Raw genomic sequence first — 106,829 nt, 5'->3', positions numbered from 1 at the left:
CCCATGGGGGTAGTCAGGACAAGGGGAACCCTCAGCTGCAGGGGGCCACAGGGGGTAGGCAGGGGGAGGGGGCCATGGATGGCCCACCACACCCTTACAAGCGTGCATGTCCCCCTCCTCTCCGTGTAGGTCATCCGAGCCATCAACGTGATGCTGCTGCACAGGGTTATCTGCCTAGGAGATCTGGACGATGCCATAATGGGCTTCGCTGACCTGGGCTTCCCAAACTCCTTTGGCACTCTGGATGGCATGCATATCCCCATATGCACCCTGGCATACAGCACTGGCCAGTATGTCAACAGAAAGGGCTACCATTCAGTGATCCTCCAGGCCCTGGTGGACTCTGGAGGCCAGTTCACTGACATATACGTGGGCTGGGCTGGCCGCTCCCACAATGCCCATGTCTTCCTGAACTGGGCTCTGCCAGCGCCTGGGGGCCATCACCTTCATCCTACAGTGGGAGATCCCAGTAGTGGGGAGGGATGTCACCATTCCACTCTGCATGATGGTAGATGCGGCCTACTTCTTACAGCCACGGCTCATGCAGCCGTACCCAAGCCACATCAACCCCACCTCGCAGGCATTCAATGTCGTGGAGTGGACCTTCGGGCACCTTAAGGGGTGGTAAATGTGCCTCCTCATGAGGTTGGAGGTTAGGGTCCTTAAGGTGCCCCAGGTGGTGGGTGCTTCCCGTGCCCTCCACAACATTGTGGAGGCAAGGGGGACACATGTCTGGGGCTGGACAGCAGGGCCACCGCCCCCATCTGCCAGGCCCACAAGCACGACCTGTGAATCAGGAAGGCCCTCAGGCAGGGCTTTGCAGCTGGCATCCTGTGACCCACATCCACACCGATCCCCCCATGCACATCTGCCCCCATCATCCCTGCCACCACCACCATCACCATCCCCATCCCTCCCCGAAGAGCACGGCACACTGGAGTGTAAGCCAATTAAACCATACATCAACTCTACTGAAATGCTCAGTGTTAAAATATGTATGGGGGAGGAAATAATGGCATACTGGTTGAGGGGTGGGAGGGCTCGTAACCTGGAAGGGGGCAGGAGGGCTCAATCAATGGCTAGGGTGGTAGGCTGCAAGCCCATCTGCTGTGGGATCTCCTGCGCGCCCCCCCCCCCCACAGGGCGTGTGGTCCTTGGTGGAGCAGGGAGTGGGTGGGGAGCACTGGCAGGTAAGGCCATGGGCGGGGCTTGGTGGGGGGGACGGCAGCATCTCAGCAGGGGGTTGAGGAGACAGGCCACATTGGCCACATGCTCCCACAGGATGCTGCCGATGCCCTCCAGGGTAGTGAGCAACCTGTCCCAGGCTGCCCTCTGCCACTTCAGCTCAACCTTGGGGAGCTGAAGGTGCCACTCAGCAACCTCAGTCTGCTGGCAGCTGGCCAGGTCCTCCTCTGCCCCTTGAGGAGTCCTCCAGCCACAGCCCCAACAGCATGCCGCATGGGCTGGGGCCTGAGCACCCTCTGTGTCCACGGGAGGTTGCTCTCCAGGACTATGGATAATGCGGTGCTCTCTGGCCCTCAGATGGTGTAGCTGTATGGAGAGGAGGACAGCATGTCGGTATCATATTATGGCCCAGGGGAGCATGATTGTGGGGCAGCATCTCCCCCTTGGGGCACCTGACTCCCCTTCTGGGGCTGGCATCCCTTCCAACAGTGCAGCAGCCCGAAGCCATCATGGATAGTTGGGGATTCCCAGCCCATGCAGAGTGGTCCCTGGGTGCTGCCCAGACCCAAGTACTCACCACCTCGCGTGCAGCTCAGGACAGTGTTTACCAGGGCGGGTGCTGGTCATCGCTGATGGGCCAGCACAGGGTGCTATGTATCATGCTAGGCTGGGAAGTGTGCGTCCCAGGATCACTGGTCCTGTGCGCAGATGGCTGGCTGGTGTGTCAACCCTACCCCATGCACTGGGTACATGCCCCACGATGTAAGTACTTGAGGGTCCCTCAACAACATTCAGGGATGCCCAGGTCCTGGTTGCCTGGCTGGACGACCAGGAGGGAATGTAGATTGTCAGGTCCCTGTCCTTGCTCAACCACTCGGTGGTCATGTTGGCCTCCTGGGTCCCTAGTCCAGGCTGCTCCTCTGCTTCTGACTGCAGCTTGTCTGCTGGGATTTTGAGGACCTCCAGGGGGTGGGGAGCTATCCCGAGGACCCATAGTGCCCCGGAGCTCCAGGAAATAGGGGCAGGTAGCCAGTGCTGCCCCGGAGCAGCCAGCCTGGTCCTGGGCCCAGGCATAGCCCTGCCACAGTTCTTTAACTTTTGACTGTACTTGCTCAGCAGTATGCTCTGGCTGGCCCCTCATGTGGAGGCACGGGGCCAGGTGGGCGAATGTGGTGGCATTTTGCCACTTCATGGAGGACCTCCTCTTTCCGTAAGCCAATGAGGTCCCTCAGCTCCCACTTGGTCCTTTTCTTCTTGCTCCCAGGACCTGGAAGCCTGCGGCTCCTGTGGGGGCTGGCTGCTGGCCAGGGCTCACCTCTTGTGCTCTGGGAGTGTTCTGAGGGCGTGCTGTGGAAGCGTGTCCTGCAGCTGCTCCTAGTGCAGTCTCAGCTTCTTGCCACGGGGTTGCTGCACCTGTGCTGCTTTAAGGGTGGCCAGATGCAGGGACCATAAACCCCGCTGCTGCAGGCTGGAGTGGCTCCACCCTCCAGTTGACTGGTGCTATGACAGACTCTTCTTTCGAAAGTGTGTGCTGTGCAGCATCTACGTGTACCCTTTTGAAAAACTATTTTGAAAGGAGACGCTCTTCCCGGTCCAGGATCAGGGTTCAGATTTCAACTTCTGTGCAGCATTCCTTTGATTTTCTTTTGAAAGAACATGTTACATGTGTAGATGCTCCTCCCATTCTTTCAACAGAGGGCTGGATATTTTGACGTTTTTTGTGCACAGCTTCTTTGCTTTAGGATGCAGATTTTCAGGTCTTTAATGCTCTCACGTACTCCACTGAAATGTTCACCGACAGGTTTACGTGCATTCAAATTTCTGATGTCTGATTTGTGTCCATTCATTCTTTGGTGAAGTGATTGTCCATTCTGTCCAATATACATAGCAGGGGGCATTGTTGCCACATGATGGCATATATTACATTAGTGGAGGAATAGGATTATGAGCCCCGATCATGTAACTGACATCATTAGGTCCAGTGATGGTGTCTCCAGTGTAAATATGTGGACAAAGTTGGCAACAGGGTTTGTTGCAGGGTAACGTTTCAGGATTAATATTTCTGTGGTATGGTGTGAGCTTGCTAATGAGAATTTCCTGAGGTTAGATGGTTGTCTGTAGGAAAGCACAGGCCTCCTATCCAGGGCTGCTGGGACTGTAGCATTACATTCCAGTATAGGTTGTAGATTGTCGATAATGTACCCACTCCTTCTGTCCTAAGAAGCTGATTTGTCAGTTTTCATTTAATTTTTTTTCTATCTGTTAAATTCTCATCATGCCAGTTTACTTTGACCAGAATTTCCAGATCTGAAGAAGTGGGTCTGTCCCACAAAAGCTTATCACCTAATAAATTATTTTGTTAATCTCTGAAGTGCTACATGACTACTTTTTGCTGGGCTTTTTTCTTGGACAGATGGTAAGTTAAAGAAGCCCTTACAAGGAGATCAAAGCCTCCTTAGCACAGATCCCAGGATCCGATCAGTTCCCTGCTACAAACCCAGGCAGGAGAGCCCCACCTCAGTATACACTAGACCCCACCCAAGCCTCCTAGGGGGAAGTGGCTGACACGGAAGACCGAGACCAAGGACAGGGCGGTAATAGTTTGTTAGTTTGTTATTCTTAATAGTGTATTTTCAATAAACTAGTTACTTTGTTTTTATCTAACTATATTAAACTATAACGTTTACAAACTTACTATAAGCATTGTTGCAGTCGTTCCTGGATGAAGATATAATTTTTATTTTCCCGGAAGGTAAAAATTATTAGTTATTAGAAAGGGTACGGTAGAAAAGGGCAAGCGTTTTTTAAATCCGTCGACTTTATAGGTGGAGTGGGGGTGCTACTCCCTGCTTCCAACCGGGGGCAGGGTGCTGGCCTGCCCCGAAGGATTGGACCCGGAGCTGGTTGAGGTAACTCCTCTTAACTTGTGGGAGGCCTCCCGTGACTCCTTTCGGGGTCCAATAATAATGTGTTCCCGAGAGGCCTAAGCTCTACACAGGACACAAAAGGTCAACGGAATATGGGAGGCGGGGAAGCTGCGCCTTCACCCGCAACTATGCTTGATAAAATATAGGTATGTGAGGAAAGGGCAAGGGGATAAACCTTCCCTACAGAATAATAAACTTGTCTTTTGATATACTAAATAACCTTAATACCAATAACAATAATAATAACAACTTATAACAATGACTGTCAATCAAATGTGCTGTGTTTGAATATATATTGCCTGGGCTTGTAGGCCCGGCCCTGAGGGTCAGACCCTCGGGTCCTGTACCGACCCCGTCGGGCTGGCACACCGTAGGGGCGTGACCCCTATTCCCCTGCTGGGGGCCCTGATGTCCCAGGTAAGTATGTGTATTTGAAGTGTCAGTTCAGGTAAGCAAGTTACTTGTCTAGTAGATAGAAGTCCAGTCTGGTAGAATAGGTCATATCCAGGTAGAATGAAAAGCCAGTAGTCAAGATGGTGGCGCCGGTGGGGTGGGTGCGGAGGTGTTAAAGATGGCGGCCTCTGGGTTTGGCAGCCAGGAACGCAGTACCCACCTGACGGTGGGCCAGTTCAACACCTAGCTGCCGCCCCGCAGAGACCGCTTGCCGCTTTCCGCCGCTTGGGAGAGGAGCTGCTGCTTGAGGGCGCAGGCGCTGCTCAAGTCCAGTCAGCGCCACAGGTGTAGTGGCGGTGCTGAAGTGATTTAGCTCAAAGATGATGATTTCAGCTGATCTTCGCTGCTCTGGGCTGGCCTAAGGGCTCGGCGGACGCCGCAAATGCAGCCATGCCTCCCTATATGGAGTAGCAGGGTCTAGCCTGTGTCCTCCAGGGCCACAGAATGGCCTGAGGCACCTGCTTATATGCAGGGAGTTCATGCATGATTCATGATTCTAAATGAATATTCATGATTGTACCTGCAGTTCTCAATTAGGTCCTCTAGGGCTTGGAAGGTGCTAGAAATTCTCACTTCCGCTCAATCAGAGGCCTAGAATTCAAACACCTAATCATGAATAATTCATGAGTTCAGGTTACCCGGGCAGCTGACAAAAAGTGAGAGTTGTTAATGCTGCTAAACGGCAGCCTGTGACAATTTAGACTTTTCATGTGCCTGCACTGATTTTTCACAGCCAAAGGCATGTATTCCCTGGCCCATGGGGACAATAATGTCCTTAGATGTTATAAAATCATGACACTTTTTTGTTTTGTGAAGATACAGACTAACACGGCTATCTCTCTATGTAAGTTTCAATGCAGAGCACTTTCACAGTAGCCTAACATGCAACAGAATGCACCTAGTATCCTTAGGCAGCTGAGGAACCCAAACAGTCTAGTTTATCTGACAAAAAACCTCCTTAGAAAAAAGTTTCAAATCTTACAAGTATGCAATATCACTAGAACCTTTGGATGTCTATGCAATTTTCTCTCTCAGTTCCTGATGCAAAACATGTACAGCTGTGGAACTATTGACAGATTTTTGATCGTTAAGAAACAGAATTAAAGTTTACTGTTAGAAAACTACTGAAGGAAATGTAAGGCTTGAAGTCTGTGGTTTCATGCATCACTTTTGTTTTCAACCAAAATAATTCACCGTATAAAGCTATAAACCCATTAAAAAGTATGATTTCTTAAGTTTTAAATTAATTTTGTTCCACATTTGCTGCAGCTTCTGCCACACACTGCTAGGCCTTTTTGGGTTTTAGCTCATGTATCTTTCTCTGTCAATAACAGAATTCCTTCTGTAAGACTAATAGCCCTCTTGGATAAATGTTCTTTTTATAATATTAAAATTAGCTTTCTCACATTGTTTCATTTTATTTTTCACATCCTTGCTGCTGACAAGACTATGAAACAGCATAAAATAAGGGAATGTGTGCCTGAGCTTTAAAGGACAAATTCTCTCTCATCCTCCAACGATGCAGCAAGATCCATAAGCAGCAGAACCCAGGCATTTCTGTTGTGGGGTCAGAATTTAGGCAGGCTGCACAGCAGGTGCAAACTAAGTGGAGAGGGGCAGAGGCCCACTCTGTAAACACTCCATGGCCTCATACGAAGTGATTCTTGGAGCCAACTGGGACCAAGAAAATCTTTGCTATTGAGCCTTCGGTGTTACATCACACAAAATAAGCGAAAAATCTGGCAAGTTAACAGAAATTTATGTTTGTATGTGAATTCAGTATTTCTAAACCCCGTGTTCTGCGGAGCTGTCACAGTGGTGAAACTTCTTTGTAAGCAGTCAAGTGATATTTCTGGTTTGTTCAGAGTCCCAAGAATGTTATTAGTTTCAGTCAACAATGTAGAAGCAGATGAGATTTTTAAAAAAAAAAAAAAAAAAAAAAAAAGAGACAAGACCACCTCACTGCACCCTGTGTAGCTCTATCTAGATTAGGAAAAGAGGTCAAGGTTACCTAAAGTGTTAGTTAACTACAACTGTCCCAGGACCTTTTCCCTAATGAGGACTCAGGTCAAGATTTTTTTATTTTATATAATTTGTAGCTAAACTTTGGTAAGAGGCATTAATTTGAATTTACTCTTGGGAAAATGTCTCTTAGCTCACATGTATTAGCTAACCTTGCTGTAACCTCAACTTCTAAACAAAGCCTGTAGACCAACTAGTCACTAGGTCTTCTGTATCTGCTATACAGCTCCTGGCTCTAATACACTTCAGCCTGCTTATTTCCTGCTTTCCCAGGAGTTTTGCCAGGTGGTTCTACATTGTATACTATGCTGCCAGGGAACACTGTGCTGCAGCATGTGGGATAGAGAGTCCTCCCTTTGCAGCCTCCATTCATTACTTCTCGTCAAACTAAGCAGAGCTGTTCCTCTGATCCGACCACGCTCATCACTTAATGGCGTAATGTGTGTTCACTATCAGTGTCGGTGATGGTCCCTGATCCTTTATGTAATCGCATGAGCACAGAAACCATTTAAATTGAACAAATATTTTCATTTTAAATCATGTGCAGTCACTGCCCTATTAGTCTCAATGGACAGCCACTATCAAGGGCTGTAACTGCCACCTGGAATTCAAATTTTAAAGTGCTCTAAAGTTCTCAATCAGGTCCAGCCTGTGCAGCACCGGACTGTATCATTTATAAGGACACTTACTTTAAAAAATGGACTAACCCAATAACCATATATGGACAATCTTCTGGACTTTTCTGTATACTAATGAGATGTGGCTATAAAAGGCCCTTTGGTCAGGAGATGGGCTTGGCTTGTCCCTTCTTTTCTTGCCTTGCTGAAGACAATTGAGCACTTAAGCAGAAAATCACTGAAGCTGAAAATCACTAGGAAGAGCCTTAACTGCTGCTGCTTCACCATTCTACTGCAAGCATCACAGCAGCTGAGGAGAATCGAGGAGACCAGCGCCCACAGTTCCAGCGCCGCCACATGGCGCTGCCTCTTCCAGATGCTGACTCCTGCCACCAGCCGGCGTCGACCAACATCTCTGACCAACGCCCGAGACTTCACTCTTTTTAACCTAGCAGCCTTGCCTGACGCGGCGTGACTTTGCACCTGTGTGGCCGGCCATGACGACAACTTTCCAGAATAATAAAGGCCATTGGCCCTGTTCCTGGGCTAATTAGCTGAAGATGCTAATATCCTTTTAAATGTAATGTGTTGTATTCAGTGAAAATGTTAATGTAGTTATCGTTAATTAGTTAATGTTATGCTAGCTAGCTATATTTGTCTAAACTTAAAAGGTGCTTAAAGTATAATTGCCTGGCGATAGGGAACACCCTCATCAAATCCTCCAGCTGCGGAAGTAGCACACCGTCAACTGGCGCAAGGGCTCTGGCCTGGCAAGCCGGAATCCCACCAGGACTAAGCATTACAGCTGCGGCCTCTTGTGGTCCTATTTATTAAGGGCAATCCAGCCCGACAACTCTAAGGGCAATTAAGCCTGCCAAATTAAGGCAATCAAGCCTGTCATTCATTAATTAAAAATTATACTTAAGCCAGATATCTTGCCGTCTGACAACGCCGTGATCAAAATGTACCAGTTAATCGTAAGTTAATTAGTAACTATACAATGAGTTTTATTTCCGTTCTATGTTATTGCTGCTGTTGTATTTTTGTATGCTGTTGTTGTATTTAAAAGAGACCCTACATAAACAAACAGTCATAGTTTATTTCTGTTAAAACCTTTAAGTTGGTATTTCTCCATGACCACCTCAACTACCTTGGGTAGGGACTGAGCGGATACTCTGCCTGCACTTCCCCACAGGTTATATACTGAGGTCTTCCAAGGCAAGCCACTTGGGTTGTTTTGTAGAATTCCTCTTCCGGTGTTTTTTTTTAAAACTGGTTAGGCCACCGCCTTCAATTACCCCATAGCCTTGACACTTCTGAGCTATGTAACTATGGTTTCTCCTGCTGCTTTACAGGCCTTGAATCCTTCTGGTAAGAGGTGGGATATGGCTCCCACCAGCAGCAGGCTGCTTTAACTGCAGTGCCGGAAGCTGAAATTACCAAAGTAAGGAATGCTATGGGGTGAGGAGAACTGACAGTTCATTTTCACCATGAAATTAAACATTCCCATTGTTGAAACAATAAACTGAAACAAACACAGACTTTTATTTACCAAATATATTGGCCGTTCTGACAAATGAGTTGTCAGATACTCATAACTAGTTTCTGTTTTCACTACTTTACTAAATTATTTGATTACCTCAAAATCAAAATAACCAGTTCAATTATAAGGCCAAGGACTGAAATAAATTGTCTATTATGGGAAGGAAATAATGGGGCTGCCAAGAAATATGTGTTGACATTTTAGGAAATATAATACCCAGTAGTAAAGTCAGTGTATTTGGGACAAACTCTGCCAACGGACCTCCTCAACCACTCCACTGACTTCAAAAGGAGTTGTTTATACCTGTTTGAGAGCAGAATTTATCATCTACTGTGCAACTCTCACACACTGCAAAAATAATGTCATTTATTACTTCTGTGAGAAAAATAATCCGTAGACAAATGTTTTTAGAACCAATAATTAATAACAGAGTAACATAGTTGTTTGAATAACTCTGTACATACACACCTCACCACAGATTGCATATATGTAATCACAACCAAAATAGAGCAGTTTTTACTAAAATAAAAGAACTATTTGTAATTTTTTTCTTATTTCTGAATAAATATGATGGCTATATATTAAATCAGTAGACTTACAAACAACAGATTTACAGCATAGTTATTCCAAAGGTAGTAAGAGGGCAAGAGACTCCAATAATAAAGCCAATCAGAGATGGCTCAGACCAAAGTGTATCTAACCTAAACTGGGTTTTAGGGAGAATCCAACCCCTACACGTTCAATTTACCACCAGGAAGCATGAACTGGTAGATGCTATGTTTTTAAGTTTTCCTAGTAGTACATCAGAAAATTACACTGAAGTATTAGCCAGTCAATGTTGTTCAATGTCATCATTCCATTCTAGAAGCACTGCTTTCCAGTTAATTCTGGAAATATACCATGATACAAATTTGTCTGGAGAAATCTTCAGACAAAATATCAAATTTAGCCATTCATATAATCTGGACTACATTTCAATGAACGTGAATAATTTTCCATTACAATAGTCCATCAAGGAATCCAGCCACTTAACATTACAAATATAATATTGATTCTTAACTAGCTTAACATCTCGTGTGAGATCCTGGCTCCACTGAATTCAGTACTAAAACTCATATGAACGTCAACATGAGCAGGATTTCATCCTGTGTCTCATTTACTCTTTCCCTCTCATTGATACAGGGTATTCAAGGATTTTAATGTTTGGCAAAGTGCACATTGCAGGGCTAGTGTTGGGGTATTGATAATCAGTCTGAGTGAAATTCAAGGGCAAAGTATGGTATGTTTTTTTGCTAAAGGACAGATGAAGGCATGATATTTACGTATACTGCAATCACTGCAGTATTAAAGTAAGATTGACTAAATAACCACTACCATTTTTTCAAATTGAACTGGTAAACCTTATTACAACATTCTTTCATAAAACAGCAGATAGGCTTGTGAATTTAGTACTCTTGATTCTGGAACCATCTGTACATGGACATCACTAACATACACCCACTGTCCTGCTGATGCTCCTACAGCTTCCTTTAATCCTGAAATGCAAATGCAAAGAGTTACTATTTACCAGTTTATACCTTTACTGCCCAATGAAGAAACTGGTGGGAAAATACTTTTATATGTATCAGTTATTTAGGATTCAGAAACATCTGTGTAAATCTTAATTGCACACTGAATAAGATGAAGTTTTGTTTTGCTTTTTTAAAATTTATAACCAAATAAATGTGTATTGGAAAAACAGGCCACAATGGGAGGAGCAGCTGAAAAATAATATTTATGTAGAATATAACACCACATTGTACCATTTACAAAATCATATTTACACTGGACAACTGTAATATAACTTTTTTGCCATGTCTTTTCTCAAAAAAGCAGCTTGCCATCCTGTTGAGATTTATGTAAATTATACTGACAGTGTTCTGACACAGAAAAGGACTATTTCAGCAGCTATTTAATAGTAATTTAATAACATGCTATGGATCCATTGGACTCCCATGAATTTTTGAAGAGAACCTAGTGACTGGCAGAGACTTAAGTTTTCTTTTAAAAAGTCACTACAACTCTAATTCTTTTCCTTGTGGAGAGAGGGCTTTTACTATAAAATGATTGCTAGGAAGGCCTGGAAGAGTATTCTTTTTATTACAAAAAATTACAGACTGACTCCACCCACATCAAACCAATTCTCCTCCCCAACAATCACCCAACTCATTACAGTAGACCCCGTCCCCCGTCCCCGAGTTACACAAGGGTTGTATTCATGGGCAACCTCACGTAACTCAAATTTCGTGCAAGTCAGAATAGCCAGGAACCAGGCGTCAGCCTGGCTCCTGGCTCCCCTGGACTTGCGGGAGCCAGGAAACTGACCAGCACTAGTGTGCTGGTCAGTTTCCTGGCTCTCAGAGTGAGGGGGAGATAGGAACCAGGCCGCTGGCAGGAGTTAGGAGCTAGGCTGCCATCTGGTTCCAGCTCCCTGCCACTCCTTGGTACCGGGAAACCACACCTGTCGGGGCGGCAGCCTACCTCTCGGCTGCCACCCCTGACAAGAGAAGGGAAACAGCTCCTGTTGGGGCAGCAAGAGTCAGTCTGCCTCACCTGACAGGAGCAATGTTCCTGACAGGAGCAGCAGAAGTGGCAGCTGCTCCTGTCATCAGCAGCAGCCAAGAGTCAGGCTCTCAGCTGTCATCTGTCACAAGAGCTGGGCAACTGACCTGAGCAGCCGTTTCCCTGCTCCTCTGAGTGGCAGGGAGCTGGTGCCAGGCAGCCCGGAGCCAACTGCCAGCTCCCAGCCACTCAAAGATGTGTTAACCGGAGTTATGCACAAGTCGAATGTGCATATCTCGGGGTTCTATTATAGTTTGCAGCGCTCATGGCCTCTTCTCTTTCCCTCCTTTCCAGGTTTTACCTCTCAAATCTGCTACTCTCATCCATCAGGACCATGGGTATTCTAGGACAAGAGAGTACTGGACTGGGAAGAATGCAAGACCCCAACCAGCCCTGTGGCATCAGGGCTGGGAGGGGAGTCCCTCCACCCCACTGCATGGCAGCACAGGGGCTGGAGCCACAGCCTCTGGCTGCCCTGCAGCAGCATGAGATCCAGGAGCTGGACCAACGGCAGCACATACCCAGGAGCTAGAGCCTCCCTGCCCTGCAGCAGCACGGGAGTGGGAGCCAGAGCCCCCTGCTAGCTCTGAGGCAGGCAGAGCAAAGCAGGAGCTTTCATGCCTGCCTTGCAGGGGCAGAGTCGGAGTCCCCTGGCCAGGGAGGTGCAACCTGTATTTCACAGGACAGGCATCAGTGAAATATATATTCATGGAGCACCTTCTTCAAATTTCTGTGTCAGCGGAGTCACTGGGAGAAATTTTCAATCATCCATGGAATGGGCATTTCTTATTTCTCAAACTGAACCAGAGTATTGGGTATTTCTACATACTGATAATGTGCCTAGCATAGTATGAGACTCAAAATGAAACAGCATCTGTTTCTAATAATTTCCAATCTAAAAGACAAAGAAGAGACAAAAATTCCCAGAGAAGGAAATATCTATTGCACGGAACAGGAAAAAAGTGAGTCTTCAGTGAAGATGACAACTTTGTACTGGTGATCTAAAGGGATTGCACGGGTAGGGAGAGGGTAACAGAGAACTAAGTGTTTATATATTGCATTTAATAAAACAAAAATTATTAACTTATGTAGCAAATTATGAGACAATTCTAGGCCAAAGTGTTTATTCATTACAAATACGGTAACTTGAGTTGCAGCAATGATCAATGCTGTTCTCTTAAAGAGGGAGGAGGATTTGTCAGACATACCTTGAACATTTTTACTGCTAGTAATATGCTCCAGTAATTTCTTGGAAGGTGTTCTCACTTTGACATATGCTGCATAGTGACCCCCTCGCATTGAGCCACTATGCTCCACTATTCCATAAAGAGTGTACAGAACTCTTGCTCCATCTGCAACATTCTTATTCAAAAGAATCACAGAAAATAAGGATAAACTGCATCATTTCATAGCAGATTTTATGCGCATTAATACATTTCAAATATAACAGTGAAGGGAGCAAACAGTTGTAAGTACTATAGTTAAATATGTTTTGTAATGCTGAATTAACTTGAGAAACAAGTGAAGATTATGATATTCAGTGTTCAAGAACTAAACCTAGTTTTACTGGAAGAACTGATAACCAGCTCTAATGCTAGCATGCTCATTTTAAAACATTACGGCTATGGTTACACTACAGCACTCTGTCGACAGAAGTCACCATTGGAAGAGATTTCATGACAAAACTTCTGTCGACAGAGTGCGGCCACACACAAAAGCCTGTTGGAAGAGTGACTGGACTGCTCAGCTGCTGTCTCAACAAACAGGCACGCAGAGGCACAGCAGACTGGGCTGCCGGTTGTTCTGCATGCCATTTGTCTGTCAAGAGAACGCTCCCCCCAGCAGAGCATCTATGCAGCCTTTTTGTTGACAGAATCTGTTGGCAGCAGTGTAATGCCTCATGGCTGAGAGGCAGAATGCCCACAATGGAAGTGCTGTGTGCTGTCCATAAACTGTTGATAAAACACATTTTGTGTGTGGATGTTCCACCAGTTTTCTTGACAAAACTGGGGTTTTGCCAGCAAAACTTGCTAGTGTAACCATGGCCTAAGGGGGACAGCTCCTTCTCACCTGATTTCCATGGAACTATGCCAATTTGTACCAGTTGAAAATCTGATCCTAGGTTATTGCTGGAATGCATTCAATTTGTAATTTCTTTGGGGTGAAAATCAGAGTTTAATTTGTATCCATAAATACAAGAATTTCACTACAATAAATGAATGCTTTAAAATAAAGAGTCTAAAATGTATTCTTAACATACCGTACCTTGCAGGAAGCCGAACAAAATGGTGCTAAGTCTAAAATGAGTGGGAAATCCACATGCCTATTTACTTTCCGTAGACTCAAACCAGCCTTCAAGAGAAAGTGTATGATACAAACATAGTTATACAGCTACCTTTGACATATATTAGAATAACTTAATAAGATAAAACAAAATTCAAAATCTGAAATGATTGTGGATAAAAAAAAAAAACACACTACATAAATTTGTTTTTCATCTTTTCAACATTACATACTAAAAACCCCTGTGTTACAGAAACATTATCTTGGTTTCCTGTGTTTGCCATTTTGTTTGCCCATTCTGTGCAACAGAGAAGACATGGTGTCATGGAAAAAACAATGTGAATAAATAGTATGTATGTTTACCCACTATCATACTGCATATACAGAAGGGGACAGAATTAAGACACACGGAAGGGGAAGAATTGCACAGGAAAACAAATCTGGCACTTCCTAACTTCTGACTTTTAATTTGGTTGCTACCAGCTCTCCCAGAAGCTCAGGTAAGATTGGTGGAAAAAAATGTAGTGGAGGAATAAACTCCAAAATAAAATGCGTGATGCAAAGGACTAAAGCTAAGTTTACATAACACAGATCTGTTGGCAGAAGTCACTGTCGGAAGAGATTTCTTAATAAAACTTCTGTCAGACTGCGGCCACACACAAAAGCCAATCAGAACAGCCCAGTAGTGGAGGGCAGCTGTGAGCCAGGCACAGCAGCGCTGGTCACTTTCCTGGCTCACACAAGCGGACAGGAGCCTGGATCCAGGCTGCCACCTGGTTCCCACCTCCCCATCAGTCACTGGAGCCAGGAAACTGACCAGTGAAGCAGTTCTGGTCACTTTCCAGGTTCCTGCAAGTGGAAGGGAGGTGGGAGCCAGGATGTCACCTGGTTCCCAACTCTCCACCACTCATGATTTCAACTTGCATTATAGCAAGGAATGTGTAAGTCAAAATTGTGTAAGTCGGGAGTCTACAGAAGATATGAAAAAGTAAGTTTATCAGAATATATTTTGCGTTTAACCCCTACCTCTTTACTAAACATGGGAATTATGGTCAATTTATGGGCTGAACTGACTTGTTTTGGTCACCACAGCCTTCAAGACTTTGGAACTAGTAGATCTCATCCTCTCCTGTCGTGTTTTTATTCAGATAGGAAAAGTAAATCACCCAACCACTTGTCTGTCAAGAGAAGGCTTTTTTCCAACACCCTTTTTCTCAGCTTTGTATTAACTATCCTTGAACTAAACTAGCTGAATAAACTGAAATGAAAATAAAACAAAAAAGCAGTCACATAGCACTTTAAAGACTAAAATAATATTTTGTTACTCTTAAAAATGCTACTAACTGCTTTTTTCTTTTGTGAAGATAAGACTAACAAGGCTACCTCTCTGTGAAATGAAAATATTTATTCTGCATCCACAAATAAGGCTACCGTTTCCAAATGCTGTGAACAAACTTGGTGCCTAGACAGTGATTTCCATCAATTTAGTGGATGATTTTTTTTAAAACACCATCTTCAGACATTTGAAGTTGAGCGTATTTTTACTTAATTTATATTCCTTTAAGAGATTATAGTAAAATAAGAACGTGGAAAAGAACTAATTAGAAAAGCACTAGTATTTCTATTTCTTGTACTGGGAACAAAATTACAGAAAACTCTTTCATATCTGGCAGTCCTGGGACCGGGAGGTAGCTTGATATTCAAATATTCTGGATAATATAGAGGTACACCTAGCAATGCATAACACGAGAGAAAAACCAAGATCAGATATTAAGAAACAAACAAAAGTGTATGCAGAGTACTTTATTTACAAACAGTAGTATTGTACATGGTAAACTTATACTGTATTTGCTGTATTTATTTGTATTTACTCTCACTATACTGTACTTACGGAAAACAACTACAATTACTTATGGTTAAAATACCAGTTATTTGAGAGTTCCAGATGATAGAATGCTGGATAGGAAAGAGTTTACTGTATTCTGATCTAAGAGAGCCATAACAATATGCAAATATTTGGCAGCCTCAGGAGTGTTCAAGGTCTGAATAGGAATGGAGTTTACATAAATCTCATATGCCCTTGAACAGAATCCTCCACATCAAGGCTGAATCACAGTTGCAGGACACTAGTACAACTTGTGCTTTATCTTCTCTGTGGATAAAAAGTCACTTTCAAGCATCTGTGTCTAACTGACAAAACAACACATTTACATTAGAAGTTTTCTTAAAGGGAATTTTAGAATTTTAGTACTAAAAAGCTTTCTGGTTGTGAAATTGTTTTCAAGATCTTAGGGTTTATAAAAAGACACAAAGATGCAGCTGAATCCGTTAAAGGCTGTGTATTATCATAAGACAGACCTACCATACTACTCACTGCTTCCTCCACTCCGAGGTGGCCCACACATTAACACGGGTCCTGTTCCAATACTACCCTGAATTTTGGCTTTTGCACATTGTAAAATCAGGACCAGCCCCACTCTGGGTCTTTGACCTCTCAGCTCCTGGCTGTAAGTTTTCCAGTGAAACTTTGTTTAATCAGGAAATACCAACTTGATTAAATTAAATATTTTGGCTTATCTATTACATATTCAAACGAACATTTATTGAAACGCACAGATGTTTATTGTTGGAAATCTGCTAGGAAGCTTAGGGACCCTCCTGTGTCCACAGCTCCATCACTGGGAGCCTGCCAGTCCCTGTAGCCCTAGTGTGAGGCTAGGCTCTTGCGCCTAGCAGGCTCTCCACTCCAGCACACACCGTCTATAATTCTGAGAGCTCACACAGCAGCTACTAACTCCGGAGCAGCCTTGCTATGTCAGAGCTTTTAGCTAAAAGCCTGCAAGCTCTTGTTATCCCAGCACTAGCTGCATCTTAACACCTGGATTTGCAGTAGGGAATCTAGAAGCTCTGAGAATCTGACTCAAGGCTGGTTCTCTCAGGGCTTGCATGCCACCTGTCAGAGAGCAGAGAACCTGACAGTCCTAGGACTGGATTTCATGGCCTGTGGTTCTAGACTATCCCCTCCAAGGAAACTACCTTGGGCTGAGTGCTCCAGGACTTCCAGAACCCCAGACTAGCACACAGCCTGCTGCAGTCCACATGGCAAGGCTACTACAGACCTTGAAAGCCCAGGTAGCTACTCAATGAAACTCAGCAGCAGCGAAAACTGACAAGAATGTCAACTTTATACACTTCCTTCCAGGAGCGCTACGTGCAACTGTGTTTCCAAAACAACACTGGGGGCGGGGGTTCCCAATCCGCACGAGTTAGTGATAAAATTGTTTTATTCCAATGTGTGAGGAAATCAAATTCCAACATGCCAATACTTCCTGTGAAACGGAAATCCTGAGTTTTGGCCGGATCTGGCTTCCCTTACCTCAGTTTACATCTTTCACACATGGGACCCACCCTCCCCAACATCTCCAGCCTGGCTCTTCCTGCATTCTGCAGAGGTGAGGCATCTCCCAGCTTGACGAATGAACCAAAAAGGTACCCTGGTGGGGGTGGGGTGAGGGGTGATTGGAATTAATAGCTGCGGAATTAACAGCTAGTGCTCACACTGTGATGTGCGACACAGACTGCTGTGTGTCTTCACTTCTACTTTCATTACGCATGGCCAGAATAACATGGCACCGGCCAGAAGCTGTTGCCAAAGTACTCTCTTAAATAGGAGAAATAAAGAGCAGCCCTGCAAAATATCCTTAACGTACCCCTCAGTGAAAGCCACTTCTGCATGTCTCTACTAGGTTGAGATAATTTGTTCGGACAAGTTCTTGCAATAAGTGAATTTTTAAAGAACTTTTTTTTTAAACTTTTACCTGGTGGAATCTTTTCAGATGGAGAACAAGAATGGCAGGAACTGCAGAAATCAGCAGTTGTTTCCGGGCACTGGTGTAAACACCTTCAGTATTCTTTTCTGTAAAGCACATAGCGTAAAAATTATCAAACAGTTCAATAATTTACCAAGATCAAAGTGATCACACAGAATAGTTAAAATAACTGAAATGCATGGACATAGAGAGAAATCTCATAAATTTTGGTAAATGTAGGAATGTAACACCAAGAAACAGCATAAGAAAGGCCATACTGGGTCAAACTAATGGTCCATCTAGCCCAGCATTCTGGCTTCTGACATTGGCCCTGGAGGAAATTAACAGAACAGGTAATCATCAAGTGATCCATGCCCTGTCACCCATTCCCAGCTTCTGGCAAATAGAGGCTAGTGAAATAACATTTTGTGTTATTTTAACACGTGAGTTAACCCCAATCTTACAATCCCTTGTCACATTGGTTAGCACAGGAAATAGTATTCACCTCTGTTCTATACATTGGGAATCAATGGACCATACACATGTTCAGAATAGACACCAGCACTTAAGTGGTAAAATACAAAAGCCACTTAAAATACTGTGAGCACTTAATACTGCTCTTGAATTTGGTTCCTGCATTCAACAAACCCTGGTATTGACAAGACTAAGGCTTGGTCTACACCAGACCTTACAGTCGACTGAAGATATGCAATTCTAGCTCCAGCAGTTGCGTAGCAAGAATCTATGTATCTTCTGTTGACTGTAAGGGAGGGTCGATGGGAGAAACACTCTTTGTAATACATGGCTGGTTTTCTGCCTCCCACTCCCTGCTCTGCCTCTCATTTTTGGTGCTTACGCTCTCTCCTGCATTGTTTGGCTTCCCATTTTTAGTGTTTCTATGCTGCTTCCTTGGCCTTCTGCTGTAGTCCTTATTGCTCCTTTTCCAATTTAGCCAGCTCTAACTCTGAGGTTGCTTTTTTGCTGCTCATTTTAAACCTACTTTGTTCTATTTCTTGACCTGATTTAAACAGAAAATAAACCGTAGCTTTCCATTCCCTGACTGAGCCCAATCTTCTCACTTGGGAATCACTTAAAGCTATTTTACCAACAGTTAAATGTATAAACATCAGTTAAAACTGCAGGTTGTGTGAACAGCCTCTTAGATTACCCCAATGTAACATTCTGAGCTGTAAGCCAGACCAGTGAGAGGTTGTGTCACCACCTGCCCCGTAATCTAGAGTGCCTTAAATGCCCTTCTGCTGTGGTTCACTGCCTAAAAGAGGGGCTGGAAGGATATATATGGAAGCCTGCTGAGAGCCATGGAACAAACTGTAAACCCTGTACACAACTTCAAGACAGGGGGTGCTGTAGCACCCCAAAGTCTAGCACTTTTCTGTCCAGACACCAAAAGCCAGCCCTGCACGCCTGCACTGAGGGTCTGTACCACTCTGGTTCAGTGCTCTGACACCAGGCAGGCTGCCTACACCACAAGTTTCACCCTGAGCTCCAACACAATCTGTACATGGTAACCATGGCTGGTGGAAAGCATGGAGAAACTCCTGTATTGTAGGCAAGCTGCTGGGATCAGAGCACTGAACCAGAGGACCACAGTGCATAGACTCTTACTGGAGGCTTGTACTCTGGCCGTTGATGTCTGGGCTATGAATCACAGCAGCAGGCGATACCATGCACTCAGGGTTACTGGGCAAGCAGTGACAACTTCTCACTGGTCTGATTTGCACACCCAAAAATCTCAGTCTTACTAATGACAGATCTGTTAACATACCCATAAATATATCAGCCTTTTCCTATAAACCCCAGATTCTTTTCTGCAGCACCACTGCCTAGCCAGTTATTCCCCATTTGGTACTTGTGCCTTTTTTCCTCCCCTTTCCTAAGTGAACAATTTTGCACTTTTTATTGAACATTATCTTTATTAACTTCAGATCAATTCTAAAATTTTCAGGGTCATTTTAAATTCTAATCCTGGCCAAAGCGCTAGCAGCCCTTCCTCCTAGGTGTCAGCCACAATTTTGCAGGGACACTTTCCCTTCCATTAGCCAAGTCATTAATGAAAACACTGAATAGTACCAGATCAGGGCAGACTCCAAATGTGTTAAAAGGGAGATGTTTAAATGAACTAACACATGTATACAACATTAGCACATTACCTGTGGTGTGAGTTTTCTTTTGATACTTCTGTTTCTTTTCTGTACAATTCTCACACAAAAGCTTGTTGTTTCCCATCAACAGCTCCACCGATGTAAACTGGTAGAGGCAGGACTGAACAGAACATTCTTTAGAGCTAGTTATATAACTCTGAGAAAGGGTCTGAAAAGCATTCTGAGGGCTTTGCGACAAAGGGGACTTTCCCACTGAAAACACTGTGTTGTTTGACAGACTTAACGATGGATCCCCGCTGATGGGCTTTTCGCTTTCATTGGCAACACTGCTGAAGCTGAGTTTGGATATGGCACTGGTGATCATCTCATTATTCCTGTCACTTGGTGTGTTGTGGGGCAGTCTAACGTTTACTGGTAAGTGGTTACGATCATCAACATGCAAACCAGACGTGTTACTGCAGCTACCGGGAACTGCCTGCTTAGCAGCACTTTCACCTTCTGAGGCTTCGCTGTCTGCATCGACGCTACTTTCAGAATGGCTGACTTCTTTTTCACTGCCTTCAGTCTGACTTCCATTTGCTGCGGATTCAGTAGCTGTGCTTATAGCTTCTGAACATGCAACTCCAGAACCACCACCTTCAAGCTTTCTTTTTTCATGCATGATAACCGGACTTCTCTCCTCCTCACCAGAGGAAGTTTTCCTGGCAAGACTTCTTTCATGATTTAACTGATTCTGGAAATTGCCATATTATTTCAAAAAGGACATGAAGAGAAACAAAACAAATATACCAGTGAATCTAAAGAAAGTCGGATATCATCAAGTAACAGTAAGTATAATTTAGGATACCTTCAAAACAAAATAAAACTCAGGATTTTGATTTATCATCTAGCTATACTGTTATTTGCACTTGAACCTCCATAAACTCTTGGTGTCCCTAGTCTGAGCATACCCATGGTTCAGACCCTGGCAAAGGGAGGAAGCAGCTCTGTGCAGTGCTGCTCCCCTCCCAACAGCTGAGGGAAGAGCAGTGCAGTGATGTGCTTCTCCAAAGGCTTTCTCCCACCACTTCCCTAGCGGGCAGAGGCAGTACCTGGGAGTGGCGAGGGTTACAGGCACGCGTGCCCTTGGGAATGGAGCACCAGGTAAGTGCCCCAGTCCCATCATTCCCAGACCCCACATCCCCAACCCCCTCACACACCCTCTCTCCAAGACCTCACCCCACCACTCTCAGCATGCCCCTGAAACCTCCCTCCCTCCCAGACCACTGCTGCGTATGTTACGTGTAAAATAAAAATTCAGTACTCAGCAAAATGTTTTCATTTTCATCTTCTAAACAAAAGCGTACCTGAACGCCCAGCGTCTGGAAAAAAAACATAACCCATCACAGCCCATTTCTCAGGGTTGCCAGATTAAAGAGGTTCAAGTGTATTTATTTGTATTGCACTAGTACTTAAGAGTGCCATTCATATGTCAGGATCCCACTATGCTAAGCGCTGTTCTAACAGCTGTCCCCTGCCTTGAAGAGCTTACAATATTTCATAGACTCGGTCTCTGAAATTCTTTAGATACTCTAGGGCTTAAATGTAGACCCCTACATTGGGCAGCAAGAGATGTTACATAATTAGGGAGATCAACGCTTCCTGAGATCAATCATATCAAATGTGTGAAATTATAACTTCAACTGTGAATGGTAAAGATTCTATATTGTACTATGGAGTGGATTGATCCTATGGCGGATTGATCCACTGGGGGTTGATTTAGCAGATCTACTGAAGACCCACTAAAATCGACTGCCAATCACTCTCCTGAACAAGCACAGTGTAGACCCTGTGGTAAGCAGCACCATGCTATGTCTATTCGAGTCACTACAAATGTAACTCATATTGCATAGCTTCGATTGGACAGGTGCACACTATGGAGACAAATCAATTTTCATGGCATCTAGGCTGTCCTGTTTATTCAAAATTCTGATATAAGATTTAAAAATATACTGAATTTTACCAATCTACCAAAAAGTCGTTTCAATAACTTTTTTATTATTTCAAAATTAGTAAAAACATTCACAAGCTTTCTCCAGCCAGCACCACTGTGTGCACCTTCTTGTGATTACCCTTCTCTCACAATCTACACAGCTGCAAAGGAATGCAGGGCAGTGGTCATGGGAAGAAACCATGGCTGATTTTGGCTGACATGGGTTCCAGTGTGGGTGTTGCGTGGACAGGGCCTGGGAACTGCTGGAAGCTGGCTGAATAGTGCTTTCTAGGTAGCAGCAATGGAGACAACTACAGGGATAAGTGCTGGGGATGGGAGTTCAAGAGGTGGCATTTTGGTTTTTCCATTCCCATACGCACCAGGCTAAGTATGTTTTAAGTACCCAGTATCATCCATCAGATTTACCTTAACTGCACAGACCACTTTTCGACTGCAACACCATGAATAAGAGTAAAGGATGGCCTATGTTTCCTTATATATTTTATATTAGCTCTCTTTTATGTTGACCTTGTACGTGTAGTCATCAGTAATAGGATTATTTCACATTTAAAAGAGGAAACCTTGCCATCCCAGAAAAATATCATAGATAAAGATAGGTGAGTTTTGATTAGATTTTTTTTTTTAAGAAATGTCTTTTTACACCCAACTTTTTTCGCTGCTGTCTACACCCTTACAGCTATGTTTCAATGAAAATCTTCTGGTTAATCTATTTTTACCTTTATACTTATTTCCTTTCCTTAATACATTAAGGGTGTGCCCATAGCTCAGCTAAGTCAATGGAAATTTTTTCATTAACTTCAATGTGTTATGGATCAGATCCTTATTTACCCATTACTACCAATGTTTGTGCTTTCTTTTTGCTTTATTTCTACAATACCACTCTTCTCATTAGTTGTGCCTAATTTGTCTTTTTGGTCCTTTCTCCACTGAAATTCTTTTAATTCTAAATGTTAATTTTCTGTGTTTAGGCCCCCATTTACCAAAACACTTAAATACATACTAAATGTTCCAATACAGGAAAACTTTCCTGCTCAGAAAGGAAAGTCCCCTGAAGTCAATGAAACATAAACATCTTCTTGAATATTTTACTTCACTGGGGTGGAAGTTTGTTTTCATGATTCAGGCCCTCAAACTGGAAAGCTGTGATGCAATTTAGTAAAGAACAAACAAAAAAAATATAGAGACAAAACTACTACTGACTACCCAGCATGCTATTTTTTGCTAGTGAGAAAAATGTCTGGCTCATGTGAGGCTTAATTTCTGCAAGCTGTTAAAAGGAACTAATTCATTACTGTTACTAATTCCTAAAAGAAATCGGGATCCTATGCAAACAGAATTATTCAGTCCTTAATATTATGAAATCTACTTTGTTGAATAAAAGCACTAGGACCTGGCAACCAGTGCTTGGATGCCTTCCTGCTGTAAGTGGAGTTTTTCCAATTGCCTTTGGAGCTCCAGATACAGGCTTCTGAAATCCTGCACTAGAGACACAGAATGCAGACAGACTAGGAATTGGCAATTGCCTGTTTCAGATATACAGATTCAGTGCAGAAAAAGGCTATTTAGCATCTCTTAATCAAGGTATTCAGAAAGACAAAAAATAACAACAAACAATGATGTATGAGCCAAAAGAAAATATAAACATAAGGATTTCTGAATCATAGAATCACACAAATTAGAGAGGGAATACATTTATTAGTTCATACGGTGCCTCTGCCAGGAAAACAGTTATTTCCTACAGTCTATGAGAGGTTTTTATCTAACCTACACTTGGAATACAGATTTTAAATTAATCTTGCATTTCAAAATGTTAAAAGTTAGATTTAAAGTTTTATTCATAATTCACTGACTGAAAACACCTATGGAGTTTTATGCTTCTGTCTATACTATTTGTAATTTGATATAGATTCCACAATTGTTTAAGCATTGTCAGCTTTGGCATTCTGGCATCTGCTAGTCATAATATGCTGGATCCTACATAAAATGAGGAAGTTTACAAGAAGGATATTCCAAATGGAGAACATTAATACTAATCCACAGACTTTGTTACATTATTAGCAATAATGCCTGTACGTAACATGGATTAGATTTCCTTTCTTCTGCAAATCTTTGAAAGTTTTAGAAGCAACTGCTTTTTTATAAAGTACTATAATGCAGCACATAGGAGATTAGAAACAGCTTCAATGCTGATGATTTCTTTTTTTATTAGTTTGGCATGTCTGCCTGCACAATATTGTACCACCATCAGGAAGAACCATGTTAAGGAGCTGAACTGTAATTCTCAGACCCTTAGGCTACTGGAAGCTGCGTGCATCATGGAAGCTGTGTTCTCAGTCTCCAGGCAGACTGTGCTGGCTGGACTATTCTTGTTGCACACTCTGCCAACTGATCCACCAAATGGCACTAATGCTGCCTTGCCTGCTCTTTTTGCCAGAACTACTGTGCCTGTGATTTCAACCAGAAGCAAACTTGGAGGGCAGCAAGAGGGGGCAGGCCAAAATCATAAAACCAAACCAAACCATAAGGTACCTTGATTAAAAATTATTCTAGAGAAAAGATTTCCCTATTACAAACAAAGCAAAATTTTCAAACCACACGACATCCCAATCACTGTTTTTCCCCCACACACTTACAATAGCATTCCACATATTTTTATAAATCTGTAATTTAGTTATTTAAAATATTAGCTCTAAGAACTCCCACAACTATGAATGTAGAAATAATATGCAGTGGATCAACTGGAATTTTTAAGCCTCCTATTCAAAGTAGAGCGTAAAGTACACTGGAATTCTACTTCATTACCTGAAACATTTTAACAGGACTTGACTATAAAGTGGGACAGCAATGCCATTACAGTCCTACCTTGTCTTTTGTTAAAGAGCACCTCTTGGTGATTTTTGGTTGTTGATTATTTGGCACAGTAATAGAAGAGCAGTTGAACTGACCAAGATCTGCCTCTTGTATATTTTTACATTTACTTGTCCTTCCTAAAGGCACAGGTTTGGAGACCTGAGAAATAAAATATTGTGATACAGGAAAAAATATATACATAAACTTATATTTGCCTTATATTTTCCTTGTACTCATAGAAGAGCTATATTAATACAAGTTTCTTAGTTGTTTGCAGTGTTGTAATCATGCTGGCCCCCTGACAAGAAAGCTCTGTTTATTAGTTGAAATTTTTTAGAAGTACTAGTCTAAATAAAGCCACATTAGTTGGCTAATTGGCCTTTAACTTGTGATAGGTAACTGTTTTTGAAGACCTTGCATACACTTATCTTTACTATCAATCTATTTTAGCTACACCAAACAGCAGTTGTTTAAAAAAAAAACAAACAAACACCTGCCTGTCGTCTTCCTCCCAGAGAGAACTCCCTTGGAAGACCACTGCCTCTACTGATGCAGAAGGGTGAAATGCATACCAACAGGGATCAAATAAACAACACTAACAAATAATTGTGTTCCAGGCTCAACCATCAGTTCCCTTTTTAGGTATGTTTATTAAATGCTCTCCCTAGCCTACAACTGAATCTACAATATAGGAATGAAGGAGGACACTTTAAAAAAAATCTAAGACTTTCTTCCAATTAGTGAAGCAAGCCTATACAATGCTGTGCTACTTACTGCATTCAAAATAATTATCTAAAATAACCTGGAACAATGAAGCAATTTTTACATTACCTCATCACTTCAGTAGCCATCAATGAGAGTTGCAGGTAAATGTCAGCATTTAAAAATACTAGTCATTTCTTTATAAAGCAATAGAGCGGGGGTCTGACTTTATAGAAGTTCTGAAGTATTTCAAAATTTGTTTACCTTTAGTCCAATTTAACTATAATCTGTTTGAACACGTGGGTGTATGTGAACAAAATTTTATAAAACTCTAATGTACATGACTATATATCTATATCTATATCTATATCTATAATCTATATATATAAATGGTTCCACGTTCAGGCTAAGTTAATAGTGATATAGAGACTCTGTATACACACATCTATATCAATATCTGTATCTATTACAGAATTGTATATCTCACATTTTCTCTCTCTCGGGTTATAATTCAAACAACGTGTAGTTATATACATTTCTATACACACATTTTTATACAGGTGAAACATACTCCAGCAGAAGCTGTGATTATTTATTAAATATTTGACTTGTTTCTTACCCTCTCCTCTATTATAGGAAGTGAAAGATCAATGAAAGGTTCCTTTACCGTAGATATCTTGGAGGAAGAAAAAATTAAATACAAAGAACTGTATTAGAGATCTAGCATGAAGTCTCCATGTTATGGTTATAGTAGAAAAAAACTATATAAAAGCTAATTGTCAGGTGTAAGATCTTCAGAATGAAGAACTTTTTACAATCATTGTACTAAATACGTAAAGGTAAAAATGATTGGGTCAGTAAATGTTGGAGAATGCTATGTCAGATTTCAATGTATAAAAACGCTGGACAAGATCATATCTCTGTGAATCTATACACAGAAAATAACTTCCTTCTCCACTAAAAGAGTGCCATCAGAATGCCCCTACTGGGTCAGCCCAGTGGTCCATCCAATCCAAGATACTATCTTCTGACAGTGGCTGGTGCCAGATGCTCTAGAGAGAATTAATAGCACAGTGCTATCAGGGCTGATAATAGATCTTGCCAAGCTCGGGGGAGAGTGGCCTCTGACACCCCCCACCCCCAAAAGGGCAGGGCCTCAGGCAGAAGGAATGAGGCTGGGAGCTAGCCTCCCCCACCCAGCCCTTCAGAGCTGTCATGGCTGCAGACAGCACACCACTCAGGCGCTCCAGCAGCTCTGGCCATTGCTGCTGCCAACATAGCAGTGGCAGTGGCCAGGAGCCCTCCGAAGGGAAACTTGGGAGTATTTTGACCCTATGCAGAAATGTTTGAGCTTTTACACTATTCATGAATGGAATTGTTGGTGATAAATGACAGTTCTATCAAGTGAAAATGAAAAGATTGTGCCCCAGATGGGTTAAATAGTGAAACTGTTCATTAGCTAAAGCTAAAAACCTATTATATTAATTTCTTGTGTCATGCAGCTATGCTTAAAGTGTTGCCGATAGTTCAATTAAAGCAAATGTATGGAAAAAGTTGAGATTGTTTTATTCCAAAATTAGGTTTTGCTTCTTGTAAATGATGATAAAAATGTATGCTAGAATTGGAACTACTCTTTACCTACCTGTGCTGAGTAGCTATGTCGGTCTGAGGATATTAGAGAGACAAAGTACTTGAGTTAATATTTTTTATTGGACCCACTCCTGCTGGTAAGATAGAGAAACTTTCCAGCTACACAAGAGCTCTTCTTGTCTCCCTCTCTCCAACAGAAGGTGATCCAGTAAAAGATATTGCCTCACCCACGTTTACATACACAGTCATTTTCTCTTCGTGCCCTCTTCCATGCTGTCCTTATGTATGAAATATCCTGTCCAGACCTGTTTACTACACCCCTTTCTCTCCACATTCAAATTCCTTTTATAATTTTTAGCCACCTAACAGAAATTAGGGAAGGTAAAGCAGACAAAAAAATTCCAAGATGTCTATTACAACTTACGGACTAACTATGTTCTCTCTACCTGTTTAAACGTGAGTGTTTGTTTACATGTTCCTTTTCAGGGGTAGAGAGAATTTCAGGAAGACTCCTTGCAGACAGGGATTTTGCAAGAACCAGTGATAAACCCCTTCCCCTCCCCCAAAAAACAAAAACAAACAAAAAACACCGTACCAACGTTGATAAAAGGAACTGAGCTGGAACTCTGTTTTATGGCCAGCAAAGTCCTGATTCTTGTGCAGATGAAGCAACAGTAAAGTGGCACATAAAACTTTTAACCTTACTAAGTTGTATACAGATGAAAATCTTCATTTACACTATATTAACAGTATATTAACAACGTATTCTGCATGTTACACAAAGGAAAGATTACCAGGCACTGCAACTCTTTGACTAATTATGTGGACTGAAAGGGTTTAATATACGTATATAATGTGAAATATATATTGTAAACCAACTATAAATGCAACATTCAATAATTAATGAAAATGTATCAAAATATACTTTTTATCCTTTTGACACTAAAAATTAATGATCATGGAAATTACTTGTTTTTGATAAAATGTTGATCAATACTAAGCTACAAAAATTATGTTACTTTATAAAAATAATGTTATCTACTATATTTCAAGCATTTAAATTAACATCAATTCCATAATCTGATTAAATATATTTTCCCAGTCCCATTACTCAAATCAGCATTTCCCAAATTATGGTCCATGTCCCAAAGGGCTAGCAATGGGAGGAAGAAAAATGGACACATTGAGATGGCAGGGGTTAACAAAAAGAGTTGTGGGGGCAGGGAAAGAGGACTGGTTCCTTCCTGAAGAGGGACACAGCTTTAAAAATTTGGGAAAAGCTATATTAAATATATGATCACTGTAGAATTTGGAACCTCCAGCTCAAGATTAGCTAGACACAAACAAATAAAAATAAACCTTATCTAAGTCATAACTCCTTTGTGTGAGCGGACAGAACACTATTTTAAGGACAAAGTAAATCCTTTTAAATAAACAGACTTTAATAAAATATTTTTACAAATAAACAGTACAAAAAACTGACAATACAATTCTATTCCACATTGAGCTGAATTCCAAAATACCTACATTTTCACATTCCTCACACATGACAGTGCTAGTCAATTCACCAACAAAGATTCTATCTATGAAGTTCATCTTCACACCCTCTCTTCCATATGCTGAAAAAACATTACCTTTTTAATGTGAAAAAAATAGATCCAATACCAGAGTACAAGTACAATGTAATTCTTTCTATTTTTTATTTTGAATGCACACATTACAATTTAGGAATATGTTCAAAATATTTCCTAGCATTAATTCAATAAAATATTTCATTTACTGTTAGTATTTGTCAATGCTTAATAGTACAGAAATCATGTTCTCCCTCCCCGTCCTCCTTCGGTAACAGAATATGCTGCATCTCTTAAAAACAGCCTTTTCAGAAAGGTTTTTTTTTTATTTTAATATACAATGCCAGTCATTCGTCCTACTGATATAATATTTTATTACAGTGTAGCAGGCATTTAGGCAGCAGACCGGTTGGCTGATTTTCTAAATGACAAACAGCTTTTAAAACTGTTCAGCTCAAAAAATCGTTTAACATATTTGCAATACATTATGAAGCTCAATTTACTACAGATTTGGCAAGGGTTATGATAACATTTCAGAACAATTAAATGACATTGGAATATTAATGAAGCCAATTGCTAGCTGTATGCAGAAAGTTAAAGTATTATGTAAATAAAAGGCTCCAGATTAGAAAAATACTGCCCTGATTCAAATAATTTATCTTCTTTTTGTGTTACTGTTTTTAAAACACTTACGATGTCACCACACTAGTGACAATTTAATCAACAAGAAATTTAAAGTAGTCTTATTATGAGTGATACAAAAATTGTGGCCACACTGAAAGATCTGAAGATGCAGCAGAATACTTATGTAAAAGTAAAACTAAGTTTTACATGTCTATACGGCAGTGACTAACAAACAGAAGTCTTTATTCTAGATACTGGAAAAACGTTAATATAGAACACTTCAATACTTTACACATGCACTAGATGGCACCAAAATAACATGTAATGAAAGCCTCAAACCCACCTACTGTACTTCATGGAAATCAGTTTTGAAAATTATATTTAAAACTTGCACATTCACTTTTTTTAAATAGATATTCACTTGCTAAAAAGAACTTAAAACAAATTGCTAGTCATAAAATGACAATACTGTATTAAAGAATAAACATACCTTTAACTTTTCTTTTTGTTTCTTCATCTGCAGTTTTAGTTGTTGGATTGTTGAATGCTTTTAAGATACCAGTTTGTATACGCTATTAAAATAAATATATATAGATAATAAGTGTTTTAGTGGGTGATATGCACTCCAACAGTGTCTGACCATTAGAAACAACAAAAAAATTGGCTCTTTCTAGACAATTATATAAGCAAACCAAGCATTTTTACTCACAAAAGGAGCCAATTTTAGTTGGTAGGGAACTTATCAAGCAATCGTGGATTATGAAGTGAACATAAAGGGATACAGGAGAAACTGCCTTGTAGTACAGTGACTGGCTAATATATTAAGTGCATAAATTAGCTAAATATCTTTTTATAAACATGTTTGAGGTACTCTGTTTAGCATTTCATTTGGGTTTACATTTGATTTGCTAACCAATACATCCTTCTGAAAACAATTATGACAACCATTCTAGTCACACACTTGTGTACAGAAAATGCCCATTAATCCACAGAAGGATAATATGAATATACTGAGCAGAACACAGAACACTTAAAATATTTTTGGAGGGTGCTAAATGTATCTAAATAGCATCCAAAAGAATATTACTACCTATACCTGCTATAACTTCAACAAAAAATGGCAGGTTTTGCCCACTTCTCAGCAAAATTTAGCTACAGTTACAGTAGTAAGGTCTCACATTACTAAGTCTTCAATATCTCAACAGAATTTAAAACTAACCATTTCCTAGTAGGCTGCTGATTAGCATAAATAATCAAATTAATCAAAATTGTCAAATAAATGACCAGAGCACATGCTTGGATGCATTATCCGCATATCCCTATTTTTATTTTCCTCCCTTTTTAAAAGTAAGTATTCGCAGCCCTCAGTGATGTGTAATGGGCCTCCCACTTATTGGTGAAAAGTAGCAAAGTTCTAATGTATTAATATATTTGTTAAACAGCACATGAAAGTCAATGTAACATTTTAGAAATGAGCTGTGACCCACAAAAGTTTTTTTTTAAATGTAGGCCATAGTAGATCAACTGACAAATAATCACTGCTTTCACAACATAATCCTAAAGTATAAATATATATTAAAATGAGAGTTAGTTTTAAGTTGACATGTTCCACTCAACCCATATGTATAGGAAAGCACTATAATGAAGGCTACCTTTTGCAGTTCAATTTCCAGCTCATCTAGCTACCTACCAGCTAGTCATACTTCTACCTTATGAGTATGTTACCAAGCTTGTGAATAAAGTCCAGACACCGCAAGCCCCGCTTTGTTCATCTTAAAGCCAACAATATACTAAAAGGACTAATCAATACGCAATTCACCAAGTTGAATACCATAAATGGGTTTAGGGCCATAAGCAACCCCTTTTATTGGGATTAGTGCGTTGAACCATTTATTTAGGTCAAAGAAAGACATAGTCTTTGAATGGTCAGGGTGCTACTAACAATGGCAGCAGACATTAATCAATTAGCAGCAGGGTTCAGCTACTTCAAACCCTGGTGTGAAACAATCTCCAGCACACATCGCTGGAAATAGCAGTGTACAATTTGGACTGTGGCATTGACAGAATTACTTTAAAGGTTCACTTTTATAGATGAATATATTTTCAGAAGGATGCTGCAAAAATATAAACAGGATTCCAAATAATGCACTATTGTTTCAGAAAGTCCAGGAACTGTAGACAAAATCTCAGGGGACTGTAGAAGAACTATTTTATCGGATATAAAAACCAGCAATTAAAAGCAGAGTGAAAAGTAAATTTATAGAGCACTACTAAAGCATTCTCAGAAAGCACGTTTTCATCTATTTCACTACAGCATATATATTTTAAAGAACTAAATAGCCTTGATTGAAGAAATTACTCAGGATCGGTAGAGAAGTGTCAATTAGACTGCTCAACTGAACAGAAGGTTTATCACCTGTACACTGAAGTGGCTAGCTGCTATTTTATCAGGGCTGTTATCAAAACTTTACTCTCAAAAGCAAACATTTAAAAGCAGGATGAAAGAGGAAGGTTAGTGGCCATAATCATTTCTAAAGGATTCTGGTGGCAGACATACTGCTGTAGGCTTTCTTTAATCAAAAAACACATGGTAGTGACACTCTATAACAATAGCACGATTAACAGCTGTGGAGTTCCCATGACAGACAATGCTGCTACTGCTTGTATCTGACTGGCACAACTGTCATTGCTCACAAGACTGAATAGATCCACAGATCTAACATTCTCAGTTTGTCATACCATTTATAGACCCGGAAAAGAAAGGAGAGAAAAAAGCTTTTACTAGTAATGTCCCTTATTGCACAGCCTGGGGCGATAAAGTAATGCATCATTATGGCAAAATGGGTTTAATTGCAGTAAAAGGTGGGACCAAACTTCACTTACCCAATGACAGGGATGGCAGAAATACTGTATACCCTAATTTATAAAGAAAACATCCCTCAGCATGTTCTACTGTGGTGATAACCCCAGCTATCCTTACTCTCTAAAGGAAACTATTAATAGGACAAATAAAAAAAAAAACATGCGAAGACCTCACAATGCTGCCATGTTCACTGATGGCACTGGAGTTTCTGCTGTCATTTTCGTTAATCTGTTCATCATGGGAGGAGGGCAAAAGTCAGAATATTAGGCCTGGTCTGCACGAGAAGATAAGGTTGAATTCAGTTTCCTTTGCAGTCTTGATGAGGCACAGATTGGAGCATGCTTTCAAGCTTGTGATTCCAAAAGCAATTTCTGTAGCTGTGAACACTGCAAGTGGGGAGTGGTGGTGATGGAAGTGAGGGAAGGAAGAGTGAAGGGGGCATAGGGGCTTTTGGGGCTGTGACACTGGTGGTCAGTGCAAGCTTCCCCTCCCGACTTTGCTGGCACAATGAGCCTTTCCCTTCCCACCATGGCCCAAGGAAAGGAAGGGATGGGGGGCAGGCATGGCAGTGAGCTTGTACACCTCTTGCGGTCATCGTGTGCTTCTCATCACTGAAACATGTGAAAAAGGGGTGTGAAAACACTTTTTGATGTTACTTTCCAAGGGGCGGGGGAGGAGAAAAGTGCACTTTGGGGGCTGATGACACACAACCCAAAACCACATGCAGCACTTTTTTTGTCCCATCAGACATTGGGAGCTTGACCACAATGCAAAGGGACAGCAGGAACTGCGGGGTATGTACCCACACTGCACTGGCAACAAAGTTGAAGATGCCCAACCTAACGGGGTTGCACTCCATTGCCTTTGTGTGCCAGTGTAGACGTGAACCCTTGACTGTACAAAATCGGGTATTACAAAATCAACGTCAACAAATTGGACCTAATATCTTAGCATAGACATATCTTAAGTTTAAATAAGCATTCCCTTGCTTTCAGAATTAAACCTACATTCTCATAGATAATAGAGTAAATATTGTTTCAATCACTCTACCCCATTAAGGTCAATAGGAACAGAACAGTAATCACATGACAACAATATTCTGAAACTTTCCCCCACTCCTTAAAGTAAAAGGAACAAAACAGCAGTTCTTATAGTTTTGCTCAGTGTGCCATTTTATGACATTACAATGTCAAAGTGAAGGTTATCTCGACACTCGACTGAGAAGGTCAACTGCAGATATGCAATTTTAGTTATGTTAACTGCATAGCTGAAACCAACCTATCTGTGCTTGGCTTACTTGGCTGTCCATAAGAAGCAAGGTCAACAGCAGTTTCTCCAGTTGACCTCCCTGACTTCTTGGAATAATGTAGACCTGCCCTAAGAAAAGCTTCTCCATAGTGCACTAATTTTATGATGCAGCCTATTGTTTACATGGACTAATTTTCCAGCTTTACAACAAAGATCTCGCTGAGATTAAACCAAATTTCAGTTGCATATTAGCAATGTACTTCCACAATTCACACTAACCAATTTTGAAGCTGATTGACAGCATTCAGTTGCCTCATAGTCTTGTATATTATAAGCTACTAGCAGATTTACTTGGTGTTGTTCGGGTCCTTATCTCAATAAAGGTGAGAGGGAGTGAAGGGGATACATATAGATATTAAAATAAAAGATGTACATGCATTCTTTAAAATGATAGTATTTTTCAAAAACAGTGTTATTTTTATAAAGTTAATTTTTATTTCAGATTTCTTAAAAGCGATTGTTAAAATTGATCCATTTAATTATTTTTAATAAATCTTTTAAAAGGAAATTCCATCAAGTGAATTTTTTTCTTCATCCGTATAAACTCATATAATCTGCTAGGTTTTAACAGAAAAGGACTGTAGTCTATTTCGTTTCCAAAACCATATTCCGGTTTTCAAACCGTAAAGCATTGACGTAACCAGTGCTTTTCTTTGTTTAAAAAAGAGGAGCTGGTACTCAACCACTGCCCAGCCCCTCTCCCATCCCATGGCTGGGACTGCTGAGGTGCACAGCACCAAAAATGGCAGCACTGGATGTAACAACGTAAACACAGAACACTACTCTGTATTTCTCCATTTTACCTCTTTTCTATAAGGTTTACAGAGAAGTTCATCCTATTTTCTCACTCCTCTTGGTTCAGTTGCTTTCAACATTTGCTCAGTTATGTCAATTTTGAGGACTATACTTAATCTAATTCCAGGCACATCCCATTTTTCTGTCACAACCAAACCCTTAAACAGTTTTAAATTATAATAATAGGAAGCTATGTGTCAAATTTTGTGGCCCTCTCTCTCACCATTTAGGAGGAGTGCTTGATTGAATACACAAATTCTCTAAAATATATCGTGAATAATAGTATTGTTTATAGAATTTACTCAATCAATGAAAATATGGACTGATGACCAGACGTGCCATTTATCAGAAAAATGGTTCCCAGGTCCCCTCCACTGGCTGTAACCAGGAAACTGACCAAGACTGCTGCCCTGGTCAGTTTCCTGGCTCTGCAAGGGAAAAAGGGGAGCCAGGAGCCAGGCTGCTGCCTGGTTCCCAGCTCTCAGCCCCTTGCAGGACCTGGGAAACTGACCACCCATGTGCTGGTCAGTTTCCTGGGACCCCCCCCCCCCCGCCCCAAGCACGGAGGAGCTGGGAACCAGGCAGCAGTCTGCCTCCTGGCTACTCTGCAGGGGAGGGAACTGGGAAACTGACCAGCCATGAGCTGGTCCATTTCCCAGGTCCCACAAGCAGCGAGGAGCTGGGAACCAGGCTGCCGTTTGTTTCCTGTCTCCCCACTGCTTGTGGGACCCAGGAAACTGACCAGCACATGGTTGGTCAGTTTTCCAGGTCCCACAACTGGCTGGGAGACGTGAACCAGACTGGCCCCTGGTTCCTGGATCCCCACCACTCTGGGAGACAGAAAACTGACCAGCCCGGTCAGTTTCCTGGTTCCTGCAAGCCTAAGGGAGCTGGGAACGCGGTTCCAGTCTCCTCCCCAAACTCACGTGAAATTTGAGTTACGCAGGGCACTGCAGAAACACAACCCCCGTGTAACTTGAGGATTTACTGTACTGAACAATCATGGCTATTGTCAAGTGCCTCCTTAGGGTAAAAGGCTAGTTGCTATTAATTACAATAACCGGAAAAGAAACCTTTTCCCCAGAGTCAGAAAGAGGCAAAAAAGTGATGAACCTGGGATGTCAAACAAATGAGTCAAAATAGCAACTCTGGTAACAGGGAAGTAAGTGGCAAAAATGAAAAAAAAGTAAGTATCAAATGCATATATATTTCTTTTTAATGCAAAAAGCTCTCTCTTCATACCACATTTACTACTGCATCTAGACTTGTTAAGTGATGGAGAGAACAATTTTATTTGTATAACGAGCAATTTTTCTTCACTTAGCACATGGCTAAAAGACATTAATCATTTGGATAACATTTCTGCTCTATTTTTTTTTCAGTCAAACTGATTTCAGTGAAGTTTTATAACAAACTAATTCCTCCCTAGATGTGGGGGAGATATATCAAGTTTTATCCAGAAGCTAAATGGGTAATGTATAGGACTTTTATCCTCCCACTTCAAAGCGTATTGGTCAGCTACAGGTGAATCAGTCTTCTGAAACGGTACTACTGTCACTGTAAAATTATGACAGCCACCATTTATAATACTCTCTTCAACAATCAACTGAAAACTACGTCCAAATAAAGATTTAAAATACCAACATGAAAATGTAATGATCAAGTTGCTTTTTTGAAAATTAGTTGAATCAAGCTTTAGTAGTAATTTCATTAAGCATAATCTAAGTATGAAGTATTTGGAAAAAGTGACAGCTGATATACAGGTGAGCTGAGCCACTTCACTGCAAATATACCAAGATTTTACCTTTGTTTCTTCTATTCTCATTGCATCCAACAAATAATGGAGAAGCTCTTGACTGTCCTGTTGTTGGAACCCTTTAAATCGAGGGGCCCTGCAGAAGAAGTAGGAAAGAAATTCAAAATGTCTCCAATGGCTTCCATTTATGATGTCTGAGGGAAGCTTTTTCAAAACACTGTATTCCCCTCCCCTACTGTGTCCCTACTTTACCCTTCCAAAAAACAAAAAACAAACAAACAAAAAAAAAACAAAATATGAGGCTGATGCATAGAATACAAGATGCAGCATTAGAATACGTACAACATTTGGTGAAGAAAAATCCTGACCCTTAGACCAAATGGTAACATAGTCTGGGTCAGAAATTACACAAGAACAGCTACTTAAGAAGTAAAACACTGAGTGTTCCTCCTCTTCATTCATACTTTAATAATCCACCTATGACAGCTTCATGCCTACTGCTCAACCAACCTTTCCATTTATAATTTATTGAATTAAACTTACTGTGCATTTTTATATCTTAACATGTTCAGATTTCTTTTAAGATTAACCTTAACTCTGAATTACCTGGGTTGGTAAATGCTTGCTTTTGGTATAATTATAGTACCCCCGTAATCATTAACTTATTACTGATATGTACTACCTATCTTAAATTTGAGTTTTCATTTGCAAATTCAAAAACGCCTACAATTTCATATATGAACACTAAAAAGAAGAACAAAGAGAATGATACCATGTGATATTTGTAATGATTGTAGAGAAATGTTGATATGTATCTTCAATCTTAAATCATTTTAACTTTTCAGGCCAGTTTTATCAGTCTTTTCTGATAGTTTTATGACACACTGGAAGAGTACAAAGCAGACAGAACATATTGGCCAGTTAAAACTGGAATTACAGCTGCTTTGCATCACCAGAGCAGCACTGAGTATTATTGTATTTTTCCTGTTCTAACCTCCATATTCCCTTGTACATGTAGGTCTCGGTTTCCCCATTTCTCCCATCTTCTGTCCTCTGCATTTTGTTATGCACCCACAGTTTCCCTTGCCTACATTTCTCCATTTTCCTACACCACTGTGTCCAGTAGATCTAATGTAAAGAAAAGAATGTGGGGTTTTTAAAATAAATTTAGAGTTAGTGGCAGGTATGTTTGTTTGCTGGTTTTGTGGTGATTTTTCATAACTCAAGGTTTTTCCTTCTGCACAGGCTGAAGACCAAAACCCTGAAGAACTCACCAGGAATTGCCATTTGAAACTGCCACTATGGGAATGAAGCCAAAATGCCCTCAGAGAAAATAATAGCCCCCTATGCTGTCAGAAAACACAGAGAAACACAGTGGGGAGCAGGGAAATGGAAGCTGTGGCCATTTAAACTGAAGAAAGTTTGTGGCCTCAGTCCCAATGAAAACAATGAGAGACGGTAGCAATTTTGAGAAAGATCATTTTTCAAGGAATTTGGTACAGAACATTTTTCTTCAGCCTCTAATGAAGAAGAAAATGCCTATAATGACAAACAATAGCAAAGACAAAATTTTACTATTGAGAAAGCTCCAATTAACATCTAGTCTTATTTACAACTATTTTTAAGTAGATTATATCACTTACCATCTTACTATCAGGGGTATGGAGTATGCATCCCATGGATAGCCAAAAATGATTAAGAAAGGAAACCAACTCAAACCATGCAAATGAATTCCCCAAGTGAACAAAGTAACTATCACATGGCCTGTCACATCTAATACCATCTTCTGCAATTAATACCAGTCAGGACAACTCAGAATTTCTGGAACATATGCACTTGACAAACACATACGCCAGCACACTATTAGAGGGAAAATTAGGAAATATGAATTTCAAATGCACCAATAAATCTATAGAAAGACAGGTTACTCACCGTAGTAACGGTGGTTCTTCGAGATGTGTCCCCGTGGGTGCTCCACAATAGGTGTCGAGCTTGCCCGGCGCCGCAGATCGGATCTTCCAAGCAGTTTCTGCCGGACCGCGCATGCGCCGGCGCGCGCCGCTCCCTTGCGCGCTCCTGGCCATGTGCGCGATCCGGTCCCCGCCAGTTCCTCGACTAACCGCCTCGGATGCCCCTGCAAAACACTAACAGAGATCGGAAGCGGGGAGGATGGGCGGGTAGTGGAGCACCCACGGGGACACATCTCGAAGAACCACCGTTACTACGGTGAGTAACCTCTCTTTCTTCTTCGAGTGTCCCCGTGGGTGCTCCACAATAGGTGACTACCCAGCAGTAACCCAAGATAGGAGGTGGGCAATCGGATTATGTGCAGCTTGTCCCCGAGAGGACCGCTGTAGAGAGACGGGTATCCTCTTGGAATACCCTGTGAAGGGCGTAATGTTTGGCGAAGGTGTCGTAGGATGACCAGGTCGCCGCTCTGCAAATGTCTTTTAACGCAACGCCCTTGAAAAAGGCTGTTGATGCCGCCACCGCCCTAGTGGAATGAGCCCTGGGCATGGCCAGTAAAGGAGTCTTTTTGAGTTCATAGCACATTTTTATGCAGGATACAATGTGCTTTGAGATTCTCTGCGAGGAGAGACCTTCTCCTTTTGATTTGGGAGCGAGGGAGACTAGGAGTCTATCCATTTTCCGGAAGGACTTGGTCCTGTCTACGTAGAAGGCTAGCGCCCTCCTCACGTCCAGGAGGTGTAGGCGCGCCTCTTCGTTGGAGTTATGAGGCTTTGGATAAAACGAGGGTAAAACAATAGGTTCATTAATATGAAACTCAGAAGAAACTTTAGGAACAAAGGCTGGATGCAGCCGTATGGTTACCGCCTCCTTGGAAAAAACAGTGCAGGGTGGCGTTGCCATGACTGCCGCAAGCTCGCTTACCCTACGAGCTGACGTAATTGCAAGAAGAAAGGTCGTCTTTATTGTAAGGAGGCGGAGGGGGACCGTGGCCAAGGGCTCGAACGGTGGTCCCATTAGCGCGGTAAGCACCAGGTCCAAGTTCCACGAAGGTGGAATCGGTTTCCGAGGGGGGAATAAGTTTACCAACCCTTTGAGGAACCTGGTAACCATAGGATGGGCGAACACTGTGTGCCCTTCCTCCTCGTGTCTGAACGCCGAGATGGCGGCAAGGTGGACCTTCAACGAGGATAGTGAGACTCCTCCTCTCTTGAGGTCCAGTAAATACTCTAGCAGTGTAGGTATAGGCACCGAAAGGGGGGCCAGCTGTTTGGTAGAACACCAAGCCGTGAAGCGAGTCCATTTCTGCTTGTAGGTCTTCCTGGTGGAAGTCCTCCTGCTACTTTCTAGGACTTGCCGCACTTCCTCTGTGCATGTGCTCTCTAGGGAGCTGAGCCATGGATTAACCACGCTTGCAGTCGCAGGCTTTGGGGGTGCGGGTGCACTATGGACCCCTGGGCTTGCGTGAGCAGATCCGGCGCCACCGGAAGAGGCATCGGTGGACGGTCCGACACGCGCAGGAGTAGGGGGAACCATTGTTGTCGATCCCACGTTGGGACTATCAGGATCATCCGGGCCCCTTCCCTCCTGGCTTTCTGCAAGACTTTGTGGATCAGCACTGTGGGAGGAAAAGCATAAAGCAGGGGGCCCCTCCACGGGATCGCGAACGCATCCCCCAGGGACCCCCATCCCAGTCCTGCCCTGGAGCAGAATCGTGGGCACTTCTTGTTGTGCTGAGTGGCAAACAGGTCTATCTGGGGAAAACCCCATGCGTGGAAAATCGGCCGTAGCAGATCGGGACGGATCTGCCACTCGTGTGTGAGTGCAAAATGCCTGCTCAGCTGGTCTGCCTTCACATTGTGCGCACCTGGCAAGTATGAGGCTTTCAAGATTATGTTGTTGGCGATGCACCAGTTCCATAAGCGGACTGCTTCCGCGCATAAGGCACGGGATCGAGCTCCTCCTTGCCTGTTTATATAAAACATGGTGGAGGTATTGTCTGTACTGATCCCGACGACTTTGCCTTGTATATGGTCTCGAAAGTGTCTGCAGGCGTTGAACACTGCTCTGAGCTCCAGTATATTTATGTGTAGTGACTGTTCCGTGGATGACCACAGTCCTTGAGTCACCTCTTCACCCATGTGCGCTCCCCACCCTATGAGGGAGGCATCTGTAGTGAGAAAAAACGATATTTGTGGCTGGTGGAAGGGTACCCCTGTTAGCAAGTTCCTGGGGTTTACCCACCATTGGAGGGATTTGCGCACCTCCGGTGTGGGCGACACCACCCTGTGAACGGTGTGTACTGCCGGTTTGTATACGCTCGCCAGCCAGTGCTGCATGCTGCGCATGTGCAACCTGGCGTTCTGTACTACAAACGTCGCCGCTGACATGTGGCCCAGCAGCTGTAAGCACGTCAAGACCGGCACCGTAGGGCTGAAGGTCATGACCTGCACGAGGGAGCCGATGGCCCGAAAGCGAGCCTCTGGTAGATATACTCTCGCTGTAACAGAGTTTATGCGAGCCCCTATGAACTCTATGTCCTGTGTGGGGTCTATTTTTGATTTTGCCAGATTGATAACCAGGCTGAGTGAAGAGAACGTGTTTGCTGTGACGCGTATCATGCGTAGTACCTCCCCCTTCGAGGCCCCTTTGAGCAGGCAGTCGTCCAGATACGGGAATATAAATACCCCCTGTCTGTGCAGGTAGGCTGACACCACTGCCAAGGTCTTGGTGAAGACTCTGGGGGCCGAGGAGAGGCCAAACGGTAGGACCTTGTATTGGAATTGTTCGTTGCCTACCATGAACCGGAGGAATCGCCGGTGAGCCGGATGGATAGTTATGTGGAAGTACGCGTCTTGTAAATCGAGGGCTGCGAACCAGTCTCCATCGTCCAGTGCTGTAAGGATGGAGGCGATTGTGATCATCCAAAAGCGTTGCTTGCGCAGGTACCGGTTGAGGCTGCGAAGATCTAAGATGGGCCTCCAGCCTCCTGTCTTTTTCTCCGTGAGGAAGTACCTCGAGTAGAACCCTTTTCCTTGCAGTTGCTCCGGCACTCTTTCCACCGCCCCTATGAGCATGAGATGGTCTACCTCCTGCTTGAGCCTCGCTACTTGGGAGGCCTCCTGGAGGTGGGGCTTGGGTGGAGGTTGTGACGGTGGGAGTGACTGGAAGGGGATGGCGTACCCCGTGGCTATGATCTCCAGCACCCATTTGTCTGTGGTGATCCTTTGCCACTGGTCGTAGAATGGTCGGAGGCGATGGTGGAATAGCCGCTTCGGATGACCTTGTGCGATGGTAGTGATGGCGCAGCCCTGGATCTGTGTGTCAAACTTGTGGCCTTTGGCCCTGCCCCGAGGACGCACGGCTCTGTTGTGAACGTCGCCTGGGAGTTCTGTACTGCTGGTGCTGTTGCTGTCGCCCTTGCTCGTAACCCCTGTGGTACTGGGGACGCTGTTGCTGGTACTGGTACCATCTTTGTTGAGGGTAGTACTTTTTCTTTCTGTATGGAGGGGTGTAAATCCCCAGGGTCCTGAGTGTGGCTCTTGAATCTTTACTGGAATGAAGGACCGAGTCAGTTGATTCAGCAAACAGCTTCTGCGAGTCGAAGGGAAGGTCAACTATCTTCGCCTGCAGATCCCTCGGTATACCCGAAGTCTGGAGCCAGGACTCCCTTCGCATCACCACTGCCGTAGCTGTGGAACGTGCTGCTGTGTCCGCAACGTCCAGGGCGATCTGAACTCCTGTCCTCGAGGCCGCGTAGCCTTCTTGCACGATGGCCTTGAGCACCGGCTTTTTGTCCTCTGGAAGCGAGTCCATGAGGGAGGTTAACCTAGAATAGTTGTCGAAATTATGGTTCGCTAAGTACGCTGCGTAATTTGCCATTCGCAACATTAGAGTGGAGGAGGAGTAGACCTTTCTGCCGAACAGCTCTAGCTTCTTGGCATCTTTGTCTGTTCCCCCTGTCCTGAATTGAGATGTCTTTGATCTTTGTTGCGACGACTCCACCACCAAGGAATTTGGCTGTGGGTGGCTGAACAGGAACTCCATGCCCTTCGCCGGCACGAAGTATTTCTTATCCGCTCTCTTTTGGACAGGCGGAATAGTCGCAGGGGTCTGCCATATCATAGTGGCGGACTCCAAGATTGCTTCATCAAGCGGTATTGCTACTTTGGAGGAGGCCGGAGGTCTCAGATTTTTGAGGAGCTTATGGTGTTTCTCTTGCACCTCTGCTGTCTGGATGCCTTGCGTGAAGGCCACCCTCTTAAAAAGCTCTTGAAACTGTTTGAGATCGTCCGGGGGATGGACGTCCCCCGGGGCCGTAGCCTCGTCCGGGGAGGAGAGCGAGGAACCGCTGGGGTACGTCTCTCTGGACCCTTCCGGTTCCTGTTGGTGATGGTACACCCTCTCACTAGAGGTTTGCGAGGGAAAATCTCGGGGTTCCATAACCAGTCCCCCCTGAGATGCTCGAGTCTCTGTCCCCGGTTGCAATTGCCCTCGGGGATACGCAATCGTCTGTGGGGATCTTTCCCTAGTAGATTGCCGATGGTGTCTATGCCCCGCGTGATAGGGGCGACCATGGCAGTATAGGCACTGTTCTTGGGAAGGTGACCTAGACCACTCCCTTGGTGCATACCCTCTGCGTCTGGGGGAGCGAGATCGTCAAGAGATCTGGGACGCTGGAGAGAGCGATTTTGAATAGTATTCCAGCGGTTCAAACCCCAGGAATGGTGAAGGTGGTCCCAGCCAGGGTGAGGCTGGTTGCAAAAATGGAGACGGGGGCTCCGGGTAGGCTAGGGGGACCCCTGCCTTCTAGTTGGAGTCTGCAACATAAGCGGAGGGCTGTGAGAAAGCAACTCCACAGCCCTGTCTGGAGAGGGGCTGCGATGCCTCGTCTTGTGTGCAGCCTTCCCCTTCCCTGGAGGAGGTAACTCCGCCCCTTGACGTGTAGGGGATCTCTGCCCCGTCCGCGCCGTGCTCGGCACGCTCGAGGGCGGTGCCGCACGTGCGGTGTCCTCCGGTGCCTGCAGGCTGCGTGCCTGCGCGCTCTGCACCGCCAGTTCCCCGGGGGTCAGTGCCGCTGCTTGTGGTGCCGCCGGTACCGGCGCTTGCTTAGCCACCGCCCTGCCTGCGGTGCGGGGCGGCTGCTTGATTATTGGAGGCTGAGCCGCTGCCACGTGGCTCTCCGTGCCGCCGCCGATCAGCTGTTGCTGCGGCTGGGGGCTGCTCGCTCCTCCTGTCCCGCTCGCTGTTGCTGCCGGCAGGGATCGGGCTGGGGAGGCTTTCCTCCGTTTTTGCGCTGATGGGGTGAGGGAGGCAGCTTTCCTTTTATGGGCCCCGGAGGGTCCCTCCTGCTGCGGCCGCTCTGGCACGTCTTGCTGGAGGGCCTTGTCGAAGAGCAGCATTTTAAGCCGTATCTCCCTGTCCCTCCTTGCTCTGGCTGTTAGTTTTGCACAGAAGGAGCATTTCTGTGCAAGATGGGACTCCCCAAGGCACCTTATGCATAGACTGTGCCCATCAGACGCTGGCATTGCCTCTCGGCAGGACTCACATTTCTTAAATCCTGAAGAGGACATTGTTGGTGAGTCTTTCAGTTGTTAAACGGGTACTTAGCACCTTCTCTGTGCTGTTTTCCCCTTCTGATAGCCTGCCGCAGCAGGAGGGCTGATGGCCCTATGCTCCTGGCCTCCGGCGCTTGTTACTGGGACTGGACTGAAAGCTGTCTGGCTTGCTGTTTGTTTGTTTTTTTTTTTGAAAAATAACAACCAGCTAACTTGCAGTAGCCTAAGAACTTGAAAACTTTAAAGAAAAACAGTTAAAGCCCATTGAATACGCTAACTTGGCCTTAGCCTAGTCGGATTCCGTCTGCAGCCAACGGCGGTTAAGAGGAACTGGCGGGGACCGGATCGCGCACATGGCCAGGAGCGCGCAAGGGAGCGGCGCGCGCCGGCACATGCGCGGTCCGGCAGAAACTGCTTGGAAGATCCGATCTGCGGTGCCGGGCAAGCCCGACACCTATTGTGGAGCACCCACGGGGACACTCGAAGAAGAACTGAATGCTATTTAGAGAGCACTGAATCTACAATGAAATTCTTTGAAAGCAAAAGGAAAGAGACATCATCTAACTGTGTGCTGAATATCTTCAAGCACATGGGTGATAAAATTGGAAATTACTGAAATAAATGGGGGGATTGTTAAACAGCCAAAATTCACTCCTCTTGATACCATAAGGATCCCAACACTAAACAGACAAAGTTAATTTTTTATGCAGCCATGTTACTAGATACAAGAATAGGTTAGGGGAATAACAATGTGGAACATATACACAAGTTCACCCACACAGACATTCTGTAATCTTCATTTGTAACAACAAACAGAAAAATATGCCAAAATAATACAGTATGTTTTAGATGTGCAGTATCAGATGCTTGCTTACAGTTCCTAGTAGATGCTAATCTCCCTACTAGTATCACACTACAATACCTCCTACATTAAACAATGATCTGCTACCACAGATTTCAAAAGCACCACAAAAACTGCAATCTATTCCAACAAAATTTCTGGTCCCCAAGAATTGGAAATCTGTCAAACTAGGAATGCACATGCTTTAGGAAACACACATCTGGTGTTGCCTTTGCCCTTCCACAGTGTATCGTCCTTTGAGCTGTCCTCTTTGATGGTGTCTGGCATCAGCAGCAAAAGAAATGAGCCAGCTTGGGAGTCAGGACAAGGACACAGAAGGAATCCTGGCAGTTGCTGATTTTACAGTTATTATCCAAGACAAATGAAAAAAAAGCAACAGAAAATGTCACAAACGATTTTTTTTAAAGTCAAAAGCAGCACTGTCCATCCCACAAACCCAAATAGAGCAAAATTTTTTCAGGCTAGGCCAACAGTTTCTACAAATGACATGTTTGTAAGCTACAGAGGTTCCTATTTATTTATAAAACAAAAACTGTATCTTGAGATAGACAGTTACGTAAATCAAGGCTCCCATCACAACCATGTGAGTCCCCTTTTCACTAACAGTCTAATGTAACGCATAATCCATACCTTAACACAAAGCTAAGTAAACCTCTCTATGAATGTTTCAGTAAATCCTTTGGTGCCAGGATTACAGAATCCTTGTTACACAGCTTGTCCAAGTACTGCAAAGATTTATATTTTATTGTCTCTAAAGTTCTCGAAATCTAAATAAGACTATGTTCTGCTATTCATTCTTAAATTAATTCTACTCTATATTAAAGATGCCTACAGGTAGATACTGTCATCTCTGCCACAATATCATATATCCTGTTTTCCAGAAATAATGCTGATCTGAATTTCAATTAAAATCCTGGGCCACTGCACCAAACCTGAGATTTAAACGGAAGTTTCCTTTTAAATGTCACCATACAGCAGGTATAACTCCTAGTGCACATGAACTTTGGGCCAGCACATGCATAGTTAGCCAGGTGTACTCTTCCACAACGTAGTAGGAGGCACAACTGGTTGAGCAGAACTCAAGTAAGAATTTCATCAAATTAGCAGACTAGCTGGAGAAAAAAAAACTATTTATTCCACTGCTCAGTTTTCTATGTAAAATGAAATCAGCACAAGAGTAAGTTTTCATTTTCAGGCTCAGGTTGCACATGCTGGTTAGTCAGATCATTTACTTTTAAATGCATGTCATCACCCTGTCCAGCACAAAGTAATTTCACTTGTCCAGACAAGGTCTTGCACTTAAGACAATAAGATTTTTCCTAGCCTTGTAACAGAACTAGTCAGCTTTGCTTGGGAAATATCATAACAGCATCCTGTGAAAGGAACACTGAAGCAATGTGAAACATGGACAAGCTGACACTATAACAAAGAAACAAAAATCAAAAAAAACCCAAGCATCAATCATTATACAAATGTAGTTTATGTGCAGATCAAACATTCATATTTGCATATGTAGTACTTATCATTTGCACTCTGTGCCTGTTTGTCATTCACTATAGAGGTCTATGTTTAACAAAGGACAAGAGAAGTGATATCTATTAAATGATTTGTCACTCTGAAATTTATTTAAGTATCAAGCTGTGATATCAACTCACTTTTGGAAAAACAAGTTAGCCAGAGCACGGCTGGGTTTTGCCACACAGATGTGATTTTCAGTATTGTTGCACACAACTCCATGTTGTTTTGAAACACTCAAAATCTGTCAATATATTCAGCAGATATCTTCCCATATCTGTGCACACTAGTCCCTCACAGGGGAGAGAATTAGGGAGAGGAGAGAAACAGCTGAAGATATTTTCCCACAGTCAAAATTTCAATGGCAACACTATAACTTGTTTTTATACAGGATAAGAACAATTCACAAAAACCAGAGACTGATTAGTAATGCAATTCAAGGATAATTGGATACATCTTTCATTATCATTAATGGATGTGTAGTATATGTTAATTAATGGGAAATAATACTATCAAAAGTAAGTCAGTAAAAAATTCCAAGGAGAACAGTTTTATTTTGTGTTCTACACAGAAAACGTACAATCAACTAGATACTGATAGTTCCTATTCAGCAGCAATCATTAAGACACCTTTTGTTTTAGAGTTTTATTGCCATGGGGGAGACAACTATCAGGGCTAAATGGAGTTGTTTTTAAATGTGCTTTGCTTTAGCCTTTACTGCATTTTTAAGATCTTCACTTTAACTAAAATGGTTAACTGAAAGAAGTAACAATTACATGCTATATTATGGAAAGAAATGAGGATTGGAACGTATCATTTTAAAAATGAAGTGGAAGGAAAATATTTTTAAAAAGGTGGTAAGCAAGGCTTGGTTGGTTCACTTTGACTAACAAGTGATGTCATTGTTAACACACTGATTAATATATGAACAATTGGGCACCCATGCCTGTAACATGCTGCATAATGCCATAGTTGATTTACAGTTAATTCTGGAAAAATGCTTAGGATTAGTAGCTCTGCTGTTTCTGTTGGCAGAATGTGGGGCACGGGCAGAAGAATATAAAAAGGTGAAACACAATAACACAGGATATATACTGTACAAAAAAACTACTATCTTTAATCAAAATTTGGGAGTAAAAGAATCAGTCCACACTGATTCATGGAAATCTGACAACTAAAAGATGTGTTCTTGTCTCCTTGAAAATATGCTTCAAGCAAGATCCTTGGCAAAAGTGGAGGACTCTAAGATGGTTGGTTGAGTTGACCGCTCACAGATGTGCCGACATATGGAAGCCAGTGCCAATGCGCTACAACCTGTTGTACAGTGTCAGCAGTATAATGACAGAACAGGTTGAACTCCTGCTAATGGTCATAAGAAGTGAAGGACAACTGTGACAGCTGTGTACTTATTATTTGAGCTGATCATTCCATTGCTGATCTTGAACTGAGCATTTATCTCTTGCACATCTCAGGAACATGTTCCTAAGAATTATCTACCAGTTGGAATGTGACTATTTTAAAAATAAAAATCATGCAGTACTAGTTAAAAGTCTGTACCGCAACTATAAAGTCAGTTATTTTAAAGTTTAATATTCTTTGTAGGAATTTGGTATTAAGACTTCCTGTATTAGAATCAGAATTAAGCAACACTTAAAAAAAAACAACTACTGTAATAAAGTCATCCAGTCATGCTATACAGAGGCAATAAATTATCCTGGTTTGTTTAAAAGCCACAAGAAAACCTTCTATGCTGTGATTTCTTCGTGAATAATAGGAAACAATGATGAAACATTTAAAGATCCTCTCCTCCCATGGAAATGTGTCTGCCTCTAAATATATTTATATATATTTTTCCTGGATCCTTTCTATTTGTGCTGTATATTTTTTTTGTATGCACTGGTGTTGCAGCCCCTGTCAGTGCCAAGATATTAGTGAGGCTAGGTTGGTGAGGTAATATCTTACATAGTCCCAACCTCCGCTGGTGTGACAAGCTTTCAAGCTTACACAGAATTCTTCAGGTCTGGGAAATGTACTCAGAGCATCACAGTTAAACACAAACTGGAACAGATTAAATTAATAACTTTGCTTGACACTAAATTCATAAATCGAACAGACCCACTGGATTTACAGTTTATTACAAAAAAAAAAAAATCAATAACCCACAGCAAACCTCACCCAGGTGTCTTTTCCACCCCCACCCCTTAATTCCTTTTCCCTGTAGGACTGGAGAGGTGTTCAGAGGACATTTCACCTTGAATGGTTCAGTGAAATAGGCATTAACTGCTTATGCTAAATAACCTGCTCCACCTTGTATTTAGCTGTAACAGTCTGAATATGTTACAGTTAATTTAGAACCCAGGAACCCATATGAATACTGCAGATTATTCCTGGCATCATGCAAGCCCTTGTACTTTGTGAGCAATTAATTCCATCCATGTTTGTGCTGACACTTCACCTATCTTTGTTCATTTCCCTGAAGCCCCTCACAATGTTCTTAAATTAGACTAAATAACAGTGGTACGCTACTTGTTCTGGAAGAGATCAAAGGGGCTCCACAACACCAAAATATTTGGTTTCACGTCATCAATATGGGAGAAAGAGGTCAGGATGGTATGCCTCCTATTCTCCACCACAGAGCTACAGAGAAATATGCAAGTCACAGAGACTGTCATGAAAATCCTCTAGAAACTCCCAGGTTAGTCAGGAAAGAGGCAGCCCCTACAGCAGGGGTGGGCAATAAATATTGATGGGGGAGGGGCACTAAAAAGTTCTGGTGAGTGGTAAAGGGCTGCACTTTTCTGAGGAGGGCATGCAGAGTATGGGGTGGAAGCTGGGTGCAAAAGAGAGCTCCAAGTAGGGGTCTGGGGTGCAGGATGGAATGTAGGGTCTGAGAGGGAGTGAAGGAAGGGTTGTGACCTGGGGCAGGGGGATGGGTGCAGGAGAGGATTCTGGTTCTGGGGGAGAGAGAGGTGCAGGCATGGGTGCAGAGTCTGTGACGGAGTTGGGGTGTGGTGCCAGAAGTGAGCTCTGGCAGCAGCTCCTGGCCATCAGCACTCTCACACAGGCTTCCTTGCCAGCCAGCAACCCACACTCTGGCAACGGGAGCTGAGAGATTTTGCGGGGGATGGGATAGCACCCAAAGCTTGCCCCCTGCTGCAGCCATGGGCTAGATGGAAAAGCTTGGACCCTATCTTGCCCACCCCTGTGCCACAGTCTGATGCTGGGGGAGGGGTTTTGCTTGTTTTATTGAAGTAAGGTGTGCAGTGAAACCTAGGAACTTTTTCCATTAAAAAAAAAAATGGAAAATCCTCAATCCTTCTTCTATAACAAAGTGCCAAACTGACTAAGAAAAATGGTTTCCGTTTCTTTCATTCCAAGAAGTACCTGCAGCATTCCCTCACTTTTCCATACACATCATTTCTCTCAGCAGCCATGATAATGGTGGAAAGTTCCAAGCCTTCTGTACGGTTTGTCTCAAAAAAGCTCAGTTCACGTAAGTGCCTGCAACCAGAAATTATCACATCCCCAGGGAATCCCTCCCTATGAATCCCTACACTGGGGAAGGAAGGAAGGAAGGAAGAAGGGAGAAATCTTCACCAGAAGTACCTTGTTCCATGTCATTCTGGAGACCAGCAATGAAATATTGTTTAGAAACATTCATGCAGCAAAACAATTAGTTATATGTTACAGAAAGTACAGAATAGTTTTTCCTGATACTTGAAAATACCCATTGATGTTAATCACTAAAGTACTCTCATGTTAACCAAGTGCACAAATCTAAAGAAAGTAACTGAAGTTTCTTCCACTGAAAATTGTTCAGCCATACGAAATACAAGAAATATTTTGGTTCTCTTAATATATAAATGTTTTGTCAGTCACTAAGTCTCTAGATAAGTCAAAAGTCTGCAGCACTAATATTCAGAATCGTGGAAAACAAACAGAAGAGCCCTGTAGCTATGCACACAATCTGTCCTAGCAAAACGTCTGACAGCTGCAACACTAACAAAATTAACAGTGGATGAATTAGTACCAGACGCTAAACAGTTGCTATGGAAAGAAACCTCCATTCCTCTCTGCCCCCTCCCTTCTGCTACCGATCGACCCACCACCACCACCATTCCCCCCAAATTAACACTACTGCTTTATATTGTTTTATTATAAATGACCACAAATTACCTCTTTATATACTGAACTAGATAAAAGATTTACCTGGAGATGAGCAGAGAGCTGAGATTGTTGAGGGTGGGGCTTAGGGCAGGGTGCAGGAGTCAGAACAGGGGTTGGGATAGGTGTGGGGTGCTCCCCGCGCCTGGCCAGGATGGTGAGGCATGCGCTGTTCAGTCACTAGTCACTGCTACTGTTAGGGGGCCACACTGACTGGCTGGTGGCTGCTCCCCGGGGCTGGCACACTTGCCTCCCCCCACCCCCACCCACCCACACGCCTGTGGTCATTCTGGAACATAATTGTCCCTTCTATCAGAGCTCTCTCCTTTCCATTTGATGAGAAACAATCAGAATCCAGGCATATCTACTGTTCTCACACAACCAAACCCTTACCTTGCTTTAAGCTAAGAGAGGGACCTGCATACCAAATATAGTGGTCCTGGCTTTTACTGTTCAGGATGAGCTGCCAAACAAATACACTTACAGATAGACAGACACACAAACTCTCTAAAATATATACAGGTTGAAACTGTCCTCTGCCACTCTCTCATCTGGCAACATCCATGGTCCAGCAGGGCCATGGATGTTGCTGGACAAGAGAGTGCCTGGACCAGAGAGCCCTACCTGCCCAGAGCTGGTCTGGCTGGAGGGATGGAGTGGAGCTCTGCTGGGGTAGGGAGCACCAGCAGGAGCCCAGCCAGGGTCAGGCAGCCCCACCAGCAACTGCGAGTCTTCCCAAGAGCGGCACCCCCCACAGGTAACCTGGGAACAGGGAGCAGGCAGTGGTCTGGTGGCATGGCCCTCTCAGGAAAGACCTGCCCCCCAACCCAGCAAATTCCCTCTTTTAGGGCCAGTCAGGTCCTGCGGGTGCTTGACCAGAGAGGTACAACATGTAGGAGATAAAAACATAAAAGGGTGAAGGTGCTCAATGGCATAGCTAGACCTTTACGACAGAGCTCACTGTTTTTAAAGAGTCATTCCTTTCACTCCTGACTTCCTGGATGAAATTTAATTTTATTTTTTAAGAGTCAGAACTTCTTGTCGTGGACTGATAAATGGTACCAGTTCTTTATTTCGGCTCTCTATGTGTCCCATTTCCATCCTCATCTGTTCATTCCTGACTCTTCTCTCCCTCAACTCTTCCCTTATTCTTCTTTCCCCCTTAGCCTCTTGAATCCTCTTTCACTAAGCACATCTAGCCATAAATGGAAACGAGAATTCAGAAGTGTTATTTTCTAACAGCTACGGTACCTATTGCTGCATTTGAGTATTTAAAGTGGCACCTGACATCTAAGCAAGGATTTGGGTGCCTCAGACCCTATATGAACGTGAAGAATTAAAGCTGAGCATTCCATTTGAAAACTGAGCCTCTAGCACCAAACTCTAAATGGGCTGCTAGAATCAGATGTTTAATTATAGCTATGCCTCTCATATCTTACACCAGTAGTGTTGCTAGTTCTCCCAGAGAGGAGTATATCAAATACTTACATTAATATCAATTTAATTCCTATCTATATTTAACATTTGACCTATATCAACACCAGAGAAGACTATTTATTTTTGAGGAACCAGCCTTACATCACACATGAAAATAATTTTATTAGAGAACAGCATATTTTCTAGTCAAAAAGTAGAAGTCTTGTAGTAGTCCTACCACATAGGAAAATTTATCATGAGTTAGAGAGGGCATTAGTATTTCACCTCCTTACACTCACAAATTTGCCATTTTACTACATGTTCACAGATTCCAAGGCTAGAGGAATCTGATGTGAACTATTCATCACAGACCAAAATAAACCCTAGAGCACATAACTTAGGAAAATATCTTGTCTTGTTTTAAAGTTACCAGTGATAAAGAAGTCACTACAGTTGTTGGTAAATTGTATCAGTGGTTTGCAAGTGACCATTATGCAAAGCATATTTACATTCTGGAGGATTATGACAAAACACATGGCTCACCCACAGACCTCTACCTTCACAATCATCGTGCAATCCACAGACAACTAGTCAAGTTAAAACTGAGTTAAGGCAATCACTGAAGGCATAGTATACTTCCCGCGGTGAAGAAAGATCCATTACTAGGTCAACAAATGAGACACTGAGCTATGGTGAAGGGTAGGGGAAAACACATTTTAAAATCTTTAAAATCTTTGCTGAAGCACTCCAAATCCTTCAATTTCTATAGATTCACTTATGTAAGAATTAAGGGTGAATCTATACTTACCAGCCGATTGACAGTTGCACGGTCGATCTTCCAGAGTTTGCGTTTGCGACGTGTTAAGACGCAGAAAAACGAACCTCTCTGGGCTCAGCTGTCGACCTGGTACTATTGCGTGGAGAAAAGGATGTCGGCGTGAGCCTGCAAAGCTCTTATCAACACAGGGTAAAAAGTAGATTTTGATACATCGATTCTAGCTATGCTACTAGTGTAGCTAGAATTGCGTATTGGAAATCAACTTTTTACCCTAGTGTAGATAGAGACTAAGAGATAATCTCATCCCACATAACTACTAAGCTAACTCCCAGGGCTGATAATTCTTCTCTCAAGCCTGGTATATAAAAAGGTATCAAAGTTGATCCCAGATATGCAATTCCAGACACGCCTTTTGCATAGCCAGCATCAACATATCAGGATCCACTTTCTTCCCTCGTGTAGATCAGGGCTCTTCAGGCTTGCGCTGATGTCCCTTACTCATCATGACAGCGTGGAATACCAGGGTTGACAGCCAAGCCTAGTGACATCAGTTTTGCTCTGTCCTCACATATGCAGCAAAAATTGATCTCCAGAAGATCAATCGTGGTACACCGACCCACCCCCCAGCCCCAAGTACAGACATACCCTCACTTTCCTAGATGACAGTGCACCAGGGTCACCACACCATGAACCCAGGGTATTGTTTCAATGTAGCATTTCTTCTTCAGTGTCCCTCCTGGCCCTCATGAGAAGTTATTTGGGCTTATACCTTCAAGAAACCATTCACAATTCAGCTACAATTCAACAAATGTTCTTTTCTCAGGTTAAAGATGAACAGATCTATTTTTCTTTCTAATTTTCAGTTACTGAGGGAAGCAATTCAATATAAAGAAAACCTCTGAACTCAATTTTGCAACTGATGCATAATAGAAGAGCGTATGTTAGGTTGCATGTTTTCAGTAACAATTAGTGGATGATTCTATTCAAACCTGCTGAAGAATGTTTGATTGCATACATTTCTTATAAATGAGATAAAATTATGTAAAAGCAAAAAACTTCATTTTTGTTAATGCATTTTGTTATGTTTTTTTCAGACAGCATTGGCTATAAATTTAGGACACATTCACAGTATAGTTAATTTCAGTTACAGCTTTTTCCTGTTATTTTTTAGTACCCTGACAATATAATACTAGCTTCCGAGTTCTGTTATCATGCTTCCAATAAAGTAAAGACCTTAACTACTTCTTCCTCTCAGTTTTGTGGTGGTGGAGAGGTTAAGTTCAAATAACTACCATTTCTATACAGTCTCTCTCTTGCCAAGGACATCCAACTGAAACAAGTATTAACTTGATAGTCTTCATATTTCAAAATTTAAAAAACTAAGGCATTCTCCTTTTTGAGAAATCAAGCTTGAAGCAAAGGCATCATTTGGGGGGGTGCAAGGAGGGCAGTGCCCCCCCAAACCCTGCTACTGCAGAAGATTAGCTCCTGCCTCCTCTCTACCAAAGGCTACATCTACACTACGAGATAAATTCGAATTTAAGACCGTTAACTCAATATTGCCACGACTGTCTTCACTGAAATACCATTCGCTCGATTCAGTGAGCACTAATCTCAAGATTACAAAGTGGCAGTTACTGGTATAGCGTCAAACTCAAATTCAGAAGTTCGATTAAAGGCTAGTGTGGAAATGCTATGTCTTAAAATTAAATTTATTGGCCTCCAAAGGTGTCCCCTATGTAATCCACATTGCCCTTCAGTGCTCTGCTCTGGTTGCTGCTCTTCGGTGCACAGGAATTAGGTAACAGGAAGACCATGAATTTCACACATGGACCAGGAAGCCTATGGCTGTGGGGTCATTTTTGTATGAAAGCCTGAGCAATGTCTTTCTTTTGTGCTATTAGCACTGTGAGTGCACCTACCCGTTACATCTACAAGACCTTTACCAAGCTTTCCTCAAACTACAATACCCACCTAAGGAAGTGAGAAAACAGACTGACAGAGCCAAACAGGTATCCAGAAGCCACCTGCTACAAGAGAGGCCTCGCAAGGAAAACAAGAGAACACCACTGGCCATCAAGTACAGCCCCCACCTAAGGCCTCTCCAACGCATCATCAGTGATCTGCAACTCGTCTTGGACAACGATCCTTCACTCTCACAGACCTTGGGAGGCAGACCTGTCCTCACCTACCCACAATCTGCCAGCCTTAAACAAATTCTCACCAACAACTATAGAGCACAACACAGTAACTCTGAACCTAGAACCAATCCCTGCAACAAACCTTGCTGCCAACTTTGTTCACATATCTACACCAGTGATATCATCGCAGGACTTAACATCAACCATACCATCAGGGGCTCCTTTACCAGCACATCTACAAATATAATATATGCCATCATGTGCCAGCAATGCCCCGCTGCAATTTACATTGGCCAAACTGGACAGTCTCTACGGAAAAGAATAAATGGACATAAATCAGACACCAGGAGCGGTAATGTACAGAAGCCTGTGGGGGAACACTTCAGTCTCCCTGGACACTCAGTAACAGATTTAAAAGCAGCAGTCCTGAAACAAAGAAATTTCAAAAATCAAATGGAAAGAGAAATCTCTGAGCTGCAATTTATTTGCAAATTTGACTCCATCAATCAAGGATTAAACAGAGACTGGGAGTTGATGGCCCCTTACAAAAGCAGCTTCTCTGCCTTGGGTGTTAACACCTCCACATAAGACTCTGATACTGGGCCACATTCCCCTGTCTGATCTGACCTGTTTTTTCTTCTTTTGATACATACTACTGATAATGGGCCATTTCTACCTTGACTGAATAGACCGTGCCAGCTCTGGCCCTCCCTTTTACTGGGACCCCATTCTTTAAATATTTCTCTGAAACCCTACCCCCATTCATGCATCTGATGAAGCGGGTCTTTGCCCATGAAAGCTTATGCTCCAAAATATCTCTTAGTCTGTAAGGTGCCACCGGACTTCTTGTTGTACCCATTACAAATAGCCCCAGCACGGAGTTCATGGTTCTGTCTCTACACTTGGTATTTTTTTCCTGCGCTGCCTGGCACCAGCCACTGTCCCGCCGCATTATGTGGCAGCCAGGCTGTTGTGGGGGTTGTCTTTGCATAAGAGGGCAAGAAACTTCTTCTCAGTGGTTTAGATTTGTGCGTGAAAGAGCAAATCACTTATACAACCAAGATTCTTCCTGGAAAAAGGGATGTTTGTTTAATACGGCAGGGGAATAAGGGAAATGAAATGTAGGAAGATGTCAGAGACCGAAAGCCACTTGTGGGTCATTTTTTTCCATGCTGCACCAGTGAAAATACCCAGAAGGCTGTGGGGCTCACAGAACTGTGGGTTAGGTTCCCACAATACACTGCTCCAACAGTCAATATTTGGTGACGTGTGTGGTAGCGTTAAGTTGAACTTGTGGGGAGCCTGTAGGAAGATGAAGATGCTCAAAATCAAATTTATAAAACACAGTTAAAAATTGATTTTAATAAAGTCAAATTTATCTCGTAGGGTAGACACAGCCTAAGTGTCTGAGGAATGCTGGACACTTTATTTTTGCATCTCTGGCTCTACTATTTTTCTGAGCCCCCATCCTTGCCCCCTGCTTGCCCCCAGCCACACTGATTAAAAAGCTAGTTCACTCTTCTCTCTTCTCCCTCTCAACCCTTGCTGACTATTCTTTGCTCTCTCACCTAGGAACACTTCCCTGTAAGAGCAGCAGAGCTACAGTATGACCGCCTGCTGGGACCTTTCCATGATGGCAAGAAAAAAAAAAAAACTGTAAAGGCCTAAACAATGTTTAAATTACAGTAACACTTTCCTATTTTTTCCAATTCTCCAATTCTCGGGGGGAATGACAGTATCCCAGGATGGGGCATCTCTTCTCCCATTTAGTTCCACTTTGCACTTGTCTGAGACTCTTTCCTTAACAGTCTGGGCCATACCTAGTAATCTTATCCAGTTCATTGTAATGCACAACTGTTGATTCCTCACCAGGACTTATTCCCAGAACACCTTTGCTCCTGGATAATGTGTAGAAAAAATAAATCCTTGCACTAAGCAGCCAGACATTTTATAGCTATCTGTCTTCTGTAGATCCTTCTCTTCCAACTGGTAAGGAATGGTAGCTCCTGTTTACTTTTTAATATTTCTGAGGGTAGCAGAGGCTCTCAAACATTGAATACCTTCAGTGAATATCACGGAGGTGATGTTCGTACTCTCACATCCTTACAGAAACACTTGGATTGGAACCTCCTTCCAATCCTTTGAATTTATTCATAACCAGGGGTGAAAGTAACAAATTTCTCACAAGTAGTGTACTTTTACAACCCATCCCCCTTCCTTGTTGGGGTGGCGCTGTGACAAAACAGTGCCTGTAAGAAATTTAAGTGTTGGGTGCAGTGCAGGGGTTCAGGTCAGAGGGAAGAGGTATAGGGCGGAGAGGCAAGGGTTCAGAAGACAATGGATTGGGATGTGGGGCACTGTTCCCTCTAAGATTTTTCATCCCTGAGTGGAGCGAGTTTTGTCTTGTGCACCAATACTGAGGTCATACGTGCTTGTTCAGATGTGTGCAACTATGGTACCACATCCATCAGTTACTAACGGAGGCATTTTTAAAGCAGGTACCATGTGCACAGACCTCCCCAGAGGAAAGTGGGGAGTCCAGCCACATACAGCTGCGCGCACGCACACACACACACGCTCTGAGGGAAATGGGGAACTGAGCCACATACATCACATACCTAAAGGGAAGCAGGGAGCCCAGCCACACATGACAGCGGGGAGTCAAGAGGGGAAATTGTTCCAGTTCCACTACCTCTCTTTAAAATATACTGTAAAATATATAAAAGAATTAAAGAAAGAGTTAGACAATAATCTTTAATAAATGAACAATAGTTGGGTTAGTAGTGAGACTGAAGGACAATTGGGGTACTCCTGTAGCCCGCTAGAAGTTCTGTCCCAAGACAGAGTGAAGTGGAGGAGACTTGTAGATGACCTATGCTCCACACAGGGTACAATGGTTAAGTAGTAGTAGGGTTACTAAAAGAATGCATTGTTCAGACACACACTGCACCTCCTGGTGGTCAACCTCAGTTTTAAATGGCTCTCTAAAATGTAAGAGCTCAAAAAGGGAACTGAGTGGATGCTTAACACAAGCTTCAACAAGGATGATAATTTACTGTACTAAACAATTTCTTTTTTGATCAGTCTTAAATGGAAATGCTACAACCTTGTTCACCAGAATCTCATTTGTTTTTCAAACAAAGGTAAGCATTATCTTCAAGCTCTTATTCTGTGCAGAATACTTTTGTTCTTGAGGAGAAACTACAGAATTACAGTAAATAAATTAAAATATACATTTATGTGAAACAAGTGAAGTTGACTTTTTTTAGTTGCAGAATTTATTCCAGTTTATCCAGAATTTAACCTGTGGACCAAACAATAGCAATGCAACATATTTGTGGATACAAGGCTCCCTTGTTCCAAATCCCTTTTGCAGGGCTTCTAAGTAGCTGGGTGCCTATTTGGCGGCTTACTGAGAACGTGCAGCAAAAAGGAATTCTCACAAGGCCATCACAATTATATTACCCTACTCTACTTTCTTTACACAGGTATTTCTAAAGTAGCAAACTGACTTTCTTATTGCAGTGCAATAGTAAGAAGTAGGTTTAAAATGCCAGGGTAGAACTCTGTGTTTATAATTCCAGATAGAACTGATATTTTATGGAAATATTTAAATAAATTAACGATATTTTTTCATAGATTCCAGACTTGGAAACTCAGCTGAGTTTGCTGAATGTCAGCCTGTTTTCATTTTGATTTGTGCATCACCATCAGTAACAAAGGATTCTGCAAGCCAAATGCTGTCCTCTGTTATACCTGTGCAGCCATCTGTTGATTTCAGTGGGGCTGCCCAAGTGTAACTGAACATATAATTTCCTGCTAATAGGGACTTGGCTGGCAGTTCTAGTATTGACGCATGAGCCAGAAAAGACCCAGAGTCTGTTTCAGAGCACATTTGTTCTACAGGGCAATGTGTGTGTGCACATGAGTTAAAAAGTAGCAATAAGAGTAAAATTTTACTAAGTAAGCAGCTGTCATTGTGAGTAACAAAAAGGAGATCAGGTATCAAAATGCTAATGAGAGTCGCATTTTTTCCATTGTCACTGTAAAGTGCAGGACTGATCTAAAATTCAGCACTGCCAGTTTTTAAAAATGTTAGCACTAATGGATGTGTTGCACTACTGGAAGCCTTGAATTTATCCACCTAACCAGTGTGCAAATACACCAGTTGTCATTTAAAAATGTTTCCATGTTGTCTGAGGTTTATAAGGGGTCATTTCTGCTGAGGCAGGGCCCACAGTATGAAGCTTGCTTCCTCCAAAATGCTTGTTTCATCCCTCAGCACTTTACTGCATGCTATTGTTTTTCCTCTCACCCCTCAAATACATACAGAACAACAGTGGTTGGTGCCATATTTAGTAACTTTCCTTCCAATCCCTTTCCTTAAGAAAAAAAAAATCTCAGCTGTTTCCAGACATTTCTATTAAGAGTTTTGTATTCCTGTATTATATTGCATTTTATTTTCATAAAGTACAAAAGTATCCCATGTGTTTTTTAGAGCTTAAAGAGGGCAATAATTTGTGACGGGGACCCATCAAAATTCAGTAAAACCACAAGGGCTAGACTTTTCTGTTACACTAATGGAGGGAAAGTAGGGTCTGGAGTGGAAGTTGGGTACAGAAAGGAACTCTGGGTAGAGGACTGGGATTGCAAGAGGGTGTGTGGGGGTCTGGGAGTTTGAATGAAGGATGGTTATGACCTGAGGCAGGGGACTGGGGTGCAGGAGGGGGCACAGAGTCTGGAAGGTGGTTTAGGTGCAGGAGAGGATTCAGACCTAGGAGAGAGGTATAGGAGGGGGTGCAGAGTCTGGGAGGGAGCTGCGACCAGGTGCAGAAGATGCAAAAGGTTTGGGCTGTGACCGTTGGCAAAGAGGTGGAGTGCAAGAAGGAATGGGGTGCCAGACGCAGGTTTTGACTGTGGGTGCTTACTGTAAGTGGCTCCCAGCCAGTAACCGAGTGACACCCTCAGGCAGGTTCCCTGACTGCCATGCCCCCTACAAAACTGCTCAAAGCAGCTGGCTGCTGGGGCTAACATATGCATCTCTGTGTGGGATGTATGTGTGCATCTCCACACGCTGCATATGCCTGCAAGCATGGCCCAGACAGCTCCAATTAGCCAGTTTCCAGCCAACAGGAGCTGTAAGAATGGTGCGAGAGGTGGTAGCAGCACTCTCTCCAAGAGCTGTGCCACCAGAAACACACAAACTGGTCCTAGAAGCCAGCTGCTTTGAGCCTCCTGGGTGGGTGGCTGGGTGCGTGTGGGCACATCAGGCAGGGAGCCTGCCCAAAGGTCCCACTGGGCCACAGGGCACTGGCAGCCCAGTGTATCATAGCAAGCTGGACCTGAATGTTTGGCAGCCCAGAGTTTCCTAGTGGACCAGATCAGAACGTCTGGTGAGCCAGCTCTGGCCTGCAAGTCTTATTTTGCCTGCCTCTGTGGTAGACAAGATTTTTTTTTAAACTAAAATCCAGTAAAATGTGTTTCTGACCATTTCATCTACAGTTGAAACCAAAATGAAAATCAAGTTCCACAAAAAGTACACCAGGCATAACCCAACTTTAGAATGCAAATTTTGAGAGCGGAATAGTGCAGGGCGGGGGTGGGGCGAGGGTGTCACAGAAAAATAATACAGGGCTGCTTACTGGAATTGGCTAATCCTATTTCAGTTGAAAAGCTACCTGTGACTCTACAGGATTCTATAAGTTAAGAGCAAAACAAGCCAATTGCCATGGTCATCCATATGTCAGTACCCCAAAGTTTTTTGTTTTGTTTTAAGCTCATAATTTTTTCAAATCATGTACTGGTTTCTGATCAAAATAAAAACTTTCATATAGTGGAGGATTTCAGAGTTCTTTTTAGTGTACTGTGCATGCAAGAACAGTAGAGGGCTCATTACAGCTCTGTAACTACACTAACACTGTGGCAACACAAAAGCATTGAGTGGTGTACAATAATTTCATAACCAATAAAATTGCCAAACTTCATATTTTCTAAAATGTGACTTGCAACTGTATTGCACTACACTGCTATATTATTACCTACAGATTCGTTTACTTACCATGCAGTCCTTTAAATATTTAATGATTTCTAAATATTTGTTATAGCACTGCTTCAGGTGTACTAAAAATATGTGTCTGTGCCAAAATTAAACACACCTATAAAGCAAGACCATAAACATTTTCCACCCTAAGAAACATTCATTTCTTTAGGGCTTGTAAATTCTTTCCAATCTGGAGCCATATGCCATCTCAATAGTGCTTCAAGTTCTCGCTTGGTAGGTCCTTTCAGTTTTGGTTCAAAGCCAAGGCAAAATATCACAGCACAGAATTCATTTTTAAAAGCTTAACATTTTAAAAAGAAGACATACATTTGACACAGGTTAGCCATTACCCATTAATTTTATTCTTAATATATAGCTTTCCCAGTAGCCTGAAAATTCACTCTCTTTACACTGACGTTTTCCTTAGCTTCTACCCACCACCTATTCTTTAAAAAGCTCATAGCAATCAACTGGAGTTCAAGCCAATATTGAATGTATAATTTGGGTAAATGCCAACTAAAGGAGATATACAAGTTATGCACAAAATTTTTTAAGTGTTTTAACATCAAGGAGGGAAAATAATGGTTTAGAATCGTCAAAAGAGGTTTAATTAAGAATGAATGAGATTAAATTAAACACTGAAAAATTGTGCTGAATATTAGAAAGTATGAAATATATTAGCGATTATAAGGAGCAGGGCTTTTTTCATGCCAGTACTTGCTGCTACTGAGTATGGCCACTTTGGCAGCTGCAGCATTGGCTGGGGGCAAGGGTGGGGCAGGCAGCCAGCTAAGCACCAAATCCCTTTTTTTTTTTTAGGGGCTGAAAAAGCACTGGTAAAGGGTAAAGTCACACAGTGAGATGCAATTCTTACTGGCTTTAATATGAGTGACTCTATCATGTGTCTCCCAAGTAGCAGCAGCGTCACCTGAGTTGTTATAAACTGGAGTGCAGAATATACTACAGTACTGAAAGCAAGCATAGCCTGAAATAACGACCACCATAAAATTATGGGATTACATTTTAGTCTGGCCCACATTAATCAATACATTAACATTTTTAAATACCGAAGATTGTATGGTCTGTAATTTTCTATGAAAAATAAAAAAGAATTGGCTGCACTTACTTTTGGCACAGCTGGCTGAATAGAATTTTGGGAGAAAGAGGGCCTTTGCCACCTTCTCTCATACTGTGAAGGAACAAGAACATGGCTGAAGTCAATGGTCCAGGGCTTGAGAGATTCACTACCAAAGGATCCTTTGAAATAAAGTTGAATTAAGTATAAATATGGATGCCATCTGCTGATGGAACAACTGATGAACAATACTTTTTATAATAAAAATATTTACATTAAATATCAAGGTAACAAATAGTAATACTTAAAATTTTTAACTCAGCAGCTTGTAATTTATACCTTAAATTCAGAAGCTTACTCTATCCTGAATGAATCTTAGTCAAAGAAAAATCCATTATGTTTTTATTTCTTAAAACACAATTGCTTTAGAATCATGCAACGCTTCATACTTACATATAAATTGTTGATTAGCACGAATTTGGGGGTAGGGGAAGTGTCTCAATAACTGAAGACTGAAGTGAAATTTAATATCACTCATTGGAAAATATAGTAATTCACTTATGGAATAGTTGTCAGGTAACACCACTCATTAAATGTTCAGAAGGTCTAGATCTGTACCATTTTAAATTTCTCCCTTTTTTATGTCAATTGCATTTACAGGTTGGGTTTATGATGTTGGAATAATGCTGCCAGGTATGTTAGAATCTCATGTGTTGTCAACACAGCATCTGTGGACACTTCTTCTTTTCATCTAAAACTAATTTTCCATATTCAAAGTGTGAGTTAAAAAACGACATCAGGCTGAAGTTAGAGGAAGTGCACAATATACTTCAGCTTTTATTTCTCTTCCCTGAGTTGTGAACATTCTTGCAATGTAGTACTTTGGCAGACATCAGAGTTTGTAATTTTGTATTTTCTTCTAATCTCCTATCTCTTATTTGTAAAGTAATAATTAATTAAGAGGAGATGGAAGTAATCTTAAAATTATCATACCACCAACCAACCACACGACTGTAATATATATGGATCAATTATTTGGTAGCAGTACAATTAACCATATCTTTCCTATAAAATTAACAATGAATTCCTTTATATTAGTCTTCTGGTACATCATACCAGGGCCCTCTCCATTTTTGCAGAAACCAGTTGCCAATCAATCAATCACAGAAGTTTTCTTCTAGCCTTTATCCCATCTATACTGAGCCAGCTCTTTGACTCCTCCTTCTCCACTCTAGCCCATCTTGAAAAAATTCCTCAGAAACTCCACACCTAATGAAATAATTTTGTATGACCCATCCATCTAGTTGGTGTCTTCCAATCCTTCTCTGATCTTACATTTTGAAGTTTAATACCTGGTTTCCTATGCATTCTTCCAGTCTTCTTTTCACATACTGAAATAATCTAGGGCCAGACTCCTTCTGCTTTCCTACAATAGGTATTACTTTTACACTTCCCCCTAATCTGCTTGTTCAAAACTTACTATATAAATCCATGGCACACCCACACCTAGCGCATAGTTCTAATTGCCCTATCTCAAAAAAGATATACTAGAACTGAGTAAGATGGAGAAATGAGCAACAAAAATGCTTAAAGATATGGAACAGCTTCCATACTATGACAGATTAAGAAGACTGGGACTTTTTAGTTTGGAAAAGAGACCTCTAAGGTAAAGAGGTCTATAAAAGTCATGAATGGTGTGGAGAAAGCAGACAAAGGTTGTTTACTCCTTCATGCAACACAAGAATAAAAATCTCAACCCAATCAAATTCATGGACAGGTTTGAAAAAAAAAAGGAGTACTTCTTCACACAATGTACTGTCAACAGCCTTAGCATGTTGTGAAGGCCAAAACTAGAACTGAGTTCAAAGAGAAGTAGATAAGTTCATGGAGGGTAGGTCCATCAATGGATATTAGCCAACACTGTCAGAAATGCAACCCTACCCTCCAGGTGTTCCTAGTCTCCCACTGACAGAAGCTGTGATGGGATGGATCAGGTTAATAAATTGCCTTTCTGTTGGTTCCCTCTGAAGCACCTGGCACTGGCCACTTTCAGAAGACAGGATGCTGGGCTACACGGAACATTGGTCTGACTCAGTATGGCCATTCTTATGTTGTTGTGTTCATCATTATCTTACATAGGTGCACCTAAGTCCTTAAATTCTGCACCTTTGATAGTGCCTGGCCTTCAAACTTACCAACTTGTTATCTTTTTGCAAGGTGTCATAGAATCTATAGACCATATACTTTTATTTTGTTCCTGCTGATCTTCATTCCCTTTTTTGCAGTATTAACCTCTCTCCCTCTCTGAATCTTTTTCCTCTCACCCATGCACACTGTATTATCTGCAAAAATCATGCATTAGATACCACTCCTTGAATGCTTTCTATAATGCACTGAGCACCAATTTGAGCAAAGGGCTTAGTGATTCTGACTTACTAGAAACTATTTAGTTTCTCTCCTTACCCTATCTATGGACAAAGCAATACCACACATATCCTGGATGAGTCTGATATAATCTTTGAATGTCTTTTTCATTCTCAATACTACCTGATAAGTCCTCTCAGAATCTGATCATAAATCTTCTCAAAATTGGTGAATATCACGTGCAAGGTTTTCCTTCTATTATTTTCCACAAGCAAGCAATACAACTGCCTCAATGTCAAGCATGTATGATAAAAGATCTACTGCTTGTATCAACTTCTTCAGAATATTAAATTCAAGTTAAAGTTTACATCACTCTTTTGCATTCTTATAACTGTTTACTCTTATTTGAAGACTACAAGCATCTCCACCATCGGTGTCAATTCTGTGGGTGCTCTGGGGCTGGAGCTTCCACAGAGGAAAAACTAGTGGGTGCTCAGCACTCACCAGCAGCCAAGCTCCTCTCCCTCCCTCCCACCCAGCTCCCCTCCTCCCGCAACTCCTGCCGGTCAGAGATCCCCACCAATCAACTCCTCCCTCTCTTCCCAACACCTCCTAATACTGCAAGTCAGCTGTTCCTGTTCTTCAGTGTGTAGAGGCACTGGACGGAGGAGCAGTAGGAACAAGACAGAAAATAGGTGGCAGGGTGGGGATAAAGCCGGGGGACGGGGGGGAGAGGCAGAGCAGAACCTGGGGTTAAGTAGGGGCTGAGCATACTCAAAGAAAATTTGGTGCCAGTGTCTGCGATCTGCCCCTTAACTTAGTGGGTAAGAGAGACACCTAGACTCCTGTTCAGCCTGTTTCAAAACCATGCTAGCCAGCGTTCTTTTCCCTTACCACTTGGAGTTCACAGATGTTAATGCTCAGAGAGACCACTACAATCTGCAATATACAGACTGCAACTTCTCAGTGAACTACTACGAGAATGTTTCTCTAAAAGATAAGCCCTATGATGCATAAATGCAAACGGTATTCTTATTTTTATCAACAACAACAACCACCACCACCACCACCACCAACAGGAGTTTGGAAAATGCAAGTAGAACATTATCGCCTTCTATATATTATTATTATCTATACATTATTAGTGCTCAAAGGCACCAGGTGTTGCATACGCAGATAAGAAAAGTCTCTTGCTCCATAGAGCTGACAATCTTCAGAGTCTAAGCTTTAATTAAAAATAAGTTACATTTCTAACTCTTATGGTTGCATAAGCATCACACGAAGCATGAACAGAGTTTAAACCACCACAATGCTGTCTCCCTAACCCTGCAGCGTGAGCTCTTGGTGCTCAGAGCTATCCTGTTCAGAATCCTGTTAGTGGCAGTGAAACTGACAAGAATCCCAATAATGCCACACTATGTTCAAAAAAGTTATGAGGAGCAACAGAGGCAAGCAATGAAGCTATTCATTGGGTAGGAGTGTTTCAAAGCAGAGCAGTCATGTGTATGGTAGAACAGAGTCCCAACACCACAACCCCCTCCATCAGCCAGGAGGTTACAGGGAATATGATGTTTCCGCTCAAACAGTGCTGCTGACTGGAGAGAAAAGGGGGGGCAAATTTATTAGATACCCCATAACCAGAGCCTATAGAAGATGGGAGACCCTAAAAAAGATCCAGTAATAGTGGCCAAATAAACACTTAAGCAGTTTGAGGATAAAGGGTTTGATTTCTAGATTGGGGACTGCTCCGAGTACTTGGGCCCCTCATATTGGTTTAGTCCTCTGGTTATTCTGTAAAATTTCACAACTTTTACACAAAGGTCTGGGGGTGGATGAGAATGAAATCTTTTACACTTTTAATGAAACACAAAAACACCGTTTCTTTCATTGTGCATGTTAAAAAACAGCATTAATGGGAAGTGAAAAAAATTACTACAGCATGCACTTTTCTTTCACTCCTACTTCAGGTTATACACTATTTGGGTTCATTCACGTACCTCTTGTAGTTCAGCAGAATGTGAGATGGTGATCATACTTCCTCTTTCAAGGTTGATTTTACATTAATTCTACAAAATATATGATGTCGTATGTATTGTAGATTAACCGAGAACTAAGAGACAAAAGAAACTGTAGGCCAAGGGTGTGACCATCATTAACTACCATTAGCCAGCCTTTTCTTTTAAACATTATCTTGGTCTGTGTTTCTGCCATTGCACATTTCACACAAGCTGGACCTCTTACTGTACACCTACCAATTGTGAATCTTCAGCTTGATTGATTTTTAGCTTTATTCCCTTTTCCTTCATCTCATACATTAGTTCATTCAACATGTGAGTCTGTGCCAGATTCTTAAAGAGACAAAAAAAAAGTTTAGACACACTGGTCTCTTAACTAGACCATAACTCCTTCACTCAAACTGTTCACATGTACAAAAGTATATTTAATGGAAAGACTTCAAAGAATATTGACTCAGACCCCAGGAAAAAAGTATCCCCGACAGGAAATAGCTCTCACAGTTATAAAAAGGTGTAGTTGTTGTTAAAGTTCCAATAAAAGAAACAGAAGTAGTTGGAACTGCAACTACTGAAACACTGCCTCTTAGGCTATTTTGCTTATTATTTTCATTGTAGAACAAATTTTTAAATTTTGAGTTTTCCTAAGGCTCGCTCCACACTTAAAATTTAGGTCAGGATAGGTGCATTGGTCAGCAAAGCGGAAAATCTGTACCACTGACCAACACAGATATGCAAATCTAACTTCCTGTGTAGACACAGTTATGCTGATGTAAGAATGTTTCTGTTGATGTAGTTACAGTCATTCAGAGGCAATGTTTCTAAACCCAAGGGAAACCCTCCCATAGACACAACCCATGTCTACAACAGGCAATTATGCCAGCACAGCTGTAGCGACACAGCTATGCCAGTCTAGTCTCTGTATTGTCAATACATCTTAAGTCACAGGGCCCTCTAAAGCATAAGAGCTTTTAGGAGACATACAGCATGAGTGAATACCCAAATACCCCACCTAAGTAGGGTTTATACTACACAACTTTTGTACTGGTAACTATTTCCATTAGAGGTGTTCTGTTTTTTGTTTTCTTGGGTTTATATTCTTTTTTCTTTTACCTGTGAAGACAATGCCAAGGTGCTCGATATCCTAAGTCATCTATAAAACACCCTTTCCCCCACCCCACCCATAAGTAGGACAAGTTCATGACTACTTAATACGGAATTGCAAAGATCACACATTGAATTGCAACAGTATACACCTACAACTGCCACACAAACCTGAAGTGTAATATCTGACATTTCCTTCTGTCTCATTCATTTACAGAGCACTGCTTATACTGTTAATGAAAAAGATTTTTAGGGGGAAGGGTAGGCAAGGAAAGAGGAAGAAAAGGTTGGGGAAAAGCTACTAAAACAAAATGTCAAAAAGGAGTGATTAAAGTTATATCATAGAAAAATGCTTTATTAAATTTACATTTGTAACGCTTAAATTAAATATTTCTAAAAATGCTATCAACAAGGAAATCTGATGTTATTTTTGCATCTTACCTGCATTACAGCATTAAAAAAACATGTATTTCCTAAATTATTTATTCCCTTAACTGGAATTGGTGCACCATTTGCAGAACTTTTTCCTTTCAATATCTCACTTCCTTCACTATTTTCTTCATGAAGTTGTATAATTTTTGATGATGAACCTATAATTAAAACTGCAGATTAATATTAACAGTGACCAAAAGACAAGATTCAGATATTTAGCATCAAATACTGATTCTCTTCCCCTAAAAGTGATACCAATTTGCTTATTTGAACAGCTAGATTTAAAGTTGTTAGAGAAAAAACAAGTAAAGGTTGCAAACAAGCTAGCTTTTATGTAAAATCTAGTTTCAGTACCCAGTATGAAGTTAAGTGTGTTTAATTTGAAATATTTTATTCAATTGCTGAGGTGTCTACTTACCAAAAACAGTAGCTTAACACCATATAGATCATGACCTCTTTAAAGCAGGATATGTCTTTTTTCAATAAGAATGCACCACGCTTACCAAAATGAGGCCCTACACTCAAACGGAAAGTACAGGCCCTAATCAAGGAAACATTTACACACCTGGTCCACGTAAAGTCCACATGGCCCACATAAAATTTAACTGACGTAAATGCTTGACCAAAGCTAGCATAGACTTTTAAGTGTTTGCAAAAATAAGATTTTACTTTTACCCTATTTCCCCCACTCTTTGCACTGATTTACTTATTTATTGCAATGCATAACATATACAACCTTTGCTACTGAAAGTACTTTGGACTTCCTTTGAAATAACAATACAACAAAATAAGCAGTAAATCCCTAACTCTACCATCAAAACAACCCAGGGAGTGAAACTTTTCCCACCAAACTTCTACCCACCATATAAAAAAAGAACAACCCCCCCCCGCCCCGCATCACCAAACACGCTTCACCCTCTGCTACCATCCACTCACAAAGATGGGCCTGGCACCATGTCCATGTAGATACTAAGACCTGTAAAGAGTTAAGATGTATGTGCATTATACACATACTAGAAAGACAGGGTGACCATATCTCCCGGTCCCAAATATGGGACCGGGAGATATGTGGGGGAGGAGTGGCTCCACCAAGCCCCGGGGAGCCAGGAAGGAGGCGGCAGCTGCTGGCGCTTCCCTGAAGCATGGGGAAGCAGCAGCAGCGCCTAGCGCCCCCCAGGAGTCCTGCAGAAGTGCACCTGCCCCCCACCCCAAGCCTCGTGGAAGCTGCAGCCGCTGGTGCTCCATGAGCCCCAGGAAGGTAGCAGCAGCCGCTGCCCCAGGGAACTGGGAGCCCTGGGGAGGCTGCAGTTGCCGGTGCCCACCCCCCCAGCCCCAGGGAAGCCGCAGCTGAAAACCGCTGGAGAACTCTGGCCAGAAGCTGCACAGCTGCTGGCAGAAAAGGTCAGCGTGGGGATGGACCAAATAAGAGACAACTGGTCCTTTTTTATAAAAATAAGTCAGGACGCCATGTCCCAAATACGGGACCATCCGACCCAATACAGGACAGATGGTCACCCGAAAGAAGATCGGTAACAGCTACTACTTTGCTTTTCAGTGTTATTGAAGGGAGGTACGCAAAAGCTCCCACCTCATTACAGTGCATCTCTCTCCATTACTGTACAAGTCAAACTGAACAAAGTACAACCCATTCCACAGCTGGATATAAACTGTCATCCATTTTCCCAGATGTAACATACACGTCTCCCCTGCCTTGTCACTGGTACAGGATCTATTAATCTATACCCAGATGCATAATATACTGCTATCTGATTAAATTTTAACCAAAAAAGCAAAGCAAAACAAAACCAAAAAACAAAACAAACCACACACACAGATTTAATAAGCCATAAAAGAATGTGCTACCAGTAACGTCCTTGTATTTTCCTACTGGCCTTCTTACTTAAATAGACAAGGGGCAGTGAAGTTAGGCAGTCATTAACTTGTAGCCTAGAGGTAATGTAAAGACTTGAGATACACTATTTAGCCTAGAATTCTACTAGCAACTTTCATATTGTCATGATTGCTCTACTAAATACGAACATTACTGACATCTGAAGTGTTTTAAGTATTGATTAACAATGCATGTCAATGTAAACGAGTTATGGACTTAATGGATGCCAAGCACTGTGATGTTTCCATCTACATCTTGACATATGAATTCATGTATTTGTTCTAATGAGTTATAGTGACGTCTCATTAAAGTGTTCTTGAGAAATAACTAACAGATCTATTTACGTTAATGAAATGCTCATGCCAAAAGGTTGTTTTATGTATATTCCTAGGTACTAACTTACTTAGATTATGGAAAAATATAATTAAATTCAGAAAGAAAACAAGATGCAATTTAGAAATCTCTATTATGTCTGATAACAAACCTTTGATGCAATTTGCATACTTACCTTAAGTCTACCAATGCATAATTATTTTTGAGTTATTTATGAGTTTGTCAAAATGCAGTTACAGGAACTTGCCACGTAATTTTGAAAAATGCTCTCAATGATATAGTCTACGTCACTTACAAATATTCTCTATTCTATTGGAGTGGAAACGGAAGAGAGTACAAGGACACAGGAAGAAAGTAGGCTCTCAACATTCATAATGGTTCCATGTTGAGAACCCTCGTGAATGTTGAATTTTGCGAATATGGCAGCCACTCCCCGCCTCGGGGCCCTAGAGGAAGCGGTGGCTGCCAGCACTCCCTGCACCGGAGAAGCAGCTCGTAAATAATTGAATTTGCAAAACTTAAAGGTTGAGAATGTTGAGACCCTACTGTAAATTCTACTTGAAAAAAGTAGACAGAATACTGCTGAACACAAAAAATGGCAAACAGGTCAGGAGCCTTTCATAACTGAAATGGGCTCCCACAAACTAGGACACATGCAGTAATACCCTGTCACCTACATGTTTACAGCATGCATGCTACAGTGTCTTGCGACAGTGCCATCCATATAAAACTCCTAAGGCAAGGAAAGCATGAGAGATTGGGGGGGGATGATAATATCCAAATATCTGCAACCTTACGGTACCATTCAATATACGAAAATGAATACAAATCACTGGGCTCCTTCCCCCCGCCCTCCTCCCCCTCCCCCAAAAATGGTACTATAGGTGGAGAAAATTGATGGTTAAAAACAAGCCATAACTGTGTAAATAATTTGTGTATTGGTATACCACAGTTGTTGCATTTATCCATCGGCATTCAAAAACATCTGGGACAGCGTCTTAGAGTAAACAATGTTCATAAGGCCATCTGGACAAAACTGAAGGCAAAAATTAAAACATAAGCATATGGAAAAGCAGATTTTTCTCTTCCCTTTAGCAGTTCAGGATGACAAATGTCAAACCTAGATCTGTCTACGCTTCACTGTGCTATGCTTTGCAGCACCACCTGGCTCTCCTTGCACAGCCACCAAATATGGACAGCACTGCCACAGCAGACCATATCTGCAGGGCAAACTTAATAAAAGCATTTCACTTCATGGTTAAATGGCAGCTTCACACAAGTAGTGAGGTTCCATTTACTAAGTCTCATGTGTAAATAATTTCAGGAAAAAAACAAAACAAAGAAAACCAATTTTGTTATTAGACTTGAATGCTCATGTATTACAGAATACGGTAAATCAGACCTATACATCTGATTTTCATATTAGCTAGATAAAACTTATAAAGATAAAAAACATGATTAAATAAATAAAAGCTGTGCACATGCTATTTATAGGAATCTTTCCTTCACAGAGATATCAAATGTTGCCTTCCCCCCATTCTTTAATAGTTTTTTTTTCTCCCCCTCAAATTACACGTTCTAGGAAAATAAACTATTTTTGTCTGAAAAACAGACAGCTGTAAACTGGTCCCAATACAGACACTGCTTAATTAGTTCATTTTGTACAGAGAGTTGTACGCATATTTATATATCGACAGGAGCTCCAATTCAAAAGGCACAGTGTTTTTGAATTAGTTACTGAAAAGCCCCAAGAGGGGTGATAAATGGCAGTTGGGTCTTGGACTGGTGAGGCTGGATATATTTGGTGGGCATGCATAGAGCTGGTCAGCTAGCCTCCAGCCAACTTAATAAGTGAGACTGGTAATAACTGCAATTGCTGATTGTTAAGAGTTCTGCAGACTTAAATTGCAGGGCTCCATTGAAAAAACCCCAAGGATAATAGCAGGCTAGAACCTAAACTTAAAAAAAAAAAAATTAAAAAGTGCTTGTGGATGAAAACATTTTTACTGACTCTTTTTGATTCACTGTGGCACATACTCAAAATATTTTGTCATTCCTCTTTTAGGAATGCAATGTGACTTTTCAAACCAATACAAACACAACAAAGGTTCTATATAAAAGTTAATTCTTCAAAGCAGTATGCTACTACCAACACATAGCAGAAAGGATTCTCAATTTCGAGGATTAAAAGAAAATAATTCTTCCTTCTATAAAACAAAAACAAATCCCAAGAAACAAAATTACAGGAGTTTGGATTAAGAGAACAACAAGAAGTCCTGTGGCACCTTTATCTGTTGGTCTACAACTCCTTGCTGTTCTCGAAGATATAGACTAACAAGGCTACCTCTCTGATACCTGGATTAATAGAAACTCTATACAGAACTATTCATGGTGACTTTCAAATTACTGGAAACAGTCTCAAAATTACTGATGACAAAGATTTTAAAAAGAATAAGGTAATACATTTAACTTGGGACTCAAAACATGTCTGACGTACTGGAACTACTACACGCGACTGTAATACAAATAATAAAAGACCAAGTATTTTTCACATATGTACTAGTCAAAATTTGCAGTAATGTCAAGCAATGCCCAACAAAATGAGTAAAAAATATGTTTTTCTGAGTGTAAAATAATTGTAAATACATCTTCATAATTTTCAATATTTTTAAACTTAGAATTCATTATCCTTAGAACCTATGCATCCACTCTGTTAGACAGATTTTTAGGTGGCAGAGAGATTTCAAAAAGTCAAATGTTTTGCAAACTAACCATCTGCCTCTATGAACACAAACTACTTACAAACAGAGCTTCATTTTGAAGACAGGTATACCAGCAGAGTTATCCCCATCCTACTTTGAGTTCCTTAGCTTTGGTAGTCCCATAATCAATATTAATGTACACGATACAGTGCAGTCCATTTGAACAGAATGAGCTTAACTGGGGGGGAGGGATCAGCTAGGTAACTGATTTAGTCTAACAATATTGACCCGTAATAACTGCTACTTCATCTGGGCAAAATTCTCATATATTTGGCTTCATGAGAACACATTTAGCCAATATCAATTAAATTGTATTGACCCAGGTGATAAAATACATTTGAAATTCTAAGTTCAGGTCTTTAAAGGCAAAAGTTACTAAGCACAAATTCACATTAAGGAAACAATTTAAAAACAAAAGTGAAGTACCTAGATATTTTTTCCTTTTATTCAGTGTATTATGAGCATCATATACAGTATTTTCACTCCTTTAAAAAAACAGAGCATCTCTTCTTTTAATTGGGACAATAGTCTTAGTGCTATATTACGTTGGCACTGGGGGAGTTATTTAAGGATATAATATGTTAAGAAAAGTTTTTCTACATTAAAGGTGATTTGCAAATGGGTATTAAAGGTATTTGTATGTTTAAAAGAACAGAACAAAGGAGGGTGCAGAGTCTGAGGTGGATTTTTGTGTGCTTTGCCTTTTATTTTTGTTTTACGTTAGGAATGTCAGGCCTCACCTCCACCACTGTTTCTCAACTTTTTTTTAAAATGTACCCCTTTAAAAAAAAAACAGTACCCCCAGGCTTCTCTCACATACAGCTAAGGGCATGAGTACCACTGGTTGAGAAACTAGGGCCTAAAGTAATCTGAGCTCTTGAAACCAGTGCTGTTCAACCTTTCCAGATTACTGTACCCTTTTCAGGAGTCATATTTGTTTTGCATACTACCAAGTTACACCTCACTTAAAAAACATGCAAAAAGCATCACAGGTGACTACTACTGAAAACTTGCTGACTTTCTACCATCTTATCAAATAAATTAATTGGAATAGAAATATCGCACTTGCATTTCAATACAAGCTATATGAAGCAATAGAAACAAGTCACTGTCTGAATGAACTTTTAGATTGTGATGACTTTACTAGAGTTTTTAAGTAGCCTATTGTAAAATTAGGCAAATACTTAGTGAGTTGAGGTATGCCCTGGAAGATTGCAGTGTACCTCCAGGAGTACTCATACCACTGGTTGAGAAAACACTGATCTATACTACTTCCGAGTCCTGATTTTCCCATGATTTTAGACTAAGTTCAAACCCTTTAGGGTTATGTCCTGCAGTCTTGGAACTTGGCCCTGCAAGATGGCAAGCAGTGCTATCAATAAGAATTGAGAGTGAGCACCTTGAAGAAACTGACTCTTAAGAAGGGTAGGAGAAAAGGCAGAGAGAGTTGTTTGGCTAATTTAGTATTGCTTACAGATAAAAGGCCTGAACCTCAAAGTCTTCCACTTGCAGAACACTTTCAGAAATCAATAAGAACTGGGAAGGTGAAGGGCTTAAGGACTGAGCCCAAAGTAACTAAATACCACATAACTCACCAAAATTGAAGAGTTTAAGTTTACTTTCTCTTTACAGTTCATTGCAACATTTATCAGGTTTGCAACAAATCTTGCTAGCAAAAGCTCAGTTCAGATTATGCACTGGATTGAAAGTTACCAGCCCAAAAGCTGAAGAATAATGCAACTCTGAAGTACTGATTTGCATGAGAAACTTGAGATACCTAATGTAGGTTTTGTGTCAATGTATTTTGATTGTATTTCATATACGTGCAGTGTGTGAATGCTTCAGAAATATTTGGCTAAAACAGAAATGTACCTGGAGATACAGATGGTATGCAAACAAAAACATAAATGACAATCAATTTTTCTTTCAGCTGGAGATTAACCATCTTTGTTTATTTTTTCAATACAACTTTAAAAAAATTAAAAAAGGAGAGTTCCAGGAACATGTACCCTTATTCCAAGGTCAAGCCTTTTCTATTGAGTATATCTCTGGTACTTCAGCTGAAGGCCTTCGTGGAAAAAGCAAGGTTAATAGATTTCCTTTCTTTTCTAGTAAATTCTCATCATGCTGCATTATGTAATACTACTAAATTGCCTAGCAGATCTTTTTTATTTTTCAAAAAGGAACTAAAAGTAGTTCTTTCAATGTTGTACAATCATGGAAACCTAACCCTCAGGGGAAAAACTGTTCTTTTTAAATGGCTGCTAATTTTATGTTTTAAAAGCCAATTTTTTTTCTTGCATTGCTAAAATAATGCCAGGATTAGAGAATGCAAAGTACGGTTTTATTTCCATGGAGCTGCCAGAATGTAATAAACCGAAAATTATATCTGGTTCTTTCACATTGTTGAGCTATTCAATCACTAATTTTGAGTCTTGACAGTCAGACTATTTATACGTTTGTTCACTACTAAATATATGAGGGTGAAAGGAGGGAGAGAGAGAAAACAAAAATCATTCTTCAGTGAGAACTTGTTACATTTTGTTAAGAAAAAACAAATTGGTCACCAAGTTCACATCTCTTTTTTCTCCCCAAAAGTGATCTGTTTTCTTAAATTACAACAATGAAATGCCCATGTTTGTCAAAGTGGATTTCAGGTCAACTTACAGAAGTACTTTTTTTGGAAGTGAATCCCTTTTCATTTTGTAAGGGACATATTAGTGTCAGTGATCACCAATGTGTCCATACATGCACACAAGTGTCCACAGAAAAAAAATGTGGAGGTCTGCAGTAATTTTTCAAAAAAAACGAACGACTGAATCACATAACTGTCCCTGCTCCTTCCCGTCTGTCTCTAAATATGCTAACTTTGTCAGGTGCCAGTTGTGCAACATGGTGTTGCTGACCCCTGTTAAGTATTGTTTTGCTTGTTAATTTTATTTCTTAACCTAATGCCTTGTCTACACAGTTTTAGCAAAGCATACCAGGAGGGTGGGATTTGTAAAGCACCTGACCGCCAAAAGGATCTACACAGAGCATTGTCTAAAAGATCCCTGGTTCATGTTAATTTTTAGGTATCTTTTAGAGCAGGGGTGGGAAACCCATGGCCCGCAGTCTGGATCTGGACCCCAATTTGTCTGGATCTGGACCCCCAGGCTTGGGACCACCCTCCAAGGAATTTGACCCACAGTGGCTAGATGGCGCCGAGCACCAAACCTTGAGAGCTGGATCAGGCAAGCCTCAGTTCAGATCTAGACCGCAGGCTCTGCTGGGCCTGGAGAGCCAGAAGCGGCTCTGGGGTGGCGGTGGGGGGGGCCTCCACTGCCAGTCAATGCTGTTCTTCCAGCTGGGAGAGGGGAACGGGAGCAGTAGCAGCCTGCCTGGAGGCTTCCTAGCACTAGTCCTTTTGGCTGCAATCAGAGCAGCAGAGAATGGTGCCGGGTGTGGAGGGGGAGGGGCACACAGCCATGTTCATCTAGGGGGTGCTGAAAAGGTAAGTGTACCCCATCGCCCAGACCCTGCATCCCCAGATAGCTCCTGTGCCCCCTCCCATCCAGATGCCTCTCACCCCCAGCCTGACCCCTAGTCCCCACCCCACAAACCTTCCGGTATCCTTCCTCTCACCTAGACCCCATCTCCCAGCCTGCTCCTGCACCCCCTCCTGCCCAGATCTCCACCCCTCCCCTACACCCTCCTCTCACCCAGATCCCCCACCCAAATCCTGCTCCTGCACCTTTCCTCGTGCCCAGACCTCCCTGAAGACAAATCATTCAGGCACAACATCAGTGATATGGTTTTTTGTTTTTGTGGCCCCCGACTGATTTGCCTTTGGGTCAGTGGTCCCTTACCGACCCTCTGAGCTGCATACTATAATCTTTGGAAATTCAAGTTCTCCAACACGCAGGACATGGCCCATGGTGCAACACCTGCTGGAGTGTGCTCCTGGCTGATGCCCCGACCCCTGGCATTCCCTGCCATGGGGTTAAAGCCCCAAGAGTCTGCTCTCTGAAGGACAGAAGTCACTAGCTCCACTACAGGGATGAAGACCCAGCCTGCTGGTTGGTGGAGAATGAGGGGTGGGAATGTCTGGATGAGAATGCAGAAGCCTTGTGAGCCGCACTTTAGCTGTACAAGAGCTGCATGTTGCTCAAGAGCACAAGTCTGGCCACACCTGCTCTAGAATAAATACAACTGGTTATTCTTGCACCCTAATTTTTGAATTATATGTTCTACAAAACAGCTAGAGGAAAAGCTACACTTTTTCATTCAGTGTAAAATATGGTCCACTCAACTGCTCACCCATAAAAGTGGAACAGGATATGATTCTCCCCAATGCAGTTTCACCCAAATCTCCTACTTATTACAGAAACTCTACTATAGCAATTATATCTATGAACACAAATTAAGTTCCCAGCTTTGCCTCTAGTCTGCTGCTTTAAGCAGAGCAGAACAGCTGAACTCTAACAGGAAAAGCCCCTACCACTACTTGGCCTCCCCAGCAGGGGTTATGATTGCAAAGCCTGAGAACTAAAATTAGCTCTTCTCCTACTTTCTATTCAAGAACCACAATGGGAAGAAGTGACAGGTTTAAATGTAATCATTCTTCTTGGCTCAATCTTCAGCGTTCAAACATTTCTCTCTAAAATTCTATGGCGACAAATGTATCATAAATAAATTTCAAGACAGCAAAACAATTTCTTATTCCTCAGACAACAATCAGGCACTCAAAGAGTGGCATCTCAGCATGGTTTCTATGTAGTACATGAGCATTATGTTCCTGTGAAGCTCACAAGTGTGCCCTCCTGACAATACTGCACCTGCCTTCCTGTGAAAACCATTATGGCCTGCTACCCTTCTCTACAAAACAAATTTCTGGATGGTGCACTCTAGAAAGCAATCTTGCTTTATTCTTCCATCTTGTGCCCAACATGACCCCCTAACCAAACAGACTTAAAAAAAAATAAATAAAGACATTGCTGGGTACAGCAAACCATAGGATCAGATGTGAAAACCACACAGCTGCAAGCATTCTTTTGGGAACCCAACATTGGAGTTCATCTCAATCGCTTAATGTAATTACAAAACGCAGTCATGTAGTAGTAATGTAATTTGCACATTTCTGCAGCTGAAATGAAGTTCAATCTTTATGAGAGACTGAGTAATAGACAGGGGTCCTGCTGCCACACTATTCCACCACATTAGTACCAAATGACAAGCATTTTGCTTTTGTTTATTCTCCAAGATGCACTAATTAGGAAATCTATATAATCCACCCTCTTTCCTGTTTTAAAATGTTTTATCTTTACATGGATTCTTGATTATCAAGAACCTGACAAATGTAATGGCTAACATCTAATACCCATGTATATACTATATTTGTACAGAGACTTCCACATAATATTTATATGTTATGAAGTGACATGCCAGCTGTCAGAAAACAAAAAAACCCAGGTTCTACATTTTTTTATAGATGCCACACTTTCTGTGATGAAAAATAAACAGCAGCTCTCCCACTTCAGTATGCTTACTCACAAACAGGAAGAAATGGGGGAGTAAGAGGAGAAAATAATCAATCAACACCAGATTTATTTCAAAATATTTAGCACTGTTGTTGGTAGCAAGTATTGGTAATCAATACTTTCATATTTATCATTTAAAAAAAATCACATTTAAAATTTTTTCTAACTTCATTACCTATCATTGCAAAAAATCAAAATCTTCATTAATGTATTAAATACCAAAAGAGAAAAACAAATCACCAGCACTGCGAATTAAGAATTTAAACAAAATTAAGAATTATGGTAAAAATTACTATTTAGCAAGAAATAAAGGCCTCAGATCTATCCATAAAAGACTAGAAGACTCAAAATTAATGCATTTAATTCAGACCATTATATTTTATCCCCTTTTCTGCTTGGGTCTCAGTCAAGAATTTCAGCATGTCATCTGGTTTTTTTACTCTTCAAGATCTAAAGGCTCAAATTATGTTCTTTTAGAGGAAAAATTAACTGTTTTAACTTTGAATGTAATAAATCATTTTGTGAAGAACAATTATGGCAACTAAACTTACCAAGCTGGAACAAGACAGTCAACCTTATTCAGAAATCTGCCTCTCTCACGCACCAGTGATTTATTAATAGGTCAACTCCTCCTAGACTCTTCTGGCAGCTGTACCAATTCACCAGACTAAGACCTCAGCTGTACCTGTCAGAGCCCTCTCCGGCTCCTCTGTAACTTGGAACCTCTTCCTCTTACTTTTGTAGTGATAAAGATACAACCTCTGAGCTCAGTCTTTCCAAATATTTTGTGCACTGGCCCTGATCTGAGCCACTTAAGCATGGGATTGAACGCTTTGTTGAACAAGGGTCAGAAAGCTGGTCACTATACAGGATCCAGTCTTTTGCACTGAGCCGTCTGATTCTTCAGGCTCCAAATCCTGCTAACACTTAAATGATTTTAAGCTCGTGAATAAGTGCACTGAAGTTAATGTGACTATTCACATATACATACTTTGAGTGTTTGTGATATGAGGTTTATTTTTGGACTTATAATTACACGGACATAGACAACTATTAGTAGGGTAGGGGGTGTTGGCACACAGTCCTCTCCCCAAACACATTTTCGGGACTATGTTAAAAAAAAGAAATAAACACTGAGTTTGGAACACAGTCTAGCTAATCTCACTTGAACAGTGGTCAAATTTAGTTCTGGTACTAAACTCACTGAAGTGATAATAAACCAATATTTTATTATGCTTTAATTCTAGTCCCCAACTCCAAATAAAAAAAAAATTGTCTATAGCCTGAATTAAACAAAGGGAACTCAAAATCCTGCAACACATCAGAGATTGCAAGGATGGTATTTAGTGCTGCATAGGTTGCACTGTACATAAGCTCGAATGAACAAGACATTAGCAGCAACATACTGAGGATCACTAAAATAGCTGGAGCTTAGTTCACTATCACTGATTGAAAATTTCATTCTGTATAATTCAATATCTTATGACAATATTACTTCTTCATTCAGAAATGTCTTACAAACATGTTCATGTCAGGAAAATCTCCTTTTTTTTTTTTGGTGTCTCACTTTTAATGCCTGCATTCTTAGACAGTGGTGAGATTTTCCAATTCTTGGATCAAATAAATAGGACATAATATGCTTCTATACTAAAAAAAATCACCACATATAAAATTCTGTTCCTTTGTGTGAGCACTGGGCCCAACATGACTCGACAATGACTAAGATTTTCAAAACTGGCCTGTAATTTTTGGTGGGTCCAATTTTCAGAAAGTGATGAGCAAAATCAAGACATATTGAAAGCATCTCAAATTGGGCACCTAAAATTTAAGGCATCCAAAGTCCAAAAATTTTAGCCAGTATTTTTTTGGGGGAAGGTGGGGGTAGGGGGAAGGGAAAATGAGCTTTTATTAATCTGAATATTTTCCATGAGAATATTTGAAACAATGATGACAGTATTTAAGTGGTTGCAAACTAAATATTACAGCATTCTACTAGTGCATGAGAATCTGAAATTAAAGAGAGACTATAAAGGAAAATGAAACTGAATATGTATTTTATATTCGTATTATAACCTAACTGTCTTCTATGATGAGATAACTGGCTTTGTGGCTAAGGAGAAAACAGTCACCGTGAAACACCATGACTTTAACTAACCTTTTGATACATTCTTCCACGGTGTTCTTGCCAGCAAGTTAAAGTAGTATGGTTTAGATGAAACTATAATGGATGGAGAACTGGCTAGATCATTGGGCTCAATGGATAGTGATCAACTAGCTGGCAGCCAGTACAAAGTGAAATGCCTCTAGGGTTGGTCCTGGGGCTGGATTTGTTCAACATCTTCATTAATGATCTGGATAATAGGATGGATTGCGCCCTCAGGAAGTTTGTGGATGACACTAAGTAGGGGGAAGGGTTATAAGTGGACATGCTAGAGGACAGGGATAGGCTCTGGAGTGACCAAGACAAATTAGAAATTTGGGTCCAAAGAAATCTGATAAAGTTCACAAGGTTAAGTGCAGAGTCCAAGCACTGCTACAGGCTGGGGACCAGCTGAATGGCAGTTCTGCAGAAAAGTACCTGGGGATTATAATAGATGAAAAACTGGAAAGGAGTCAACAGTGGGTCTTTGCTGCCAAGAAGGATAACTGCACATTGGGCTGCATTAATAGAAGTATTTCCAGCAGACTGAGGGAAGTGATTACTCTCCTCTGTTCAGCACTGATATGGCCACATCTGGAGTCTGCTTGCAGTTTTGGGTTCCCAACTACTTAAAATAGAGATGTCAAAAGTGAAATTCTGTGAGAATTACATTAACATGCCCAAAACATTACTCCTAAGACCACAATGGAAAGCACTGCTGGGAAAAAAAATGATGATAAACATTTGTATCAACACCATCCATAGTTTTTCAATTGTATTATTAATAAAACCAAAACCTGACATGCCATTTCTAAAAACAGAGATATATGCAATTGACATATTAAATAAATTATTGTAACTTACTTGGTTCAGTTCTAGTAACATGTTTCTGAAGAAAGTCAACTATCTGAGCCAAAACCTTCTTGTTGCAGTGAGTTGACAACTCTTCATCACATTCATAACACCTAAACAATGCATAAAATTTCAACAAAGAGAAATAGACTGGAATTCAAGAAATTGGGGTTCTCTTCCCAGATCTGACAGATTTCCTGTGTGCTTGGGCAAGTCACTTACGGCCAGATCCACAACGGAACCCGAGCACTTAATTCTAAGCTTTAGGCACCATTAACTCCACAAAACCCCTGTGTGGCTACCACCGAAGTATGTACACATCTAAACTCACTCGGTGCCTAAATCTTCTCTGTAAAAATAGCTCTGGTGCCTAAGTTTCTGCATCTGGGCATGTTCAATGCTGTTTTTCTCTAAGCATCCAGACACCTAAGTCCCTCCACTATTCATTAACCAGGAGAAAATAAATGCCCCTCTGCCTATTTAGCCTATGTAGACTGATCCAGCATATGTACACAGTGTTCCCTTACTTCTCAAACAAGTGCCCACTAGATTAGACTATAGAACATTTTAATGAGTCTCTCTCTCAGTCTCTTATTTAATTCAGTTGGAATAGAACCATTGAATGAAGAAGAGGCACATAAATAATAATAATAGTGAAAGGTGTTGCATTTTTAAAAACAATACACATGTAACAGGGCTTTGCTGTACGCATATATTATGCAATTTTACAAAAGGATTAGCAAAATACAAAAACCTCAGTCAATTCTTCCATTCAGCTTGCTTTTCTGTCAAAACTTTAAAAATGAAAAACTAAAAATAATTTTGGCTGCATCTACACTACAGTGTTTTGTTGAAAAAACCTGGGGACCATCCATACCTAAAATATGTTTGGTTGAGAATCAACTGATGGAACGTAGCAGTTTTCTTGGGAACGTTAAATCACTCCCATACAAGGCATAATGCCTCTGTCAACAGATTCTGTCAACAAAAAAAAATAGCATATACACTCCGGGGACCCTCTGTCAATAGACAGGGCTTCCGGTTCACCAGGCAGCCCTGTTTGAAGAGCTTCCAGTAGGCCATTCTGTTGAGAGCTGGGAAGTCTGTCCCCACTCTCTGTTGACAGAGCGAATTGCTCCTTCAAGCTGCTTTTACGTGCAGAGGCAATCTGTTGACAGAGGTTTTGTCAGAAGATATCTTCTGGCAGTAACTTCTGTTGACAGATCACTATAATGTAGATGCAGCCTCTGAGTTGATTTTACCTCTTTTAAATTCTACAGCAGTGAATTGCTGATGCAAAACTTTATTTCTAGTAGCTCCGTATCTATATGCAGGAGAGAAAAAGTGTATCCGATTTTTTATTTGAACAGACTATATCCATAAATCTTCTTAGGCCAGAAGTTTTGATTTTTTTCCATTACGTGAGCCAAAAAACAATCTAATACACCGTTGTCCTCTCCCCTCTTATTTGTGACCACACAGCATACATGGGGTACCCAAAGCAGACAATTTATAAATAAAACAAAAAATGTTAGTTTTACAGTGCAAGTATTTGTAATCAAACTATAATATAAAGTGAGCATTCTGCACTTTGTATTTTGCACTGTAACTGAAATTAACATATTTGAAAACATAGAAAACATCCAAAATATTTGTAATACATTTAAATTTATATTCTATTATTTTAACAGTGTAATTAAAAATGCAATTGATCACTATTTTTAATTAAGTTAATTTGTTTTGAATTAATTGCTTGAACTACCTACAATTACTTGACAGGGCTAGCAGAAACATAAGTAGTACTAAGCCAGAGCTCTGCTATACTAAAAATGAATGTGGAGTACACAGGGAAAATGGGCACTAAGCCTTACTGCCTACTAGGAACAGATCTTTTCTGGAACTACATGGGAAGCCATGGAGGAGACAAGGGAATTGGTATAGGTCTCGTTCATTTGAGCCATAGACTAAAGTAGAGTTTATGTAGCTTTTGACAAAGAGAGCACTTCATTTAAATTAAAAATGAGCATTTTTTAATATTGCATGTGTGAGTATGTGCATCTGTACAATGTGTGTGCTACACAAATAATCCTATAACAATCTTACCATATGATCCATGTGCTGAGATTGATTGCAATGCAATGAGGTTCTGTGCAAGCAGCCTGGAAATGTTTCAGAGAATGTTGGCCTTCTGAGTTTTGACTACAACCCTGAAAATGGTATCATTACGAAAAAAAAAAGAAAGTACATATTTTGTTATTTTACTTTAGAAAACATAACTGAGGATCATCTTCTTGAGAAAGAGGTAAGAAAATCATCTAGAACTCCAAAAAGTAGGATTCTTATCCATTCACTTTACTAGTGCTTACACACAGGAATGGAGTTTGTACGCGAGAGAGTGCTCTGCAGGACAGGATTAATATTTTCCTTAGAAAAAGCTGCTGAAGCACTCATGTGAAAAGTGGAATTTCACGAGTAAAAGTAAATGTTTTATTTAAAAGGACACTATCAACTTCTCACCTAGTAATTAGAAAATAATTAAAAGTTGTTTCAGGCACTATACCACTCCTAAAAGCATGAACAGTTTTACAATTGTATCCTCCTATATTTAGAACCTCTCCCCTCTCGCTGCATTAGAGTTACATTGGCAAAAGGAGGAACTGTATACTAAAGTGACAACAGAGGAAACAGTGATACTGACTACACAACCAGCGCTGCCCAAATGCATAAAACAAATGTAGAAGAAATATGGAGAAAACTATTTGCTTTAATCTTTCAATGATAACGATGTTAGGCATTATTTCTAACAAAAATCACACACACTATATTATCTATTAAGAACATACTATATCTGCCAGATATCCAGAAACTGTGTTATGCCAGCAACATTTACAGTGTCTTTCTGAGGATGTAACCTCCTTATTGTTAAGCCCTGACCATCCACTTTTCCATGTCCAATACTCTTGAAGTAAACTTAGGGCTACTTCAGCACCTGTTTCTCATAATGGCTCCTGGCAGCTCTACCTCTTTGTCTTTCCAAAATGTCCAGGACTAAGGCCAGGTCTACTCCACAGACTTATATCAGAGGTGAGAAAAAATCCACTCTCGTGAGCAACACTATTGTAACTGAGCTGATACCCGTTGTAGACAGCGCTGTCGGTGAAAGAGTTTCCTCACATGGACCTAGCTACCCGCTCTCACGGAAGCTAATTAACTATGCTGATGGCAGAAACTCCTCCATCAGCATAGGAACATTTTCACTGAAGCACCACAGCTGCACCAAAGGTGCATGTTTAGTGCAGACCTGTCATGAACTTCATTGGACTAGGCAGCAGCATTATTACTGATGTCTGCTATCACTTGAGTGCTTTGTATCCAGTTCCAGTCAGGGTGTTTTCACACGTCCCTCCCTGCTTGACTGGCAGTAATTTCAAGTTTGTGTCCAGCTGTTGACCTTCTATTGTATCTGTAAGGTAGATTCATCACATGTTGACAGTTCTTAATAGACTATTCATACCAATTGGCCTACCTCACTTTCACCTAGTCACTGCATTGCTTATCCTCTGTTTCAGGAAATAAATCAATTCCTTCACACCCTCTCGGTAACAATACAAAAGTGAGCAGACAAACAGTCATACACACTTTTAAAAAAATAATAAACATTTCTCCCACTTTCATTTATAGATAGGAAGATAGCGATCACACAGTCCTATCTCCACTGTAACACAAACAAAAGAACTTCCATTAATTAATTCCAATTTAAACCCAAGCATCTTTTTCAGAAGAACATTCTATCTTGGCTTAAAATTCTTTGATGGAGAATCCACCAAAGACAACAGTAAGGTGTTCCAGTAGTTAGCCGCTGTCGCTGTTAAAAATGTATGCCTTACTCATCATCACCATCATCAACCATGGACTCAGAGCCCACTGGTGTCCGATGCCTCCCTCACTATTTCCTTCCATCTTTCCCTGTCCAGTGCGGAGCGTCTTAGTTTCTGTAGACTAGCTCCGCACCAATCATCTACCCATTCTCTGTGGGGTCTGCCTCTCCTATTTCAACTGTCCATTGTGCCAAATACTAGGATCTTGAGTCTTCATTCATCATTTATTCTGCAGATATGCCTGAATAGCTGTAACTTCTGTTGTATAACCTTCTGCAGTAGGTTCTCTTTTGGCTGTATCTTCCTATATAACTCCCCGTTGGTGTCCTTCTCTATCTATCCTATTTTCATGATCTTTCTAAAACAAGCACCAATATCCTCTTCAAATCTTTTATTACCCATGTCTCACATCCGTACAACATGGTGCTGAATACACATGTTTTCAAGATGCTCAGCTTCATTCCTAAGCTAATCATTTGCTTTTCCAGATCTTATCCATTGCCTTCAAACTCACTCTTGGTTTCACTAGTTGCTATTTCCTACTTACAGTCTAGATCATATGTCATGTATGCCTTATTGCCAATCTAAATTTGTCTACTTTCCCTGCTTGAATCTAAAGCAGGCAATGAAGGGTGAAATTGTTAGTCTATAAGATGCCACAGGACTTCTCATTTTTACTTGAGTACTGTCAGTCAGTATAGATCTCCATTCTTGAGAAAGTGATCAGCAGCAGTAACCATCTAAAGGATGGGGTTAAGACAGATTAATTGAACAGTGACTGTTGGTTTCCTTTCTCAACCAGGACAACAGATTTAGGGGACAGATCCAGAGTAATGTTTTCTACACATATGGTTACAGTTCTACATATCTGAACAATAGGAATGTTATGGATATAAGCCAATTGTATTCCAATACCTGCAAAATAATACTATGTTTTATAACTAAGGAAACAGATTCTGTGACTTTACCATACCTCCATGATTTCAGCTTGAGCAGTCACAGGTGGGGTAGAGCTGGGACTGTGATGCCCATTGCTGCGGCACTTTCTGGGCCTGTGCACGTGCACACACCCACCCACACCCACGACTTCTGCTGGAGCCAAGGCCAGACTCACTGCTGTGAAAGACAACACCTCCATCCAAACCCTTAAGCAACACAAGTTACAGCAACCTACGAACTTTGTTGGTGGGAGAAACTCTCACATTAGCATCAAGCATCTTCACTAGACATGCTGAAGCTGCACCAACATAGTGCTTCCAATATAGATCTGCTCATAGTCTCTCTGGAACACAATAAGAACTTTCTCCATAAGCAAGGATGACACGAGACAAGCATTTGTTAAACCTAAGTTTTGGGTTAGATCTGGCATCCTTTAGGAAGGGCAAGTACTAGCATGGAAGGGAAAATACAAGAAGGGGAGGGAATAAGAATAAAAAAGAAACTAAAACCCCCACACATTTGGCAAATTCACAGATTTCAAGACCAAAAGGAACTACTGTGACCATTTAGTCTGATCTTCTGCAGGACAAAGAATTTTGCTGAAATAATTCCTAGAGCATATATTTTAGAAAAACATGCCATTTTGATATTAAAATTGTCCTTGATGGAGAATCCACCATGACCCTTGGTAAATAGTTCCAATGGTTAAATACTCTTGCTGTTAACAATTATGTCTAATGTGTAAAGTAGAGACCAGAGGGAGTTCTGACTTGCAGCTTTGGTGTCTATAAAGAACCGTGGGTATACCAGGGGAACGGTGGCATAACCACCTCCTTGTGTAAACTGGCATGGACAGTTTGTATAACTTAAAGAAGGATCAAACCATTCCCATGAATCAGTGTTTTCCAGAGGGTTTCAACCTCTAGTGCAGTTCAGAGATTTATCCTAAAAGCAGAGCTCGTTCTGTGGTAATAATACTTCAAAAAAAGTTGGAATTCCATGACCCAGATCACAAAGGGATTCAAAAGCAGACTCCTTCCACTTGGGGCAGAATCCCATTGCTCCTGCTCAGAATTCCACAAAAGCCAGTCAGAATCCATGCAGAAACAATAATCTGCATTTGCAACTCCTTTCAGAGGATAAGGGTCTATATTTGTCTGTAAATTTACAGTACACATTTCTTTACCTGAAAGCCACATTTGAGGCACAGCCATACATCAGAAGGAATTATTGGGTCGCCATCATTCATTCTCCTTTCTTTTAAGCATTCTGAACATATTGACCAAATATTCTCAGCTACTGCCCTCTTCACATGATGCACATCCACTGCTTGGCTCACATGTTGGCAGGTTAAACCTACAGCATAAGAGACTCTCAGTGATAGCCACATAATTAAAAGGAATAGAATTATGAAACAGGAAACGTTCACTCCCTTAACGAAAGCCAGATTCAAAGTATATTTACAAGGATTCAAACCTTTTTAAAGTGCAGTAATAACACATGACATTACATTTTATGCTGATTAGCTGGCACTCACCACTGTAAAACATGACTGTAACTTGAGAGGGCAGAGGTACAGTGACCTTGCTTGTTCAACATACAATGTAAGGGCTTCCAGACACAGCACTTTCTTCCAGAACTCCACTCCAGCACACAAGGGGATTACAGCTATTACTTTGAAGGTAATTATTCCTGTAGCCTATCCTCAACTCGTTTAACAAAATTTTATCATTGTAAAATATTAGTTGCTTGTTATTTGCATACATTATACCTCACAGCACAACTATCTAGCCATAGCTACATGGTTTTTAAAGGCAGGACAACATTAGTTCCAAGGATGCAATCATGTCCATTCTCTGACGCATCAGAAGTATCCTATTTCCATCTTTTTCACAAGTACTATTTTTCTGTCCAAAAAACAAAAACCAAAAAAAATCCCAAAAAGCTACAAGCAGGCCCAACAGATCTGAGATAAAACAAAGGAGAAAATTACTACACATTAAATTTTCCCAACTTTTGTGAACTCTGTTAACATTACTTAAATCCATTTCTGTGTCTCTGCACATGTAAGAGTGTGTGTGAGAGAACACAGATAGACTGGACAACCTTTCCTACCCTTAAGGAAGGCCTTCTCTGTGTTCTACATACATCATTTTACTGTTATCCTTACACCTGCCTCTTTAAAATGTTAATATGGCCAAGTTATCCTCCAGTTCATTAATTTGTGCACCAATTCCCTGAGTGCAATGTAATGACAATTCATCACGCCATAGATATTTGATTGTAAGCAGCTATGTTGCTGCATTCAACCAACACACAGTTCACGGTTCCCACATGTGTCTTCTGCTTTGTTGACTAATGAAAACCATATGGACACAGTTTTCTCTCACTCTGGATTGCCAAATGTCACAGAATTTATTTACCTGCAATGTCATCTGAAGAGTCTTCATCCTGAGGCCTATTGGGCCTTTTGTTTCTCTTGGTTTTTTCAGGGTTAGCCCTCGATGGATCTTTCACCCGCATCTGTTACCTACTGGGAAAGGAAAGAAAAAAAAAAAAAAAAACACACTATTTCACCTCCTATATATTTCATCAAATTTAAGGATTTAGAGTCTCAAAGCATGGAAATAGCAAATCAAGTATTCACAAAAACATAGTCCACAAAATACATTTTATATAACAGATTACCTTTCATCTAACTTCAACTATTTTGTTGTGAAGAATGCACACAGCAGTTTTGTCAAATTAGGTCCTGCAACACTTCGAAACAAGAAGTAGCTGATTTCACAAACTAGAAATATGTTTTATCACATAGCCACAAATTTAGCTAGTAATGTTACATATTTTTAGTCATAAAAAGACAAGATGCTATTGCGCATCCATCTGTAGAGCATCCATCATAGTTTACCAAAGCAGTTATGTTAAAATGAGAAATATCTCCTTTTTTTCAAACATCAAATTGCCCATTTTGCACTTTTTATAAAAAACAGCACAATATTCATAGCTCACCTATTCCTTCCCATAAAATCAGAATAAGAATAAATGGATCTGTGGCAAGATGGCCTGGTGCCAGAATAGGGATATCATCCACTACTATTGAGATATACAGTAAATTCTCTTTTAACCAGTATTCGAGCTATCGGAACTCTCAAACAACCAGCACCAGCCACCACCCTGGTGCCTAGGCCTCCTCCTCCAGGGGGCTGTGCCACTTGCAGCTGCCTCCCCAACCCACTCCTCTCCCGCCCATTGCTCACATGGGTAGCAGAATTCAGCTGCCACCCAGGGAGTGGTGCATGCCTGGTGGCCCCCAGTGATGGAGCACCCGTGAGCCAGCAGCCCAGGACAAGGCAACCCCACCAAGAGGCAGCACTACGTTATCCGGACAGGATTGGCTGCTCTGGTTGGTGCAGGGCACTACAGGCCCCCCCGAGTGCCTAACAGCACATGGCTGGGCTGAAGCTGGAGACAGCTGGAGAGCAGCGCACTCAGGTAAGGGGAAGAGCTCCACCATTCAGGGTAGGCATGACGGGAGCAGGAGTGGCCCAGTGAGGCCCCATTACAGGCCGCAGCTGGAGGCAGGAGGAGCTGCTGCACTGGCCAAGCTGTGAGCGGGAGGGAGCTCCTGCCTGCCACAAGGTAGAGACAGAGCAGCCGAGCAGGAACTCAAAGCCCTCTAAGTCTGCTTTTGCAGCACAAATCAGCACTAAGCTTTTCAGAATAGACAGCTGAGGATTCTAATTCTACATAAAAGACTCTCCTAAGCAGTATATTTGTCCCTGTACTCACTTCTCCTAGCTCCAATAGAGGGCAGTTGGAGGGTAGCCAAGCCAAGCTGAGTAGTAGTATGAGAGTCCCCCTGCAGGCAGGCACAGAGCTGTGTCAGGGACCAGAGGAAGATACCTCTCCATCATCCAGCACATTTGAATATCCAGCAACCTCCCTGTCCCAGGCATGCCACAGGTCAAAGAGTTTACTGTATCACTTCTTCAAATCCCTCTCTTATTTCTTGACCATTGCTAAGAATCACAGTTCTGTCCAGTACTCAATGACAACAGCCCTCATTGTGGATTTTCCAAATCCAAACTGCCCAGTGACTGACAGCAACCAGGTATTTCAAGTTTCCATGTGATTGCCACTCACTTCTCCTCTGTAGCTGTCAATGCAACGCTCAGTCTGGGACCCCTTTCCTGGAATCTGGCGCTGGTCTGGTACACAGGCTCAGAAATGTGCTCTTTTGCATCTGGATGTTCTTCTGCCACTGCTCATTACCTCAGCCTGCATTAGGATGTCAACCCAACAGTTAGTGCGCAAGACTTAGGCTCAGAAGCATGGATTCACCATGTGGAAATGCTCCCTGAATCTAGCAGCAACCTGGCATTTCTATTCACTATGTCCATCACCATCCAGTCATGGTGGCTGAACATCCCCCCTTCTTCCTCCTCAAAATCCCACGAGTAGTACTCTAACAGTTTGTCTACACTAGTAATGCTGTAGTGGCATTTGAGAATAGATACCTCCTACACCAACAGAAGAGATCCACCTCCCCAAGAGGCAGTAACCAGGCTGATCGAAGAATTCTTCCAACAACCTCATGTTGTCTACATGAGGACTTAGGTCAATTTACCCAGATGCCAGAGCATCATAGTTTTTTCATACCCCCGTCCTAGGCAGCTCTTCCCTTCCTCAGGCTGCTGTCAGCCTGTGGTGCCCCCTACCCAGCAGGGCATAGTTGCCTACAGCCCTCACACACTGTAGTGTACAGCTCGCTCTCCCCTTACCCATGCATGCACTGCACTGCACAGCGCCTGGGATCACAGCCTTGATGGCACCATCAGGGAGAGGGAGATGGGACTGGCACACAATGCAGGAAGCTGGAGCTTCCTCTGCTTTCAGGATGCCTCAGCCTTGCTGCAAGGACTGGGAGTCAGGGCACTGGATGCCACGGATGCAGCCTCACAGACCAGGAACAACTGGGAGCTGCACGACATGGTGTGGTGTCTAGCTGGAGCCTGCTAGCTCTGCTGCATGGTGCCATTGCACCACCAACCAGACAAGCTGCCAGCTGTCGCTGTTTGACCAGGTGATCCAGCACCAGACACCCAGTCACCCTATCTGCAAGGCATTGAACCAGATGCAGATGCAGCAAACTGTAGGATACCTATTTGCAGAACACCACTTTTTCCATCAACACAAGCACCCAGGGTGACTATGCACAGTATCAATACATACACTCATCCCTTGCTATATGAGCAAAATTGGTTCCTAACTTTTTGCTCACAGGCAAAAACTCATAACAGGGATACTAAATTCCTATTAAAATACATGTAAAAGACTGACTGGTTCCAAGTGCTCGGAGGGGCAGCAGGTGGCGCTGCTTTTGAAAAGTAAGTGAACCTGTGGTTGGGAGGGGGTTAAAGGCTGGGGACAGTTTGGGGCCATGAGCAGGAGGGAGAGTGGGTTAAAACCTGTAGGCAGCTCAGGTGGAGGTACCTGGGGGGTGCAGGGGGTTTGGAACAGAACAGGATGGGGTGGGTGTTCGGAATGAGCTCGGGGGGGTGCGGGGAGCTGTGGGCTAGCGGAATGTTGGGACTCTGGGGGGGCTGCAGATTTCCCCACACCCTGGCCAGGGACCCCACGGCTAGCTGGGCTCCAGCCACAGGGCTGCAAGTCTTCCCACGCCGGGCCAGGGACCCTGCAGCTGCCACGGAGCCAGCTGTGGGGCTGCCACTCTTGCCACTCCCCTGCCCCCAGGACCCTGCAGATCCAGCAGAGCCAGCTGCAGGGCTGCCAGTCTCTCCACTCCACCCCCTGCCAGGGACCCCACGGGGCTGCTGGACTCCCCGCCTTTCCCACGCCAGGGACACTGCGGCTGGAGTGGAAGCAGCTACAGGGCTGTGGTCGCACAGCCCCGGCCAGCAGCTGTCTGTCTTGCACTAGCAGGGAACATTCATTTGTCTAGTGAACATTGGTACGTATGTCCCCCTTCATTTTAGCAAGTACTCATTAGTCAAGTACTCTTTAAGCGAGGGATGAGTGTATAAGCAGCCAAGCATGCAAGTGCCCAACAATATATAAAAGTCAGCAGTTGTACACCAACATATATTTAAAAGTGGCCACCCTGCAACAAAAAACTTCAGAAACAGACTCCAAAGGGAATTCATTTGAAAATCTGACACCATCAGTAAAGGATTGAACAGACACCGGGAGTGGCTGGCCAACCACAAAAGCAGTTTCTCCACTCTTGGTGTTCACACCTCCACATTAGCTTCTGGAAGTGGGCCACACCCTCCCAGACTGAACTGATCTCATCAACTCTGGACCCCCTCCTCTTCATGAGCATGTATAATTAGACCTCTGGAATCTCCACTACACTGCATCTGATGAAGAGGATCTTTGCCTACGCAAGTTTATGCTCCAAAATACCTGTTAGTCTAGAAGATGTCATGGGATTTCTCATTGTTTTTGCAGATGCAGACTAATATGGTTACCCCTCTGAAACATATCTTATATTGGCATATATAAATATAGCCTGAGAGGCCTACACATGTTCCTTCCCCCTTCCCCGCTTCTTGCCCTCCTCAAGGAGGCTGCACCCAACTCTTTGAAAATTAATGCACAGGTTGCACTCTCTGGTCTGGCAACATCCCCCATCTTGCAGGACAAGGATTGTTCCTGGACCACAGAGCCATGATGGGAGGGCAAGTGGAGCCAAACCCCTGCCAGCCCCATGGGGGTCAGCCCCACAGGGAGGGCCAAAGCACCAGCATCCCCCAGCAGCCGTGTGAGGGGGCCCGGGAGTCAGCTGTGGTGGTGAGCCACAGATAGGGGACCAGAAGGTGGCTAGGGATGAGGAAGTGGGGCATTAACTTTCCCTGATCTCCCAAACCCCTCGCTCAGGACCACTGATGTCCTGAGGGTGCTCGACCACGGACGTGCAACTAGTAGCACATAATGGACCTGTTTATCCAGTAAAAAATACCTTAAGCTTTCTTATATAGTAAATTAAGAATTCTCTGTAATTACATCTCTGATCCAGCCTACACCAGAGTAACATTAAGCATATGAGCAATGCCACTGACAGAAGTGTATAAAAAGTTACTCACAGTATGTTTGCACGAGCAGGACCTAATGTTGTGTGTCTGTCACAGCCAAGTCTATGATGAAACATGACTCACCACCCCTCACCCATAAGTATCATAGGGCCTGTTTTACAACTACATTATGTTTATTATTTCCCCTAAGGATTTTTCTATTGACCTGACTATTTCCTCTCAAAGACACAGATTTAATACAGCCACGGACAAAGCCTTTCTATTGCTGTAGAGCTTGTAGTACAGACATAGCCCAAGATAAAAACCCTCTAAATATAAAGAAGTTTTACCTGTGGAAGATCAGGTCATGAGTTACAGCTGAGAATCTGTGGGTTTTTTGCATTACAAAATATTTAGCAACAGATTAATTTCTTGCACAGGAAGTGAAAGTCCTCCCTCAAACACTTGTATATTTTTAACTGATTTTGGGAGAGGAAAGGCCTTCTCTAGATACCACAGAAATTTCAGATAATATAATCTGGGCGGGTGGGGAAGAAATTGCTTTAAATAAAGGAACTCAATCACTTCCAGATCAAACAGACTAGAGATATAACACTACTTATTTCCATACTGGAAGTGACGAATTTCAAAATACCTACATATTTACAAGCCAGGTTGCTAGAATATCATTTGCTCGTCAATGAGAGAGACTGAGGCTGAAAAAGAATCTGTTAGCAGAGATCTCCTGGTTGTGTGCAGACTAGAAAAATAAGTGTTTTTTTTAAAACATGTTAGATAAGTTTTAATTAACATGTTTTTAAACACCACTTAGCACAGAAAGAATTCAACATGGTTAGAAAGTATTATGCAATTAAAATAGACTCCAGGGATGGGCTGCCCGATTCACTTTGTTTGCCACATGTGGTGAACTGGACACCAGCGTGGCAAAATGTGGCATGTGGAATGCCCTCTGCCTGCTCCATGCATGCGCCCCATCACTTGGTGGGACAAGCATGTGGCAGCAGCAGTGGCTCCTTTTGTGTCTCCAGCCTAGAGCCGCAGGCTCCTGCGGCCCTGGCGGCTGCAGCCTCCCTCAGCCCCATATGGCTCCAGCTGCAGCCTCAGGCACAGCGGCGGCTCCAGGTGCAGTCCAGAGCAGCTCCAGCCATGGCAGCTCCCATGCTGTCCTCATAGAGATGGTTTATACGGAGTGCTGGGAGAGCTCATATTCCCGCCTTATCCACACTTTCACTATAAAGCACTGTCTTTGCCTACACTTGCAAGGGATCAAAAACTTTTTATCACTCACAGGTGCTTATACAGACGCTGGATTTGTGGCTTATTCCAACCATTTGTAACCTGCTATTCCTCCCCCTCTTATTTAACCTATGATTGCAGAGATGCTAACGGGCCACTCTAAGAAAAAACGGTCTTAGGGACCATTCAAGGTAACCTGTGTTCAGCAGAACACTGGTGTTCCGTGGACAACTCGCACTTGTGCTGCAACAGTCTGACATGTTTTTGAGATCATACATTGATGGTATGTATTTTCTTTTATTAAAACCAGATACGGTACAATCTTACTTCTTCATTGCCCTGATACCTGATGACATTACTTTCTTCTGTTTTTGCTGTCTACGTTGCTGTTCGTTTTGTTTGGTTTTGGTCCGACAATTTTTCTGATTTTCTGATTTATGTGATTCCACATAAAAAAATATTATTGTTTGGTGTTCCACAATCTCAAAGTTTTACAACATATACTGTTTATACTAAGCAATCTCTTCCACCATTAGTTCCCCTGTGATGCTCAGAGAACCTTTCAGACCCCCTTTTCTCTAACCAACAGAAGTATTTCCAATAAAAGATATTACCTCATCCACCCTCTCTCTTTAATATCCTGAAGCCGACACAGCCACAAATCTATTGCACATTTCACAACAATCCATTTGTAGCAGGAATATAGCATCGATAATGTGTATATCCCAAAGTGATTTCTCGCTCTCTTCAGGAACCATAAGCACCAGCCACTCTTTATCTGGCTGCCAAAAAATTCAACAACTACAATGCAGGTTTACATTGTGAATACAGAAATCATTCCATCAGACTGAAAATGTGGAAACATGATCAAGGAGGGAAATTAATGACTAAAACAAGTAAAACATGGCTGCTGTACTGATTAAATGCAACTGCTGCAGGCCTTCCAACATCAGGTTGCCACAGAAACCATAGGACTTCGCCACAGAATTTCGGTACAGCTTGGCTCAGAGCACATGCAGCCTTCATTATAATGCACAGAGAGGCCAAGATATTCTGCAGCTGCATTTGGAGGAGAGGACCTTGTGCATTTCCTCAAATCTGGCAAAGTACAAATGAATATATTCCTGTGTACCGGTAGTGCCAAATCAACATATCTTCTGTAAGTATTGCAGAACTACTGCACAGCTAACGTAAATTACATTTAGAAAGGTTTGGATTGCTTTTCATAGCTACCTGTGGCATTTTGGCTGATTCACTGCTGAACCGAACGCTACCCAATCAGAGAAAGAGCAGCATTCATCGCGACTAGCAACAGGACAAGGTCCTCAATCAGTAGCTCAAGACTTTCACTACCATGACAGCCATGAAAGCCTTTTGAGCAAACAAGTACTCACAGCCTGCTAGAGCAATAAAAGGACCAGAACTACTGACTGGTAGTGGCAGCAACACTTCTTTCACTGAAGACTGTCATTTGAAATTCTGGTAGTGTCATATCCAGGATCTTCTGGCACATCTTACACTGTGACTTGAGCTCATAGTCCACTATTGACATCATATTACAGTCTTAGAAGAGTATCGGAGGGGTAGCCGTGTTAGTCTGGATCTGTAACAGCAACGAAGGGTCCTGTGGCACCTTATAGACTAACAGAAAAGTTTTGAGCATGAGCTTTCGTGAGCACAGACTGAAGAACTGAAGAAGTGAGTCTGTGCTCATGAAAGCTCATGCTCAAAACTTTTCTGTTAGCCTATAAGGTGCCACAGGACCCTTCGTTGGTGTTACAGTCTTAGAAGAGGGGCTGTACTTTGGACAAGAAGTTAAACAGACATCGCTTCCTCTCTCATACAGCTTTCCACATAACAATTAAAGATCTTGTAGCACTTCTCACTTTCATCCACTGCTATTCAAACCATGAGAATGGGCAAAATCTGTGCAATTCCTCAGATTCTTCATCCTGCCCTTTATTTTGTGATTGTCTATATTTCACAGAAATCAGATTCACATGCTCAGTGACTGAATTCAGAAGCTATTTTAACGGATATATACTATGCCAAAAGTTGCCAAAATCTTGTTACAGAGTGTACACAAGTATTTTTAGACTAATGGCTAGGGTATTTTATGTCAGATGTTAAACTGATACAACTGTCAACATACAGTTTCATGAAGAAAAAGTAAACTAACCTGCTTCCCATCCAGACTCCAAAAAGGAAAATACCAAATTAAAAGAGGGTAAAACTAATTTGCTAGGCATATTTTGTGGTCTACCTGGATTTTGCTAGAATATTCACTGAACATATAAAGGTCCAAGATAACTAGGTGAGAAGTGTGGTTGTGGAATTACTATACTGTGACCCACAAGAGGTAGCAAATCAGGATGAAGAACTGAGAGCCAGAAACCTGTGAATACTGACATCTGCTATGACACTAACTCACTGTGTGGCCCTAAGCAAGTAGTTTAACGAACTACTGTTTCCCTGTTTGTAGAGAGAATATTTACCTACTTGACAAGGATTAGTTAACTATAGTAATAGAATCAGAAAGGTGAAGTGGTACAAAAAAGTCTATGTATTAATGCTATTTCTCAGAAAGCCAAAGACTAGCTGCCAAGAGCATAAGATAATATCTAATTTTCTTTTTTATATACAAGAATGTCCCAATTTGTTTTTATCACATGTCAACCCCAGATCAACGGCAACTTGTTCTGCGCTTTAGACATTGCCAGCAAAGCTCAAGAGACAGATGCTGTACTGCCACAGAACTCAAGGGGGAACAAATCTGCAGAATACCAATTTTGCAATATTTCCTGAAGAAATCTGACAAGACATTTACAAATAGAGTAAATTATAAAGTAACCTCATAAGGCATATTGCGTAACTAGCCTAGCATACTTGTCTCTCCACTTAGCTATAAAAGGGCTTTTTCTGAAGGACTGCATTTCAGTAGCTTGTGAAATTACACGATACTTATAAAAAAAGTTGAGCAATGCAGTGGATACTCATTTTCATTGGTTTGATTTAGAGTTAATTGCAAGATAAAGTGAATACTGCTCTGAAACTGAGGACCAAAAGTAAAACAACTTTTCCTGAAATACAGCATACAGAGCTGCACTTGTGATTCTAGCATCCTTAGAAATTTGACTTAAGATACGCAATTACAGCTACGAGCACTGCAAGAATTACTCCTTGCAACTTCGGGGATTACTCGAGTCAACAGAAATGTCCTCAATGTTCAATTTAGCGCACGCCTACTAGAAGTGCTAAATGAAACCATGGAAGATTAATCTCCAGAGCACAAATCTCCCCATAAGTATAGATGTGCCCTTAGTATCAAACTAATTAACTGTCTCTTCTTTGGATTTTCCTCCAAACACTACTGCTCAGCTCTCAAACTTGAAATGAGAAAAAAATATTCATGCACTTCACGAATTTGTGTCTAGTGATTTTAACAGGTTACAGGATGCATATTGCACACTGTTACTCAACCCTTCCGTCCCTCCCAGAAGAGCGGTCCAGAGCAATACCAGGGAGGCTGTGGGATCATCACCAGGCTGTCAGAGAAGAGCAAGAATCAGCTCCAATCGCAATGGGCCTCATGGACCATGAAAGAAAACCAATTTTCTTTGTTAACTTGACTAACAAAAAGTCAACAGAATCATCTTAGTTAAATCTATAGTCCACATATTAATCCAACAAATTGTGACGCTAGTGTTCCATTATCATTAGACACAACTAGGGAAATTACTTCATAACAAGTACATTTTCCTGTTTTTGTTGTACTGTATTTCTTAAATAACTCAATTCAGTTAAGTCATCTTAGGCAAATTAAAAACACACACACAAGTTACACTCTTCCAAATATACAAGAAACAAATCTTTAAGACAGGAAATGGAGTTTCACGGGGCCTTACTTAAAACACATCAAAGGTCATGTTTTCCCACAGGTGACTAGGAAGGGTCCAGATTCTCATGTCATGAAACCTACTTCCTCATTCTTCTCCCTTACCTACCAACACCCTGCCTGTGTGACCACACAATACACAACAGCAGAACAATCAATTACAAGTAGGAAGCAATTTGGTTTCTTTATACAAAGGAAGTTTCTGGTAACTTCATTCTTGGGATTTGACATTTATGAAGACAGGACTTTGCATGGGACACAGAGCCATAGGAAAAACCTACAGCCCTGAGATATCTAGCTGGACTGATCTCTAGGCCAGTGGTTCCCAACCTTTTCGGTAAGAGACACTTCAATGAGACAAGCAAGTCCATGGCACAGCCACTTGTTCAGCTGAATTGATTGCTCATAAGGTCGTATTCACTTAGGGTGAATCTACACTATGGAAAAAAGTTGATTTCAGATACAAAATTCAAGCTACGTTATTAGCATAGCTAGAACTGACATTCCAGAATCAACTTTCTTCCCTAGCGTAGCCCTGGGCTCGGAAGTCTCGTGTCAACATCCCTTACTCCACATGAAGATCAATCTTCCCATAAGTATAGATTAGCCCAGGGTTTCCCAAACTTAAATGCAAGTTTCACGCAACATGTAGCTGCTGGGCTGTTAGCCTGCCTAGCTTTCTGCAGCTGCGGGCAGCCAGGCAGGCTAAGCACCCCTTCCTCTTGCCTTCCCAGAGCAACACTTAGGCACCACTCTCGGAAGGTAGGGGAAAAGCTTTTAGCTCACCAAGCTGCCTACCCCCACAGGCAGCCAGGCAAGCTAAACCCCCTTCCCAGAGCGGTGCAGGGTCCCAAGGAAGCGTCAGCCACAGGTGCTCCCTGCCTGGAGCCCCAGGGAAGCGGCGGCCAACAGCACCCCCTGCCTCCCTCCCAGGACCCCAACCCACCCCCAAGCCCTCCCCGACATGCGAAATTCAAGGTACGCAAGAGTTGCGTGGAACGTACCTTGAGAGATTACTGTATTTGGTAAGGACCGGTATTGGGACTGTGGACCACACTCTGGGAAACGCTGGATAGCCCTTACATTTACTACAGTTACAGTCTTACTAGAGAGGTTTGCAACAAAGTAGTGTATACAACAAGCTAAACCAGAATCAAATGCATGAATATTTCAAATCCACCACAGAATACACCATCTTAGACACAGAGAGGTAGCCATGTTAGTCTGTACCTTCCCAAAACAAAAAAGCAGTCCTGTAGCACTTTACAGACTAACAAAGATTATTTATTAGGTGATGAGCTTTCATTGGACAGACCCACTTCTTCAGATCTAAGTGCACTGTTATTCTTCAAAGTGCTACAGGACTGCTTTTTTGTTTTGTACTGACTCAGACAGCGAGCACAGACACATTTTCAAAATCTGCTCAGTGCCATGCTAGGAATGTTGTGTAAATGAGTAAACACTGAAATCAGGCTCCCGTTGGAGACAGGACATGGCATTTAAACTGCATCCCAGCTCAAACTCCCTCCCCATTGACACAGGAGGGGGTGAGGGGTGGGCTGTCCACCAGCTCATTCAGGCTGGGAAGCAGCATTTCACCTGCCTTCTGACACAAATAGAGTCCTGCAGGGTTGGCATTTCTCCTCACCATGGCTCTGCAAAGAACAACCATGTATGTGGTGGGGGGGGTGGAAACTGATGAACCCCACACCAGTGGGACTCAGGAAGCTGCTTGAGCCCCACCTCCTGCAGCATTGTCAATTTCCTCTCCATGGCTCAGCAAAGGGACACAGCGAGGGGAAACTGACAAAATTTCAGGGCCCACTGGGCCAGTTCTCATGGCACACTGGTTGAAAACCACTGCTGTAGACCATGGCAGAGACTGCCTCCTTCCACCTAGTGCTGTTTCCAGAATCATCCTTACCCATACACAGAATACACAGTTGCATGGGGCACCTGAACATTTTGGGGGCATCATCGGATCTTTATGTCCACCCACCCGCCTCTTCATATCCCTGTTCTGTGGCTCTGCTTCCTTTTGAGAGGATGCACTTAGCTCTGGCAGCCTTTGCCACTGTTATTAGCTGAATCCGTTAAAGAGCCAGTCAAGGATATGAAGCCATTTAACAGGCATTTGCCAACCCCAGGTACACACTGTGGCTAGGCTGACAGAGTTGTCTCATCAGAAACTCTGTTGACAGTGCATCTACACACAAAAGCAGACTGACAAAGCCATCCGCTCTGTCAGCAGAGAGCAGGCAGACTGCCCTGCCCTCTGTTGATAGAATGGCTGACCTGAAGCTCTGCAAATAGGGCTGCCCAGGAAACCAGAAGCCCTCCCTGTCACCAGAAGCGTTATTACTCAAATTTTCCAGGGATAACACTGCCAAGACAATGCAAAGTTCTGTCAAGACTCTGTCGACAGGACGCTTTGGCTGTGTCTAGACTAGCCTCCAACTTCTAAGGGGGCATGGTAATTAGGGTGTTGGGAGGTTACTAATGAAGTGCTGCAGTGTATGTGCAGCACTTCGTTAGGCTAAATATCCCTCACGGCAACTTCAAAGTGTGAAACTTCGAAGTGCCCGCTTGCATGTAGCTGTGGGTACTTCAAGGTGCCTACGCCCCTTCCCTTTACTCCTCAGAATTTTGGGACTTCAAAGTACCTGTGGCTACGCACAAGCCAGAACTTCGAAGTTGCACACTTTGAAGTTGTCGGGAGGGAGACTTAGCTTAATGAAGTCCTGTATATGCACTGCAGCACTTTATCAGTAATCTCCCAACACCCTAATTACCATGCCCCCTTCGAAGTTGGGGGCTAGTCTAGACACAGCCTTTGTGCATGTAGAGGGCTCCCTAAGTTATATCAGCAGATGGCCCCTTCTGTCGACAAAACTCTCTAGCATAGACACAGCCACTCAGTTTCTGAATTTACTGTACTAGTGGACAGCCCCTTAGTTTAAAACGTGTTTTGAAACTATTTCCGTGGCGTGCTGCTGCAGACTATACAATCACGGCTAAGAAATCTCACACGCGCACACACACATAGAGGCAGCTGTCCGGCACACGGACAAGCCGTTTACTCATCCTGCACAGGGCCCCGCAAATCCTCGGCAAGCTGCAGCCTCCCTCCCACCACTTCCATCCCTGCGAATGGGGCTCTGCGCCCCAGCGCGGCGGTGGCCCGGGGAGAAGCCCCGCGCGCTCTGGTCGCCAGGGAAGCCACCAGCTGACGGCGGCGCAGGTGACATCTCCCCCCCGCGCCCCAGGGGCTCCCGGCGGACAAGGCCACGCGCGGCCCCCTGGTATCGACCTGGGCCCAGGCCCCGAGGGCCGCACGGGGAAGGAGTGACCCGCCCTCCCGGCTGCCGGGTGAGCTAAGCCTGGGCCGCAGCCCGGCAGCGGGGGCTAATGGCGCCTGCGCGCTGCCGGCCGAGACCAGGCGGGACAGGCCGCTGCTCGCGCCGGGGAAGACGCAGCCCAAGAGGTGGGCCCGGGATTCCCCCGCCCCGCCGCAAGCCCCTCACTCACAAGCTGCTCCCGGACAGGCAGGCTGCGGCGGCGGCGGCGCAGGAAGCTGGGCCTCGGCCGGCACCGCGCCTGCCCGTCCCGCCCCTGGCGGCGACGGCGGCGGCGCTCACACCCCTGCAGGGGGAGAAGCCGGGAGTTGCTTCTGCCGGCCCAATAGGGCGAGGACGGGGGCGCCGCTCCTGTGGGCTCCTCCGGCCTAGGCACAGGAGCCCCGTCGGGCCCCGCCGCGGATAAACCTCTCCCGATGCAGATCCACCCACGCCAGCTGCTAACCTATCCCTGAACCGCTCCGGGGGAAGGGAAGGGAACTCCCCTCCCTCACCGCGGCGAAGCGCCACTGCTGCCGGAAGAGCACTGTCGGGGGCATCTCTCTCTGGTCCCCAGTCGCTGAAAAGCACCTGCAGCTCCCTGTGAGCGTCTCTTGGCCCGGGTCTCCACAAGGCATTGCTGTTCCTCCTGCTTCTCCACTTCAGGAGGCTGCCGTCCTCCTGGCTCTGCAGTGCGGGTGGCGGGGGTATGTGTAGGAGAACCCCAGAGCCTCTTCTGAAAAGCTTTTTAAGTTCTTGACGTGACCAGTGACTTGCTGGGGAGCCGGATTGGATAGCTTGCCTTACCCTGAGTGCCAGCTCATCCCTGGCTTAAGTCAATGGTATTACAGCAGGATTGGTGTTATGTCTTAATTACTGTACATGGTCTGGAACATGAAGATAATACATAAACTACTTCACAGGGGGTATTAAAAGGACACCACTTTTGAAGCTATAGAGTGAAGTAGTTGGATTTGGTTGGGAAAGGAAGCCATTGTAAATCATTTTGTTTAAAAGCTACGTCTACGCTTTGGACCATACAGTGGCACAGGGACATTGCAGCTCTACTCTGTGGCTACACGCTACAGTGATCTGTCGACAAAAGTCAGAGTTGGAAGAGATTTCTCAACAAAACTTCTGTCGACAGAGTGCAGCCATGCACAAAAGCCCATCGGAGCGCGCTCTGCTCTGTCAACAAAGTGGCCAGACTGCCCAGCTGCTCTCTCAACAAAACAGGCACCCTAAAGCACAGCAGACAAGGTTGCCCATTGTCAAGAGAAGGCCCCGCCCCAGAGCATCCATACAGCTTTTTTGTCAACAGACTATGTGGACAGCAGCATTATGCCTCATGGCTGAGAGGCAGAACACTGCCAGCGAAAATGCTGAGTTTTGTTGACAAACTTGACAAAACCTGTTTTGTGCGTGGACGTTCCATCACTTTTGTCAACAAAACTGTTTTGTCAGCAAAACTTGTTGGTGTAACTGTAGCCTGTAAGGACTCCTGTGTAGCCTAACAAAGCCAGCAAAAGAGTTCTCCTCCCCACCGCCCCCAGCATACTTACACTACCCTTCAATGCGGCAGTAGTTATATGAGCAGGAAACACTCTCCTGCAGGCATAGCGCTGTGCATGTACGTGCCTTAATTGGTGAAACTTGGCAGGGTGTGGTTTTTCATGTCCTTGATACATACAAATTGTGCAAACAAAAGTGCTAGTGAGGACTGGGCCTTTGTGAAGACACCAAAATGAGACGAATTGTAGGATTTGGAGTTAGGCTGCAAGATCTTCAGGTTAGGGCTTTTGTTTCTGTATGCATTTAGCACAATTCTGACTTGGGCCTGTAAGCACTACTGTATCAGAACAGTTAAATAATGGTAACAGTAAGTGCAAAGTGAGTTTTTTGTGCAAGGGTTGCTCCATTGTCTGACTGAATCTACCTGTGGCTTCATCTCCTCGAGCTCTCTACATTGAGCTCTGTGGAAAGGCTTCTAGTTCCATCAGTCCTATTTCTGCAAGTGTTTTGTTTATATCTGGTCCTGTGACTTATTAACTATAAAGTGAAGACAGTAAATTAGTCAGAATGCTTTCATATGCATGTCACAAATACTCTTATTTTATTATGTTAAAGGTCTGACTGTTATCAACATAGAATTACACATTGTTGGGTTGTTTCATTAAAAGAATCTCAAAAGAGGAATTATAGAAGTGTTTTATTCATACCCAAATCATGTTAAAGCCATAAATCACAGAAAACTGCAACTGATCTTGGGAGTTTTATTCCTTGCCTTTAAAAGATTTGCAAATTTGCAAATGTCTGTTGAAAAGAATGCCATATGGAAAGGCTGGCAGAAGTGCAACTAGTGAACCAGCTATATGTGCCAGTTTCAATTTGTCACACTTCTCATTTCTGGGAAATGTTGGATTCTTGTTTTGAGCAAGAAAACTCTCATTAGGAGCAAGTTAACAGCACATTCTTCAAAATACATCCTTTGTGAATGGAAAAGAAGCAGGATGCCTCTATGTGCATAACTCCATGTATGAAGGGGAAGAGGCAAACACCCACAAAATTGTATTTAAATATTTAAAAGGATTAGTAATGTTGGCTTGCCCACATGACCATCTCTAGATAGTAGCACTTTTAAGTAAAATAGAAGAATGAAACCTGTCCTAAAATCCCTTTTTCTCAAGGCTATGTCTGCACTAGAGCAATCTGTTGACAGAAGTTACTCAGCAAAACTTCTCAACACATCACGGCCACACATGAAAGTGGATCACTCTGTTGACAGAGAACGGTCGGACTGCCGCTCTCTCGACAGAAGGGCCAATGGGAAGCATATCAAACAGAGGGCCCCTTGGAGCATCCACACGGTTTTTTGTCAACAGAGTCTGGTGAGAAAGCTGTTTTGCCTCATGGGGGGAGGCAGAAGGATGTGGACAAAAGTACTGCATTTTTTGTGTGGATGTGCCATGAGTTTTGTTGACAAAACTCTCTAGCGTAGATGTAGCTTAATTGTTTTGTTCCTACTTTTAAAGCAAACAGTACTCTGGTTTTAAAAATGCTGTGTAGTCTCAGACTCCTGAAGGGAAGAACTGCAGGTTCCAAACCCAACTGGAACTGCTTGGTAAGCATCATTGATAAGTAGTGTACGGGTCCTGGAGTAGAATTATACCTCAGAAGAAGCAAAGACACAAGGTCCGACATTGGAGGTGCACTATGTGAGACCAGAAAAGGGACACCCTGTGTTCACAAAAAGCCTAGTCACCTAATTGTAGATTTAGTGTACTTCTCTTTAATTCTGGTTTCGAACGAATTCAATTAAATTTACTTTTTCTTTAGTATGATTAACAGTTTCTGTTGATGTAAATTGCATGTTTAAAATTTGTATATAAAACTTTATTCACAGTACTACAGTGCAACCCTGCTTTTTCCCCAGCTGCTGCTGATTGGCTAGATTCTGATCTTAGTGGTAGCAGTAAAAATTTGGAGCAATCCACTGAACTAAAAAACTAAAAATAGACATACTGAATCTGTTGATTCAGCAGCAAAGCATAAAAGATTTATTATACAAAACAGCAAATAATTACTATGTGCATAAGCTATTTATAAACTCACTGAGTTCTTCCTAGCCCTTAACAGCCAATGAATCATCTTATGATAGTAAGTGCTATTCCAGTAACAAGTTTTTTCAAGGTTGAACCCTTTGGTGTTCATCTAACTCTCTGAAGTCAATTAAAAGACCGTCTTTGACTTCAATTAAAGTTGAATCAGAACCTTAATCAGCAAAGTCTCTTCCTGACTTTCATACATGTCATAAAGGTAAGAATGAAGCAGGTACAATAAAAAAACAAAATGGTTGATCAAAGCAAGACAATCACACTAGCTTTTGGAATACAACCCAGTGCTGAGTGTTGTCCTTACCACTCCAGATCCCTTCACCAGTTTGACCTTTAACTACCTTACATTTGTTACAGTTTAAAGTGTTGGCCATATTCAACTCAGTGGCAGAATCTTGATTGCTTGCAGGTGGGGCCAGGATTTCACCAGTAGAATTTTTGTGCGTACCTTCTGAAAACCTCATTGGACTTCTAGTCACCAGCCTTATTGTACACTTGTCAAATCCAAGACAGGAGTTAACCCGACATTTGCAGAAACATAAGGTGGGCCTCTAAACCAGGGGTAAGCAAATCTCTTGATCTGAGGACTACATCAGGGTGTGAAAATTGTAGGGAGAACATTGCTCAACAAAACTGGAGTTGGAGTGTAGGAGGGAGTGAAGGCTCAGTTGGGGTTGCAGGCTGTGGGGAGGAGCTAAGGATGAGGGATTTAGGATGCAGGAGAAGTGTGCAGGGGCATGCAGAGCAGGGATGAGGGATTTGGGGTGGTCTGGGCTGGAATAGAGGGGTGCACAGGTCTGGAAGGGGTTTGGAGTTGGGGTAGGGAGTTGGGAAAAGGCTGCAGGCTCTGTGCAGCACTTACCTCAGCTCCTGGAGGCCATCACACATCCCTCCAATCTCCTGTGTGGAGGCACTGGCAAGCAACTCTGCATGTTATCCCCATCTGCAGGTACCACCACTACAGCTCCCATTAGCTGTGGTTCACAACCAATGGAAACTGGGAGTGGTGTTTGGCACGGGGGGCAGCTTGTGGAGCCCTTTGCTTGCCCCATGTGTAGGAGCAGGAACAGGATGTACTTCTGCTTCTGGAAGCTGCATGGAGTAGGTAAGCCCACTGCCTATCTCCCTAGTGGGAGCTCAAGGGCTGGAATAAAACAGCTGATGCCTGGGAGCTGTAGTTTGCCCACTCCTGCTATAAACCCTTTTACAGTGAAACATGGGAAGTGAAGACAAACATAACACAAACATAAGAAGGGCCTCATCCTACAAGTATTTTGCACAGAATTCTTAAATCAATGAAAACTGTGAGTGGATGCATTGCAAGATATGGCCATAAATTATGTTTTTATTTAAATACATAAAATAATCATTATTGGCAGTGTTCCCTGGAGGCTGAGTGCTTGGGCAACTGCCCAGGACAAATGTAATGTCACCCAGCTGATTAGCAGAGTTCCCACCGCCACCATCATGTGTTTCTCCTAGTGGTGCACATCTACACATGCCTTAGTGAACATAAAAATTATCCAACACGTGGAAAAAAATTAGAAGGAACACTGGTTATTGGCCAAATGTTCTCCTGAATTCCATGTATGTACATAACCCACATGAGTCCAATGGGAATCATACACATGTACTTGAAGGTAAAAGGTGTTATATGAAGTGAAGAATGTGTAGCTAATGGAGGCTCGGATTATGAATATCCAGGATAACTGCAGGTAGCAAGACCCCCTGTTAGTTAATTGTTACATGAAATGTTTTAGTTACTATTAAGTTTAATATTTTACATAAAATTCTTACAGAAACAGTAACCTGCAAAGTTGGGGATACTGGATTAACTTTTCCAGCGGTTGCCTTCAGGATCGTTCCTGTCAGAATACAGAATAGATGATAATCAAGTTACAGTGTATTGACCAGATGCTATCACTTCATCAACAATGACACTCTCCATACTAAAGCCTAACTGCTCCCTTTGTATCTTTCCCTGTGCCTTCTTCTATGTTGTCCTGGATGTCTAAAATGTCATGTTCATGCCCCCTTCCTCCCTAATCCAGGTCTTTTATTATTGTACCCATTCCTTTTTCATCCCACTTCAGAATTGTTGGGAAGCTTAGCAGCGTCAACCCACTATCTAAATAGTTGCTTTTAGTTATCTACTTTTAAAATCACTCCTGCTCCCTTGTGTGATTAAATCCATCTCCTGCACACCTGATCCTCTGCTCCTGAAAAGCCATTTATTACTTGTCCCTTTGGATAATAAGCTCCATGGAGCTGGAACAATGTCGCCTCCATTTTTCTGTGTAGCGCTCATGAGAGTGGTGTCAGTTCTCAGCAAATAA

General features: G+C 42.3%; 1 protein-coding gene across 8 annotated transcripts; it reads right to left on the bottom strand.

Annotated features, from left to right (window-relative positions):
• Nucleotides 1–8,581: 8,581 nt before the first annotated feature.
• Nucleotides 8,582–103,061, bottom strand: USP45 (ubiquitin specific peptidase 45). Of its 8 annotated transcripts, XM_074990832.1 has the most exons (19): nucleotides 101,073–103,055; nucleotides 89,502–89,636; nucleotides 87,782–87,891; nucleotides 86,545–86,714; nucleotides 82,645–82,748; nucleotides 80,554–80,654; nucleotides 67,054–67,202; nucleotides 65,749–65,844; nucleotides 61,184–61,314; nucleotides 35,664–35,751; nucleotides 29,384–29,465; nucleotides 28,226–28,317; nucleotides 25,728–25,784; nucleotides 24,419–24,565; nucleotides 19,612–20,296; nucleotides 17,450–17,547; nucleotides 13,614–13,700; nucleotides 12,557–12,710; nucleotides 8,582–10,282 (listed from the first exon to the last, which is right to left on the bottom strand). In XM_074990832.1, the coding sequence occupies exons 3-19, from the start codon at nucleotides 87,879–87,881 to the stop codon at nucleotides 10,152–10,154; spliced, it is 2,472 nt and encodes an 823-aa protein (XP_074846933.1). In that variant the 5' UTR covers nucleotides 87,882–87,891; nucleotides 89,502–89,636; nucleotides 101,073–103,055; the 3' UTR covers nucleotides 8,582–10,151. The 8 variants fall into 8 exon arrangements, with proteins under 8 accessions (XP_074846933.1, XP_074846932.1, XP_074846934.1 ...); XM_074990831.1 differs by lacking the exon at nucleotides 89,502–89,636; XM_074990833.1 differs by lacking the exon at nucleotides 89,502–89,636 and having other exon boundaries at nucleotides 87,782–87,888.
• Between the last annotated feature and the right edge of the window lie 3,768 nt (nucleotides 103,062–106,829).

This window comes from Carettochelys insculpta, chromosome 3 (genome assembly GCF_033958435.1).
Source record: "Carettochelys insculpta isolate YL-2023 chromosome 3, ASM3395843v1, whole genome shotgun sequence".
Lineage (NCBI taxonomy): Eukaryota > Metazoa > Chordata > Testudines > Carettochelyidae > Carettochelys > Carettochelys insculpta.
Note: the sequence above shows the minus strand (reverse complement) of the source record. Positions and strands in the feature narration are given on the sequence as shown.

What these genes read in the sequence shown, in the direction of transcription:
- USP45 (XM_074990832.1), bottom strand. Translation starts at nt 87,881, where the DNA reads ATGCGGGTGAAAGATCCATCGAGGGCTAACCCTGAAAAAACCAAGAGA. An exon ending in CTCTTCAGATGACATTGCAG is followed by an intron (nt 86,715 to 87,781) that starts GTAAATAAATTC and finishes CTTATGCTGTAG; the next exon opens with GTTTAACCTGCCAACATGTG. An exon ending in TTTGTTCGGCTTCCTGCAAG is followed by an intron (nt 12,711 to 13,613) that starts GTACGGTATGTT and finishes CTTTTGAATAAG; the next exon opens with AATGTTGCAGATGGAGCAAG.